Source organism: Stylophora pistillata, chromosome 13, assembly GCF_964205215.1.
Source record: "Stylophora pistillata chromosome 13, jaStyPist1.2, whole genome shotgun sequence".
In the NCBI taxonomy this organism is placed as follows: domain Eukaryota; kingdom Metazoa; phylum Cnidaria; class Anthozoa; order Scleractinia; family Pocilloporidae; genus Stylophora; species Stylophora pistillata.
The window spans coordinates 12,726,123-12,868,059 of NC_142531.1; the positions used below are offsets into that span (position 1 = coordinate 12,726,123).

Genomic DNA, 141,937 nt, shown 5'->3' on the forward strand with positions numbered 1-141,937 from the left:
ATATTAAGGATACAGTCATATTATTTAAGCAGTTAGGGTTTCACTTGCACCCTTCTAAGTCTGTTATCATTCCCACGCAAAAATTGACATTTCTAGGTTTCAACCTAGACTCAGTTAAAATGATTGTCTCACCAACACAACAAAAAGTAGAAAAAACTCTACGAGTATGCAATAAGTTAAAGGTTATGAAACACCCCACAATTTCTGAAGTAGCAGAGGGCATAGGCATAATAGTTTCAAACTTTCCAGGTGTACAATTTGGACCCCTTTATTATCGGTCACTGGAACCGGATAAGACCAATGCCCTTATTGATAATAAGGGTAATTATAATGCTAAAATGCAGCTGTCAGCCTGATCAAAGATAGAACTAGAATGGTGGATTGCAAGCATGCCACTAGCATATAAGAATATCCAGCCCCTCAAAGCAAGTGTTTTTATGCAAACAGATGCCTCAAACAAAGGGTGGGGGGCAGTCTACAGGAACCAGCAAATAGGTGGAGGGTGGAATACAGACAAAGCGGCTCACCACATCAACATCTTAGAGCTTAAAGCAGCATTCTTTGCACTAAAATCATTCTGCAGTCAAACTTGTGACACTTGTGTTCAGATCCAAATAGATAATACAACAGCTGTGTCATACATAAATAACATGGGGGGATCAAAATCTCCCACACTAAACAAACTTGCTAGCAAAGTGTGGGAGTGGTGTACTCAGCAAAACATTTGGGTCTCAGCAGTACACATAGTACACACAGTACACTATTTGCATCTAGGTTAACATCACAGCTTAATACGTACTGTTAATGGCAACCAGACCCTGGCAATACTTATGTAGATGCATTCTCTATTGATTGGAACACTCTTCATTTTTATGCCTTTCCACCTGTCAGTCTGATCCCTCGATGTCTCCAAAAGAATAAACAAGACAAAGCCAAAGGCATTCTACTTGTACCAGTTTGGCCTACACAAACCTGGTTTCCCCTAGCACTCCAACTACTGTTCAAACAACCATGGATTTACAAACCATCAGTCAATCTTCTTCAGCATGCAGCACACAGCCAAAAGCACCCACTTCATCAGAAACTTCACCTAATGGTTTGTCCGCTCTCCGTGGTTCCTTCAGACAATATAACCTTTCTGAAGCAGTTACAGACATCCTCATGTCCTCATGGAGACCTGGTACCCAAAAACAATACAAGACCTATATCAACAAATGGTTGGAGTTTTGTCGTAAGAGGACAATCACTCACAGTTTACCAAAGATAAGTGAGACATAAGAATTTCTGACTCTATTATATAATCAAGGTTTAAGCTACTCAAGTCACAACACAACAAGGTCAGCATTATCATCTATTTTAACAATTGACAACTGCAGTAACTTTAGCAATCATCCTCTTATTACACGGTTCATGAAAGGTATTTTTCAGTGACATAAACTGGAGCCAAAATATAACCAAATTTGGGACGCATCAACAGTATTAGACTACCTTAAAACTTTGCCTTCAGACGAAAATATATCTTTAAAAGAACTATGAAAACAGTAATGCTACTCTTATTAGTAACTGGACAGTGAGGCCAATTTATTTATCTTCTGTCACTAACTGGTATACGCATAACCACTGGCATTGCCTATTCAACACTGGATGAGCACACCAAGACAAGCAGACCAAACAGAACAGAAGCACCGGTAACAATTACCTCATATACCCCAGATGATAGAGTATGCCCACTTAAATCACTTAGACTATATATCAAGAAAACAGAAGAAATACGAAATGGGGAAAATAAACTGTTCATCAGCTTTGTAAAGCCATACAAGGCTGTGTCAAGAGACTCAATATCAAGGTGGACCAAGCAGGTCTTAAAGTGCCACTACAACAAAAATTTTAGCCTCTGGTTTTGACATTTTTAGCGCCAATCAAGTTACTATGGCTAGAATTGTACTATGCGATAGTTTTTAGGTCGATGGAAGCGAAATACGCCTTGATAAACCTGGCTGAAATTCATGAAAAACCCGTCCACCATTACTCAGCTCACAGCCGAGCAGTTTTACGCATGACTTGGCCTGTGACGTCATATACGCACTTTCGCATCGTGCTTCATGTGTTGTGGGAGATTCCACAGTGGAAATTCTAGGCGTTTCATAAGATGTATTCTTCCTCGAATTCTTCTTCCAGTTCATCTGAAAGTGGAGGCGAAGAATATTTTAGTGAAGTATCTTTCCAATGTGGCAGTGTTGTTCCGTATGACGAGGATCTAGAGCCTTCTTAGCTTTCAAACCAAGCTTACACTATATAAGGCTTACATTCTTCCTCACTTTACCTATTGTTCCACAGTGTGGATGCACTGTGGAAAAACAACATTGGCTAAACTTGAAAAACTCAACAAGCGTGTTTTAGGATCAGTCCTTAACAACAGCACTAGTACCTGAAACAGTAAATATGCCCACATTGCACAACAGAAGAGTCCAGGACACGTGCATTCTTATTTATAACGTTATTCACGGGACAACATCAAATCCACTTTGTACTCTGCTGACGCTTAGAAACAACTCACACAACCTACGTCGCGAACTGATTCTTGTACAACCCAGAGTCAACACTACTAAGCATGGGCTAAATACTTTCAGGTACTTTGGTCCAAAAATCTGGAACTCTTTAAATAATGACTTAAGAACTTCACGAACACTAAAAGAGTTTGTAACACGTATCAGGAAAATTACTTTTGACGTATGTAATTGTACCCTTTGTAGCTCTTAGACTTATGTAATTTTTACTCTGGATGTAGTTTTAGTAGCCTATCTTTTCAGTAGCATGTACATAGTTATATTAGTGTATTTAATAATGTTATTGATTGGTTGATTAATTAATTAATTAATTAGTTAACCTTATATTTTACTTATTATCTCTGAACTTTTATTGTAACTTTTTAGTATTATATTTCATTTATTTTCTAATCGATTCATTAGCTATCTAAGCTAGGTGCCTGACAAGCTCCATAAATTTTGAGTATAAATAAATCTACTACTACTACTACATTAGCCACCGAAGAAGAGGCTGCAGAACAAGAAGCAAGAATGGCTAAAGAAGCCGAAGTAGAGCGCGAATACTGAGCGAGATTAACTCGACAAGTGGATGTTTCTGCATGGTGCGATAAGAAATTTTCCTGTGATAACGTTTATTTGTTCATAATCTCATTCATTATCTGTCAGGCAAAAGGGTATGAAGAAATCAACAGATAACCTATTAAATCAACTGAAATACGGGTGGAAATTTTTTTTTTCTTAAGAGAGTTCATGCTCAAGAAGCCTCATCCACATATGTACATTGGAAAAAATTACAATTTCAAATAAAAACATTCTGTGCAGATCAATTAGAAGTTTGAGCGATATACTGAGAGACCATTAGGACCATTAGATTAGAATCTTGAAAAAAATATCACTAGTAGTTACATGGCAATGCTGTGTGAAACATTTTCAAAAGCGAATTATGAATATTATGAATGATACAGAAGTTTACTTGCAAAGCAAATTAGACACAAGCAGTAGTTCTAACAGACAATTACCCCATTCACTCAAAGAATGTCCATTGAAATAGAGAAATTATCGTACGTTCAGCAGTAAACCCGTGAAAAAGTTGTTTGCTAGCTGGTAATTTTTCACAACTGGATCTTAGGTATTTGCTGGTCTTTTGCTTTCCCTCCCAAGACTGAGACTTAATTTTCCGCTTAAAGACTGTAATTCTCAACCTTAAACAACTACATAAAAGAGAAAAAAAAAACAAGCGAAGAAAAACATCAAGACCGCTAAACTTTAGGGTTAACACAACGAAAATGTGAGACCTGTGAAATTTACATTCGCTACCTCAAAAGTGCTGAAAGTTTGTTGTGCATCAATGAAATATCGGTAAATGAAGATCAGCGTCAATGAAATACAATGCACTCAAACTTCTATGGAATTTGTTTCAGTTCTTGCCAAACGAATTAAAGAGAGGGTGTTTGTTATTCAAGAAAAATACCATAAAAGTGACAGTCCTGTACTCGTACTGTGCGCGAACAAGAAATCCACGAATATAACTCACCCGACGACAAGTTCTTTCACTAAGGGAAACAGATCCTTTTTTCCAAATACTTGGGGCGGATCCCAGCTTTAGTCGCCTCTCTGTCCCTTTTATATGTACCGAACGAGTGAAGCAGTCGTCGGTAAAGTGAAGTGAGCAAATGCCAAATGTCCCATCGGGCTTAAAATGCTTTCTGTGCTGGCTGACGAATCTTTTCCACATGGCACACTCGGTTCCTGTACCAGGAGAGGTATGAACAGATATTCCTAACTGTTTGTCGGCCACCCTGTCGCAATCTTGCACGACACAACACCTTGGAGGCATTCTGCTCAGAAATTATGCTTTGCAAATACCTCTCACTTCTCAGAAATGGCATAAAAAATTAGCCATGTTGGTTTGTGGAGCTGCGCATATGACGTCACTTCCCAAAGGCTCCAAATTGTTCCTACTCTTTTGGCCACACTCGAGCTCCACACTCGGCCATTTTAGGATATGGCGGGCGACCAAAACCGAAAAACGAGGTTGAAATAATCATACTTCCCGTGCGAATTTTGCGATTAAACTTGGCATGGTGTTTCTTTACAGAAGTGGAAAGAAAAGGCAATGCAAAATTTTGATCATAGTGGCACTCAGGAGTAGACACAAAGATTTTTAGTTCTCACAGTACCAGGGCTGCCGCAGCATCCAAGGCAAAACTGAAAGATGTGCCCTTAGACACAATATTAAGCACAATTGGTTGGGCATCTGCACAGACATTTAACTAATTTTATGAAAAGCCAGTAATAGAATCAAGGGGACTGTCATTAGCACAAGCAGTGCTTTCTTCGTGTTATCTTTAATGTCGAAGTTATGACATTGTTTTTCACATATTATTGAAAGTTTTGTTCTTAACCATGTAAATGGGACTTATCGATTTGTAGAGATGATTACAATTAAGCATTCATTGTTCAAGAATTAATAAATCATTCCAATTTTAATCAATTGACGAATCAGTATGCCGTTCTTGTGTTAACATATTATGTATATATATGTATGTCCTTATGTCAGAGCCTTGAAGTCTCATGGGATCTCTGTGCCTCCGGTCATGTGATAGAATTGGAAAATTAAACGAGACTTACCTGTAAGGTGAAGTTTGATTGAGATTCTATCACATGACACTGGAAGCAAGAGATCACATGCCCACCCTACACTATTTCAGGAGGTCCCTACCCTATGATTTATTATGTGATCTGAATAAATAACTTGGCATTATCTGACACAACCACTACTTTAAAGAATGACTTAACACATGCACTATGCTATCTCATGTGATCTCTTGCCCCCGGTGTCATGTGATAGAATCTCAATCAAACTTCACCTTACATGTAAGTCTCCTTTAATTTTCCAATTTCATTGGTTCTTTTTGATGATTAACTTAATGCACTATATCAGTTGAGTGGCAAAGGAAACCCAAAACCCTTTGACCAACTCACTGATACGGAAATCGTAGAACTTATTTTAGAAGCAGAAGCTTCACTGATATATAATAGCAAACACAATAATGTCCAGTTCACACAGAAACAGGAAAGATGTGGAAGTTTTAACATGCAGACCTTGTTGTTACATTTTCTTCTTTTCAGCTTCTAACAAAAAAACACTTCTGTGGAATCCAAATGAAACAGAAACAGGAATTATAACAAAGTCATTTTTATCATTCACAAATTGTTGTATTATTTTCTTAATTTTAACTTCTAAAAAGGTATCTTAAAATGTGTCAACATTGTTTACAAATGTCCCTCTTAAAGAAACTATTAACATCACTGTCTACAAAGCATTTAGGGATGATTGTTTTAACACGACCTACAACCTTAACCTTTTAAGGCAAAGCTGACAAAGCTCAAAATTTCAGCATCAAATAAATTATTTCAATTCAGTGGTCAACTTTATGAGCAAGTAGATGGAGTCACGATGGGAACGCCACTTGGTCCCTTAATGGCTAATGCTTTCATGTGTCATGTAGAAGAACAACTTACAACAAACTTAGGTGAAGCTTTTCCATCTCTCTATACGAGATATGTAACTGATACCTTGGTTGCTACGCCTAATGTCATTTCTGCTAAATGTTTTCCTTTGACACTTGTCAACCTCCACACTAACACTGATTTCACTATGGAGCTGTCAAACAAGAAGATCTCCTTTATCGGATTTGAAACAATCAAGAACGGAACTACGCTTGACACACGAGTATATTGTTAACATACCAACACTGGTTTACTTCTCCACTATAATAGCCACATCGATGTTTGCTGCACAAAAGCACTGTCCTCAACAGAAGGTTTCTTTGAACAGGAATGCAACAAATTAAGGTTGATATTTACCTGCCTAGGCTATCCTCTCAACCTCATCGATGGTGTCATCAACAAATTTGTCAATCAGGATTCATCAACATGAGATGAAGATCCCACTGCAGCAGACAAGGTTGTATTACTACCTATACCATTAAGGTATAGTGGTACCTTTATATATCTTGGCGTTACTTTGGACAGTAGCCTTTCAATGAATCAGCATATCGACCATGTAAAGAAGAAAGTTTCTAAGATATTGGGGATTCTCTCAAGAGCATGGCCATCATTAACAATTGAATCTGTGAATAGACTGTTTAAACTGTCAATTTAAACATCAATTATTGATGATTCTCCTAATCCTGGATTACTGCAGTGGTGTCTTCCATAGATGTGGCAAAGGAAATGAAGAAGGTTTAGAATGTCTACAAAGGCGAGCTGGAAGAATAGTATTGAATAATGCCTATTTATCCACCGAACAGATGTTTACAAGCTTTGGTTGGGAAACTCTCGCCAAAAGAAGAGAAATCCACCGTCATTAATCTGGTAGAAAAGTGCCTTAAGGGACTGGCTCCAAGTTATTTTACTAAATATTTTCAATCTAAAGGACACGATATTCATGACTATAATATTAGGAATAAGGACAGATTAGTTATTGACAAGGTTAAATTAGAATCAACCAAAAGAGCATTTTTTTATAAAGGGGCTGATATATTTAATAATTATCTATGAATCTAGTTCTAGTCTTCCTATCTCCTTTTATATAATATGTTCTTAGATTGTGTATGTGGCTTCTGTGACTTTCACACACTGTTTTTTTTTTCCACTGGACCCATGTTGATAGCAGTTTTTATAACTGAATTGGTTATCCTGCATAAATATGTTATTACTATTATTATTATTCTTATTATTATTATTATTATGATTATTATGATCATTGAGCAAAGTGGACACGCTTTGTACACGTCCTCGGTTTAAACGTCATTTTTGTGCTTGGATTGAATTCTTCTTTGAATTAATCAATGGAGAGCTTTTAATTGTTCAAGGCTATATTTTGTTCATGGTTTTTGCTCTTTTTACTCGCTGGTGTGGTCTGTATGTTCTGCCGCAAGGATTTTGTCTCGCTGGGCCACCATGCGTGGCGCTGTAAACATAGAATTACTAGAGCAGAGCATCCTTCTGCTGGAATGGATGAAGATGTGAATGAGTCAGTCACTGCAGATCCTTCCCCTCGTATTTGTCTCATGAAGTGCTGCTGTTGTAGAATTTGGAAGGGTAACAGAGGATTGAAGATGCATCAAAGGAGTTGTGGAGTTGTTTTGGATTTAAATTATCAACTTCGTGCTGACCTTGATGATGCCGCACTCACCTACCAAGAATCTGACGATGTAGGTGTTCCCTCCATGGCCTCTTCCTTCCATGCCTTCCCCTCAACCTCAAGGTCATTGCTTTCCCAGTATTAAAAAGGGAGTAAATCTACCTAAATCTGAAGAACAATGGTTAATGGCCAAAAATATTTTAATCCAAATTGTCTCTGACTCCTCCAATCATTGTTCAGAATCTCAACTCAAGTGTTAAACTTCTGAACGACACTGTTTATGACTACTTCTCTGATAATTTTGGTCAAGTTACCCAAGCTCCTAATGGAAACCTGATAATGAAATACAAAGGAAAATCTAAAAATGATCTTAAGAAATCCCTTAAAGTCTTGAAGCAGACTGCTAATGCCAACATCACAGAAATTAAATATGTATCTCACTTATTGCGTGACAAACTGCGAGACAACACGTCGCATCAACTTAACACTGACCTGATGAATCATGATCATTCCATCTCCAAAAATTTCTGGGGATATGTCAAAAGGATCTTCAACAAAAAAGACGAAATCTTTCCTTCGTTTTCCATGAATGAGTGCTTTAATTACTTTAAAAGAACTCTTTCATCAGTAAATCTGACTAAAGTTTTCAACTGAATAAAGGCTGATAGTTTCGAAAGAAACTGTTTGGGGCTGCGTCGGTGGGAGTAACGAAATAATTTGGATATATCAACTAAGTTGAAATGGTAAATTGGCCACCGTAATGATTACAAAAGCTGACGTTTCGAGCGTTAGCCCTTCGTCGGAGCGAATAGAGGAATTGTGGGTTGTGTGTGCTTTTAAAGGCAGAAAATGGAGCTACGTTATTGGTGGGTGCATGGCAACGAGAAAAACATGAATAAATTAGTGGAATGAAAAGCGTTCATTGATCCCTGTGGGATTGAGACTGCCGGTTTGAAAGATGAGCTTTTGTTCAAGATTTTTACAACTTTCCGTGCTACCTAAGTGCAAGGAAAGACCGCAGATTGCCATATGTTGCTTAGAATGATTAGGTAAACTAAAATGTCTAGCGACTGGTTTAGATGTGTCCTTGTCATTCCTTTCCACGTCTCGAAGGTGTTCGAGACGAGACGTGGAAAGGAATGACAAGGACACATCTAAACCAGTCGCTAGACATTTTAGTTTACCTAATCATTCTAAGCAACATATGGCAATCTGCGGTCTTTCCTTGCACTTAGGTAGCACGGAAAGCCGTAAAAATCTTGAACAAAAGCTCATCTTTCAAACCGGCAGTCTCAATCCCACAGGGATCAATGAACGCTTTTCATTCCACTAATTTATTCATGTTTTTCTCGTTGCCATGCACCCACCAATAACGTAGCTCCATTTTCTGCCCTTAAAAGCACACACAACCCACAATTCCTCTATTCGCTCCGACGAAGGGCTAACGCTCGAAACGTCAGCTTTTGTAATCATTACGGTGGCCAATTTACCATTTCAACTTAGTTGATATATCCAAATTATAAAGTTTTCAACCTTCCAAGCTGGATACCTACTTTATCAGAACCTGTAATTCCGTTTAACCTTGAACCTCCAACATACCAACAGATCTCAAATGTTCTAAGAAAAATGAAGGCGTCTGGTTCGCCTTGTACCCTAGATCAACTGTGAAGAATTTGTTTCAAACGAAGTCCTTTTCTATGCACTTACTTATCTGAATTTATATGCAAAGCTTGGTCTACTGGCTCCGTCCCAAGCAAATGGAAGCAAGCCTGCACAATCCTTATCCATAAAGAGGAAGACACCAATGACCCTGCTAACTTTCGTCCTATTACTTTACAATCTGTGCCTTTAAAGGTTTTTACCTCGTGTCTTCGTAATGCCATTTTCAACTTCCTCACCACTAACAACTACATTGAACAGGAAATTCAAAAAGACTTTACACCAGGTCTTTCTGGAACTTTTGAGCATAATGCCCAAATGGCTGATACCATTAACAAAGCTTGTGCCAAACAGCATTCACTCATCATTACTCTTTTGGATCTTAAAAACGCTTTTGGTGAAGTTAATCACAACTCGATTCAAAGCGCTCTTGAATACCACCACATTCCCAATCATATTTGAAAAGTCTTTATCTGTTGGTTGTGGTGTACTTCAAGGTGATTGCCTTAGCCCACTTCTCTTTAACTTGTGTTTTAACACGTTTCTACAGCATATTAAATCTGAAAAATAGCGCCAGTTTGGCTTTTTCCTCGAGTTCTTAAATCCCATTCAATGGTTTCAGTTTGCCAATGATGCCACTGTCATAAGTGGTCAGGAATCAGAAAATCAACACCTAATTAATCGCTTCATATTATGGTGTAATTGGTCGAACATGACGATCAGAGTTGACAAATGTTATACTTTTGGAATACAAAAACTGTGCACTAAATCTGTCCAATATTTACCCAAGCTGTTGATCAATGGAGCTCTCATTCCGTGTGAAAATGGGTGAATCATTTCGTTACTTAGGTCACTTCTTTGTCTAATAACCAACACAAATCTGAATTGTCTTCTCTTGTACAAGTCTTGATGAATGACATCGATATAAAGCCACACCATCCTAAACACAAACTTCTTCTGTACAGCCGCTATGTCTATCGAAATTGTCATGGCATTTCACCATAGCAAATATATCCAAAACCTGGATAACGCAACAGCTTGACTCTGTAGTGAATGGCTACATCCAAAAATGGCTTGATATTCCGATATCTGGAACACTGAGCAGTGTTTTCCTAGAAAGCAATAAATTTGGGGGTAATATTTGTCCTCCCTCTATCAAATTTACTCAGTGCCAGTCAGTTCTCTGAAATTCATTAAAAGAGTCCCCAAATGATTCCTTGAAAGAGTGTCTGGAAATCTTCAAGCTGTCACACTAATATTCAATATGATGTGTACAAATCCACTAAGTTCTTTAGGATTTCCATTCTAATCAAGAGGATAAACTGCAACACCACCTAACATCTCAACGTTTCTTCTTCTCAAATGTCATCAAGTATTCATTGTCACCTGTAAATTCTATTTGGTGAGTGGCCCAGTCTCATCTACCGAAGAACATTTACAACTTTACCATCCACTACATCAACTCTCTTCCTACACGTAAGCATTTGGTAAGATGGGGATTATCACAAAGTCCTGATTGTTCCTTTTGCCTTAATCCTGAGTCACTCCTTCATGTTGTCACTGGTTGTCAACAATGCCTTGATTGCTTTACCTGGAGACACGACTCAATCCTTAAATTCATTGCCAAGTCCCTTCAACCTGTAATTAATGTTAGCTCCTCAATCTATGCCTCAATCTATGCAGATGTTACTGGTTTTCTAAATCCCTCAATAATAACTGGTGAAAATTATCGTCTAGATCTTCTTTTCCTAATCCAGTCCAAGTGCCTATATGTTCTAGAATTAACAGTTGGTTTCGAATCTAACCTGTACAACAATGCAGTATGTAAAAAAGAAAAATATCAGAACTTGATTAACGAAATGAGTAGAACTTTCCGATGTGTGAAATTTGTAAATCTCTCCATGAGCTCCCTTGGCGTTTTCTCAGATGAATGCTCTACGTTCGTAGACATGATGAATGACACAAGCATTGACAAATAGCAGCAACTTTACATAATCAAGAAAATGATAAATATAGCTATTAGAGCAACATATTACATCTTTTGTTGCAGAAATAGGAATTGGGACAACCCAGATTTGATGCAATTTTGATTTTTGTGTGTGTATTGAATGAGCCAATCTCAAGCAGCATTTGTAAATTGCCTAGACGTAGTGAGATTCACAATTGTACATTTAAAAACACAAATGAAGTTTCCATTATTAAGGATCAGAAACCTGGAAGCACTGTAAGAAAGCGACTTAAAGATCTCAGCAACAACATTAATATTTCTCTTCAACCAATTAATTACCAATCAAAAGCTTGGACAAAATCTTATGCCAAAACAGAAAAAGCATCCTTATATACTGGAAGACTTTACAAAACTGTAATGGTAATAATAATAATAATAACCTTTATTTTTAAGAGGGTGACACCAATTACTTTTTTGAAAGTATTCTCCCTAGTGGCCCTCTAAAACACCCACCATCCCACTCCAGTGGAGGACAACCATCACAAAGTAATCTTGTGTGTGGGAAATTAACGTCTCCTACCCCAACCCTGCAGGAGATGGGACCTCCATTTATTCTTCTCTATCCAAGAAGACAAGAATATCTAACCATTTCTTGATGTTATAGAAAGGTGGCAAATTCTTCTCAATTATTTTAAGACCCTGAGTGTTGGTCCAGCCAGGGCTCGAACCCTCGACTTCCCACACAACAGTCCAGCGCTCTATCCACTGAGCTAACCAGGAGGCAGTAGTTTTCAAGAGCTTATTTGTTTCTATGTATATTGGATATCCAAAAAAACTTTTTGTTCTTCATAATTCCAGTTATTCACTTAGAGAAAAGAATATTCTGACTCTAGCTATACCAAAAACAACAAAATATGGTCTTGAGTGAATCCAATATCAAGCAGCAAAAACTTGGAATTTGCTCCCGGACAGCATGAGAACAATTACATCATTTAAAAATTTTAAGATAGCCCTAAGGAAAATGAACTTTTAGTAGTAATTTTTTTAATTACTGTATTAATTGGTAGTAGTTCTATTGATAATTTGACAGACTTAACGTATTTTTCTTTCTTGAAGATATTAGCTCGACAGAGCTACTCTGAAAATTCGAGTTGAAATTAAGTATATGTAGGTATGTATGTAAAAAACTGGAGCTGGTAAATCAACATTGCATTGTCTACAAATTTAAATATGATCTGTGTGATGCAGATTATGTTAGCATGACAACCTAACACCTTCACCAAACCATTATTGAACATAAATACTCTGCTGTTGGCAATCACTTCAGAGAACTACATGGAAGCCTCCTGGGATTCAAAAGTGACCAATTTCATGTTCTCAAGAAATGTGAAAGTAAATTCAACTGCCTTGTTTATGGAATGCTTTTTAGATGAAAACTAAAACCATCTCTGCAAAGTGACTATTAATCCAAAACTTTTTATTTAAGTGATGCAATTTTAGTCTTTCTTTTTCATTTTTCCAACCATGTATTTGTATCTTTTACATTTATATAACCTACTGTGTAATTAGCTTTCTTTGTTTCACAATTTATATATATAATACATACTCCTTCTATTCATATTTTGACTTGATAATGAAGTTATACTAACATCAAAATGTCATCCTCATTAAAATGTTTTTTAACTAGAGTTTTATACCACTGAATTTCCCAGTTAAGAGATTTAAAATAGTTTCATTGGCCAATTGTAATTGTTTATGTTCTTATTAGATAAATCATATCTAGCTAGCACTCCTTTACACTAGTTTATAGGCTTCTTAAGTACTTTTAGTGAGACCAGATTGAAAACAGGCCTTCAGTCTTTATCTGTTTTACACCCAATAAAGTATCACTATTGCAATTATCATTAAAAAACTATTGCATACCCTCTGACACTTATGTCATCCTTATCCCCAATTTTTGATCTTTCTGTTAAAAAATTCCCCCTTCCCAATCCAAAAACACCATCACACAGGAAGGTCATGGAAAAAATGTCACTTTCTCCAGTATAAATAACCAAAATTTGATTTGTTTGGTATTTCAGCTTTATTTCGCCATTTATGTAACTCTGAATCACCAGCAGCACCAAGCACACTACGCAAGTTGCTTCCAACATTAAGATCACCTCAGTTTAGAATTAATCTTTCACCATCAGATTTAATCAGATCCACAACACCACTAGCCTTCACCAAAACATACACACCACTTATTTATCAAGATTTTGCTACTGAAAAGTTCCAGTTTTTAACCATAAAATTCAAAATGCAACAAAAGCTTAGTTAGCGATGTGGTAAAATACAGAGGGGTTAATGAAAAACCTTTGTCAATGTCAAATGTGTGACAAAAGGAGGACTTGGTTAGAGCAGAATTTGTACACTGGTTAACTAACAGGCCAAGGACTGGCCAGGAAATTAATAAAATAGGTACATAAAGAGGTGAGGCCCAACAAAAAAGAAATTAACTAAACCTTCCCTCAAAAAAATGATTAATCCGCAAAAAACCTGATTAGAGGACATTGTATCACAGACCTATTTTTAAGCTCCTCACCAACATCTAAACTTGTTAATGGGGACTTAACATTTTGCATTTGTGAACCAGGTTTAATATAACTGACACTGTTGATTCTACATGTATCAACTCGTTCATTTGTAAAAACTTAAAAGTGTCTTTTTTGGAACAAGGGCTTTATAGTTTCTACCAGTGGAGAATTTTCAGAGATAGGAAACACTGTAGACACATTTTGAGGAGTGTCAATTGTAACTGCAGTATTCAACAACCGATATTTTCGACATCTCCTGTTAAGTCATTACTGGAGAAAAGCTTAATACTTCAGTGTCGATGTACGGCGAAGTACGTTCTGTGACAACGACCTCTAAATCAATTTATAAGCGGACAAATTACCCTAGCTGAGCAACAACCATAGAATGGTCTGGCAAACACGAACACCGAAGAAAGAAAATCTAAATAATGAGACTGTTTCGGCAAATTCAGTGGGTTTGTTCATGCAACTATCACCAACAAATGTTGGTGAAAATGCGCCGAAATCGGAAAAATCGTCAAAATATCTTAAACGAGAGGAGGCTTGATCTAAATAGAGCACTAGAATAACATCAGACTTTGAAACTTTAATACCACTACCGTAAGGAAAATTGTTCGCAAACCTTTTGGAAGTATTCCTGAAATGCATGTGATGTACTTCTGATGTGTTCTATTTGCGCTCGCAGAGTTCCAACGGCGAGCATTCGTCAAATCTACTCTTTCCAAAACTTGAGGGACTTCAAACCTACAATTACGACACAAGTTATAAATATCGAAATAATCATCATAAAGAGATTTCAAATAGCTACGAAGTAGATTTTGAGAGCTACTTGGGATCATCTCTGAAGTCGGCCAGTCATTATCACACCTACTTGATGCCCCCGCAGGAGCGTTCAAAACGAGCTATGATCTGAGTTGTGAAATTTTCCTGACAAAAGCTAATTTACTTTGACATCTATAGGTTAAAGGCTACTAGCAGATCGTAATTACACAAAGAAAAACCATCCTAACACGAGATCAACATGGGCTCACCTGCGCGTTTCTACGCTCCATTTTGACAGACTGCTCGAACTTTTGGCAGACTGCTCCAACTTTTGGCGACGGCCAGGTTACACAACGGTCCATCGTCAAGGGATAAGTTTTTAGGGGCACTTGCGCCAATATCCCGCGCAAATTTTGAATGGAAAACAGTGCAACAACCGCCTTCGCCCAAAATATGCAAAAAAAAGTTGTTTGGTATTTTTTGAGATACAATGAATATATGAAATTCATATATTTTGTACTTTATGCGCTATTTAAGCAATAGCGAAAATCAGACCTGAAAAAAATCAGGCCTCTACGGGACTCGAACCACTGACCTCCGCGATACTAGAGCAGCGCTCTACCAAGCCAACTGGGAGCAGGCCGTTAAGTTGATTCGTAATAAACCCGTGAAAGTGATAAATGAGATACAATGAATATATGAAATTCATATACTTTATATTCATATATAGCGCTATCTACTGCGAGGATCGTGCATCATACGTTGGTATTTTTTGTGAGACAACTTGCTTCTAGAAATCTGAAAGCACGCCGCCTAGTCATTACGACGTTCGCAAAAGGTAGACTTTTGACGGCTGTGATCGCCTATGTATGCCGCCTGAGTAACGGCATTACAGTATAGTATTATAATTCCCTGTTATCGTAAAACATTGTTATTATTGTTGATATTACAATTATCATTATTATCATTACCATTTTCAATGTTATTATTCTTTTATCAGCATCGTCATAATTTTTCCCTCGAGTCAACATAGTTTTCCCTTCATCATTTTGGGAACGCAGACTTATCTGTGGCTTTCAAAGGAGCGGAGAAAAGCGAAAGCCGGAAATACGTCAGCGTTCGCAAGCTAATCCTTTGTGAATAGACTAAAGAGGGCGTGAGCAACAACAACAACAACAACAGCAACAGAGACAAGTGAGGATGGAGTGATACAATTTCACGAGTCAAGGTCGGGCCCGTGTAAAGCTCGAGTCCCGAGTCAAGTTCGAGTCAACTTAAATTTTTTCCCCTTTGTAAAATAACATCGTAAGGCAATGATATTGTCATTGAAGCCGCTAAAAAATAGAAACGAAGCAAACAAACCCGTTTATGAAACAAGTTGTTTATAATAACTTCAAAGGAAACAGCTTGTTTTGTCTGTTTCGATTTCACGACAGACAACAATTCCTACATTCTAAATTGTTGCTAAGCGCTCCTCAGACCTCTTTTCAAGTTGCAGAATTATCGCAAAGTTACAAAACGTTTCAAAGACTGTTGTTATCGATTAAGACACTGATAACCACAACTGATGCACTGACTACGTAAAAATCGAACTTGTTAACTTTCAAATTCTTGTTCATGATTACGACAGAGCGCGTGTCGCTCTTTATGTATTCCACATTGCTCGCTTGGAAAATTTTGATCAAGTGAAAGCCTTATATCACGAGAAAACAAGAAAGTTGGGCATGATCATTTCGGTGGAACAAGCGTTTTACAGAGGAACAATATGTGCTCTCCACAATTTTAACCGAGGGGAGAATGGGAACCCACATACCGGTCGCCATGTTATATATCCTGAGTCATTTTAGGTTTGTCGTTGGAAGAGGACTTCTGTTTCAGGTGTGTGTGATTGAAGGAGGTCGGAATCTTAGAGGGGACTTGTAGATACCTTGGAAGTTGGAATATTTACTTTTTCGAACGCAATTGTGAATCGAAATGGGCGGCGCCGGGAATTTTTATTTAGTGGGGCATAACTGCAAATATATGTGTAATATTAGCGCGATAGCGCCGATGACGGGTGCCGAAAGCAAGAGGGGCTATAAAAGGAGTAGAGAACTCATACTTTTTATCCTCTGAACTAAATTTAGAATCAGGTAGCTTAGACGAACAGTAAGTAGCTCTTTTAGAAGCGGTAGCTTAGGTACGCCTTTTTTTCTCCAAATTTTCTGTTTAGTCACTTTTTTAGGTAACAGTCTTCAAAGGTTATTTCTCTGAAGATGCCTTTTTACTATAATTCTAACTCTGTCAATCCGTTCGCTATAATTTTTATATCGCTATTTTGTTTTGATTTACCAGAACTAATATGGAAATGTATGAAATTAAAGGTAAAAATCGATAGAAAGTCAATATCTTGAAGGTAAATAATTAGTATTCAGAAACCGGTTAATGTGATTCGCTAGTTAATCAGTAAAATCATGACAATTGTCAGCTCAGTAATTGTCACCTTTTTAAGCCGATGACCAGAGCTAGATCCCCGAGGACTAAGTACAACCAAGATACCGCTCCAAATTCTCAAAGGGAACGGACATTCTAATTTACTGTATAGATAACGAATGATTTACTTTTGAGGCTGGGAACACTTGGCCCGTTTGGAGATTTCTTTTTGGTCGAGAGCAGGGGGGTCATTGGAAGATGATGAGGACTGTTTACCGTGTGACAGTTGACGCTAACCCCTGTTTGTGCGACAGGGTTTCAGGTATCCTTTTTCCCCATGCACGAAGTTTTTTAGCGGGACTGATGACCTATGTTCTTGTAAATATGAGTGAACATCCGAAAAAAAAAACATAAATTTAGAGGCGTATTCATCAATAAATTGACCGGTTTGGCCAGTCGTTTCCGACAAACGGTAAGCATTCTAAGATATATCACGATCTAACCCGCATCAACACTTATAGCTTGTTATTTCGACTAAACTTAAGTCATTTCTATAAACCCATCGACTCTCTCATGGCCGATACTCCTATCTCGGGCTAACAACTTTTCGAATCTACCTCCGGTTGCCTTAGAGCTGACGTTACCAATTCTACTCTCTTCGAATGGCATTCGGGAATTTCAAACAGAAAGTTTAATATGTTGTTCACTCCCTTTTTTCGTAGAGAAAAACGAATCACGTTTCACGTGGCGTCGATCCTTTCTGTTGTCGTATCCAAGAGCTTTAAAAGTGTTTAAAAAAAGTATATGTTTGCGACCTTCTTTCGCTCTACGATGGGCCGAGGAGAACATGCCACAATAAATTAAACTAATATATCCTGTAAGGTACACGAATTGAAGAAAATCTTTTAATTACATTTTGCGTAAGAATGCATTGTTCAGAACATCTTCACATTTCATCACGGTTTGATATACAATCCGGCCTCTCCTTCTCTTCTTTGCTGGATTTCCAAAGGAAATAAATTGATCGTTTTACCCTTATGGTTTTCCCCAGAAAAAAAAATTTCAGATGTCGATATGTAGATTTGTAGGGATTACCAAGCGAGAGAATATAAACTCACACAAATACAAACTGTAAAATATATTCTCTTGACAAGAAGCTATTAATAAAATGCAAGGAAAAATGACCAAGAAATATCTATTTCTTCAAAAAAGTGTTAAGGTAGACCGTTCAAGAGCAAACAATTAACTGATTTCTTACATTTACGAGAATAGCGCGTAGTGTTGTGCTAAAAATTCGGAAGGTTGATGATATTAAGACAAAATCTTCATTTTAACAACACTTTAAGAGCAAAATAAAATTTACTAGTCTAAATAAGCGCCAAAATTTAGAAAAGCCTCACTTGAAGTCGAAATGTCGAATAGGTAGAATCCTAACCAAGTTAAAACGATAGCCTTGTGCTCCTGCTGTTAGTAATTACAGGAAAAGCACAGACACATTTACACTTCTGCCCTGGGATTAGACTCCAAATACAAACTGGGTGGTGGCCCTGTCCTTACAAGAGTTTGATGACATCCACCCCGGCGGAGTTTTTCTTCTTGCCAGCTGGCGGTGCTCTTCTGCTATCGAAAACAGACTGGATTTTTCGTGGTTGTTTTGTTGACCTTAACTGCATAGGAAATATGTACCAGCGTGGAAATTATTACCCATTCTTTGACAGCGTAACATTCCCTATTGACGACTCGCTTTTGATTCAGCCAAGAAATTGTTTGTTGAAATTTAGAATGAGACTCTTATCATGGATGTTTTCATCTGCTTTACAATATTAGATCACTTCATGTGTTGTCACTCTTCAAAAGTCCGGCGAAGGAGATGGAGATGGATTGGGCATGTGCTGCGCATGCCTTCAGCAGCTTTACCACGAGTTGCCCACCCCTGATGGTCGTAGGAAGAGAGGCAGGCCGAAAGAAACATGGAGGAGGACAGTGGAAAAAGAGATGAAGGAAAACAGCGGGACATGAGGTCACCTAGTCTCCCTAGCAGCCGTTTTTTTTTTTTTTTTATGTCACGCAATGTTGCGTGACATCCAAAAAAACCGGCTGCGAGGGAGACTAGGGGTCACCTGGAACGACAAGCACCCGACAGAAGCCAATGGCGCTCTTTGGCCAAGGCCTTGTGTGTTTCACAACACGAAGAGGATTAAGTAAGTAAGTAAGTAAGTCATGTGTTGTCCAGGAATACACCCAGGTGTTCATCTCGCTATTGTTGCTCCACCTAACACTCTCTTTACTTCTTATCTTGATATTTACTGCCAGATCGATTTTCCTATATAGTTTGCTTTTCACGAGTGTCCTCTTTTTAGAAGAGCTATTGAGCCCTTCTTCATTGTTCTATCCGCCCTCTTTTTTTTCAATTCGTACTCTACACATTTACATAGCTTGTAAGACCAACATTGCAAACTTCCTACGGTTCACTGGCAAAACTGACATTGCTAAAATTACTGACATGCAGACAATATATATCATACTTAATGATATGTCGTATGTTTTAAATCGATATTGGATAATTTTTTCTCTCTTGTTTATTAATACTACAATGGGATTCCAAGTACTTTCGATATTATCTATAAAACAAAGTGTACCACTTAACTCTAGCGCCGGACGTTGATAGTTTTAACGGGCTTATTACTAAAAATTTTTATCTCCTATTGTTCATGCGGGTCATTTCTCCGTGTTAAATCCAATATTAACCAAACCAAGAAATTTATTGACTGTAAAATCCTTAAACATCGATTCGAAAACGTTCTTCTTAAAAGACCTCTTTTTCTGCCCGAAAAGCCACACGGGACAATGCCACAACCAGGCAGTTCCCGGATGGTCACAACAATCTTCCCCTCCCGAATAGCAGAGGGATCTGAAATTCGAACAAGTCATAACTAAAACTGTCCCTGTTCTAAAAATGTCCTCAACTCAAATAAACCGAGCCATTAAACTCGGTCATCTTTACTGAATCTCCAGCGGAGAGATTCTAGTGATCTGTCGCTTTAGGACCTAGTCCTTTACTTGCATATCTACGACTCTCACGAGTCCATCTGGTCCAGGATACGTTTGCTCGATTCGTCCTACTTTCCAGTCTCTTCTAATGGCATTAGGGTCAATAACAACAACAACATATCCGACTTGAATGTTTTCCACAGGGAAGAACCATTTTGGTCTCGATCCAATATGTGGCAAATACTCTCGCATCCACCGTTGTCAAACGTGTCTCGTAAGCTCTTGGACTCTTCGCCAACGCTTCCCGCTTAAGTTGAAAGGGGTGCTGTCTACACTCTCGGGTACAAAGTTGTCTCCCATCTGTCCGATCAGGAAGTGGTTTGGAGTCAACACTAAGTTGTCATTAGGGTCATCACTCACAGTTGTGAGAGGTCTCGAGTTGAGTAGGCTTTCTACTCCAGCAAAAATCATCTCCAGCTCCTCGTCACTTACTTCTGCATCACTAAGTACCGCAGCTATCGCACGTTTAGCTGACTTTATCATTGACTTAAAGACTCCGCCAAAATGCGGCCCATCAGGCGGATTCCATTTCCATGTTACTCCTTTGTTGGAAGTCATGCGTTGCACCTTGTCTTGGTCAATTGCAGTGACTAGGTCCTTTAACTCACTTGACGCTCCCACAAAGTTTGTTCCATTATCGCTCAACATCTGCTGAGGCCATCCGTTTCTCCCAGCCATCCGCACTAAAGCGTTAGGAAATGCATCAGTATCTAAGGACGACGCCAACTCTAGATGGCAGCAATGGCTCTGTAGGCAGAGGAATAAGCACTAATATCGCTTTTCTCGTACTCTACCACGTCCTTCCTTGGTGAGGTAGGGTCCACCAAAACCAACTGCACAATTTATAAATGGCCTGGATCTTTGCTGTAGTCTGATTCTTGGTAAAGGTGCCATTTGCTTACAGGCTGGCCTTGATCGAAATCGCTTCGCACGCTCCCGACACCCTTTGACGACCCTTTTAACTTGTTATCTCAAAATTCCATTAAACAATACTGGATTCAGTGGTGCCAGTGTACGTTGTCTTGGGATCTGCTTGTTTTTTTCTCAGCGCCTCCCTTTCTGCTCCAAACGTCTTAGTCTGCACTTCCCTGACAATGGCTTCTTCCGCATGTGAAAGTTCCAATGGCGTAAGCTCGCCCTTCAATCTCTGATCGGCTGGTCTCCAACAGTTTGTATTAAATCGGTGTACCCAGGCTCTCACTCTACTAGAGATAAGCGAGATTCTAATTCTTTTTTCCCTTTTACCCGAAACTATTTTGAATACCTCAAAGGGTTTAACCCCCAAACACCTTCCTCTCTAGCATTTTCACCGTCAACATTCTCTCCACCTTCCTTGATAGTTGCATAGCTACAAGTCTCCTTCGCTGAGACTTCCTTTCCTCTTTTTAACTCAAGACCCTCTTCAGAGGTTGGTTGATCGAGTTTGCACTCTGGCCACTCCTCTTCTGCCCTCTTCAAGAACTCAGGCCCATTCCACCCCTGACCTGTGCTTGCTAAATCTTCAACTGTCAGGCCCCTTGTCTCATAGTCCGCGGGGATTGCGTTGGTTGGTACATAGCGCCACTGACTAGGCGCTGAACACTCGTGGGTCTCCCCCACACGATGAACTATGAATGGCTTGTACTCTCTGCCTTGACCTCGGATCCAATATCCCACATTCATACTGTCCACCCAGTATGTCACCTCGTCTGTGGAGATCTTGAGGGCAGAGCAAATTTGCATTGTTAGTCGTGTACCAATCAACGCACCTAGTAGCTCCAGTCTGGGAAGACTAACAGCTTTCAAAGACGCAAGCCTGGACTTTGATGTAATCAATCGACCAGTAACGTCATCATTTTCATAGACATGACGTGCGTAGACTGCAGCTGCATATGCGCTCTCGGAGGCATCTGTGAATGTGTGGATACTCAACTCCACCACCTTAGCCACGGGGTCTTTCAAACATCTTTGGATTTTCACTAGTTTAAGGTCATTCAACTCTCGAAACCACTTAATCCACTCTTGCTGACGGTGTTTCGGCAACAAATCATCCCATGCCCCTGCTTCTAGCCATGCTTTCTGGTTCAACAACTTCGATCTGATTATATAAGGCGACAAGAGACCTCGTGGGTCGTACAAGGTAGCTGTCTTTTTTAAGACATTTCTTTTGGTGAGTTCAAACTCATCTAATTGCAAAGAGTAATGGAAAAATAACTTGTCCTCTGTTGTGCTCCACAGGACACCAAGAATCTTGGTAGTCGGCAACTCTCTCTTCTCTAAATCGATATCAGAAGCTCTGTCTTCTTCCTTTATGTCAGCACTCACACTAACGTCGTTCGATACCCACATGTGGATGTGGAATCCAGTCAGTTGCTTCCTCGTTTATTTAGCCTCATTTACAGTGGGTGTTGAAAGCATGAGGTCATCCATGTAGCAATGTTCCAAAACTGCTCTACCTCCCAATGGGTACGTCTTCATGTTAAGTTCTGCATGTTTTTGCCAAACGTACTGAACACAAAATGGGCAATGACAACCTCCGAAAATGAACCTCTGAAAATCAAGCACCCTGGGTGAATCATCACGGTCTAGTTTCCTATGGAGAAACCTGTGCAGTGGCCTGTCAACTGGTCTGAGAATTAGTTGAGGGTACATTTGTGTCACGTCACCAACTAAAGCAAATGGCTCTTTCCTGAACTTCACTAAAATGTCTACAATGTCACTCTGCAACTTAGGATCTGGTAACGATTAGGTGTTTAAACTCTTTCCATCTTGCTGAGCCGAGCCATCGAATACAATCCGAAGTTTGGTTGTGGACTTCTCTGGGCGAACCACTGGAAAGTGTGGAAGGAACCATTCTGAGGCTGGTTTTGGCTCCATCTCAGGAACTTCTTGAATGTATCCCATCCTGATGTAGTCATTAATCGTTGATTGATACGCGTGAGCGAGGCTCTTATCCTGCATCAACTTCTTTTGGACTGAGCGAAGGCGTTTTTCAGCCATGTGTCGGTTTGATTGCAATTGTGGTCTGTCCTGTTTCCAAGGCACAGCAACCTCATATCTCTCTCCGATGAATCTCGTGGACTCGTTGACCTTGTTGACCGCTAGCCTCTCATCTGGAGTCAGCTGTCGATCTACTCGAGGGGTAATGCCAATAGCGTCAAGGTTCTAAAATTGTTTCATCAGAACGTTAAGCTCCCCTTCATTACCGTCTGACTTCTGCATCCGATAGGTGTGAAGAAATCCTGTGCTACATGACTCATGTTGCTCACACACATCAATGGTACCAATAGCTGTCCACCCTAGTGGACACAGTCTTGCACTTGGCTCACCATCGCCTCCATGAACTTCCTTCACAGGAAATAGCAAATTGTAATAATCTGAACCAATGAGCATGTCGATTTTGCTTCTCTTCCCTAGTTTAGGGAACGGAATGTTCTTCAAATGTTTCAACTGATCTCTTATCTCTAAACAGTTAGTCGTTTTCATGCCACCACAAATACTGTGCGATGTTTTCGCAACAATCACGGTGTCTACTTGACCATCCAAACTCTCTAATGCAATCTCCATAGTGGCTGACACTAAACCAACGTTGTGATCATTTGCAACCTTAATAGTAACTCTCTCTTTTGGACCTTCCAAACCTAACTCCTCTACCACTTCTTTTTACCCCTAGTAAATGCTGGTATATGAAGGCGAGCTTGATATAAGCCAACAGAGTCAGCACTATCAAAGCCCCTGTCAGCAAGCACTATGTCCCCAGGTAAAAGCTTCCCCAGACTTTTCTGTGAGAAATTTGTCACTCACCCTCCCACCCCATCCCTTTGAAATGAATGAGATAACACCTTGTGGTGTTACACCAATAAGAAACTTTATAGTGTTGTAATGTTTAGAATTAGACCGGGTCATTGCCCTAGCAATTAGGCTAGATGGTCTTTCTATAAAGATCTCAAAGCGGTCAATGATGACTGCAACTTTCTTGCCAAAACTACGTGGGAAAACTGTAGGCATGGTGACTTTCAGTTCCTCACGCTTGGCCACAGGATTAAAAACTTAAGTCTGATCGACATTACATGTATCCACCTGTCGAAAATTCTCGATGTGGTTGATAGAGATATATTGAAACGAAAAGCTAAATCGTAAGACTAAAAGAAACTCTTGAATCTGGCCAAGTGCATTTTGGGTGGCTCTTTTTATGTGAGGAGCAATAATATTAAAAATATGCATTAAAATTCGTTGAAATAGATGGCGTGTCGCATATCCGACATAATTTGAATCGCACAAACCACATTTATAACAATAACCAACGCTGAGTTGATTGACGATAGGTGGCTTGATTTCTTTAAGCTTAAGATCATGCTCAAGTTTCTTGCTGGTGAATACTGGATGTACATCAAGGCCAATTTTAGAACTGAGATCCTGCATCTGCTTTTTAACTGAGTTCGCTGAGGTTTGATCTTTAAACGGGATACTGGCACTTAAAGTGTCATCAGTAACAGGTCTCGTCTTAGCCTCTTGTGTTGGGTGATAATCACATTTATCAATGATGCCATTAACTAACGAACTTGGGTATCCAAGGTGAGTAAACATAAATTGTAGATGTTTACATTCATCGACGAATGCCTGATGCATAGAGGATGCATCCCTTGTACGATGAACCATTGTTTTAACAAGACAATTCTTATAGCGTAAATCGGTGTGGCTTTGAAAATGGAGTAGCAAGCCCGTGTTTGTAGGTTTGCGATAGACCTTCGTCTCCAACTTGTTGCCGTTCTTCGTTATGGTCATACATGTGATCCAATAATTAAACTTAGGATACAATTCTCCCTTAAAAATCGTAGTCCAGATAAGTGTCAGCTTGTGGGACGGTGTTTTAAAAGCAGAGTGACTGGAAGGATTTTAAAGTTTAAATTATTACTATAGGAGGGTCTGAATGGGGGGGTACAAATGTCAGTTGTTAGTTAGAATTTCGGCCATTTATCAGTTCTCAGTTAGATTTTAGGCCATTTGTCAGTTGTCAGTCAAATGACTGTTCATAAATAACTTGGCGAGTTAATTATTTCTTTCCAACCCTATTTTTGGATAAAATGACACATATAGTAAACTAAAAAATTAAGTCGAAAATTGGTACAATAAGAACTACTTTTTCTCAATTCTGGAATGAAATAATTCCATGATCTTCCAAGTGACAATCAGTCTTTGTTTGAAGGGTGTTTAAGTAAGTTAGAATTCTGCTGCACACAAACTTTTGATTGCCCGTGCGAAACATTGACACGTTCCTTTTCAACCCCTTAGCCGGTCAAAATGTTAGAAAGAAGATTGTCAGAAAGAAAATAGACTTGTGAAGAGTCCTCTTGTATACCATACTGGTTCTATGTTTTGTTTTATAATGCGTCGATTGCGATTGGCTCCGATGAAATGGTCGGAAAGGAGTGTTCTTTTGCCTTCTTTTCAATTACTTTACTAGAGGTATCTACCGTTTGCGTAGCTTAGAAATCCAAGCACAAATGGGCGCGAATTGCCGCCCCAGATCTAGAAACCGTAATTGGGGTAATATCTTCACCATCTCGGTCAGAAAAGTCTTTTTCTGAGTCCGTGCCATATTCGTCTGCATGTGTTCGCAGCTCAGCAAATGCCACTTCAACGATACAGTCGTCAAAAAATGTGGCATCTATCACATTCCCACCTTCAGAAGTAGCTCCTTTGTCGCTGCTGAGCCCTACTGGCTGATCTCTAGAGTTAGAATCGTTCCCTAGTCCCGCCAACAAGTCCACTTTAGTGGAATTTTGCTTTGTGAAGATGGCCAGTAGAAATGCCCCTGCCTTGTCCTTGGTAGTTTCCTCCCGAACTGTCCTTTGTCCAACGGACGATACTTCTCCACAAATTTTTCCAAAGCACTTTCAGTCTCGGGGTTGATCTCTTCTGTTGGCATTTGCAAACTCCGTGCTGGTCTGAGGGATATATGATAGTAGGAGTTTTCATGAGTAAAATACTTGGTTGCCCACTTTATTACTCTCTTCAACGACTCCTTAGTAAATATTTCAAGTCTTGGGAGTACTAAAATGCTGTGAAGGTCTCGTGCTTAAATTGGAAACTGCGAACAGATTATCCACAACTGTTGTGAGTAATGTGCACAATCCAATGTCTTCGAGATAATCCGTGATTATTGATTGAAGCTATGCTGTTGTGCAGGCGGCGCATTCCTTCTTCGAGAAGTTTAAGTGAGACTTGAGTTTCTTAGACACAGTTCCTTCAGGGCCGTTGGTTGTCGGCTGTGGTTTTCTTTATACTGTGCTATTGTTTCACCTCAGAAACGGTCTTTTTGATGTTGTCATTCCCATACGATACTTAGAACGACATAGTACCACTGACTCTCGATGCTAGTTGCATGCAGCCTGTAACAACATCTGATACGAATAGAGTCTTCTCCATAGAACAGATGCCATGAACGTGCGTAAAAGAACACGTTTCGTCCGTTACATCACATCCTCCTTTCTGACAATAGCCCATCAAGGCTTTTAACATTTTTCTCAAAAGGACAGAAAAACTTTACCTTTCGATCTCTCAAGTCAGTGAATGCTATCCCGTCTTCAATTTCACGAATTCTTTTGATTTCTTTGCAAGACTCCGAGTTGTTTTTTAGAAGTAGGTCTAAGCTTGATAGGTTGCAGACGTAAAGACCACAGTCTAGACCGTCTGCTGCAAAGTAGGCTTTTTGTGTGAGAACTTTCATAGGTATGACGTTCGAAATCCAAGTAGGCCACGAGTTTGACTCCGGTACAATACAATACAATACAATACAATACAATACAATGTTCTTTATTTCAAGAGGGTAAATACATGATTAACCCAGTAAAGAGTTTTCAAACACATGGCCCTCTGTAATACAGAACAAAAATATATACAATAAAATTCGAAAAATACATGCATACAATAATTAATTGAATTTAACATTTAAAATGAAGTTTAAAAATAATAGAATAAAAAAATGTGTAATTAGCATCGCAACAAACTCGGACGATCAGGAGAAATAGCAATTGCAGTAAAGCAGGAAACGGCATGCAAAGAAGCAAAGTTCTTCGAGATGGGCAACGGAATTGAGTATTTTAATGAAAAGTTCGCGTAGCTTGCGCTTAAAAAAAGCAGAGAAAGACATAGGAGCATTAGGCGAGACAGGAGGAGTTCTTACAAGCTGTTTGATCTCAAGAAGTAGTGCATTAAAAAGAATAACGGCTACAAAGGAGAACATGCACTTGCCGGAGTTTGTTCGGGGCTGGGGGACCACTAAGTTTCCCGATGCGGCACCCCTGGTCATATGGGCACTGTTTGCAGATACAAAGGGGAATTTCTCTTTAAGACATAGAGGGGCTTCAGGATTAACAAGAATAGAAAATAGTAGCTGGAGTACCAGCAACGCCAACTCCATTGTAATGTAATTTCACTTGTATAATTCCTCTCTGGGCATCATCTGCACACAACAGAATGCTTTCACTTGCAGCATAGATTGAAGTTGGCTTTTCTAAACGAGGGGGGAACTCGACAAGCTTCGAGTTTCCGAATTCGCTCTTCCCTCTTTATTTTCGGAGCCATGTGATAAATTATTTGGTATACTAAATATTTAGTTTAGAATTACTCTATTTAATTCAAACTTGACACATGCACCATTGACTTTATGCTCTTTATGATGATTTCTCTTCTCGTCCCAGAATCACCTTTTATTTCCTTATTTCCATCTTTCAATTTCCGCCAGAATTGAGATTTTTCTCTGCTTCAAAGTCGTATAAGAAGGTTTGAAATGATTCCAAATAAAACTTTAGGAGAAAGATGCGCCGATGGATGTAACTGTCGCTTTCTAAAGGTTCCGGAAATGTGACCAGAACTTTCTTAAGACGTCATACTCATTCCGCGCTACATTAACTCCACCCTGCTGAAAATTCTTAGTAAACGCTCTAAAAAGGTAAATTTATTTCTGAAGGGATATAAATTAAAATTTTAGAATCTATGGCATTTGCAAGAATTTGGGTTAAAAAACATTTTGGCCAATCCAAAAGCTTTTAATTTTGTATAAGTCATAGAAGGCGAAACAACCATCTTTCACCTATTTTGATATTTCCTGGTCTAACTATGGTATATACGATTGACGTACTCAGGAGGTAGGGATGTTTTATATTCGAATGAACAGAAACTTCTTAATAACCGAAATTGAGACCGTTACAGGAAAATCTCAAGCGAGGTCAACACGGGTGAGGTTTGAGATTTTCCCGTAACGACCGAACGAGGTTGAATGTATTTTTGTTTATTTACCTTTCCCTTCTAGCACAATCTCATTGGTGATTTAAAACTGTACTTCAGCTGTTCTTTGTAAACTTTAGGTGTTTGTATTAAATTGAGTCTGCTGTCTGGCTGTTAATCAGCCGTCATCGTTTTCGTGCGTTAGGATTTTCAAAAATCGAAAGTACTGGTTCAGTATTTGTCTGACATTTTGGGCTCTTTCTGATTTGCATAATCCATAATCAGCCCGTGGGCATTACCGCTTTTTGTTATATAGCTGGCAGCGCCTGCGGGCTAGATGAAGCGAATCCTGATTGTTCCGATGGGCCCATCTTGCCTGCTTTGAACGCGCGTAAGAAAAAAAAAGTGCTTGGAGCGGACTTACAAAGTTCGTAACTGTTGAACAATGTCAGCGACGATGTCGCAAACAGCGGCAGAGGACAGTTAAAACGAAGAGAAAATTAAACAACTCTCTTGGGTCTATTGTGCTACAAACACAGTTGGCTTTTTTTCCAGTTCACGAAATAAAAAAGCCATTCTGATTCTTGTTAGTGCGTTGTCTTTTTGCTATATGATAAATCTTCATTGATTAAGCTGGCTCGGTCAAGATGGCTGGATTTTAGCCTCGTTCTCTTTTTACGCTTTTATGGACGTTGACTTTGTTTCGGTCCCTAAAAACGCAAAAAAGAATTCGGCCACTAATTCAGCCAACTTGACATCACGCTTGGTCAATAACACATATATAATGCCCTGCTCTGATCTCGCTCGTAGCCAATCAGAGTGCGCGTTATAGCTGCCACAAGCCTAAGCCATATAATAAGGTGCAATTTAACACAGGTGGACTATGTATGTAGATTGATTAAAGTGGATCAGATTATGCGTCGTAGGCTGCTACCTTGGATAGCTATATAAGTAAGTGAGGTTGATTAATGGTGTAAAAACAATATAGGCGTTTGTTAGCTTGGAAGTGGATTAAAGAAAGATGCTTCTCGTTATTCTCTTTGGCTCAGTAGTAGAGCATAATACCGCAGAATCAGAACGTCTGAGGTCATTCAGATTTTCCTTTGTCGTACGCTCATGTGAAGACTTATAGCATCCTTAGTGTTATAACCTACCTCCTCACCTAATGACGTTACTTTTGTAAACTACGTTAGTAATTTGATTCATGGACTATAATAAAATAAGATTCTAAGAATTCTGAAGGAAAATAAGATAATTGGCGGAATAAAGAATGCGAACAAAACTTGTTCATTACATTAGATAATGCTTTCCTTTAAGAATTGGGTCATTTTGACTGGATCTGAGAACAGTTTGGCCATAGACTTGCCGTGCTGCAGTATAAAAAATGCCGCAAAAATGCTTATGTTCTAAATAATTTCCAAACCTGGCTTACTCCTCAAGGGTCCGTCAGTGTCTCTTGGATTACTAAAAATAGATTTTGTTAGGTGATAACCTATGAGACCCCCCGCACAGACTCAGACAAACATTGCGACCACGAGCGAGAGCTGTAAAATTAAAAGAAAACGACGGAAAATTTCGTCAAAAAATGACTTAGCATTCTAAAAGGAAGCGGCATGGTTGGTACCAAACACTGTTGTTGGGGTGAGTGTAAGACAGACTCAAGATATGCAGATAAATGGCCAAAATCACTCAAAGAATGAAGGGAATCGGGGAAGAAAGCATCCACTTCCGAGACATGGCAAAGTGCAAGCGTTGGCTAGTGGCTTGTTCGCGTGAATTTTTACGGAGAAAAACATAACAAGAAACACTTAAGTTATATTTGTGCTCTTCACTCGGCCCGGCGAAAAAGGTCCAACTGCCGAATTTCCCGATCTACTGGAGGAAAATCTAAGACCATCGTAAGTAAGTTGAGCACATGCTCCTATGAGAAAAGCACCGAGAGAAAGAGAAAATCCAGCGTCAAAGAAACAGAAATTATTCAATGATAACTGCATAAAAATTAACTATATAAACTACATAAACTGACATTTAATAGAAACACAACCAGTACTGAGCGAAATATACAAAAATCCGCCGCTCGTATCTTACAAAAGAAGGCGACCGCTCAAAGACATACTCGTGAGGGCCAAACTTTGAATAGGCTATTCTAAACACGCGCTGAGGAGTCGTGTAGGCCTATCAACCCTCTTTTTTCTTTGTTTACATCAGAATTTTCTCGAAGAACTTTGGCAGCACACCATTTTCCATGATCGATTGCCGGATCAAGGGTGTGATAATTCCCGCAGCTAACGGCACAGTTTCTCACTCGCTGTACAAGATCTTCTCGTTTACCGCTGAATTTTAAGCCCCTACATTTTAACCACCGTTTCAGCTGGTCTACTATATTCTTCCGGTTCTCTTTCAAATTTGGAGCCAGGAACGCCGTCCTCTTCGGTCAGAACTGTAAGGAAATGAAGCGAACTACTCGCCATTTCCCTTGTAGTTCTCAAAGAAGTGGAGTTTGTTTGTCTGAGTCACGCGGGGCGTCTAAAATTTCATGACGTCATTAGTGTTAAGCGTTATTTCACATGATAAATTTTCCCTACGTAGTTTTTTTATGGGAAAAAATTCATCCATTTGCAAAACATTGCCAATGTATAAACATTGAGGTGGAATTGCTTGAGGTAGTTAAACCAAATGTATTATCTAAGATCGTTTGTTGCGCACTCTACTGTAAGAACCGTGCCTCAGGTTTACAATTTGTGTTCCTGATAAATAATATCATCGAGGGTACATTACTTGTATACACCTTATTCTCCATACAAAGGCTGTAAACATATTGAATTAAGAAAGCAGGTCCACTCCTTGAATTTACAGTTTTGGCAGGTAATGAAAAATCGTGGCGAGTTTTCTTTTGCTGCAAACTTGCATAAGTAATGATCAGGGAGAATGTAGTAGAAAGTTTTAGTGAGGTAGCGGCTCTTGCGGTCAACAGTTAAAATTTTGGCCCTTTTACCGATAGTGGCTAATTTTTTTCCGTTGCGATTAGATGAGATGTTTTTACGGTTAACTTTATTTAGGACTAATTTTTAAATTTTTACACATAACGGCTAAACTCTGCTGTTTTACAGCTAACGGTTAGACCCCCATAACAGCTTTTGGCGAATTCTTCTGGGAAAACGCGACACTCAGTGTGGTAAACACCAGATGTTTGTTATCAAGATCATTTTTTAAGCTCTCCATTGTTCATTATGCAAACTTAGTAAACGACACCTTTGGTTTTGTCTTTGCTATTTCTAGCACGCTTAATGCGTCGGTAGTGGGAAAGATATACACTAATTACACGAACGGCTGTCAATAACGACTGTAGTCGACAACTTCAATTAGAGAGCACATTACAAGTGTTTCATTGTTATACCGATTTATATCTATTGTATATTTTGTGTTTTTATCAAAATGATTGTAGTCATTTAAAACTGACGAATTGTCGCCAACAAGGGCAACAAAGGGCATAAAAGATATGGCACAGTTTACGATGCCCAGGTTTTACATAAATACGATATTTGAAAGTTCCGGTATTCGGTCGGTAAAATCACCCGCCATTCGTTCTTTTTCAGAAATGTTGTTACTGGTATTTCTAGATATTGTCTTGAAATACAATAAACAAACATTGAGTTTGAGTTCAATTTAGCTTTTCATTTCATAGAAATGTGTGGAAACAATCTCTGACTAGATGTTCGGGGAGTTTCATGTTATTTTATGCTAGAAAATCCATTGCAACTAAGGAAAGAAGTATAATGTAAGAGTTGAGAAAAGTGCTTTTATGAGTTCAGTAAAGATGGATGAATGTACTATTAAAGAAAAAGTTATTTCAGTCCAACTGTAACGGCCGAGCGACGCGTCATCGTTGCCCTGTAGTCAAAACTGTAATTTAATTCGATTTGAAAGCCGACAAAATAACTTCTATTATTGTATTTTTCTGACAGGTGGTTTGAAAATAGAGGAGAAAAAAAAGAAATACCTGTGAATCTACTCTACTAATTACTGATCACAAAGAAAAACCCAACTGATGATTAGCATTTATTTGAGGTTAAAAAACACACCATATTAATATATAATGTAATAATTAAGGTTTCTGCGAGGCATGTTTTGACACGTAACCTTCTTTCTTTTGATATACTTTTGTGGTAGCTTTTGGCCAACAATGGTTGCTTCTAAATATAACAAGATTTTTTGAAAAGCTGCCTCGGTCCAGTGGTGTAACTATGAGATCTCTAGCCCTCTCTCGCAATTCCCATGTTTCTTCACCATTTACACCTATTGATATTTTGGTGAAAGGCATTGCAAGTTCTCATAACCATATCTGGTTAATGCTAGAAAAACAGAGCGAATAAAAAAGAAACAATTACATGAAAGCACAAAGGTTAAGTGTCGGTAGAGCGATTATAAAGAGTGCGAAAAGTGTGATGATAAGATTCGAGAAAGACAGCAATTTCGACGCCTTTGCTTCTTCCATCGTTCAATTACCGCCGCAAATTTCGTAGATAATTCAACGCCAAAATAAAATAGCCCAATTAAAAAAAAGAAAACGCTTAAAGCTGTCGCTGTGGCGTCACTAAGAAGCCAATGGAGTTGCACTTTAGGCTTTCACTCAGCAAAACACCCGCTGAGTATTTAAGAGGCCACAACAACACCGAACATCACAATCTAACAAGCACGTCGAAAGATCATGAAAGTAATGAGGAGTCTGTTTGTAGCTGTGTGTGTTTTTCTGTTTGTTGTAGAATGTCAAGGACAATTGTCCTATTCTTATCATCGTGTGGGACGCGATGAGATATCTGACGACTCGGTAAGGGAGTAACGAACGCGATAAATAGCTAATAACGATAGATGTTTGATGCGTCAGAGCCTAATCGCTATAGATTCGGCAAGACACAAAAGTTACGAAATGTTTTCGCCGTAATTTCTAATTTTTAAAGTTTCCTTTTATCAGTTCATGGCTTTGTTTCAGTATTCGACTCAGAAATTTGTTATGATTTGAACTGGATTTTAAAAGCCAGCGAGTCTCTTTCTTCATAGTAAGCCGGCGTGTGGAGTAAGCATGCCGCCTATTGGACATGTACATATCTAAAAACAAGTACATGGACTATATTGACGATATAACATCAAAAGGGGGAAATGACGTTGAATCAAGTTGGTGATGAATACTTTACTGATTCCTTGTTTGCAAGTGACGATTTACTACAAGCGCGTATACTCAATCTTGCTTTTTCTTCTATTGCCTTTAGATCGTAATAAACGTCACAAAAATGTACTCTTCCTACATCTACTTAATCATAATGTTATAACGCTTATACTCCAGGAGACCCTAGCAGCACCATACAAAGTTATTCTACACAACAGGAGATTTTTGAAAGTACCCAGCAACCGCAACTTTCGACCTGCATACGACAGCATGGTTCGGAAAGACTCATTGGAATCTGACACGATATTCCGTACTTTTTTGAGAGACCAAGAGGCAAAGTGAACATTAAGATTGGCCATCAGACGACAGGAAAATTAACCAATCCCAAAACTGAATCAAATAAAGGAAAGGATAAATCACGGACCTTGGGAATTTTATCAATTTTTTTCGGTTCTAGAGTATCATTATTGTTTGATACAGGGAGAAACACGTTAAGCATACTCTTTGTTTTTTGTGTGTGTGTAGAACTACTCTGGAATAAAGAGTGACTCCGAGAAGTTTTTGAATTCTGAAAAATGCAATCAGTGTTACAAAATGTATTCATACATACGACAGATGGGATCGATTAAAGAGACAATTTTCACCGCCACACATAGGTTGTTCTCAACAGAATGATATAGGAAATGTGTTACATCTATGTCTATACCCACGAGTTTCCCAAACTTCAGTGTCAGAGCATCTACTCGTTGCAGTTTCTCGAGATCACAATGTCCGCGCCACCTTCCTTTGAAGAAACTTTTCTCTAGTCCACACTTGTAAGAAATGATGTGGAACTTTACTTTGCACCTAGACTAGCGAGCGAAATTTTCTTATGGATACGTGTGTTGTTTCCGATTTTTAGTTAATGAAATTGTCCCCTTAACCCTTTTAACCCTAATATTAGCGTGCACATTTTCCATTCCTCTCTCTTGTATACAATTTTTAAGGTGTTGACTAAGAGAAATTGACAAAAAATCAAGAGCTTTTCCTTCTTTGGTAACCATTTTCTTTATAGATCGTTTTCACTCTCACGTAATGAAGAAATAAATCGAAAACTATTCAATGGATAAAGTCAGGAAATTGTAATGTTATAGGAGAAAGGTGAAAAAGACACTCCTTTAAGTCGTAGGCCTTTTCGTTTTTCCAAACTTCAAATATTCGTCGAGATGTTTTGCGCAAATTTGCAGAGCCCAGTATGGAACCGCCATGTCGGTGCACCTCTTTGGTGCACTTATATGGCTGCTGAAAAATAACACAAACATCTGGAACTTACTTTGGCTATCTAGTCGACCGATTATCTGAACTGAGCCAATAAGCATTAATAAACGCACTTTTCCTAACACTTCAACTCCTAAAAAGGGTAAAAATCATTAGATAAGTGTATATTTTTCGACAGACACGATCGGAGCTGTATGTCACCCACCGCCACGACTGTAAACTTGAAACTGCGTTTGTTTCCAAACCAAGCACGCTATTGAGCTGAAAAGTTGAGAGCAGATATGAATTTAAACCCCCTTATGCCTGATGTAGATAAAAAATCTCGCTGCTCTTTAGTTTTAAATTTTGGAATTTGATGGCGTCACGTGAAAACGATCTATTCTTGTGACCATTATCTGTGACTCAGGGATGAGTGATCGAAAGGAGAAACTAGATACTAGTCACTCGTAGAGGTTAGAGGGTTAACCTAATAGGCTTAGTTGACGGCGGTTTGGCGCGAATCTGGGTACCACGACCATATAGTTCTTCCAAGATGGACTTAAATTTTTGAAGTGGATCAACAGCAGGCAAATGATCGTACAACCACACAATCAACCATCTCAAATTTTATCTGCATGGCCAAAGCATTCAGTATTACAAGCAAGTTAAACACTGAGGAATGCGGGAACGTAGGGTATTATTACCCGGTTATGTATTCATTGTTGCACCTTCTCCACTTACTCAAAAGTGCTTCAATGGTGTGCTTTGCCTTTCACCAGTCAGCGAGCCTCGATGCTGCCTTGGGGAAAGGGATGAGGGAGAATGACTGTCTATTAGGTGGCTTGCTGGACAGGTGTCCTTTGTGCCGTTTTCAGACGAGCAGCGGCAAGCACTAAGCGGTAGCATTGATAAGGCGAAAGGCAAGACACGCGGATGGAAGAGCGATTAAAAATGATTATAGTTCCGTAAGCCAAGAAATTCTTGCGCGTTCATGGGTCGTGAACAGACAACGTAACTCCCGTCAACCTGTCACGCAAAGTTTCACGCACTGGAAGAATCGTGTTATTTGACATTGATATTGTGGTAAAAGACAAATCAACAGTGGTTTAGCGTGGTTTATACTCTTATCGACAAGGATATTCGTCATCACACTTGTCAAAATGTTGTGGACTAACCAGGCGAAGCCACAATTTTTCATTGTCTCAATAACCTTAGTGATAATAGAAATTGCTTCAAAAATGTTCAAAACTTTGCAGCAAAACCACTCGGTTGCGCCTCATGAGACCACAACATTTTGACCCCTTTAATGACGAATATCGTTGTCGATAAGAGAACAGACCACGCTAAACCACTTGCGACTTAACCACTGCGTTCTCCGTGGGATTAGGGACCTTAAGCAGCCACGACGGCAACGGCAACGAGGACGTGGAAAAACAAGAGATCTAATTGGAAGAACAATAGCTCAGCACGTGCGTTTTGAAAATTTGTACATTTCTTAGCCGTCCTATGCAAAACAACAACGTGAACTCGCCAAAATTTGCGTCGTCTGCGAACCGAAACCGCGACGGCAAATTAATTTAATTTCCATTTGGAACTCAACGCTACTTTTATACGTCATGCTGAAGTTCAGCTGTGGCACCGTATGAGACAGTAAGCTCATGCAGCCATTTTTGAAATTCTGACTTAAGAGTAGAAATTCCTTTTTTGATCTAAGTCTTCCTTGGCGTTGCCGTCCTGACTGCTTAAGGTCCCTAATATTCTTACAATATAGAGACAAAAAACTGAAACAGAGTTTGTGTTTTTATTCATCAACAGAACAAAGAAACTTTTAGGTATTATTTGTGTACATTTGTAAAGGATGTTGCGATGGTAAGGAGTTCCAAATCTAAGTTTTCGTCTTACATTATTCCTGACAAGTCTTAAGATATCTTCCATGTGGAATTAGTGTCCTCCGTTCAGTTGGATCTCGGCTATTCTTGTCAAGGTGGCTTGAAAGTACATTATTTCTCTGCGGCTTCATCTGTGGATGTGCTTTTAAAAACGTTTTTCTTGCTTTCTCCTTAGATATAAAAATTATTTGCGTTAATACTCGCGAACTACTTCAAACAATCGGTGCCGAGAGCAGTGATATTATCAATCGTAACTTGGTCTATTGTGATTTCTTACCTTGGCGCTTTGGTGCCATTCACACTCAGTTACTTTGAATTCTTATTTTCTCTGGGTGAGTATTCATGTTAAGTGAGCTCAGATAGAAATAACGACAAAACGACCAATTCCAGAGAGGTAATCAACTTTGTATGACAGCAATAGCTTATACACTTTTTATAAAAAAAAATAATAATAATAAAAAATTGGAGGACCCTTCGGTCGAATGCTTTAAGCAGTCTTTTATGAGTGCCAAATTGTTTAAAACCGCCCAAGGAATCAGTTGATTTCCAGCTAATTTGATACATTTAGTTTCGAGTTTAAAAAGTCAAAAATTATTTCATGTATATTATCAAAAACTTTATTCTGTTGTAGGGAAAGGAAACATGTGAAAACGTTCAACGAAACAAAATTGTTAAAATATACGATAGGTCAGTATGAAAAGTACACGCGTGGATCTCATGATGAATTTAGTGATTGGGAAGGACCATCAGAAAAGAGATGGGGGTCAAGATATGACCAAAAATAGTTGCCCGGAAGTATCTAGCAGAATGACACAAATAATCTTCATGTAAACTTTACGTGCTCAGTTAGTTCAGTTCCCACAGAAATCACACCCGGTGCGAACATTATGATATCTTGAAGACATCAAAAGTAACTAATCACAAGAAATAAAAAAACTCACGAAAAAAGAGTGAACTGTGTTGAATTCAGCTATACTAGTTAAGCTTTAGTGCAAAGTATCACGGCATTCATGATCTCCATTGTTTTAACCAACTGCAAATTTTGCGAGAAAGTGCAGCTCTGTGTACTGGGCTCTGCAAGTGTGAAAGTAATTCATTCTATTTCACTGGTATTCATCGCTTAGGTGTTGGTGTCCCCAATCATCAAAAGAAAAGACTGTGCTCATTACCGACACATTGATGTATATGCACAGCATTCGGACGCTTTAAGAAAGGTCGCTGAAAGGGGAGGATTGATTGTGATAAGGTATGCATTTCTCTATTTTTACTCGCGGAGTTGGTAACAACGCGTTAAAGTTACAACTGCATGCTTGATCTGTGATACGGAGGATTAAATGCTGAGTTATACTTACTAAAGAGCGTCCATTTTTGCATCGGCGTCTCTGGTTGTGCGTCAACTGTCCTTGTGTCTCTTGCAAGTTTACCAAGAGGCAGACCAACGTAGAAATAAGAAATAACAATAATAGGCTTTTCATCTCTAGTTCGTGCGTTAATTTACTGTGTTCTCAGGATTATATTACTCTACTTTCTCGTGCTTTTTTGAGAACTAGCAAACCGAGCGGTCAGTCTCATTTAATATCCAGAACATAGTAGTTTCCGAAGAAACACGGAGTATCTTTTTATAACGCCTTCTCGTGTTATTTCGTTTTTAAGTCATGCAAATTTGTAGTATTTTTCGATAAGAGTACCAGACAAACCAAGTACTTAGTCTGCTTTTTCTCTGAACTGCTATTATTTCACCGCTGCCATTTCCAGTACGTGGGAGAAAATGAGCGGAAATCTCTTGATCAGAACGATTTCCTGTTCAAGTTTTATTTTCCTTTACGTCAAAAATTTTCAAGTCCAAACGTAAATTTACGTATTTCGAGTGACTTATCCATAATCTGTTTAACAGGTCAATTATACGAAAATGTTTTCACAAATTGAGTGAAATATATATCTCATCGTGACGGATTTTTCCCTTTCCTGCACTTAACGTCAACGAGCAAGTAATTTGCTGATAACATCATTCACTTAATTCGTAAATTTTGATAAAGTCAAACGCAACCTATCGTCGTTTCGTAATAAAATAAAGTTTGTTTTTCCATCTAACAAAGGAAAGGAGTTTCAAGATAATTTGGAAGACCGCGTTTAGCCTTAGCCTTCACAAGATAATGTGCGCAGAATTCAGAGTTGTCTAGTGCATGTTCCACGCCTCCATCAACATTCATTGACCAGCATATCTTTATCAAAGGCGTATAAACTTTACACTATTAGCAAAAGCCTTAAATTGTCGAGTTGAAGAAATGGACACCATACCCATTCGATTTTGCGTCAAATGGACTCACAAATTGCCCTCAAGGAGGTTTAAAATCTAGAAGACAAAATCACTGTTTTACGATCACGATTTAGCAACTGTGACTTCTTCGCTTAGATAAAGTAGTTTGACCAAGTTGTACTAGGTTATCATTTAATACCAATCTGGCTCAGATTCTAGTTTGGGTGAATGACATGAAGCTGTGTATCACAGTACTTAACCAAGTTTTCAAAACAAAAACAGAAAGCTGACAGATTTCGCGGGGCAATCTCAAAATGTCTTATTTCGTGTAAGCTTTGCGATTTGTATACAGCGGTCACAAACAAACTATCGGGCTTTTGTTTAATATGTTGTGATCATCATCCTTTTTATACTCCGTTTCAAATTCATTCCACTCACAGGACATTCTGACACTGAGGTTGTTAAAGCATGAAATCGGACTTTCCCTCTCCTTTGTGCCTGTCATTGCTCATTTATTCTAGCAAAGGGTTTCTAAGAAAGCTGATGGAAATTTTGTCTTTCAGTTCAACAAAACCCAGAAGCCTTCACTAAAGTTACTGTCTGTAGGATTTATGTACGTTCCGCCTCAATTTAATTTCTTTTAACCATGTTTGGTCTGTATTGACACAAACTGAATCCCCTCGTGGATCCTAAGTCGTAGATAGAGAGCTTTTACTTTACCTCACTTTATCTTAATTTTATTTTGCTGGTTTTAACAGCGGCTAATATGTCGGGCTAAGCGAATTCAAAACGCTTGATATCAGTTGCAATACCTTTATTTTGTTCTTTTTGTTCCTGCTATTCGTGCGTATCAAAAAGGATATGAATGCCTATCAAACGAATACAACACAATGTTTGCATCTCTTTAGCGGCGCGGATGAAACTCACACTTTTGCAGCGTCGTGTACCGAATGAAAGTTTCAAGAAAGGAAGGGCTATTTGCAAATTTTTTCTACCACTTTCAAAAAAGATATGGCTTACATATCAAACGAAGGATTGATAAGAATTTGTCCTTTCGGTTTTCTTTAACTACAGATGTTATTACTTAGCACGGTTTTCTAAACTTGAAGCTGAGTTGAAAGGAAACTGACTTACTCTGAACTGATCCTACTTTCGATGTAAGTCTCCGCTGTAAACTTGAAATACTCGCCCAACTTTACTCTCCTTGTTTATTCAGTCCATTAGTTTTATCGATTGAGAGATACTACCTCGCCAAAATGTCTCCTCTCCGTAAATCGTGGCCCTCCGGTTGATTCAGAAAGTACTCGAAAAAGTGAGTTCATCCGGTCTTTAAAATGTTTTTTTTCCCTGAATTTTTCCAGATTTAACGTTTTCTGTTCCGATACAATGATTAAATGATTTCAAATGTCAGCCCGTACAGGATGAAGACAACGCTCTTGAAATTTTAACACCAAAACACCTACGACTTGTCATTATTACAGCAATAGAGTACTTACTTCAATTTCCCCATACTGAAGGTTTTTGGCTAAGAATGTCTTGAAATAGTTCAGTGCTGTAGTTTTTACGGAATTTAAAAGGTCCAGTTCTCTGGTTCAGGTTCGGTTCTTCCATAATACAAAGTGAACACTCAGTGAACCCGAGCTTCCACCCGTGCTGGAAATGTTATCAGTTCCGCTTAGGAAGGCGATCAAGATCAGGGGGAAGGATTTGGACCAAACAGGTTATCTAACAGATACAAATGAATAAAGGCTGATAGTTTCTAAAGAAACTGTTTGGGGTTGCGTCGGTGGGGGTAACGAAATAATTTGAATATATGAACAAAGTTGAAATGGTAAATTGGCCACCGTTACGATTATAAAAGCTGACGTTTCGAGCTTTAGCCCTTCGTCGGAGCGAAGGGCTAACGCTCGAAACGTCAGCTTTTATAATCGTAACGGTGGCCAATTTACCATTTCAACTTTGTTCATATATTCAAATTATATCTAACAGATACGGTAACTATCGATGCAGAGAATAGCCGTTAATCTTATCTTTAAAAGCTCTGTTTAATTGCAAGCATATATTTTTATCAGGGAAGCTATCAGATAACTCCAAAAAGATGAGGAGTCTGTCTCACGGCTTCAAGTGCGAAATATGATTGGAAAAATCAAAAGGTTGAAACGATAATCCGCTTTTCCTAGTGTTTTTTTCCCGAATCTAATCATATTCTCTTGTTATTCAGTGCCTAGAACAATTAGAGAGGCAAGTGGTTTCTCCACTGTTCGCTAGTGATAAATGTTCTCTTCACCTCTTCGTCCTTTAAATATCTTGTAGTTGCGTTTCGTCTGTCAGGATCCATCTTTTGTTTATAACAGCCCTGGATCGCGATTTAATACATCCACTGAAAAGCCAACAAAATTAAACGGTTGAATGAGGTGATGGTTGGATTATTTTTTAGCTAGATTCAGTATCGAGGTAAGCTTGGTGCAACAGAAAAAAGATTGAGCTAGAGTGACCTCTTGTAAAACGTTTAATCCGTATTTCTACCAGAGGTATGAGGTGGAAATTGTTATGACGTCAGGTTTGGCACCAACATTTGTTGTCTATCTTTGAAAGGCTTTTAAAAGAAAAGTGGAGCAAAGAAATAATCACTCCGCATTTGATATAATACCGAGTGAGCGACTTGTTTTGGAGTTTAGTTCAGTCCACGATCAACGTCTAATATATCTTGGGTGATAAATTTGCTCGCTGAATACGAAAGTGATTTAAGAAAAGTGTTTTGCTCATTTTACGTTGCTGGGCGCAATATCATTATTACAGAAATGATATGCTGGGTTTTACCACATCTCTTTATTGAGAAAAACCCAGACTTAAGGGAATTTTAGATGTTTAAAGCATTTCAAACGTTCATTCCCGCATTATCGCGTTAGGAATGTTAAATACGTGTTGAAATTCAGGTCATAGCCAATCTTTTCATGCCATGCGCTACGCGGCACAAATAGCAAAGCGTGTCGCCAATGTACGTGATGATATTGACGTGAAGATATGCGATATGGTATTTAAAGCAAAGCAGTTGAAAACTAGTCTCTCACCAGATTGGAAGACATTTTTAAGGTTTAAAAGCAGAACTGTCCTTACAATAATCTAACGCAAGGTTCGCCCGAACTAATTGAGCGATGGGAAACTGCCATATGGCAAGCGACAGGGAGGCCGTTGTTGTCTCAGGTAAAATTGTTTATTGATACACTGATCAAATAATATTCTCTGAAACTCATATTTCGAGATTTCATTTTTTTTTTATAGCAAGAATGACGGTGTACCAGGCCTTACTAAAATTGCTACATTAAAGAAACGTAGTAGGTTTATTAAAAGAAGCGAAAAAAAGTAATGTGGTTCTTACGTGACGACAAACATTTTATTTAGATTATTTTTTTAAAATATCCTTATCTCATATTCCTTTCAAACGTTTGTTTGCCTTCAGTGGCAAATGTGTAGATCTAACTTCTCTGTGAGACAAAGGTGGCCAAAGAGTAGGACTTTTAGTAACCGTTCTCAGTCAAGACAGGGACATCGGTCTAATTCATACAAGAGATGTTATATGACTGAAGGCGGCAAGACATTGACCTATGAACGCTCCTCTGTACTTGAATTATTAATAGCTACGATTAAATATAATTTCAATTTGTGTTTTCTCTCTAAGGTGGATGTTGCATTCCTCGAACTCAGCAGTACAAAGCGGTTGCGGGCAAACGGAGTTGTCTGTGGGCCTGGGCTGGACTTACTAAAGTTGATAGGTATTGTAAATTTTTTAGAGCAAGAGTTCCATATAACCCCATACATTAATTATGCATAGACTGTTGCAAAGAAACTTTTATATTTAGTCTTTATATAAAGGAATGCATAATTAATGTATGGGGTTATATGGAACTCTTTCCTTTTTTAGTACTAATAATCCCATTGTAAAGGAATCGGATCAACGAAACCACCCCTATGCTTTTATGCGGTAACGTCACTCCATTCTTTAGATTCTTCTGCGTTTTGATTTTATTCTCGTAAAAATGTCTTGACTTGTTCACTCGGGGTGCCATGAACATCCTCGCGGTGCATCAGGCCTTATATTAGGTCTGTTTTAGAACGAGAGTAAGTGTGAGGCCTCAGATTTAAAAATGATTCATTTTTGTAATTTTTGAAATCGGCTTTGAGCTTGATTTCGTTTGAACGAATGTTTTCCCAAAGAGTCTGTCACTTTTGCCTGCCCGCAAAAAATGATCCACCGGTCGATCATATTTAGAATTTTGTTAGCATTGCCAAAAGGTTTCTTTTGCTTAAAGTGCCAATAGTGTGAATTTCTGTTACGCGTCTTTATTTAGCTTTTCATATGTACAATCTAATTTCGATTGAAGATAAATTTAAAAAAATTAAAAGTCGGTTTTTTCGGCTATATAGTGCTCTTATTTTGTCTTAAAAGTGTCAACTGAGAGTTGACACTTACAAATTTCTCGCTTCTCATGTAAATTTGTGTCAGTCGACGAAGACTGACAAAGACGGTTTCTCGCCTGTGGTAATCAGGTTAAGAGTAGAACGAAATACTCCAGTTACTGAAAGTTTAGTTCGCTGCGTTTGTGTTTTGTTTACTGTGGCGAAATCTATGCTAGGAATGGATAGCTGTGTTCATTTCTGTTGCCATAACAATATAATAATAATAATAATAATAATAATAATATTCAATATTCATATTGCGCTTTTTCTTTAAAAATACTCAAAAGCGCATTACAACATTAATTATTACACCCGATAAAATTACAATATTTACAGTATAAAATTTCCCGAGTAATTAGTAAAACATAGAATTTTTTAAAAATCTCAAAATTAAATTAAATGAATAAATAATCTAACTAAAAGCCTTTTTAAATAAATATGTTTTAACAGAGCGTTTGAAGGAGTTGATATAGTTTGTTACTGTGGAGCTAACCAGACCAAAGGCTAACTATGGTCAACTATGGACGGCAGCCTCGAAAGAATCTCGTGTATCACGAGGCACTATGATTTTTTCACCTAGAAGTCATTGGGCAGTTTTACTTCAAGTAGCTCCTTTAATCCGCGATTGCAAAGACGGAGGCTATCGTCGTCGACTGGCATCAGTGTTGTAAATGAATATTGCCTGTACATCGATTTCAATACCATCTAGTTCACTGATGTTTGTGTTTCACAATAGCCCATTTCCGAATTACCCTTGGCCTCATTTTCAAAATGAGTCCTGGTGCTCATCCTTTCATATGATAATAAGTTTTCATTCACATGCAAATTAAACTCATTTTCACAAGAATGGTTAAGCACCAGTCCTCGTTTTGAAAAAGAGGCCAATGGTAATTCAGAAATGGGCTACTTATCTCTTTACTGTGCTGCTATGACAACAACATTGGTATTGTTGCTACTTTTAGTTTCTTGAGAGCCGGGGGAATTGATGGCTCGTGAGGTGGATTTTAGGAGAATACGCAGCCCCTTCCAGCTTGTGTTTATGCCAATATCCGCCAGAAGTTTCGCACCGTTCAAGAGACAGGATATTGGTCAGCTCAGGAAAGGGCTTGACCTTTATTACAAATGACGTATTCCTGTTATTAAAATACGATGGAAACTTTCCTGTTTTTAAAATACGATGGAAACTACAATTGGCAGGATTTTCATACGATAAGAAAAGTACAAATGTAGTCACGTGGAAAGACAAGGGATATGAGTACATCTCAAGCGCGTGAAATTAACAACAATAAGAAGTACACCTTTGATCGCTTGCAAAATGTCAGGCAAGACAAAGTGGAGCAATTGTTTCCGGGGTGGGAACAGACCCCTAAATCAGCATTCTTTTCTGCTGAATTCATTGGCCATCTTCCCCTGATTTGACTAGTGGTATGTGTTCATAACAGCCGTCTTCGCACTCGGGACGGAGCATAATGTCGACGACTTTGAAGAGTAAAATCTCCCCCATATCGACGATCAAAGCGCTTCCATTTTGGCCATACAACTACACCCTTTGGAAAGCAGTGTTTAGAAATATCCGGTGTAATTGTATTATTCTTGTAGCTAACCTCATTTGCCGCTCCGGCCTCACAATATGCTTGTTTCCTGCTCTTGATTTCTCCTCTCTCCACCGGCCATAGTTGCCGACGTGTCTTCACAGTTTTCTACGTCACAGTTGTGTAATATGGTCGTTTTGACCGCGCGCTAAATGTGGACACTGTATCTGCCAAATTCCATCCATGACATGCGGTATATTTTCTGGAAACATGCTAGATAATGAAGTCGGAGTGATAAGATTCAGATTGGTGTAACGTCAGAAAGCAGTAAAAGTTCAGTATCTGGCTGGTAATGCGATATTTTCGATCGGAGAAACTTAAACAGCAGCGTCGACCAGAAAACATGAAATGAAACGTTATCCAGTGCATCGCAATTGTTTGCAATGTGTTATTGTTCTCGATGCTGCGTTCAACAAAGGAAAACGCAGTTGTTCTTGGAAAACTTGAACAATTACCGTGACAAGCGCATTTATCAAACGAAGTTTGAGACTTCAGATTCTTTTGAGTATGATCGATAGCCTTGAACTGATCCTATTTTTCTACATTTCAAGCTCTCAAAATGACTCGGAAAACAGGCTAGAATAGGCCTCACTTAATCCCCAGTTGCTAGAGGATTGTTCACGGTACCAGGCAAAAAACTCGCTAGGACACATACCAATTTGAAGTGACGTTAAATTTGTCAGGTGTTGTATCGAATTATTTACCAATAGTGAGATTTTGTTTATCCCGTCGAAACGTGAGCATGTTCTCTTAAATGGAGACCTCGTTGACTCGGCCAAAGGCCACACTCGGAAATGTCAATCTATCCAATCCACGATCACCCCGTGCCATATTCGCTGAAACGAGATAAACATTCTCATTGTACCAAACAAGACAATACAGCATTCAAAACATAACTGAAAGTGAGTTGATGACACCTCAGACCTGGTCTTTCCAGAGACCTCCTCTATTGTAATACTCCAATGTATTATTATGCCGATCTATCGCTTTTATATGGTAACCCTAAAAAGGTGTAAGAAATGTGTCACTTGGGGATTATGAGCGCAATTTAAAAAAAACAAAGTTTTTAAGCACAGCATATTTTTTACAGGTTAACCCTGGATGTACTTACGTTTAAAAAGGTTTACAGGAATGTCAAAACGGCGAGGGGTGACCAAGCTTCTGTCTCAATCATTGCCGAGGTACAAATCATGCAGGATCTTCAACATTTCGCAAGAGCAAGTGATTACTTCCTGGGAAAAACCACAGATGAAATATCTGATGTTGTTCTTCATGTTTTCGAGGCACATCTTCGTGATGTCTACGAACAGTTAATTCTGAAATGCATCGAAGAAGGTATGGGTAGCTTTAATCCCCATAGTTTCCAGTATCATCTCCTGAGTGGGAATAATTAAGGTAATAGCATTGGTTGATCTACATCGTGGGATGAAGGGTGTGAGAGGGGAAGCTGCAGCCCGACTCCAGGTCAATTTTGGACATAGTATCGAATTCAGCATTAAGGAAAGGCTTCTATCTATCCATCCTCGGAGACCCAGGGGCATTGAGTCGATTTCAAGTAAAGGGCAGAAGAGCCCCTGGGGACATTGTCTTACAAGACTAGTTCCAAACGGTCGCAGTCGTTCTGGCATCTGATTGGTGCCAGAAAATCTTTGTGTTTTTCTGCCCAATCAGAGTGAAGTGTCGTTTGGAGTCCTTTCGTGTATTTTAACACGCACACATACAACAAGCTCTGTTGCTCGCTCTGTTTGTCTCGGCCGTGCGACGAAGCTTTGCCCAAGGTGAAAAGTTTCAGTCTCAGCACACAATGTAAGAGAAATCGATCAGATTGTCCGCGAAATCTTACCGGAAATTATACTGAATACTTTCGCAGGTATCACAAGAGAACGTGTTCAAAAGTTTGCGAGGTTCGTATAAAACATAATGGTTGCAGGCATTGATATGTCGCTTTAAACGTTAGTTGAGATGCAAGCTTAAAGCTTTCAAGATTTTTTGAACAATTTGTTGTGACTGAAACTTTTCCAATCCCGTGAAGTTGTTTCGTCGCACGGGCCACGCAGGTATGTCAAGCATTTGGCGCTTATGCTTGCGTAGCTTTCTGTGCGCGCCAAATTCTAATCATTGCCTTGTGGTTAAGTCTTAACAATATGGCCAAACTTGGAGATAATGTCAAGTACGTGGAAGACCTCCAGCAAGCGCTTAAAGAAAGCTTAGCTGTGTTTCCGGTTATCTAAAACCTGAACAAAAACTAATCATCGAGAACATCGTGGAAAGGAGATATGTTTTCGGACAGTTACTGAAGGGGTTTGGAGAAAGTTTCATCTTTCAACTGCTGCGTTGAGTGTTCAAATTCTTGAGCTCGAAAGGCCACGGATTCTCTTCTAGTCCCTTGGTCATTGTCATTTCACCTCTTTTGTCGATTGTTGAAGACCAAGTTAATTACCTTTGATCATTTGGAATCGATGCCGCTTTCATCGGGGAAAACAAAACCAAAGACCAAGAAATATTGGATGGAAAGGGCGGGCTTGCTTTATTGTAAATGTCAGCTTAGTACAGGGTTATCTACCCACATCTAATAAACAAAAGTTTCCACGTTTAGCTTTTACTTTTAATTTTTCAAGCGAAGATTAGATTAGTTATTGGCCGGGCGACCACAAAAAAATGCGTAAGCGCCAGTTGCTCGACATACCTGCGTGGCCCGTGCGACGAAATAGCTTCACGGGATTGGAAAAGTTTCAGTGACAGCAAATTATACAAAAAATCTTGAAAGCTTTAAGCTTCCATCTCATCTAACGTTTAAAGCGACATATCAATACCTGCAACCATTATATTTTATACGAACCTCGCAAACTTTTGAACACGTTCTCTTGTGATATTGTGATGAAATTTTGTGGGCCGAGGCCAGGAACGTGTTCGATAATTGAGTCAGTTTGCTAGACATAACGTCTCGTAGTCACGTTCGACGCACTAAAAATTACTATAAAACGAATACAAGAATTGTAAGAACGTGTAAAATGGTATATAAAAAGTCACTTGTAAAAATGTAGCGGAATTCCAAATCGATTTCGATCAATTACGATCCTCATCAGTAGTACTCCGCCATGTTTAAAATACTCATAAATAATTGTTCATATAAGTGACTCTGAAATGTCCACACTTCTTCCAGGCTTCATGTAAGCGGTCATGATGTATCAATCACAGCTCGTGGAATTTGAAAAAAGTTCCATTCGTTCTTGGAGTTCATAAGCGAGTCTTCGTTCACATTATTTATCCTCACTCCTTCAGTTATTTGTCTCAGCATCGCGTCATTGTGATAAACCCCCGTCACATCCATTCGGAACTGCTTTACCTCTCTATTGTGTTTCTCTTTACAGTGTTTCCACAATGCAGATCGTTCTTCCTTATTGTTAAGTGATTTCGTATGCTCTTTCCCTCTGGTATACGCGCTCCTGGCTGTTTCCCCTACGTATACGCTGTTACACTGGATACACTTAATCTCATACGTCACACTTTCTCTATCACACGGTCCTTTTCCACCTGTGCTACACACTGGGCAGTCTTCTCGTCCACACTGTCGCGGTTTAAATGGGTCGGACTTTTGGAGTAGTCGTTTAATGGCGATTCCGGCTTTCTCCACCACTTTAATATTGAAACCTTGTTGCTTTATTTCTGTCTGGTATTCCTTCCGTAACCGTGAGTTGGGCGTAGCTGGTACAAATATTACTGATTCATTCCCGCCGCGTTTGTACCAGTTGGATTTCCTTTCGCTCTTTTCCTTTTCTCGTTCCATCTTTCTCCACTCCTTGGGTCGATGTAACGGTCTTTCTCCTTTTCGCTCAGCTCTTTGTCTCGCTCTAAAAGCTTTGAGGGCCGAATCTACAACCTCATATCTGAATTTCTTGCTGTACCCCGAGTATTGCATTCTCAGGACCATCTCGTTAACATTCTCTACTACTCGTTCCCATGGTAACAATCTGCTACAGTTAAGTAAGACCCGAAGGACTTCTTGGGTCAGGACTGTTCTCTTTGTACTCCAGCTTACGGCAGACCTAGCATGTATGACTGTCTTAGAAGCCATGCTCTTGGAATAAAACTCATACATGATCACTGAGGCTGAGGCTTTCTCGTCCTGCCTGTCTGTCTCTTTTGTTTCCATCCACACCTTCAAGTCAAGGATAGGTAGCTTTCCGTTCTGGTGTTTAGAGGGGTAATCTATTTCGAGTTGTATTGACGGGTGTATGTCGTTTCCTATCTGTTTTATCAATGTCATAGTCCTCTCATCGTCACTGATTCCTTGATCCTCAGCTACGGATCTCTCATCCATGTGAGTTTTTCCATCCTTGTACGTCATCCCAACTGGTGTTGCTTGCACAGCCATGTTGATGTCATCCACGTACCGTTTGTTCATTTTCATAACGATGGCCAATTCATTCAGCCTTGTTGCAAATTTTTCATCCCACCAAATCATGAAAATCTGGGCCAGTACCCCGGTTAATTTAAGGCCAATTGGACCACCTCTTATTTGCTTTCTGATCTCGTTATCAAATGTGAAAACATGATTTTTCATAATCACTGTCAATACGACTCTTAATGCCTCTTTCAACATAATACGTTTCGCACGTTCATCTGGCTGCGTGACTGGTGGGTTCCACGATTTAAATCTTTTCTCTTTCTGCTCCTCACTCCCACTTGCAGTGATCGTGGGTGGTCTCCCTCTATTCGTCTTTCTCGTTGGACATACATTTGTAATCTCCATCCTAGCTAGCACTTCCGGTGATGTCGTTAATGCCAGGTACAGACCCAACTCCTGACTGTTGATACTTCGGATACTGATGTTACTCTCGTAGAAAACCTCACACACCTTATCGATTGTGAACTCAATATCAAGACTAGGATATAAAGCAATCACGTCGGTGGAGCCAATTATTAAGTTGTTGTTATCCTGGTCCTGATCAACTCTGTTCATTTCCGCGATCATGTCTTCCGTGCTCGTGCATATGGCGCTATTCTCTCTCGATTTCCATACCTCTGTAAGTACAACGCTCACCAGGTGAGAGAGCTTGCAGTTGTAACCTACCATTGCCCCGCATACCGGTCTAACGGGGGGGCCCTTGTACTCATCACTGTACTCTTTATGGTCCTTACGTAGGGTATATAGCGGTGCTACTTGGCTATCACTATTTAACATATTGTTCTTTACTCTAGTCTCGTTACTGGTCTCGCTCCCTGCATTTAAAATGCGCACCCAAGACGTCGAATGTGCATTTATGAGCTGTTGTAACCGGTCATGTTCATCTTTGGTAATTAAGACGCTATCGACAACGTGCGGTTGAGAAGCTACTCTGTAGTTCCCCATGCTGTCTACGGAGAGGCGACCTGATTTGTCTGTTTGAAACACCACACTCTCCTGACTCTGAACTTTCTTTTTCATTGAAACCAAGCCTTCCTTTTCGTTCTTCTCTAGGTTGCTCCATTTGCAAACCTTTTCATCTTTCACGTATTTTTCTGTTATTTGATTTAATTTTACTTTCAGGTTTTGCATAGCAATTTCCGACCTTTCGTCAAGAGGTTCAGGTAGATGCACTCTCTTGTTGAAGGGGAGATCTGTTGCCCTCATATTGCTGAAATCAAATGTGTTACTCTTAACATCGTACACACTTCCCTTTGTTTCTCCTTCAGGCTCTTTGTTCTCGTCTTGTTGGTTCTTGTCACCCTCGAATTGCTTCCTCCTTGTCCATCTCAGCTTCGCTAGCCCTTTCTCGATCTCCGCCTCACACTCAACAGTGTTCACCTTGTCGTATACAGCAAATTTTGGTGGCAAACTCAATATTTTCTTTTCCTTCTCATCAGTAGAACACCCTCCATAACACCTAGGTTCAGAGTTAAATGTAACCGGCAGGTCACTATCCGCTATTGTAATCCCTTCAATTTGATCAGGTATTTCTCTACTCTGTCCATATTTTTCCTTTTCACTTTCAAACTCTCCACCACTCTTCTTCGCTCTACGTTCCATATTTCTTCAAATTGCTGCACAACACCGTTGTTAGTTAAAACCGCTTTACACTTCCTCCACTCTTTCGTATTATTGTACTGTTCTCTCTGTAAACATCTCCTGGAATCGCTCAGCTTCCATTTCATCATTTTATGTACCAAGGCATTTTTCCTTCTCGGTGGTAAATCTTTACACAAATCTTTACATCCATTTTCCACGGAGTTTGTTCCAATCTTTCTCCTTGTCAGTTCTTGTAGGAGATCAACAACATATCTTACGTGGACCAGCTTTATAGTTTGCTTCACGGTGCGTTTCATAGCCTCTAAAACCTTTTCAGGTTGTAGATTCGGCCCTCAAAGCTTTTAGAGCGAGACAAAGAGCTGAGCGAAAAGGAGAAAGACCGTTACATCGACCCAAGGAGTGGAGAAAGGTGGAACGAGAAAAGGAAAAGAGCGAAAGGAAATCCAACTGGTACAAACGCGGCGGGAATGAATCAGTAATATTTGTACCAGCTACGCCCAACTCACGGTTACGGAAGGAATACCAGACAGAAATAAAGCAACAAGGTTTCAATATTAAAGTGGTGGAGAAAGCCGGAATCGCCATTAAACGACTACTCCAAAAGTCCGACCCATTTAAACCGCGACAGTGTGGACGAGAAGACTGCCCAGTGTGTAGCACAGGTGGAAAAGGACCGTGTGATAGAGAAAGTGTGACGTATGAGATTAAGTGTATCCAGTGTAACAGCGTATACGTAGGGGAAACAGCCAGGAGCGCGTATACCAGAGGGAAAGAGCATACGAAATCACTTAACAATAAGGAAGAACGATCTGCATTGTGGAAACACTGTAAAGAGAAACACAATAGAGAGGTAAAGCAGTTCCGAATGGATGTGACGGGGGTTTATCACAATGACGCGATGCTGAGACAAATAACTGAAGGAGTGAGGATAAATAATGTGAACGAAGACTCGCTTATGAACTCCAAGAACGAATGGAACTTTTTTCAAATTCCACGAGCTGTGATTGATACATCATGACCGCTTACATGAAGCCTGGAAGAAGTGTGGACATTTCAGAGTCACTTATATGAACAATTATTTATGAGTATTTTAAACATGGCGGAGTACTACTGATGAGGATCGTAATTGATCGAAATCGATTTGGAATTCCGCTACATTTTTACAAGTGACTTTTTATATACCATTTTACACGTTCTTACAATTCTTGTATTCGTTTTATAGTAATTTTTAGTGCGTCGAACGTGACTACGAGACGTTATGTCTAGCAAACTGACTCAATCTCTTGTGATACCTGCGAAAGTATTCAGTATAATTTTCGGTAAGATTTCGCGGGCAATCTGATCGATTTCTCTTACATTGTGTGCTGAGACTGAAACTTTTCACCTTGGGCAAAGCTTCGTCGCACGGCCGAGAAAAACAGCGAGCAACAGAGCTTGTTGTCTATGTGCGTGTTAAAACACACGAAAGGACTCCAAACGACACTTCACTCTGATTGGGCAGAAAAACACAAAGATTTTCTGGCACCAATCAGATGCCAAAACGACTGCGACCGTTTGGAACTAGTCTTGTAAGACAATGTCCCCAGGGGCTCTTCTGCCCTTAACTTGAAATCGACTCACTGCCCCTGGGTCTCCGAGGATGCTATCTATCCGCCGCTAGAACCAAAACTAACAAAAGTTTGCACAATTTGGAAAAAAGCTTTTTCTTCTCAACTAAGCCTTTTCCTGTGTCTTTTACTGCATCCGCCTTTTTTAGTATCGCTTACCTTAATGGTTTCCGTTGGGCCTGTTTTATTGGCCATCAGACTCGTTGTCTACTGGAATATTATGATATGAATACTGTGCCAAGCCTAATATCTAAATGATCAGCCATACAAGGCAAAGTTATAATTTTTTGTTTCAATGAGCTGGTCAAACATTTGTTAGAGTGTTGAGCTGAAAGAGCAAAACAAACTGCATTTAGAAAGCTTACTTTTGAGGACTTCGATCGCAGTTTGCTTCCAGCTCACGGGAGCAAGGACAAGTGCGAATTCTTGAGTCGAAACGTACGTCAGATTAACCAAAACTGATATTGAACTATGCCTTGGACGATCTTTAAACAAATCTGTGACGTGTTAATCAGTTGTTGATTTCTCTTCGTCCTGCACATTCCAGATGCAAACCATTTTTCAGTAAAAGTACAGAAAGCAGCCACTCCGGACCTATGGGATCTGGGGGTGTTGATTCATAACTTTTTCATCACGGACGTCACAAGGGAGGATTTGTAAAAGTCGCAATAGAACTCAAAGAATGATGGACATTGAGATCAATGAAGTACAATGTGTTGAGAACGAGGTTGACCACGGAGAGCTCGGCGAGTTTGCTATTTGCCTCTCAGTTCCTATGAGCTATCTGTAAGGAACCAGCAACTAACACATAAAGTAGATTCTCTGTTTAGTTCCGGGTGTGGGAGGCACTATCACAGAAAAGGACGTATCAAAATAACAGTTCCTTTAGAGAAAGATATATGTAATTTTTCAATATCAAGTTAAGAAAGCCCTTCAATAGAGCCGCCTGTCTCAGGCATGCGTTGTTTCATATATTCCCACCGTCGCAGGATGTGATATAGCGACAGACTATATTGCAGGAAAGGAGGCCAAATATTTGACAGCAAACAGCGGAAGTGTATAAGTTTGGCTGACGTACAAGAATGCCAGTATGCATTGGAACCTCCCAAAGAACCTACCTTAAGTCACTTTTTGCACAATCTAATGGTATCATCAAACACGTTGCATACATCACATTGCCTCACGTCTGATTTGAACCTTGTTCACCAATTTTCGGACGTTCATGATTCTCCTACGTATTTTGATGCACTCCAAGTCTGACCAATTATACATACAGGGCGCAATAGAATCGAACTTGTATTAAACAGTCAGTTCAGTGTCGAGGTTCCGAATTTGTTTCCTCTTAAACACTGTTATTTCCAACTCTATTAAGTGGTCTTGGTCTCCCTTTATTGAATTCTTTTTAATCCAACTTTTTTAAACGTTCAGTTCGGGCGAAGTCACTCAAATAAAACAGCGTAATCTTGCAAGTAAAATTTAATTTATGTTTATCTCCCCAAATTTGCATTTTTAAGCAAGGTTTTGAACATTAAGTGGTTAATTATGGCATAAAATGGCGTTCTTACCGTTTCTTTTCTGTGTAACCTGTATTGAGCAGTCACTCACCTATTTACCGTGGGTGAATCCTTAATACAGGTTCGACTGCATGTTCAAGTAGTTTTGTTATTTCTGTCTAATCCCATTGAGAAAACAAGGGACATTTTTTTACAAAGTTCAAATTAACGGTGTTATACTTTGTTCGTAAGAAACACTTTGCCCAGCTTTTCTTACTCAAGGTTAGCGACTTGTTCGATAAATGTTCGATATGCTACACGAATGTGTAGCATTAACCAGTTGGTTACAAGTGCCTACATGACATACTATTCATGTAAAATTTGAATAAATGGTTTTATCATCAAGACTTACATGGGATTGTCAGAACTACTTATCAAACCAATTCCAAGTGCCTTTTGTGATGTATACTCTTAACATGTTTGTGTACCCAGATCCTCTCAGTACAGTATACTACGCCAGACTACAGGCGTTTATACGGTTGAGCTTCTCAGTTTAATTCCGCATGAAGAACACTGACAGTTGCTTATTTAATTCCACGTGAGGAACACTGACAGTTGCTAAATTTAGCGCCTCCTCGCCTACGCCTACTCGATTTTCCTGTTCTGTTCGACATTATTCTAGCGTTCCTAACTCTAGACCAGCCATCTCAACCGCATATTCGATACCAGCGCAACTCGGAAAGGCCAACCATTTTCCCTTAGCTTTTATTCAAAGTAAACATACCAGGTGCAACATGACACCCATTTATCGCGATTGGATGTGTTGTTCTCTTTTCTCAGCAAAACCTCAAAATATCTAGTCAATAATGTTCTCCCGACAATCGAAGTAATAATCAGCTTTGAGAAGTTAAAATCTTTAGAAAAGAACCTATTAAAATTTCAATCAGTTACCTCGTTTTCCTATTAGGGCTGTACTATGGAAACTGAATAGTTTTAGTCTGCTAGATAAGTTTCACTCGGCCTATCTACGTGGCAATGGATAAAGATCTGATCTTTGTGTCGCTCTGTAGTGTATTGCGTTACATAAGGTCACATAGCGTTACCACTGTAAGGAACTTTTAATCATGCCGTAAGTCTAATATCCTAAGTAAACGTAAAATAACTGATTACGAGTATTGTACGGTAAATATATCATCTTGATTACTGAATAAAGTACAGTTGAATTAGAAGAATGAGAGTGATCAGTTGACCTATGAATACTCTACACCCCGGCACAGACACTAAGCAATAGTAACCAAAGAACAGGAGATACATTCAAGTTTTACTATAAAAGGCCTTACTTCTTGCCTTTTTTTTTTTTGCTAAACGAACCCCATCCTCGGAGCCCCAGGGGCTGTAAGCCGATTTCAAGTTAGGGCGGAAGAGCCGGGGCTCTTCCGCCCTAACTTGAAATCGACTCACAGCCCCTGGGTCTCCGAGGATGAACGAACCCGTGCACCACTCCTACTTCCCTCTACCCTAGAGGAACTGAAGAATGTCAAGTTAACCCCGGTCCTGAAGTTAGGTTGATAGCGGACGAGGAAGCAGTGTTCTGCTACTTTCGTTACCCTTTGAGACGTGATCTCTTAGAATTTGGTACATAGCTGTTTGTTTCTCCTACTGAATACTGTTTTTATTCTTATATATGTTTGAAAACTTGGTCATTTTACGCTTTCAGTTTCAAATATCCTAACCAAGAGAGGACGAGGTACATCCGCTCTTGTTCAACGAAAGTTCTCAAAAGTTCGGTTAAGAAATCATGCCATTTGACCAGTGCGGGCCAACTTTAGCTATCGCCGGTTGACAGTTATTTCTTTCAGGACCAAGCAATCTAATGAGTGTAATAACTGGCTTCAAGTACTATCATTGAGGCTTCCATCAAATCGCCAACTTTCTGTACTTTTACTTGTCGATTGCAAACACGCCACTGAGGTAATTTGAGCTATTTGGCCGGATTGCCGATTCTTTCGTTGCCACACTTTCCGCAGGCGGCCCACTAAACCGTACTGTGTACAATTTTGGGGTCTATAGGTCATTAACGGGAAGATTGAATTTAAGCGTAAGCTTGCACCGTAAAAAAATATGAAATATTCACAAAAAATTGAGAAATATAAAAAGGATAATAAAAGTGAGGAATATAAATTTTCGTCTCCTTATCTTGACTCCCCCCCTCCCCCCTTAGATAGCTTCCCAATAGAATGGAGTTTAGTTCTACTTACATCCTGACATCTCTGCGTTTGTCGCTCGTCTTCTAATACCACCTCCTTATTTATCACCCTTTTCCCACAAAACTCCTTACTGTGACAACCCTTCCATGAAAATTATTATATTGGATGATTTGATAAGAAATAGCACACAAACTCTAGTTACAAACATGACAGTAAGACGCATGTTGGAAAACAAGATTAGTAAACTTTACTTGACGTTTCGTTTGATATTGGATGATTTGTTCAAAATTTAAAAGTGTATGAAGTCTATGAAATTCTTTCACAAATTTCTCAAGATCAATCACACGAAAAAGCACTCATCCGACGAAAATCCAGCCGAGGAAGCCATCTTCGCTTTTAGAGATATGAACCAATAAAAGTTCTCGTAAGAAAAGTACCAATCAGCTGTCGTTTTAGAGCGCTGAGTTGCAGGGGTTACCGAGGATAGCTTACTCCGAAATCCGTCAGAAGGAGGTCATCTCGGGTAGATTTCCGATTACGAAATCCGAGCTCCCCCGATGTTGTGCTTGTGATATGATGGCCCTCTTTAACCTTTTAGACCCGCATAATAGAGTAGAAACGAACACGTACTTCGTTTTTGCTCATGACTTCGTATTAGCGTTAAGATATTTGCATTTTTTTTTCGTCGCTAACCTATATTACAGACTCACGAAATTTTTCCGATGAATCCTTTTCACGGATAGTGACACCTCCACGAAATCTGTCCGAAAGGAGGATATATCGCCGCACGCCGTACGGCGCCATCTTGAAAACTGACCGAGAAACCCCTGGGACGAGGTTTTTGTCTTGTCTCTCCAACCTCCACCTTAAGTGAAGAGTTAACTCGTCAATGGAATATCCGCTGATTTTAGGGCTCTGTACTGTGAAATAGCTTAATTCAAATTGAAAGAAACTTGATCGTGTGAAGACGCGCAGTTTGTCCAACAAAATAAATTGATATGGGAGAACCGAAAAGGTTTGTATAACCTTTCCAATTATTACTTTTCTAATACTCACATTTTGAAAAAGAATGGAAAAATGTTCGCAATCGTAGTCTTCGGTTTTTATAGAAGTTGATTGTTTTTGACAGGCTATAAAATATACATATACTGAAATAGCAATGGTTGATACTCCTTGTAACTACAGGTTGAATGTCCGACTCGTCTTTGTTGAGTGGAGCGGTGTGCAACTTTGAGACTACCTTTAAACAATGAAACTGACTCTTATTTATCAAGGCGAAACCCTTTCTTTAGTTCAAGTTTCTCTCGTTTAATTAAGGCCTTACTAAGGTATTGTAAATCATTATATCTAAGTGTATGGTAATCAGTCAATAGCTTCTGCTTTTCATGCAGAGAAATTGGTCAACTCAGGGTTGGGTTGTTGAAAGATAGGTTAAGGTAACCCAGGGTTATTGTGAAATCTGATTTTAGATCTGAAAGTTTTAAAAGAAAAGTCAGTACAGTTTTTTTTTGTCTACAATTTGATGATTGGATGCTTTTAAATAAAAAAAGAGAACATTGTCTCAATGGGTTTGGTACATACAGAAAAATGGCAGGAAGAAAAACACAGTTATTATAATAATGATAATAGTAATAACAAGTGATACATTTTTTCATTTCACTTCTGAGTTGATGAAATGTGTTAGATACATGTGTATTGACTTCCACATTATAGTATAATTGGTAATGTTTTTTTTGACACAGAAATCACAACTGATATTTCACACAACTTGTTCATGTAGGTATGGGCTTATCATTCCAGCTAAAAAAAACACAAAAAAACCTATGATTAAGAAACCAGCTGTGTTTGGTGATGATTCCAGTGATGATGAGGTAATCTTATCTAAAGAATCTAACAGGTCTTGTTATGATAAACTAGATTTTATGGTCAAATCAGATGTTCCCTTGCTTAGGGCATTGGGTCCAAAACTTAAACTGCTTTTCAGGTTCATGGAAGATGTAAAACTTCCCCTGTGGATAGACTACGGCATAATTTTTTAAAGGCAAAATTGCACAGAGAAAGGTAGCTTCAAACTAGTCCCTGTTCCAATCAGTGAGAAGTCTGGTAGAAATAGAATTCATAACAAGTTCTCCATCTACATGCTAATATACACTTTCAGTCAACAATACTTTACTTAAGGAACACATGTAGGTGATAAGGAATGTTCATCTCCACATTGCTTATTTTATTTTTGTAAACTGATAATATCTGTTTCAGGAAAGAGCTCACAGAGAAGTGAATTTATCACTAATCCAAGAATCACAAAAGAAGAAGCAAATGAAACAGGTGATTGATTGGAGAATAATCAATGTAAAATTATTGTCCTTACTCTGTGGCCAAGATAGCTCAGTGAATGTTTTGCGGATGGGTTCATTGTACTTACAACACCCTCTCTTCAGTAGAGGCCATGCAAAAAGTTTTCAGTTATTTTTATCTTTTGTTTAACAACATCCTCATTGATATTAAGACCTGGTTATTACCACCAATGTTTTTAGCTTTTTTAGTCACTAACTACAAGGAAAACAGTTTTCTGTTTCTCAAGCTAGAGTCAAAGGGTGAATTTTGTTTAACTTAATAGGTGAATGATCCCCAAAAATTTCCTCCTAGTATAAACTTTTCACAGCTCTACATGTATTTTTAAAAATTACAGTGTCATGTTACTTTTTCAGACTCAGATTGAAATACAGAAAGCTCTGAAAGAAGATCCTACTGTGTATGAGTATGATGCTGTCTATGATAAAATGGAAGAGAAAAAGAAAGCAGCAAGTGTTAAAGTTCCCGAGAAAGATAAAAAGGTGCCATATGTATATGTGCAGAAGCTTAAAAGTTCTAGAAACTTAATTCTTTTTAATTTGATCCTCTTAACAGTTTATAACTATTTCAACATACATGATTTTGGGGTACAAATAGTAGAGGTAATAAGTGCTCCTCTGCATTTAACCATCACAGATGTAATAATTATTTGCCAGGTTAAAAAGAGAAAAGACAAGTCACAGAGGTTTATTCCAAAAAGCACACCACTGAGCCTCTTAGTGAACAGGTCCCGTTTTTGTGTGTAAGGCAGAGTGATTTATGTTGATTTTATGCAGTGCATCACCTCTCTTCATCCGAGAGTGTAAAGTTCCAGCAGAACTGGTGCCGAAAATAAATTTTTTTAGGGGGATGGGGTGGTAATAGCTAGGAACATCATCCCATACTGACAGGAGAGTGGAATGGATACTCTTAGTTGCTCCAAACCCAAAATATTCTGCTTAAATACTTAGCCTAAGTACATTGGGAGCTTGTTGAAGGCTGCAGCAGCTCGGAAGAGGGAATTTGAAAGGACAGTTGAGCGACAAGTACAAAAGGAAAGAGAACAAGAAAAAGGAGAGTTTGATGATAAAGAAGCTTTTGTTACCGAGGCGTATCCTTTGATCTTGACAACCTGAGAACTTCTTAGTTGCATTTAATTTATACATTTTTCGTTGGTGCCTGAGTCAAAATTTTTAATTTCTAGCTCTAGTTAGGGTAATATACATGTATCAGTTTAGGTGAGACTTTTAATAGCACTAGGAAAATCAAAATGAAAATTAATGTTGGTTACCTTTAGGCAAGAAACTAATATTAAGGGATGTAGAATGAGCAGATCGGTATTCCATCCAGGAGGAAAAAAACACTTCCAGTATCTACATACTTGTTGCACCACCTTAATGTAAATATTAACAGATTCCGTCAGAAAATGCAAGAACAACTTGAGGAGGAAGAGAGAATCAAATGTCAAGATGCTATTGATGGTGAGTCAGATTCTTTTTTATTTTTATCTTTCTGCAGTGATTGAAGTATTCTCTTCTAAACCCAATGTTTAATCATCATGCAACGGGAAAGTGCTGATTGTGTGATACTGTATGAAGACTGTTATCATACCCTTACAATGGTTTGTTAATGGCTGACTCAGAAACTGACTGACTGATTGACTGAATCACCAATTAGACCACAGACCAAGACTACAAACAGTACCTCCCTAACAATCAGCCTCTAAGTTGACTGAGGGCAGAGAAACGTTTAAATCCTAGAATTTTAGGTAAAAGTGAAGAACAGCTCCCCTAAAAGTCTGTTGGCCGACTGTCGGCTGGCAGTAGACCAACAGTTGACTGACAGTTGACCAATAGCAAATTGACACTTAAAAATTTGACAAGTGTAAGGACATCGCAGTTACTCGACCCTTACCATTCTAGTAGAATCAGCCGCATGATGTACCACACATTGAGCTAAAATTGCATCATCGTGTGACCTGGGTAAGTTTATCTAATAAGTATGAAATTGGCCTATAATGCATCACGGTTTGTTTTAGGGCATCATATATGGACTTTCAATTATCTCTGTCTGTTTGAGTTTACTTTTGGTTAATATTTTCAGTTAGTTTATTATTTTTCTATGTAGTCACTTGTCAGAGACATTTAAAGCTGCTTACATTTAGTAAAGCAAAAAAAAAAGCTGCAAGAAGCCACTGTAAACAAATTTTTTGCTTCTTGACTGTGAGGATGATGCAATGGGATTGTGAGGGGTTTGGTACCTAAAAAACCTAAACATAGGAGATTGTGATGAGATTGGTCCCAAAAAAACCTAAACAAAATGGCAGACTCAAGTGAGAAAGTTTCATTTCGCGTTGATTTGCAATGTTCTTCCACATGTGCGAGCTGAGGCTTTTCTGGTATTCAACAGGGCTTCTCAACCGACACTTGGCCAACAAATCACCAACATGCTGCCAACAGTCGGCCAACTGTCAATCAACAGTTGGCCAACAGTTGGCCAATTGTTGGCTGACTGTTGGTCAACAGTCGGCCGACAGTTTTTGGGGGAGCTGTTCTTCACTTTTTCTGAATTTTAAGTGCTTGTCAAGTTGGTTGAGATAGAATATGGGCACACGAAGGTGACCCTGGCTGACTCAGTCCATCTATGATCTTCTCAGCAAGTCTAAAACCAGAACACAAGCAAACACGCTTATTGGCTAGGTATTTTGCTTATTGGCTGAATGGCTGAGTGAGTCGCCAAGTGAATCATTTGGTGAGTGAGTGAAGGATAGAGTGACTAACTGACTGGCTTGACCTGGTTGGCTTGCTGGCAAACTGACTGACTGATTAACCAAAGACTGAGATTCATTCCTTTTCAAATTTTGTATATATAAATTTGAATAAACTTGTATGTTATGTTAAATAAATAATGAATTTTAATTAACTAACTGATTTACAGTACTTTTACAGACTGGCTACCAATCTCTTTTACAGTAGTTCTTTCCAATAACAAATAAGAAAAGGGCCAGGAAAGAGATTACATATGATGGGCAGAATGATTTATTGGCTACTTAATAGAGTTGTAACTGTTTCGTTTCAGCTGCCAATGATGTCACAAAGCAGAAGGACCTGAGTTTATTTTATCGAAATCTTCTGAATAAAAATGTGTCATTGGGAGGATCATTCACTGCCAATCATACAACAAAGACTGATTTGCCAAACATTGAAAATGACAAAGAATCTCAAGAAAAGGATAAAAGGGTGCCTCCAGTAATGTCAGAAAATAGAAAACCAGAAAAACACAGAGATAGAAAGGAGAGTAAATATTCAAGAGAACAAGGATTAGAAGAAAACCCAACACATTCAAGAGTTCCTTCCCAACATATGAGAAACCATGATCACAATTGCAAACAAAGGGACAGTGAGAGTTACAAGGATCAACGGTCAACTGATTTGTCAAACTGGGAACAAAGAAGAGGCAGTGATAGGGAGCATGAGAAATTTGCAACTCACAGACATTCCAGTGGCTTCAAACCACATCAATCAGGCCGTGATGAGAGGCAGAATAATGATGGTAGCAAGTATTCTTGGGATAACCTAAAGGCACCAGATAAAAACAAAATCAAAAGTAAGGAAATTACCAAAGAAAGCAAAGAAACATTGAAGGAGGAGTCTCTTAACAAATTTGCTAAGCGCAGCACAGGTGAAACTGTTTCATCTGCTAAAGAGCGTTATCTGGCAAGAAAACAAGCACGCAATTCTGCTAAGAGTGCAACTGCCAATGATGACAGTGATTAATAGTTTTTTTATAACTCGGAAGCAAAACTGAACTTTTTAAAGTCTAAATGACTGCAGGGTGTCAAGTTCCTATTTTTTGGCCTGCTTCCTATTTTCTCCTATTTTTTCATGAAATTCCTAGTTTTTCCAATTTTTTAGGGTTTTACTAGATACACAGAAACGTTTTGAAATATTTGAAATAAAATTGCCAATAAAATTGATAAATTCCACCAAAAAATGAAACTTCATGTCAAGAAAGACCAGTTTGAAGCCTTTTTGAGTGATTTTCTTCTGAAACTTGTGCCCAGACTTTTTCAGTGCTTTTGACAGCATGCAAGGGATTCTGGGAAGTTCATTTGCATGCTAAGACCAAGTGAGATGAAGCAATGCAAAGCTTGGAAAAAATAGGACAAAAGAGTAAAGGCCATGTCCTCAACAACAAATGCTGCTAAAAAAAGAGCAAAGCTAAGGTTACCTAATCTGTTAAAAGAGCGAAAACAATGGGTCATCCTCGGTGTAAAAACCTGACGATGTTTTCTTTGTTTCATGAGGTATTGTTTTGCTGTATGCTATTGTTTATAATGTTTTGTTGTCTTTGTTTTACGTCACTCGTGAGCTTCACAGGTTTTTACACCGAGGATGAGCCAAAACAGTATAGTGTTGGACTTTTTGGTTGTTGATGTTCAAAAGTTGTGGTTGGCTTTTATTGTGAAGAAGACATACATTTGGTGACAGTGAACTTTGCAATGTTTTGGTTTGTCAAAACAATTATTGTTGCTTATTATTCTCACAGTTTTAAAGTACTAATGACTTAAATTAAAGGCATCTTGTGATGTATCTAATGAAATTTGGAATCTGGTAATTGTTGTAGGATGAGTTGTGCTTGGTAAGAGAGGTGGTAACACTTGTTTTTGTTTATACGGCAATGCATTGTGGATGTATGCCATGGTGCCTGGTAAATATTAAAGCGTTGGGTTGTGAAACAGAGTTGCTGTTGGGAGTGTTAAGAGGATAGAACTTAAAGAAATCCTCCTATTTTTTTCCTATTTTTTGGCCACTGTCATAATGATTCCTATTTTCTAAGTGTCATTTGTCACTTGACACCCTGTGACTGGTTTAATTTTAATTTATGACCACCACTCTTTTACTACTTTTAGAAGTGAATTATTGTGAAATGGAAAAAACTGTTTAAAATAAGCTATCTTTCCCTTGGGATTAAGTCTTTGTTTATATATTAACATCTGCATGTAATTAAAAGATAGTTAAAAATTTATGGTTCTCAAACTCTTGTTATGCTGGAAAGCAGTAAAAGAGTATTTACATAAATCCAGTCACTCTGTTTTGAGAGCTTGTTAGTCCTCCACCAAAGGATCCCAGTGAAGATTTGAGTTCTCAACAGAAGTATTATTGATTTGTTATCAAAGATTTGCATTGTTTCTCTTTTAGGACCTTTACAGACTGTTCCAGGCATTCAGTTAGTAAAATGGAGTGAAACAGTAAACAGCAGGACAGTAGTGGCAGAGTGAAAAGCAAGAGAGGTTTTGGCCAATCCAACCCAAACCTTGCTTGTTCTTTCGCCACTCTGTTACTATCACGCTGTTTACTATTGCGCTCCATTTTTACTTGAAACAGACTAAGTCCCTCAAGTTTCTGCATAGTAAATATTTGTGATGGAAAATGAAAAATGAAAAACTTTGACCCATCTCATGCTCTATATTTTCAAAATCAACGTAAATCTTGAATATCAAAGCCATCTTCACAGTAATGAACACAACACAAGCAGTGGTGAAAATAAGGCCTGAAAAAAATTCAGGCCTGTATGGGATTTGAACCCAAGACCTCTGTGATACCAGTGCAGTGCTTTACCAACTGGGAGCTGGTCCCATTTTCACTACTGCTTAAGTGGTGTTCATTACTGCAAAGATTGCTTTGATATTCACTTCTTAACTCTCCGTTCACATACATGATTTTCATATATTCACAGTCATTTACAGTAATTCTTATTGCTGTGAAATGTTTGGAAGAAAATCTAAACCAACACAACAAATAAAAATTTTGTAGTAATTTATTTTCCATGTACTTTTGTTATCATACATGACTTACTTTGAAAGATCTGATTGGTTGATAGCATTCAATCAATATACAATGGTGTGTTAAGTTGACATGATTATGCAATAATTACTTGTTGCATGTATTGCATGCCTGCCTAGTTTCCAAGCCTGTTGTCTGTGCAGTGTCCCCTTTGAAAATTGTTTAAAAAAAATATGAAATTAAAGCTATTATTAAGTTTGGTTTCTGCATGATATCATGAATTATCAACCATCATGTCTGTGTTATCTGCTTTAGCCTATCGCTTCAGCAGGTGACTCAGACCTTGGTTTTGTGAATAGTGCATTCCACATGCACTGACTGGCTGGTTTGGAAGTAATATTCACCTCCGAGCAGCTGATGAGTCAACATTGCGCGTCAAGAGTTAAATTTTCTTACAATTTTTCCATAAATTAAAATAAATTATGTTTTGATATCTGTGTGGTATATACTAAAACAATAATTCACCTCCACTTTGGTTAATTATTACATGTTGGCAAGATGTTGCTGTGGAGAAGCCTGTAAATGTCATTCACAAATTTACTAAATTGCTAGTTTACAATGTCACACCATCATCAAAACCATTCAACAAATAAAGTCAAGAATCAAAGAGATAATAGAAGATGAATACTGAAATAGTCTTGTTTCACAAAGGAGTTATAAGAAGAACTGTTTTAATCAAATTTTAAGGCTTAATTGGGGGATGCCATGTTTGTGTTCCTCTGAGGGACTCGAGTATAGCAGCCAGAAGCTAACAAACACGTGTCATGGAGTTTTGCTATAAAGAGCCTGTAGTCATCTTAAACATCTATTCAGTGCCCTTTCCCATTCACAGATTGTTCAGATTGCAAAATCTAAGCCGCTACGTCACTTTTCTTTTACCTTACATGACAGCATTCTTGGCCACCACTTTAAGATCATGTCACACAACAGCTTAGAGATTCAACATTGAAAAACCCTATCAAACTGAAAAATTGTAAAAAGATAAGTATTCAACTGTTCTAATAGCTAAAATAAAATCTTAAAAGGATTAATAGTTCCTTAATTTTTGATTTTGAGGATGCCATGTGAAAACCAAGAATATTTTATCCAATAAATTTTGGGGGGAATGCAATGGTTAGCATGCTAAACTCTTGATGAAAAGATTTGAGTGACACGCTAAGGGCCAGAGTATTCTGGCAAACTTGTGGAAGCCCAATCATATGCAGTAGTTAACTGGTGATGGACTAGCGTGCAATATTTTCTATTCTCTTTGAGGAGGAGTGACATACCTTGAGTTACTTCAATGTACAAAGATTGGGATAACAGCAGCTATGTCAATCTCAATTGCACGCTTTACCCTGTGGGTGGCATATATCACTGCCTAGTATAACATTCCAGCTGAACATAGAAAATGCAATATCTTTTATTACTAGACCAATTTTAACAATCCCATGGGAAATTGAACTTTATAGTTAGTCTGCAGAGCAAGTGTGATTTTGGCTGGCAAGTACCCAGTTAATTATCTTGCCTTTCTTCACACCCTCCACCCACAGTTGACTCAATCATGGCTGGATGAATAAGCAATCGCAAGCCTCTCAACATTAACTCTCCCTAATAAGATGCCAGCAATGCAGGCTAATTCATAGTTAAATTTATTTTGTTTGGATTTCTCCCCTGGAAAAAACTGAATTACACTTGTTACTTCTTCCAAGGGAGATTATCAAGGTCTACATTGCCACCACATAACACAACAGCAACATTGTTCAGATTAGGGAGTGCTTTGAATCTCTCTGACAAAACAGCTGCCACACCCACAGCTGCTGATGGCTCAATTAAAAGCTTCATTCTTTCCCACAGTATCCTCATTGCAGCTATGATTTCTTCTTCTGTGACAGTTATGACATCAGTTACATTGTCTTTTATGATTGGCCATGTTACATGGCCTATACTAGTCCTCAATCCATCAGCTATAGTACAAGGAGGGCCTGTTGAGATACAAAGAGGCTTAAGCTCCATATTTTCACGAGTTCATCTGTACTGTAATTACCCAATATACCAAAAATAAAAGGCAGTCTGACTGCATGTGCTTACTGTTTTATAGTTGTAGAGCATTGCTGTAAAAAGACCAAGATGGTGTGAAATGCAGAGAGTTAATGAACAGCTCTTGTAGATAAATGGGGTAGGTTTCTGAAGAAACTGTGATGCTGCTCAGTGGAGGAGTGTAACAAGGTAATTTTGGTTTTATTAATGGGCTTGATAATGTAAATTGGCTACTGTAAAGAATTTCAAAGCTGACATTTTGAGCCTTAGCCTTTCATCAGAGCCAATAGTGAAATCGTGGGTTTATATGCAGAAAATGGAGTTATGCTATTGGTGGGAACATGGGAACAAGAAAAACAAGACTAAATTAGTTGAATGAAAAGTGTTCATCCATTCGCTCCGACGAAGGGCTAACGCTCAAAACGTCAGCTTTTATAATTGTAACGGTGGCCAATTTACCATTTCAACTTTGTTGATATATTCAAATTACATCTATAATACCATTGGGGATTAAAACCTGAATCAGATCAACGACCAGATTACGAACTGGATCATGAACTGGATCACAGTAGGTTTTACTTAAATTTTCCCTTGTAGTGAAATGGATTTTAGTTTTTGGCATATACGTGTGTTAGTGTTGGTCAGCGGTTTCCCGTATGATTGTGAGAGCACGTTGTTGTAGTCCGCCATGTTGGATGGCGTAACGAATAAAGTATAGTTCTGTTACTAGCACTGGCGTCTAGACTTGGTGTCAGGAGTGAGATTACACAATGGCAAACCTCAAAAGACCGGAGCTCAAACTTGTGGGTAATGTGAGTGAAAATTTCAAGAATTTTGAACTTCGTTTTAATGATTATTGCATTCAAGCCAACTATCGTAACCTCGCCAAAGATCCTATCACCGAACGAGCAGAGCACTACAAAAGCCCGCTACTAGAAATTTCTGCCCTGCGATCTTCACTTCCAGATGAAGCCTTGTCTGTACTTAGGTACACAATAGAACCTCAAATCCTCAACGACGACAAGAACAAACCATGGGTTTGGATGGAAAAACTACGCGCCCACTACACAGGCTCCACAGGGAGTTCACTTCTCACCGACCGTTTCAAGTTCTGGACGTCGTCCCAGACCTCACATGAGTCCATACAAGAGTGGGAAGTCAAAGTAAGACAAGCGAGCAGCCTTTGTGCTTACGGTGAGCTCACCGATGAACTCACTAGAGACAAATTTATTTTTGGCCTCCATGAGGATCACACGAGAACTGAGCTCCTCAAAACACACGTAAAACCTGACAACTCAAAGAAAACCCTGCAAGATGTGGTGGCAGAAGCGAGAGCAATAGAGTCTGCCAAGCAAACAAACAAATTAATCGTGGATTCGTCGAAAGGAACCGATGAAGAAGTCCACTGGACAGGTCTCAGACATAACCAGATGAAACTGCGCAGGGAGCCTGGAACGTGTTTCTGGTGTGGGGACCGCCGGGGTCCCCACCCCTGGAAAGTATGTCCCGCTAAAGGAAAGACCTGTTCGACTTGTGGTGGCAATGACCATTTCGCCCGGGTCTGCCTAGAAGACCGTAAATTTACACTCCCAGATACCAGATCCCCAGCCTCCAACACAAGATCTAGTAGGAAGGAATACACAAGGAACGCGAATGGCCAGCGACGTGACTCACGACTGAGTGGCCAGCGACATGATCCACGTGCAGGCACATCTACCCATTCACGAGATCTTCACTACACCAACACATACGTCACAGAGGAGCAACCATATGACACACCCTTTGATCATGATTGTGGTTTCACTTATTCTTTGGAAGCCCAAGTACACAGCATCGCCGCTTCCAGCCAAGCAAAGCGATACTTCACAACCCTATCACTTTCTGCGACAGGCTCAGCATTCACTCAAGTCAAGTTTCAAATAGACACTGCAGCAACATGCAACACAATGTCCATCAATACTCTCCGCTCCCTTCTGCCAGATGCAGAACTCAAACGATCCCCCTACCGTCTATACCCCTATGGAAACTCCAAACCGTTGGAACCTGAAGGTCAGGTGGATCTAGTATGTGAAAGAAAGCACAAGTATGAAACACTCACGTTTCAAGTCCTACCAGATTCTTCTATCGGATGCAAACCAGCACTTCTGTCAGGGAGCGACAGTGAGAGATTGGGACTTATCAAAGTACTTGCAGATGAAATCCATTCCCTATCCTCAGAGGTAGAAAACAGCATTGCTGAACACGGCAAACCCCCAGGGCTCCAGTCTACCCGTCCCTGGGAATTTGCACCGCAGCCTGTAGAATCAATTCCAGACCCGAAGATGAATATGGCCTGCAACCATCTTCGACAACTCTATGAGGCCACAGCCAACCCATGCAATCCTCCACCTTCGCCATCAAAGCCAATCAAAGTTCTCTCAAACCGACAGCTCCCACCTCCGGGCCAGTTACGTAAGGAGGACATTCTTGACCAGTACGCCAACACCTTCGAAGGCCTTGGTGAGCTTGGTCCACCTGTTCATTTTCAAATAGATGAGAGCATACAACCTGTGCAGATGCCAGTTCACAGAATACCAGTAGCAAAGCGAGAGCGTGAAAAACAAGCCTTGGATCGTTACGTCGAGCAAGGGGTTATCGCCAAGGTAAACGAACCAACCGCCTGGTGCTCCAACGAGCTTATCCGAGAAACACCAAAGAAGTTCAGAGTGTGTATAGATCCAAGTCAAACAGTTAACAGGGCCATCCACCGACCAAAACACCAGATGCCTACCCTAAATGAACAACTTCATAAGCTTAGTGCAGCAAAATGCTTCTCCCTAGTTGACGTCAAAGAAGGCTTTCTCCACATTCCCCTCGATGAGGACTCATCGTGGATGACCACCATGCACACAACATATGGCAGATACAGATGGCTTCGTCTACCCTTTGGTATTACCAGCGCCCCTGAAGAGTTCCAGATGAGGCTGACCACCGCCCTAGAAGGCCTAGAAGGCATCATATGCATTGCAGATGATATCCTAGTATATGGAGAAGGAAACGACTATGAAGAAGCTCTAAAAGACCACGACAGAAGATTCATTGCTCTGATGGAATGCTGTCATCAAAAGAACATCAGACTCAATGCAGCCAAACTTCAGTTCAAGCTTAAGGAACTCAAATTCATGGGCACCATTATTTCAGATAAGGGAATGAAACCTGACCCTGACAAGGTAGCAGCAATAACACAGCTACCGCCTCCAGAGAACAAGGCAGCACTCCTGCGCTTCATTGGCATGGTCAACTATCTTTCACCCTTCTGTGCAAACCTGAGCTCGGTGATACAACCTCTACGAATGCTCACCCAGGAAGCTGTACCTTTCATCTGGTCCAACGCTCATGATAACGCATTCACTAAGGCGAAGCAACTGATCTCCTCAGCCCCAGTCTTAGCCTACTATGATCTCCACAAGCCAGTTGTACTTCAAACAGATGCCAGTGATTATGCCCTGGGCGGTTCACTTTTACAACCCAACGACAATGGTAAGCTGCAACCCGTCGCTTTCACATCCTCCAGCATGAGTACCACGGAACAGCGTTACTCCCAGATCGAAAAGGAGTGCCTGGCAATATGCAACTGCTTTCAGAAGTTTGACCAGTGGTTATATGGCAAGGCTGACATTGTAGTCCACACAGATCATCAGCCTCTCGAAACCATACTAAAGAAACCATTGAACAAAGCCCCAGCCCGTCTGCAAAGGATGCTGATGAAACTGCAACGATATCGGTTTCAACTAACATACAAGAGAGGAGCGACACTCCACCTGGCTGACACTCTATCTCGGGCAGCCCTTCCACAGCCAACATCAGCGAGAGTAACACACTTCGACGTCTTCCGAATGGAGTTGGAGTCCGAGCAGAACCGCCGCAACCCAAGGCTGGAAGAGAGCACCGAGAACCACTTACGTGAACAGACAAGCAAAGACGTCACACTGGCAGCTCTATACAAAGTCATTGTCCATGGATGGCCTGAAGACAAATCAGTCCTCTCTGAATCCCTACGTCCCTATTGGAACTACAGAGACGAACTATCAGTGAAGAATAGCATAATATACAAAGGCACGCAAGTCATGGTACCCCAGTCTATGCACAAAGAAATGCTTAGGAAAATCCACGCCAACCATTTTGGAGCAGAATCGAACATACGCATGGCCCGAGAGGTTCTCTTTTGGCCAGGGATGAGAAAATCAATACAAGACATGTGTGACGCTTGTGGCACCTGTGCCCAATACGGTACGACCGCACCAAAAGAACCGATGAAATCTCTACCGATACCTACAAGGCCCTGGCAGATAGTCAGCCAAGATATCTGTGACCTCCACAACCAAAGTTACCTAGTAACTGTGTGTCACTTCTCGGACTGGATTGAGGTAGACAAGCTGGGAGATACCCTATCCTCCACGGTCATCGAGAAAACAAAAGCCCACTTTGCCCGATATGGCGTCCCAGCAATCTGCCACACCGATAACGGTCCACAGTTTATAAGCGACCAGTACAGGAAGTTCTCTGTGGAATATGGTTTCAAGCACACCACTTCCTCCCCGTACCACCCCAAGGGCAACGGCAGAGCAGAAGCTGCCGTTAAAGTTGCAGAGTCCATGTTAAAGAAAGCAGATGATTTCCACACTGCTCTACTTCTGTACAGAAACACTCCACCTCAAGGACACGCATACTCACCTGCTCAGCGTATGTTTCTACGACGCACTGCCACCACCCTGCCTACCACGGATCATCTGTTGGCACCTGCCATGATCAACTTTAGCATCGTAAAAGAAGACATCCTTAAGAAAAGGCATGACAGCAAAGCATACTATGACAAGTCAGCCGGAGTGGAGCACCAACCAGTCAAAGCTGGCAGCTACGCCTATGCCAAGCCACCTCCCCGCCATCGCGACAAACCATGGATCTATGGGGAAGTCATCAAGGAAGACAACGGACGGTCCTATACTATTCGTACCTCTCATGGTACCACGATCCGCAGGAACAGAGTCCAACTGAAACCCGCCGCACCACCACCACCTATTCTCCAACCTCAGATAGTAGTCAACCGAGCCACAGTAGATGCGACAGCTAACTCCACCCCTGCTCCACATCCTATCAAACACGCCGAAGTCAATCCGCAGGGCGAACAGAAGACCCACGAGCACCCGAACCCAGCAGCAGATGCAGTACCAGAAACCTCCCTGAGAGAAGCAGAACCCATAGCAGGTTCCTCTACGCCGTTGAAGCAGACGAGATCTGGGAGAATAATCAAACCCCCAGAAAGACTGAAAGACTATGTCACAGACTAGGCCTTCTCAAACATTGCCTATGAACACTCTGTAGCGTTTTTTTAAGACATGTTATTTATTTTTTTTTTCTTTTCTTTTTTTTAAACGGGGGGAGATGTTGGTCAGCGGTTTCCCGTATGATTGTGAGAGCACGTTGTTGTAGTCCGCCATGTTGGATGGCGTAACGAATAAAGTATAGTTCTGTTACTAGCACTGGCGTCTAGACTTTAGCTCTCCCTTTATGTATTGTAGATATATTTTGTTTGGACATTGACACTTATTTAGAGTTAAGGAATAGACTGTGTTGTTGAAGCAAATAATTTCTCATCAAGGTCCCTGAAAATGGTTTCCAAATGATGTTTTTGGCTTATTTAATCAGTACTTCAGAGATATGAGAATGTCAAAGACACCCCACCAAAACTATATTTGCACTGTGCTCATGCACTTGAACCCCACACTTCTTTGGAAAGGTTGTTGCTTTTAAGATGAAACACAGGTACATTAATTTTTAAGGAAGTGCCTTTAAATAAGGCTTTTCAGCAACAGTGAAATAAGGGTTAATTTGTGAGTAACATATACTGTAATTCCCCAGTCTACAGGGTCTGCATGGTCTGCATGGTCTGTATGGTCTGCATGGTCTGTATGGTCTGCATGGTCTGTATGGTCTGCACAATCTGCATGGTCTGCAGTCTGTGGTCTGCATTTTGCAGTCTGCACTTTAGCATGACCACTGTGTTGCAAATATAAATAAATAATTCCCCTTGAAATTGACGCTTTAAAACAAATAACCATACCCTCAACTTAATGTCTGATCTCTGTGCTCTGGTTTTTTGCAAACATTGTTTGGTTCTGTCACACTACATGATCTTCTTGTGAGTGTGTTGAACAACAGCTATGAAAGAGATTATTAGGAGACTACCCTCTTGATATTATTTACATCTGCACTTTACACGCAAGTAATTTGGGTGTGAAATTGACAATTGAGATGTGAATGTCAAGAGGTTTCCTATATTTCAAAATGTCATTTTCAGGGTTTTCCTTTTCAAATAAAGTTTAAGTCGATAAAAGTAAAGCAGGCGGAGACAATTTGGGCGCGTAGCGCTCAACATGAGCGCCGAAGGCGCGAACTTCTAGGGGGGTCCGGGGGCATGCCCCCCCCGGAAAATTTTGAAAAATTAAGTGCTCTGAGACGCAATCTGGTGCATTTTGGTTGCCCAAATGAAGCATGGCACGTTGAATATGGCACGTTGATTATGCAATCGAGCACATGGCGACAAACAGCGACAAACAGCAACAAACAAAGTGGTTGTATCTTCGCCCGTTCATCCCTCAGGCAATACCGGGCACGTTACTAATAAATAGTAATGTAAAACAACACTCGAATCGATCTGGAAGAATTTCACATCAAGATATTAACACAAGAATCAAACAGATCAAAGGTGAACAAAAACACGAACATCACAAAAATATTTCGCAATTTTATCCCGCACGATCGGCTTATCACTTTACTTCGGTTTATAGCTTGACCCGAGATAATATTTTTTATGCTTTCGCTTGGTGAGAATAAGTAGTTCCTAGTTAAAGTATATCTGTTTAAACTAAAACAGTGAGAAGCCGAGAAGTCAAGAAGATAATTGACCTTTCAAATAGGGATTAATTATTGTCTGCGTTAAATTTATTTTGCTTCGAATTCACGAAAGCTAAATGAAGCGTATTTGAAATGAAAAGGCGACACACCTAATAAACAAAGGACCATTTTGGTTTAATAAATTGCGATGAAAGCGCTACATTTCATTAAGTGATGAATATTTATGAGAAATGCAGAAATAAAACAATTTACGTACCTTGAAGGGATGCCAGTGATGCGTGACTTGACAACGCAAACTTGCATTAATGAACGTCACGTACCAGTACACGCGTAAAAATTCCTCTTCGTTTTCGCGAGTTTCTTCGGAGGAAATATGTACTCCTCATCGATTTCCGTTTCTTGCACGTCATTGTCAGACAACATACAAAGCGTTTATTCTTTATCTAAAATATTTTAAATTATTTACCAGCAAGGATGCTTTTAGTTGCCGGCGACGGAGCCGTTCGCAGGCGGCGAAAATCGCCGGTCGCCGGCCGAAAAGGAAAACCCTGCATTTTGTGCATACTTAAGACAAGCAGTCATCATCATCATAATCTTTATTTAAACATGGTAAAATACATCAGGCATTAACAATTTAATATTAAAGCTACAACTAATTACAAAAAACTATGTATACTATGTATACAGTATACCTTACATGCCAGAATATTGCAGAATGGGGCAGATGTTTTCATTAGAGGATCTTTTATTCAAAAATCAGAGTGAAAAGTTTTTCATCTGAAAGAATATATTGGGAAGCTGATATCTCTAAATGTCATGAATCCTCAATATTCAGGATGTAGGATTGCCATTTAATCATAGATCCAAATTCCATTGAATCAACAGATCCAAATTATAAATAATTAAGGCATTGATAGAGCCTGTGACCTGCTTTGACTGTAAACCAAAACACCATACCTTGGAGTGGAATCCTTTCATTTGCAGCAAATGATTTAGCACAGTCATCAGCATTTGCAGGTTCAGCAGCATAAATTTTAATGGCAGGCTTCAAAGCTTTGACAGCAATAGCAATCCCACTCAGCATGCCACCGCCACCAACTGGAACAACTATTGCATCCAAGTTTGGTACCTATAGACCACAGAAACAATACTTAATTTAATTTATTTTAGGTTAAAAATCAACATGATAATCAAGAGATCATTCTTAAGTAGACTTACAAGGAAAAGTTGTGTTGTATACTGATTGTCTTGTGTACAGTGGCTCAGAAGAATTGATATTAGAGAGATACAGTTGAAGGTGGTGGTCTAGAAAACACTCAATTTGCAAAACAATCCATGACCCCCTTGTATCCAACACTGGGATGCACATGTTATGTCTACTTGTCCTTACACTGGCTGCTACTAATCTACAAAGTGAACCACTGACCAGGATTGATTGCTAAATTTCTTTAAAAGATAACAAAACAACAGTACTATAATTTTCAAGGGAATAAAGTGAACAGATTGTGAAATTGAGGTCTTCAGTCTCTCAAAGGAGTTCACATGAATATTCTTCAGTGTAGCCCTCTTGACAGACAGCTGCCACAAGAGTTGCAAATTGAGCTCCACTGCTTAGGAAAATTCACTAACCAATGGGTACATGGCAGCAAATTGTGTAAAAGGAAGGGATCAGATTGGAACAATCTTGAACTATTGCATAATGAATATATAAAACAAAACATATAAAGCAAAATAAATCATCACTGACAAAATTAACCTAAAAAGAAAGCTAAAAAATAATTTATGCCTGGTCAATTTGAATTAATTGGCTCCAATCAAGAACACAAACAGTCAAACAGGCAGGTACTGTACATGTTTTGCTGTTTAATCATTAACGGCCATCAAGTAACTAAAAGGTTAATTACTGAAAAGCAAAAATGAAGGGCAATATTTAGAACACAATTGTAACTACCAATTGTCCTTACTTAGAAAAGAACTCTAATTACAATTTTACAGATCTGATCAATAATACATACCTGTTCCAATAATTCCACACCAATAGTACCCTGGCCAGCAATAATATGAGGATGGTCAAATGGAGGTATAAGATAGGAATTACTTGTCTCTTGAAGGATTCTTTGAGAAGTTGCTTCCCTGTCCTGCAATAAGCCATACAAATAACATTGTTGCATGAAGTGGTCTTGAGTCTTAACTCTTCTGACTTTGGCTTACCAGTGAGTAAGAACTTTTATGACATACCACAAATGTGAGCTTATAAGTGGGTTGAGACTTTTGATTCAGAATCAAGACTGCTGGAAAGTGATTAGTATCATCATAAAAGAAATACAACATACTCTAGTCATTCTGAGGACATTTTCTTTAAAATAATTTTTTTAATACATTTTTGACTATTCATTTTGATAATTTCTGAGAAAGACAACCAAATAGCTTGGGATTGCCAAGAATGTTGTGATTCATGTTTGCAAGGCCCAGAGTCCTTGGTATTGCTTCTTTCTTCCTCCTCTAGTGGAGATATGAAGAGAAGAACTGAAATAGCAGGTTGCTCTTCATAATGTTCATGTAATCTTTTTCTGATAGTTACTTGCATTATCATTAACTATGATATACCTCAGCTGATGCACCACAGTCAACAATAGTAGCACCATAATCTCTTACTGCAGCCTTCTTAACTGAGGGTGCATTTATTGGCATAGCAATAACAGCCTGTAGTCCCATGATTTTTGATGACAGAGCAATTGCCTGAGCATGGTTTCCACTACTGTGAGTGACCAACACAGGTTTCTGACCATCAGGCAGAGAATTTAACAGCTGAATAACAGCATTCATTGCCCCTCTGATCTTAAAAAAAAAGTACACTTTGTCAGATAGGTTTTTTTAGGATATTAGCACTATCATTTCCAGGTCCCACAGTCATTTGCAATTTTCTTTTATTCATGTATGTGTATTACATATTAATTATTCATTTGCCATTTTCTCTTATTTGCATATTATTCCAAACTTAAGTTTTCCGTATTTAGTCTTTGTTGCATGACTTTATAGTACTTAGTAGCACTTTCCCAAATGATGGCAAAGAGTTTGCAATTAATTGGATTACAAATGTCCCTTTTGGTCTTTTCATTGATGACGTCTTCTCTGACCGCACCCCAAGCTGTAATTGTTTTGGTTGCGATGGTGAGAAGAAAAAATTTTTGGCAACTAAATCTGCCATGATAGTTACTGTATTTGGCAACTTGTGATCAACAGTCAGCAAGCAAGTTGTACCTGTGACTACAGGTGACTACACCTGTACAGGTAGTGTGGTCAACATATGGTGTGTTGTATAACACTGCACAAAGTGCCATCATCATTTTTTCCCCAAACTACGCTCTTTGATAATGTTTTATGTTTCCAGATGAGTAGCCTTGAGATTAGGGCCCAGTGTAAGCTTTTCTATAGTTATAAGCTGCTAAAGTGTAAGTCTGGACTGACCAGTTGCTAAAAATTCAGTGAACTAACCTCTTCACAAAGGGGAATTATGTAAATCAACAAACTTTCAAACTAAGTGAAAAAGATGTTACTCTTTGGATGAGATTTCAATGTCCTTGCTAAAGAGTTTTAAATAGGAAGACATTAATTTTACCTTGAAAGCACCTATTTTTTGGAAGATTTCACACTTAAAATGAATGGCTCTGCCAGCCATTCTGTCAAGAGTTCCAGATGTCATCACTGGGGTTTTGTGTACAAATGGCTCAATTCTTTTTGCAGCATCTTGAATATGCTGTATGTTCACCTCAAAATTTGACTGCATTCTGTGTAATTAAAAGGTGATTTGATCAGTTTCATCGGCTTCTAATTCAGAAAATAGGCATGCAGTTAAACAAGAACTTCTGTTATAATGACATAAACCTGAAAGTGACTAATCTTTTTTTTTTGAGTTGGAAAGGGTAAGATTTTTCCCAATGATACATCATGCAAATAATTTGCCCAAAGAATTCTGAGGAACTTCTAGTGCTCATTTTTCTTCAAAACTCTACATGGAAAGCATTCACACATGGACTCTTACACCAACTGTCTTGTTACCCTCAATTTATAATTATTTGAAAATGTGTGTTAACAGCAAAGCGTATTTGTCTATGCATAGTAAAATGGTGGGCAGTCATAATCCGACATGAAATAAGGGTTTTTGACCTGAAGTGGTGCTTAATCTCTGTCCAAGGACAGGTACTAAATACAAATTGTCATGGCAGCTCAGAATAAGCCATTGCCACAAAGAGACAGAGTTACTGAAAATGCAGACCAACTGTGGGTGCCTGTTTTACCTCTCCACCTCCTTTACTTTCATGAATTATGAAAACTACATTTATGGTCAGATTAATAAAAATAATGGTAGATTCTAGATAGATATAGAGAGAGGTGGATAGATAGATAGTTAATTAAAATATTCAAATTTGCACCCTCCTAGAGCTGAATTGCAAGAGTTTGTAAGACTGTTCTTTGGAGCTGTCTTTGAGACATCTGATGTTATTCAACTCTGGATTGTCATGATATGAAAGGCTAGGAGAAATTGCAGAAAGTGCCCTTTTCTGAATGTGCTCTACATGAGGTTTCCACCCAGATAAGTGGGCAATACTTAGTGATATAAGGGTGTGCAATACACTAACACTGGCCTTTTGTTATATCAGAGACATGACAATTCCACTGCATTAGGTTCTACCTTCAAACAACATGTTTGTCATAGAAACTTGTGCTGTTTTCTTACCCATCGTCCCCATCGAATATGACAACATTGCGTCACGCGTGACACTATACGATGCATACAAGGGAAATTGAAGGTACTAGATATGGTTACATACATACATACATACATACATACATACATACATACATACATACATACATACATACATACATACATACATACATACATATATACATAGTTTATTTGGTAACGCAGGGTTAGTTACTGGCAGCATTAAGCTGATGTGGACCTGCGATAAATCTCACTTCTATCCCCAATATTTTGGCTTGAGCAACAATAATGAATGTATAAAGGCTGATAGTTTCTAAAGAAACTGTTTGGGGATGCGTCGGTGGGGGTAACGAAATAATTTGGATATATCAACAAAGTTGAAATGGTAAATTGGTCACCGTAACGATTACAAAAGCTGACGTTTCGAGCGCTAGCCCTTCGTCGGAGTGAATGTATGCGCCCTCTAGTGGCTGCATCTCGCAATGGTTCTCCAGTTTTTCGGAATTTTAGGCTCTATGTTGCCAAGCGTCTGTTCAGTAGGACATGTAGATCACAGATCAGAGATGACGTCAAAATGTGGTAAGAGCAAGAAAGAAGCTGACGAGGTATCACTGACGTCTTCTGTGATCTGTTACTGCACAGAAACACCGCAACATGGAATCTACACGTGTTTGTTTAAAATCATAAAAGAGAAAAAAATCAAGGTTGTAAGTGCGTGGGGATGTCGTGTTTTTTTTATATCAATACACATTGCATATTTGAAAACCAAGGTAACACGGACTAAAAAACCAGTACACTGCTAATAAAATTAACTTAGTATTCAAATTTTACCTGCTGAAAACTTGAAATAATCCCTGTCTAAAAGGACGTCTTCCAGCTAGCATTCGGATATTCTGAAGTTTAGCCAGCATTAGTCACGCATACATACTCAGTCTACTCAGCCTATATCGCGAGGTTGATAAGCCGCTGACTCGATGTGTTTGATGCTTAGGTTGTCACGTGTTTAAAACAGCATGGCGACATTGAGGAAGCATTGATGAAGCATTGATGAAGGAGGACTGTCAAACAACCGTCAAAAATTATCGGCGAAAAGCCCTTAGCTTAGATATAAGACTAAAATGAAACGATCACAACCTGAAACGTCAGGGGAGCCCCCAACGAAGAAGCAGGTCCTAACCAAGTTGATTCCTTCGGTAAACATCGGATCTGTTTCCACCGAGGTGGGTTGCTAGCTAGATGTAAGCTTTTTATTTCTCTTTTCCAGAACGTTTGGTACAGTCATGTTGTGTAACTTTAATTAAAAAAATTTAAAAAGATTTTGTTGTTAAATGGCAACTATTTAACAGTTAAGTGTGTTATTTATATGGTCGAAACACTGTAACACTTAAAAGCCAACAGCTGTTGGTCGACAAGAACTTTTTTGTACCCGGATATTGACTAAGCAAGAAAAGATGGTCTCGTCAAGGGTTGGTAAATTGACAGTCCCTTGAAGCGTGATCCTTGACTCTCGATCCCAGATACTCGATAATTTCAGGAATTGAGACTCAAGTTGAGTGTGATAGAGCGATGGACTGATGTGCGGGAGGTCAAGGGTTCGAGCTCCGGCCAGACCAACACTAAAGGTCTTAAAATAATTGAGAAGAATATGCTGCCTTTCTATAACATCACGAAATGGTTTAGATATTCTAGTCTTCTCGGATAGGGACGAATAAATGGAGGTCCCGTCTCCTGCAGGATTAGGGGTAGGAGACGTTAATTTCCCATGCATGAGATTACTGTGTGATGGATGTCCTCCCCTGGGGTGGGATGGGTGGGTTCTTGTCTTGCGTTTATATGAGCCTCTGGCTCGGGCAATATAGGCAACCATGCCCCACGTAAAGACATTAAACTTGATTACAGGAAGTATCAAGACCCTCATAACTCGGCTCAAGACACTCAAAACAAGGAAACAAAGGAGTTTTCGATTAATTGGTATTTCACATGATTTGAAGTTACTTTTCTTCTAATCCATAGAATGAAAAATTGTATAGTGCCCATCGTCTCCGATGGTGCAAAACTTCACTTTAATATAATACATGTGTAATTCCTTGCAGTTCAGTAACCTTGTGAATATTACTATTTAATGTATGTCAGGGCTCAACACTTACAGTAGCCGACTAGCCACAAACTAGTAGAAATTCAGTTTTGGCTAGTGGTTTTCAATTTCCTTTTTGCTAGTTTGGCTGATAAACAAACTGAAATTGTCATAACATCCAAATTGTCACTGTAACGTTATTGTCACGCAATCGCTTGTTGTCATGTGACTCGAGTTAGCCAATCAAGTTAGTCTTACCTTGTGCTAGGATTCGCTTGCAATGTAAGTTCTTCGTTCTATTAAACGTTAAGATTCCAACTACCTTGTGATAGTTTATTTCACTGGAATCCCAACATGGTGTCAGGAGTCTTCTTTTAAATTGTCTTCGAACTCCTAAAGCCCTCACGAGCGACCTGTAATGCAAAGAATTTTTTGGAAATGCCTCCACCGCCTGATGAATCGAATGCCACTGGCTCAACACAGCAGATCACTTCTCTGACTTTTACTACTAACGTACCTCCACCAGGACGGCTGGAATTAAAAGGCAATCTCTCCGAGAACTGGAAGAAATAGAAACAAGTTTGGGACGCCTACGAAACCGTCACAAAGCTAAACGAAAGGGAAAGTAGATTCCGTGTAGGGACTTTCATCACTTGCATCGGTCCCGACGTGCTCGAAGTACACAATGGCCTGCCCTTTTGCTCAGATGAGGACAAACAAGATATAAATGTCGTTCTGAATCTATGGAAGTCCCATTGTATTGGTCAGACAAATGTGATCTACGACCGTTACAAGTTCAACAATCGCAAACAAGAGTCTCACGAATCAATCAATGTTTACGCTGCGGCACTGCGAGCGTTAGCGGCAATGTGCGAATTTGGCGAGTTAAAAGCTGAGATGATTCGCGACCGCCTCTTTTGTGGAATCCCCGACAATAGTATTCGTCGAAAGTTGTTGCAAGAGCCTAAATTATTGCTTGAAAAGTGTTTGGATATCTGTCGTTCAGCCGAAGCCACCAGTGCTCACCTCAAGGTTATCAGCGGGCAGTCAGCGAGCACAGGCACACCAGCTGATAATGTCAATGCAGTAGACAAGCGGAAAAGGTCGAAAGTGCCACCCAAACGACGCAGTGCCGGTGAGAAGCAAAAACAGCCCTTACTCGAACCCAAAGAAGATTGGTTAAAACGTTGTAAACACTGCGGAAGAAGTCACGCCAAGCAACGCACGAAATGTCCTGCATTTGGAAAGCTGTGTAGCGCATGCAATAAACCCAATCATTTTGCTGAAATGTGCAGGAGTTTTTCTAGTAAAAACAGCCAAAAACGGAATGATGTTAACATGGTCACCTCTGAAGATTCCTCCGAAGAAGAATTGCTGTCAGTATCCTTTGATTCACATGAAGGAAATGTACATGCAGTCGATGAAGACAATTTTCCTGAGAAGAAAATATTTGCGACAATGGAAATTGCAGGAGCAAATATTCAAATGCAAATTGTAATGTTTTACCTCGAAAATTTGTGCCCTCAGGAACACTCATTACTGAGACTGACCGTACTTTGAAGATGTATAGTAAGTCTACTTGGCCTGTCGTAGGAACATGTAGAGTGAGCATGCGTAACCCAAAGAACAGCAAGAAGTACAATGTCGAATTTGTTGTTGTGAAAGGCAATTATACACCGTTGATTGGATCTCGTGCTTCTCAGCAAATGAATCTGGTAACAGTTCACCAAGAAAACATTCAGCAAGTTACCACTGACGCTCAAAGTCTTACCCTGAATCAAGTAGCAGAAGAGTTTGGAAATGTGTTAAAAGGACAAGGCTGTATGGAAGGAAAACTGCACCTCGAAATTGAGGCAAAAGTTACACCAGTGATTAATCCACCTCGTCGAGTCCTGTTTGCACTCAAAGATAACTTGAAGTCTGAATTAGACTGTTTAGAAAGACTACAAATGATCCGGAAAGTAAAAGAACCTACTGAATGGGTGTCAAGCCTCGTAGTGGTGGAAAAGCCGAATGGCAAGTTGAGGGTTTGTATCGACCCAGTCCACTTGAATAAGGCGCTGAAACGATCACACTATCCTTTACCCGTAATAGAAGACGTCCTTCCTGAGCTATCCAATGTCAAAGTTTTCAGCAAAGCCGACCTCAAAGATGGTTTCCTACACGTTGAGCTTGATGACTAGTCATCTTTATTGACCACCTTCCAGACACCGTGGGGACGCTACTGTTGGAAGCGTATGCCCTTTGGAATTTCACCTGCTCCCGAGCTGTTTCAGCAAAAGCTTGACCAAAACCTAGAAGGGCTACCCGGTGTACACAGAATCTTCGATGACCTGCTTATAACAGGAAAGGGTCCTACCCTCTCAGCACCAACTCAGGACCATGATAAGAACTTAAGAGGTCTTTTAGAAAGATGCCAAGAAAGGAACATTAAGCTCAACAGGGACAAGTTCATGTTCAAGTGCTCCCAAGTTCCATTTATCGGTCACTTATTGACTAGCAAAGGATTGAAGCCTGACCCACAGAAAGTAGAAGCTATCTGCAACGTGCCCAAACTGGAAGATGATCAAGCGGTACAGCGCTTTGTTAACACAGTGAAGTACCTCTCAAGGTTTTTAGAAGATCTGTCCAGTATGTCTGAGCCCCTCCGCAGACTTACACATAAAGGTGCTCCTTGGAAGTGGTCTCAGGAGCAAGAAGAAGCCTTTACAAAGATCAAGAAAGCTGTGTCCACTGCTCCAGTGTTAAAATTTTTCACTCCAAATGAGCCAGTTGAGGGTGAAGGAGATGCCTCAGAGAAAGGAATTGGCTTCGCCCTTATGCAAGAAGGTCAGCCTGTAACCTATGCAAGCAGATCTCTTACGAAAGCTGCGCAAAACTACTCACAAATCGAGAAGGAACTACTTGCACAAGTCTTTGGCATGGAGCATAATTACCAATATGTATACGGCAGAAAGGTTACCCTGTGGACAGACCACAAGCCTTTAGAGATAATCGCCAAGAAACCTCTGGCTGCAGCTCCAAAACATCTACAGCATCTTATGATGAGATTAACGCAGTATGATGTGGAAATCAAGTACAGACGTGGCCCTGAGATGTATCTTGCCGATACACTTTCCAGAGCATACTTGCCCCAGGAACACCACCCAGGAAAGGCAGATCAAGAGGTGGAGAGGATCCATTCTGTAAATTTCCTATCAATATATGAGCCACAGATCCAAGAAATCCGCGAAGAAACTGCCAAAGATCCTGTCTTGCAGACTCTTAAAGCAACAATTCTAAATGGTTGGCCTAGCCAAAGAAAGGAACTACCTCCTGAACTGCATGAGTACTTCAGAGTCAAGGACGAGTTGGCGACACAAGATGACATTATTTTCAAGGGTCCCAAATGTGTCATCCCGAAAAGTCTGAGACCCAAGATCAAGGAAAAGCTCCACCGATCTCACATCGGTATTCAAGGATGTTTAAGAAGAGCCCGTGAAGTGGTGTATTGGCCCAACATGAACAGAGAAGTGACAGAATTCATCTCAAAATGTGAAACCTGCAACACCTTCCAGTCTGCCCAACTTTGCTATGAAATCCCACAGCATCCTTAGGAAAAGATTGGTTGTGACGTCTTCACATTTAACAATCAAGACTACCTGTGTACCGTCGACTACTTCTCCGATTATTTTGAGATTGATGAGCTGCGCTAGTCAAAGACAGGTGCCACAGTGATGGAAAGCTCAAGAAACGTTTTGCCACCCATGGAATTCCAGATACATTCCACAGTGATAATGGTCCACCCTTTTCTTCAAATGAGTTCTCAGCCTTTGCAGCAATGTACGAGTTTGAACACGTCACCAGTTCGCCGGAGTATCCGCAGAGCAACGGCAAAGTGGAAAATGCAGTTAAAACAGCAAAAAGCCTGATGAAGAAATCTGCTACTACAAACTCGGATTTTCAGCTTGTATTGCTAGATTGGCGAAATACACCAACAGAAGGTATGAAGAGTTCACCAGCACAACGATTGTTCAGCAGGCGCACAAGAACACTGCCGCCGACCTCGAAGAAACTCTTGAAACCCCAGTTAGTCACAGATGTTAGCGAGAGGAAGTTACAGAGGAAAGAAGTTCAGACACGTTATTACAATCAAAATGTCAAAGAACTTTCCAGCCTCATAAAAGGTGATGTTGTACGCATGAAACCACAAGCCTCTGATGGAAAGCAGAGATGGACAAAGGCACAAGTTGAGCAACAAGTAGATGTCAGATTCTATGCCATTAGAACAGAAGATGGCAGGTTGTTCCGAAGAAACCGGAGACATCTTCGACAGTCCAAGGAACCGTTCATGCCTAAGGATGGGGACATTGAAACTCCAACTCCAATTCTGAACAGTCCACCAACCAAAGCCAGCACAGAAACCTTATCAGGGGAAACAGCATAGGATGCCCAACAACACTGTCCAGAAACCAACCAGGGCCAAGATCATCAGCTACCCATCCAGCCCCATTGACTGAGTGCCCAAAGAGCAATGTGGTCACACACAGTGGATGCTCTATTCGTCCCCCTGGCTACTTAAAAGACTTTGTTCAGACTTAGATCTTTACATTTATCCTTTTTTTTGTTTACTATTCGGCCAAGTTTGCGACGAACATTATCGTTATGTTTCTCAGATTATTTCCGTGTACACCTGTGCGAATATTTTATTGGAACCGTTCATTGTTTCATTTTCTCTATAGTTCCAGTTTTTTCTTTAAAAAAAAAAAAAAAAAAAAAAAAAAGAAGGAAAGGTGTAACATTATTGTCATGCAATCGCTTGTTGTCATGTGACTCGAGTTAGCCAATCAAGTTAGTCTTACCTCGTGCTAGGATTCGCTTGCAATGTAAGTTCTTTGTTCTATTAAACGTTAAGATTCCAACTACCTTGTGATAGTTTATTTCACTTGAATCCCAACAGTCATGAGCCACTTGGCTAGTAAGTTGAAAAGTTAGTATCGAGCCCTGTATGTGTGACCCTTTTCATTATCTCATGATTGCATTTTGTTGATTTAATCTGAAAAGGTAAAGAGGGATACTTGATTCTTGATATTCAATACTTGATACTCATTTCTCTATCCTTGATTCTCATTATTTTTGAGTATCAAGGATCCAATTTCAATCTGAGACTGTCAGCTTACTTTTGAATGGTACTGTAGTTTACTTGGCTTGGCAGCTTGTCAGTAAAGTCTACTGCAGAGTTGATGAGTTGCTGAGGTACTAAAATGCAGTGGCTTGACAAATTAGGGTTACTTTGTTTGATGGTCATTTTGCTCCAAGTCAGTTTGTTCCAAGGTTTTGGTCACATTACTCCATGGCAGCTTGCCAGTCAAGTCCACTGCAGAGCTGATAAGTTGCTAGGCCGTAAAAATGTAGTGGCTTAATGAGTTACAGGTATATGTAGGGTTACTTCATTCCATGTTCACTTAATTCCAAGTCAGTTTGTTCTATATCTGATCAGATGTTTTGAATCCTCTTTGGAGCTTGCTAGTCAAGTCCTCTGCTCAGCTGTTGAGTCGCTAAGGCTGAGACTTGTCTCATTCTTGAAGGAATAATGTTCTAGTGCCAAGTTGACCTGCACAATCATAAAAATGCAGGCTTGTAATTTTTTCAATAAGTAAGTCCTGGTCCTGTCCTGTCCTGGTCCACCAGTTATTTAATATTCTTCCTTAAATTTTTTATTAGGATGAAATGAACTTGAAAGTTTTACAATTTCAAAACAAGAAACTATGTGAAAGACTTGAAGAACTGAAGACTAGTGAAGAGAAGTTAACAGAGCAAATACACAATATGAAGGAAAAGAGAGATTCTGACTTTGCCATCATTTCTGTCATCAACAGGCACTGGATGCAGGTAATGATTATGAATTTTGTAAAGGAAAAAACCCACAATCACTACAGAATGTAAAAGCGTGGCCAAAATGTTTTTTAAACAGCCTCAGTATCATTATGTTACAGTAGGTTCATGAATGTTCACTGATAGATAGAATTACGGTCAAGTCACTGACGGTTCAACTCGCCAACTTGCCGACATATAAAATCAAGTAGACACATCGGTGAGTTGGTCCTCAATCCAGTACAACTTATTAGAAGTTATACATGTAGAAATGTAAACAATCTTTGATAAAAAAAAAACATTCTTTTTCTTCCAACAAAGTTTATAAGGATCTCAGCGCTAATAAAGCATGATAAACATTGCCAATTATGTAGCAGCTTCAGACGTGAACGAGTTATTTATTGTGTGACAACAACACTATAAAGACTCATCATGTCAATTGGTCAGATTTTTTTCAGAAAACTTGGCTTTCTAGACAGCATCTTTAGTAAAAAGCAATTTTTATTTCCAAAAAAATTTAGAAGGATCTCAAGGTGAATAAAGCAAGAGAAACATCGCCAATTGCTAGAACAGCTTCAAACGAGAACAAGTTGTTGTGGACAACGACACTCTAAAGACTCATCTCAATTGGTCAGACTTTTTAACAAAACTTAGCTTTCTAGACAAGATCTTTAGTAGAATGCAATTCTTCTTATGTCCAACAAAGTTTTTAAGGATCTTATGGCAAACAAAGAAAGATAAACATCACCAATGACTTGACAGCTTCAGATGTGAATGAGTTATTATTGCGTGACAACAACACCGCAAAGACTCATCATGTCAATCGGTCAGACTTTTTAAAGAAAACTTAGCTTTCTAGTTAAGATCTTTACTAGAAAACAACTATTTTTATTTCCAACGACGTTTATAAGCAACTCAAGGTGAATAAAACAAGATAAACATCGGTAACGACTATAAAAGCTTCAGACATGAACTAGTAAGTGTGACAACAACACCGTAAATACTAATCCTGTTAGTTGGTCAGATTTTTAAAGAAAAATTGGCTTGCTAGACAAGATCTCTTGTGAAAACCAATTGTTTTTATTAGCTACAGAGTTTAAAACAATCTCAAGGTGAGTAAAGCAAAGTGAACATCGCCAATGACCAAAAAAAGCTGTAGATGTGAATGAGCTATTGTGTGACAACCACAGCAACCACACAGAACCACATGTCTTTTTAACTTTAAAGAATGACTTATTCATGATCAAGAACGTTTGATTTACAATAAAATTTCATATAATTATTATAAAGATCAAGTGAACATGTGAAAGTAATGTATATCATGCAATTTTTCTGCTTTTGTATTGGCCGCTGTTCTTTTACCATTCTCTTATTTCTCCCAAAGTCCAAACACCTTACTCTGTAATTGCCTATAACCCCTTCTTTGGATTCTTGTCGACAGCTTCTGGTTGGATACTAATCGTATTTGTATGGCCACCAATTTTGCTTCCCTGTGTAGCAACTCTATTCAAACAATAGAGTGTTTCTGTCAAGGAACTATCGGCTGATAGTTGCCCCGTGGAAATTTGATGTTCTTAAAACAAATATGCTAGTTTTAAGAACATCAAATTTCCAAGGGGCAACTATCAGAACGATAGTTCCGAGACATAAACACTCTATTGTTTTTATTGTTCACCACTAAATTTTCTTCCACGCCTACAGCTTGTCACAGATGTCAATAATTCGCAACCATACATTGGCTAAATAATACATTATACCTGTCAGAATTGAAATGTTACTGTTTTTCCGATCTGCCTAACTTCGCAGCTGTCAAACTATTCAAAACTCTTCACAGATGAGTACTATCAATCCAGGTATTTTCTGCAGACGAGCACTATCCATCCGGGTATTTTCCAAGGGTGGGCACTATGGGCTGATAGTTTCTCTCCATGGATGAACACTATTACGTCACGTGATCGATTTAAACCAATAAGAACCAGAAAAAATGTAGTGGTGAACTATAATAGTTCATAGAACGGAAGATGCCTTCTGTTTAGTACATGATGCCAACCTGGAAATATAAGAATTAACACAAAACAGACGAAAACATTTTACAAGTCGGAATGAGGTGGCTGTTATTAATTTACTCTCTTTATCTATGGTGAACTGGATCAAAATTTACATTCAACCGGCTGAGGAAACAAGGAACAACTGGACAAGTCGCAATAATTTATTCTGCGTCTGATACTAAGGGCAATGATGCTAACATGCTTTGTCCGCGTGGTTAACAATAAATAACAAAAAGCGCTGTAAAAGTTTCAGGTTGTTTTTTGTACGATAAATCAAGCTAAGAGAACTTGATGTATTTTTTTGATATGTGTGAAAAATTCTGATAATTGAAAGTGTTCTGCTTATAATTACAAGAATCTGTGCTGTAGAATGATCAGTTTAGGTCAGAGCAATGAACAACATTGAAATGAACAGCGATATTCGAGTCTTTCTTTAACTTCTTATTTGCATAGGTTAGCGGACGAAAATGGTTTGCGAGTCAACATTCCTTGCAATTTACTTAAGATACCGGTATTACTTTTCTTTAATGAAAAGTTTATCGACAGTGTTCCGCTTATAATTACTACAATCTGTACTGTAGAATGAGCAGTTTAGTTCATAGCAATGAACAACGCTGAAATGAACAGTGGCATTTGAGTCTTTTGTAGGTTGGCAGACCAAAACAGTTTACGAGTCAACATTTTATGTGTTTATTCCTTATGATTTACTTAAGATGTTACTTTCAAGTTGAAATACTCGATAAAAGTTCAGGTGATGTGACTCAAAATATTGGGCAACATGACTATGAGTTTCGGGCAACATGACTTCGAATGAGATCACTTGGGTGACTCGATGGGTTACTACTTGTTCGCATCTGAAGCTTTTATAGTCATTGTCGATGTTTATCTTGTTTTATTCATATTGAAATCCTGAAAAACTTTGTTAGAAATAAAAAGAATTGTTTTTTTGATAAAGATCTTGACTAGAAAGCTAAGTTTTCTTGAAAAAGTCTGACTGCTCGACATGATGAGTCTTTATGGTGTTGTTTGTATTTGAAGCTGTTATAGTCATTGGTGATGTTTATCTTAATTTCTTTGTTGGCCATGAAATCCTTAAAAACTTTATTGGACATAAAAAGAATTGCATTTAGACTAAAGATCTTGTCTAGAAAGCCAAGTTTCCTTAAAAACATCTAACCAATCGTCATGATGAAGCTTTGCGGCACTGTTGTCCACAACTCATTTGTGTCTGAAGCTGTTATGGTAATTGGCGATGTTTATCTTGCTTTGTTAGCCTTGAGATCCTTATAAACTTTTTCGGAAATAAAAAGAATTGCTTTTTACTAAAACTCTTGTCTTGAAAGCCAAGTTTTCTGAAAAAAATCTGACTGATTGACATGATGTCTTTATGGTGTTGTTGTCCCACAATAAATAACTCGTTCGCATCTGAAGCAGCTATAATAGTAATTGGTGATGTTTATCATGCTTTATTCGCATTGAGATCCTTATAAACTTTGTTGAAGAAAAATAATGCTTTTTTACTGAAGATTGTTTACTTTTCTACATGTTTAACTTCTAATAAGTTGTACTGGATTGAGGACCAACTCACGGACGTCTCTACTTGATTTTATACGTTGGCGAGTTGGAATTGGCGAGTTGAACCATTGGCGAGTTGACTGGATACTGATAGATATAGTGCATGTAATCAGAGAACCATTCTTTCTGTCCAGTAATGAATGAGTGAGGATTTACCTTGTATTGTTATAGAGTGGTACATGAGAGGAGCATTTTTTAGAAAATTGAAAAATTTAGTCTGTAAGAGTTTGGAAAAAAAATATTGAAGATAATTGTTAACAAATGTAGATAATGAAACAGTTTGTTTGTTTGTTAATTTGCATGAGTTTTTGAAATGAAAATCACTTGATCCACAATTTTTATGTAGATATATGTAAGTTGACAATCCCTTCAAAAAGATCTTTGTAAAGGTATAGACTGAATCAAAACTTGAGGTGAATCCTGAATTTACATGATTTTGGGGTTGAAAAAACACCTGATAAGGAATTTTTGAAATTTCCTTGTTATCGTTAGAATTATACATATACATGTAGGTACTGGCATTAAAAACGCATTGCATTTCAGAAGTTGATTTGACATTTGTTTACTTTTCTTAAAACAGCTTGATGAAGACATTAAAACAATACTACAAAGATTTGAAGGTGTTGTGGAGGAAGACTCGGAACAGACATCCAATGAGGCCACTCTCTCCTACTTGGACTACCTTGCCAACATAGATTCTGAACAAGTTGCAGAAGAATTGGTAAAGAGATCTAATGCCACCAAAGAACACACAAGGAAGCTGTTACATTATGTGGAGATGTCTGGGCCATTTACATCAAGGACTGTGGAAGAGAAACTGGAGAAAGAATCTCAGATTGCAGCTGAAAAAGAGGGAAGTAAAGGTAAAGTTACTAATTGAAATAAATCTCCTGTGAGGATCAGTGATTGAATAATTATTTGTGACATTTAAATTTGAATGAAGTATCAGGTAACACATAATTTATTAATGGGTCAAAGTCATTCTGATCAGTATTTTAATGTTAGCATGGCTCTAATTTAATATAATTATTCGTATTTCATTTTTAAGATGAGAATCAACAAGAACAACAGGAAACCACAGTTTCAGATTCACATTCTGCTGAATCAACAAAATCTGATTTAGGGTCAGACAATAAGCAGTTAAGGGAATTGGTCACCTCCCTTCATCAAAAGCAGCAGACTACATCATTGGAGGTGAACACAGTTACATGTCAGATGCAATGAATATATGAAGTTCATATATTTTGAACTGCGGTATTAGATACGTATGATGCACGATCCTCGCAGTAGATAGTGCTATTTATGCAATAGTGAAAATCAGACCTGAAAAAAATCAGGCCTGTACGGGATTCAAACCACTGACCTCTGCGATACTAGTGCAGCGCTCTACCAATTGAGCTAACAAGCCAACTGGGAGCAGGCCGTTAAGTTGATTCGTAATAAACCCGTGAAAGTGATAAATCAGATGCAATGAATATATGAAGTTCATATATTTTGAACTGCGGTATTAGATACGTATGATGCACGATCCTCGCAGTAGATAGCGCTATTTATGCAATAGCGAAAATCAGACCTGAAAAAAATCAGGCCTGTACGGGATTCGAACCACTGACCTCTGCGATACTAGTGCAGCACTCTACCAATTGAGCTAACAAGCCAACTGGGAGCAGGCCGTTAAGTTGATTCCTAATAAACCTGTGAAAGTGATAACTCAGATGCAATGAATATATGAAGTTCATATATTTTGAACTGCGGTATTAGATACGTATGATGCACGATCCTCGCAGTAGATAGCGCTATTTATGCAATAGGTCAGTGGTTCGAATCCCGTACAGGCCTGATTTTTTTGAGGTCTGATTTTCGCTATTGCATAAATAGCGCTATCTACTGCGAGGATCGTGCATCATATGTATCTAATACCACAGTTCAAAATATATGAACTTCATATATTCATTGCATCTGATTTATCATTTTCATGGGTTTATTACGAATCAACTTAACGGCCTGCTCCCAGTTGGCTTGTTAGCTCAATTGGTAGAGCGCTGCACTAGTATCGCAGAGGTCAGTGGTTCAAATCCCGTACAGGCCTGATTTTTTTCAGGTCTGATTTTCGCTATTGCATAAATAGCGTTATCTACTGCGAGGATCGTGCATCATACGTACAGTTACATGTGATGATATAGTAATGATCTTAAACATTAGTTTGGCAATTAAACATTAGTTTGGTGTGGTGATATAGTAATGGTCTTAAACATTAGTTTGGCAATTACCTTGATTGATAATCAAAACAAATACTCTTTGCTTGTGAAATATTGTAGCAAGTTATTTTTCAAGTGCAAAGGAAGATTTTGTGACTGCCAATTAAATTGTCCTGAGTATTGTCATGTGTTCTGATGAAATCATCAATGAGTTTCCTCTCTCAGTCTAAAAGAAGTATCCAAATGTTGTCAATACATGTACTTATTATCTAACTACACTCCATACAGTACAAATAATGCCCAAGATGAGTACAAAATTAATATCACAGTATTTGTACTCCAGAGAACCGGTTTCACAGGTTTTCTTGCATCGTGCAAGTGGCAAATTGGATTGAAGTTACAAAAAAAAGGGTCAGACAATTTAAATCATTTTTCTGACGATGAAGGGTTGGAATGGCTGGTGAATATTGATCCTAGGTTATTAGATAAATCAAACAAAGAAAAGCAGTATGTTAGACAATAATGAAATTTCATCATTTTATTGAAGAAAATAAAAACAGCTACACAACAACGCCCCAAATCTGTTCTGTTTCACATACTTCTGTGACTAAATATCTACTAAATTCACCCACACTGACATAACTATTTGGCATGTTGGATAATAAATAACTTATCAGATATTTTGGTGTGTAGTATGGCTGAGTATTTTTACTTGTTATTTGTATTTTGACTTGCCCCTTCAGGCTCATCTAACTATGGTACAACCTGTAAAAGTACTCAGCAATACTACACAAGAAAACATTTAATATATGTGTAACAGTAACGCAAGGTTGAGTTAAACCAAAAACACTTTTTCTTTGCAATAACTTAGAAAGGTATTAATGCCAAGGGCTCTTTAGGAAAATCATGACACAGTTGTCAAAGTTGTCAGTTGGAAAGTTCTTTTAGAAATCTGCTAAATCTACATGTATTTTAGTTTTCAGAAATTCGAGATAAATATGCTTTGGCTCAAAAAGAGATCGCACAACTGAATACTCAAGTGCAAGATGCTTCATATGATCTGCAAAAAGCTAATCACCGTGTTGCTAACTTAGTGAAGAGATTGAATGAATTGGAAGATATCAATAAGAGACTGCGTGAAGGAACAACAACACCGGGTGAACCAGGAGAGGGTGGTGCAGCTCAGGTAATTAAGGAAAGTGTTTCTGTCATTGAAAGGAAGAAAAATCTACAAAAAAAAAATTAACTGTGGACATAAAAAAGAGTCTTTGGACGGAATTTGTGTTGAGTCTTATCTAAATCAATTAAGAATTTAAAAGTCTTGATTTTAAAACTTCTCAGCATATCAGTGGTGCAAAGTTCTTTGGGAGGTTCATTCCATTCCTATCCAGTAGGGCATTGCAATGTAGATTAGCCCACAGCAGTTTTGTTTCTAGGGAGCTGAAGTTCTCTATTGTCTCTTGGGGTCCTACCACCACAGAGTGAAGATTTTGATACAAACTTTCCTTGCAGTTGCCTCAGTTATGGTTGTAAACAATTCTATAAACTATCTGTGGAGGCAGCTTCTTCATTGTAGTGTCCGTGAAAAGCCCAGAGTCAGAATTGAATTTTGTTACTTTTCCATCCATTTGATTTCAGAGTGACGAGGTGTCCTTGGAGTTGGAAGACTTGAGAGATTTGGCAAAAACAAGACTAGAAGAGTTAGAGAAAGTGAATGAAAATTTCATCACAAGTCAACAAGAGTTAGAAAAACTTAAGTTAGAGGTACAAAGTGACCAGCTCCTTCTGTGGCTTCAAATGAATTTTAAGGTTGACCATTCTTCCTGTAGCTGTATCAAAATAAGTGATAGTCATAACTAATTATTATGAGCTTACTCTTCTTAACTTGATTTTGCAGATGAACAATATGTCTGAAAGTTCTGTTCTTCAATCAGCACCTTATAAGTGTTTACAATCACAATTTTCAGTTCTCTATGGAGAGGTTACACAGGTAAATATTGGAAGGGTTTATCATGTTTCAGAACTTTACAACCATCTACAATGATAAAAAAGTATTGGTGGATGAAGAAGTCAGTGTGTACCAACATAACATCGGGATTTGGTGAAAGACTTGGGGGAGATGTGATGTACAACCGTAGGATTTCTCCCTATGACATTTGCAACTCTAGAATTAAGGACGCAGCATACAGTGTATAGGTCATAGTTGAGATGTCTTTAGTGTCACCTGTTGTAAAAGCGCTTGTGTGGTACATATCAGATTGTACATAACAGTGCGAGTGGGTCTCTCAGAGAAATTGCTGGAATATGCAACTGCAGCTTGGATGAAGTTTCATTTTTATGTAGTACTAAACCCATAGCAATAGTTATTTCTTCCAAGCCTACATTCTGTTAAGCCTAACTGTTATAACAAAAGGAAGTCAAGACCGATCTATTTTTCAAAAATTTGATTAAACTCAAACAATTTCGAGCAGTTTACAAACAGCACCACTTCACTTCCATTATAAAACCGCCGCTTTTAGATCAAAGACACAGGACTAAAGTCTTGAGAGTTAGAGAAGGACTTGTGACTTAAATTTGGAAGAATTGAGAAGAATTGGAGCATTATACTCTGTAGATCTTATTTCTTGAGACACCTACCTAGTCGTAGCAGAAATAAAGCTCAAAATCTTCATTTATGCTTGCTTAAATGGTACTGAACGTTTGTGCTGCGTGGTGGCAACTTTCTTGAATTGGAAATAATTGTCTAAGGATTGTTCTCCGTTCAAACATTTGGAAGACTTTTGAATGATAAATGATATTTATCGCTTTGAAAGCTTCTCATATTTCATATATATCAGATATCTTAAACAATTCTAAAGGTCAATTTTGGCTCTTCAAAGATCCTTTGTCAACTGTTATCACCGGACGTCTCGCACAAAATTATTACATTTTTTTATTATTTTCTGCAGAAGCCAAATGTTCATAAACATTCATGTTAGTTTGGAAACCAAATTAATGCTAACAGCTGTGTTTGGAAATGGTTCTAACATGTTTTTTTTATTTTTTTTGTCTTTTTGTATTATTTCCTTAGCTTCGTCAACAACTTGATGACACGCGACGCGTTCTCAGCACAACTAAAACTCAGCACGTACTTCAACTAGAGCAAGTTGAGGTATGATATGAAGATCTGATCACAACAGAATGTTTTCAACGTAAGTTGATATAAGACTGCCAGGACTGCTTGATCACAGGCCTAACAAAATGCTGCGATGCTTTGTTTTCTTTTTAGTCAAACAATGTCACAATACAAAAGAAATACAAGGCTGAAGTTAGCGAGCTTCATGATGCTCTTCTGCAAGTGAAGAGAGATTATGACCTGCTTAGAATGGAGTTCGAACAGAACCTGAAAGCAAATGAACAGACAGGTACGTAATGATGGAATTAGTTGATAATAAGAGAAATCAGGTAAAATTATCATCTGTTACTCCTGTCATGGATGCAGAAATGCGCACCACGTCGTGGAAATTGCTATTATACACTTTAAATGGCGACCTGAAGCATACAATTTTTTTTCAGCCGCAAACCTCTGGTGTTCGATGAGCAAGTAACGCTTACAGGAACATAATTCTATACATGTATGTTAAAAAAAAAAAGTTAGAGAACATAAAATAGTGAAAAAAAATTCAATGGTGCAAGTCTACATTCCATTGCTGTACATGTTATTCATTCCACCCTCTCTTTCCTATGGAAGAAACGTCTTTTAAAGGTCACTGATTGAAGGAATAGCAGGTAGATTTCCTGCTGTGTATCACGGTTTGTTTAAAATTTGCCTTTCATGGCAACCCCCCCCCCCCCTGGTCCTGCCATTTTCTTCTCAAAACGAACTTATTTCTCTACAAACAAACAGTGTACAAACAAACAGTGCACAAACAAACAGTGCACAAACAAACAGTGCACAAACAAACAGTGCACAAACAAACAGTGCACAAACAAACAGTGCACAAACAAACAGTGCACAAACAAACAGTGCACAAACAAACAGTGCACAAACAAACAGTGCACAAACAAACAGTGCACAAACAAACAGTGCACAAACAAACAGTGCACAAACAAACAGTGCACAAACAAACAGTGCACAAACAAACAGTGCACAAACAAACAGTGCACAAACAAACAGTGCACAATCAAACAGTGCACAAACAAACAGTGTACAAACTAGTCCCCTCACTATTCTAAGTTGCCCACGCTGAAGTTTTAATCAAAGACGGTAGCCACATCAGAAGCGGAGCTTGTGGTCTTCTCTTTTGAAAGCATGTCAGAAGGGATGTTTAAGCAGACTTGATAATCCTCAAACTTTCTTTACAGGACCTATGACAAAAGAGATGAGTCACATGATAAATAGTCTACAGGTAATAGTTCAATGATGTTATACTTGATTTCATAAGTAAGGCTGAAAGAATGTCTGTTTCTATTTCAAAAAAAATTCTGAGCTTGACCACGTTTTTTTTCCAGAGTCATAATCAGCAACTTAAGGTTGAAGTTTCGAGATACAAACGGAAATTCAGTGAAGCCCAAGTTCAAGTTGTCAAGGTAAATAGGTTGATCAGAACTCCTTAAAGCATGTTAAAACGGTCTTAGTTACCACGAGCACAAATGTACTTTGATATTTGACTATTTGTTATGATGACTTATTATTATTATGATGATTATTATTGTTGTTAGTGATATTATCATTTTATGAACGTATTTGCTTTAGTTGTCTGAAGAGTTGAAAAAGGTCAGAGAGTCAGACAATAAGGCAGAACCAACTGAAGAATTAAGCCAACAAGAAAGTCAGACAAACAAAGACGAACCAGAGCCAAAGATGTCAAAGCCAGAGGAAGAAGGGGAGATAGAAGACGGCGAGGAGACTGCAGCGACCAGTAAATCCAATGACTTGGAGCTAAAAGAATTACGGGAGACCTTAAAGTGAGTAGTTTCCGTTTGAGTTGAATGTGGAGAATTGCTAATCAACGCTTCTATCTACGAAAGATGAGCTGAAGTCATCGGCCCGAGTCTTATTTATAAAATTAGCGGGAAATGAATTAAAAGAAAGGTTCTGCCAGTTTTTTATCGTATCTCAAATCGTCTTGTCTCCTTTTTGTTTTCTTTGTACAATTTTTTTAGCAGAGATGTTTTTAAGCTTTAATTAAGGATCAAAGACTTTTTTCATTCTCGTTGTGCGATGAGACGTTTTCCCGGACGATTTCCTGGAAGTCTACCAGCAAACCTCGACTCTATGTTCTAGACCTAGTTCTACTGGATCACTTTTAGACGGTCCAAAACGTATCAACGTGGCCTAGTCTAATAGTGGTAGAAGTTCTCTTTTTTAGACCAATATTATTCAGTTATGCCCAATCATAAATCTCAAGGCTCAGAAACCAATTATTTCAAATAGGATCAACATTCGATTTATTTTCTTCGTTTTTAGTGGCCGACGGCTTTCCATGTGATCTACAAATAACTGTTTGCAGATGAAGGTCTGCATATGCGGCGCGATACCGTCCAATCGTGCGCTGCGAACAAAACTCTAGTCCTGCGCAATTGTGTGCATGCTCGTCCGTGGAAATAGTAAATCGTTTCCATAAGCTTTCAAAGAGAGACTCGCGAAAATAATAATGGAGAAAAACTAAGTAGTCGTTGATATCATAAAACAAGTAGTGGACTTTGACATCGCAAAATATTACGATTAGTCAGCTACCGGTTTGGCAAATAATTAATCTACTCGCCATTTGCGCGGTGACTTGCTCAACGAGGTAATGTGTATTTTGATTTAAGTTTTGGTGGTTTTTTGATTTAAGGAAATCCCAAGAAACTCAGAAAGAAATGAAACTTGTGTTGGACGTTTACAAAGGAGCTGCTAAGGATCTGAGGGATAAAGTGGAGGTACACTTTTAACATTTAAAGATTTGTTTCTTTGGATAAAGATGTTCGAGTACAAGCGTGGACCAGGTGCATCATTAAGAGATCCTGGACAAGACACGCAGGGACTTAGCGAATGGCCTTGTGAATGGCTTGGCTCACCATGTAGTTCTCTTCAGCTTGGTGCTAGAGCATCAAAGCGCTAAATCCCTGGGCCGTGGGTTGCTCTTGGTGTAAGACTCGTAGTTTCTCTGGTTTCACGGGTTGACCGACGACTAGCATTTTTAACAATTAGGGCACTCCGCTCCGGCAGAATCTATACCCACCTTCGGCTGGATTATTTGAAACTTGTCGACTGCATGCAAACAAAGTCTCGCTGTGAGCACCAGGGAAATTATCTTTGGATTAGGAAAAAAGTTCTTGTGAAGTTGTAGTCTCACATCAATTCACCTTGACCTGTTCCCTCCTGCATACCGACAACAAGTGAGTAGGCTGGCTGAGGCCTTTTCCACGTTCACCGAGTTAACGAAATTACATATTTATGGTCAGCGCAAGATGCTTTTAAACACGATTTGTTTGTTTTATTGTTCAGCTGTTAACCGAGGAAAAGCGCCTAAAAGAGCAAATAGAGGAGCAGAAAAACCGCATCGAAAACCTTGAGAAAGAATTAGAGAAGCACAAAGGCGCTTTAGCTGACGAAGAGGCTATACATAGGCTAAAGATGGCTGAAGAAACCATTGAACAATTACAGAAGAACTTAGCAGCAACAAAACAGGTGAAGATCGCATTTCAACTTCGCAACCGTCTCCATTGTCCACTACCGCAGGTTTGATACTTCTTTCGGGAAGTAAATTTGATTCTCTAAAGCGAAAGTCTCACGTGCCTAAGTATTCGGGGAAACTTTAAGGTCATTTATTGATTAAAAGTGTTAGACTGTCATCGATTTCTTTAGCTAGAAGTAAAGTGATCTTCGTAGGGTTACATTGGATCCCAATTTTGTAGACTTTTGAAAACTTTGGGAAGTGAAAGAGGAAGGTCTTTTAGGAATCGCAATCATTTTTTCCAGAGTAGCGAAAGGCTTTGGAAAGAAGTGTCTTTGTGGGGTTAATGACTGTTGTTTTAGGAGGAAGATGCTGTGTTGGCAGAAATGGAGTTTACTGGCCAAGCTTTTGAGGAAATGCAGGAACAGAACGTTCGTCTTCTGCAGCAGTTGAGAGAAAAGGATGACGCTAACCTGAAACTGATGTCCGAGGTGAGAAAACTTCACTTCCAGCTCTACGAAATCAGTGATAATTTAAGTGGAAACTGTACCCCCTCCCCCTTTCGTTTCAACACTGCTTCGCGTGATCATTGGTCATCTCGATGGAAGCTGTTCTCGCGTTTCCTATCTCCAAAATGTGTTGTGTGATTAGTATACATTTCACGCCTCCTCATTGTCTGTTTCTATGGAAGGTTAATTCGCCCCGAAAGTTTCTGAATTGCAGGACAAGTTAAGTGGACTCGCTTCATGCACTGTAGTCATGCGCAGTTTGACTGAAACTGCTCACCTTATGTTAGACATTGCTCAATGCGTTATGGGAAGTGACCACTTTGGCAGGAACTACAAGAACGCAATCGATTCGTGTAGAGACTCACCCAACCTTCAATATCTTGACCAGAGTAATTCCACACCAAACCCCCTCCCCCCCAAAAAAAAAAACAACAACAACAACAACAACCAAAATAGCTTTGATAATTGCATTTTTGCTCAGCGAATCAAAGGTAACCAGATTCAGAAACAGATCCGTGAGGAGATGGACGTGCTGTCAGATCACGTGACCTCACTCAATACGCATCGCGAGACGCAGACTCAGTTGGTGAAGAAACTAGAGGAGAGAGAAAAAGCTTTACAGAACGCTGTGGTATGATACTTATTATGTGAATTCCAAAGCCTGTCATACCGGTTGTCAACAGATAGCAAACGGCTTTAATTTGTTATTTGAATTATTTTGTTCTCCTGTGTTTTTTTTCGTCTTCAGACCTCACTGGAGAAGGAACTTAATCTTAGGCAACAAGCAATGGAGTTACATAAACGAAAGGTGAGTTGGCTGTCACTGAATAAGAAACAAAGGCTGTTGAAATTTGGCAGCTTTATTTTTCGCTTTCTTTGGACTCTATCTTGGTGCACACTCTGGTTTATTTGACTGTCTCGCAATCAGAGTGGCTTTAGCCAGTCAAGTGTACACGTGAAACTAAACGTAACCGTTAGTGGGCTTATGCACTTCTCCTTGTTTTGTGGTTCTTAAGAACATATTGTTCCTTTTTCCGACACCTTGGACCGCACTTGTTGTCTCGTTCATTACATCAGTACTTCATCCATTTCTACCTCTTGGTACCCTCCACGCGTCTTACATTTCTTGTACTTGACTCCTTGCGTCGAGGAGAACAGAGTGCGTCTCATCTCTTTTTTACAAGCCGCTCCAGAAATTTCTCATTCTAGCGATATTGCAAAGTATTTTAACGCGAATTAAGGTTACTTACTATATAGCTGTGTTCTCCGTTATGAAGCAACCATTCACATTATTAACCACGGTGATTTCGTTGCAGGCAATAGAAAGTGCACAAGCAGCCCAGGATATGAAAATTCGGTTTGATTTGTTTCAGCAACAATTTCAAGAGGTATGCTTTCTTTCACACTATCCATGGTAATCTCTCCAGGAGAAGCTAAGGTTCCTTAATCCCGCAAGGTCTTTCTGAAACTTCGTAATACCCATTTTGTTTGTTTTATTACAGTGTTATGGCCCACAAATAAAATGAATATGGATTTAAGGAGTAGTAGATGCCAGAGGGATAATCTGAAAGTGACTAAATAATACTTTAGATACAATGATCGTGCATCATATGTAAATAATACTTTATTCCAAGACTGATCACCAATAGGCTTCTCTTTAGATGAAATGAATACTAACATTTATAAGATATACTTTGATGAAATTAAATTAACATTAAGATTTACATTAATATGATGTACAACAAAAATTAACACAAGCTTATCTTAATTTTGTTGTCTCCGAACATGACTTGGTTGAGTCGGAAAATGGCTGAAAGTCATTTCCAAGTTGTTACTCTGACCCAAAATTTACTCCCCTCATCCATCGCTCCTTCCATTCCTTTTGATTATTTTGTAAGTCCGCTGACTAGTACTTAAGGCTGGCATTAACATGTTTAGTTCCTGCGTGAGGCTCAGCTGATAGCCGAGAATTAGCCAAAATTTTTAACAGCTTTCAGAGAAATAACGCGTTTTTAACTGAATGATGAGCTCTAAGATCAGCAGAGTTCGTGGATGGATGAAAAATGGGCTGACATTTAGAATGCGTGCATAAGGTTTTCAAACGTTTCGCACATAAAGCGCTCGAAGTAATAAACCGTTCGATTACGATCATAGGCGTTTTGTTGAAGCTCTGTTGAATCCGAACTTGAATTTTCGATCGCCAAGAAACACAGGATCATTGAAATATACCTCGAGTGAATGAAAGATCCAGTTTTTCATAAGCAGGAAAAGGAAAGACAAACTCGACGCTTCGAGAATCGGCCTCTCTGATGCTGATTACAGCGCAGTAAAAGGTGTAATTCCGGGCGAAACGAGAAAATAAATTCTTTTGAAGAAGAAGGTTAATATAATAAATAAGAAAAAAGGAAAGAAAATGAAAGGCATAAAATGAAACAACTTGCGGCCTCTTGATATCGCGCATGAAAGGAGAACCACTATCCATTGCGCCAAGTATTTGTGGCGTATATGACGTACTCTCCTGGAGTAGTAGACTAGACAGATAACAGCCTGCAAAAATGTAAAATACGAAATTAGTTCAGTGGCCTCGACATCTCACCTCTTCTTCATAATACATCTTCCGATTTCAGTGGCTCAGCCACTTTGACTACACAGTAGTACATCCTTGAAAGGTCGCCGCTTTAAAAAGGCCACCTCCCCACAAGGTCCACTGTTTTTCCTCTGGTTGAGGTCGATTCATTCACTGCTATTTCAATCTCTCTACAACGGTCTCCTTTGAACGAATTAACCAGTCGGCAATAGCCAGTAAATCGTTGTCCAACAGTGCGTAACAACTCGCTCGAGCACGAATTCCTCGTCAGCTTCATGTCACAGTAGAGAGGAAACCAATTGTTTACAATAATGAAAGCAATCGTCCTAAAAATGATTGTCTAGCTGTATCTGACCCTTTTTTATTTGTTCACTTTTTAATTCTGAAAATCAAATGCTGTTTCTTTTCAAGTTATATTAGTATTTATTGGGTACTTAAAGTTTGATTTAGGAAGAAGACTACACTCCCCTTCGAAAAAGAAAGGTGTCAGTGCTTTCTATCTACTCTATACGGCTACTTTCCCTATCCCCGAGATGACTGTTACAGACAGATTCCTTTGTACATAATTGGTATTTTCCATATTTTTCTGTACCCTCAGGCTCAAGATTGCTTGTCAGAGCAGACTCGAGCATCTGAAGAAGAGGCATTCAAGTCACGTAGAATTCAGGTAGTAAATTGGTCTTCAATTTTTTTGCGGTTTGCATCTTACTACCTATCAGATGGACTGTGTTTTAGCTCAATCTATATTTTTTGTAACAGGAGGAATGCGCAAATCTCAAACGTAGGCTTGAGAAGGAGAAGAAGAATGTTTTATATGGCGCAGCAGACGAAATTCTCTTAGAGGAAATCAAACAGTACAAGGTATAGGGTACTTTTTCCTTTCTGGGTTACTAAGTAAGTTCTTACCAAATTTTTACGTCTACGTCTTTTGTGATCTAGTACTAAACAGACGCACGGAAACACGACATCCATGGGTTTTTTAAACCCGGCAAAATGCTAAAAGCCATTTCAGAGTTGTTGTTATAATACACCTCTTTCATCCACTATTCCTTCCTTCCATTCTTGCCGTTAGCTAGTGTGTAAGGGTTCCACATGTTCAGCTCTTACGTGTCTCTCGACTGATAGATTATTTGAATGACAGCTGAGATTTGAGATCAGCATATTTTACTGATGGACCAAAAGAGGGCTGAAATTAAGACTGAGCATACAGCTGTGCGAGACACTCGCATAAACATACTGGTCGAAGGCGAAAAACCGTCGTACTTATAGGCCTTGTATGTAAACCTTGTTGACTTCGGATTGGAATGTTCGATTTCTGAGAAGATCTTTACCAACAATCTGTACTGGGGTCATATTCGTAATGCGTTTCGGAGTCGAAGTACCATTAACTCTTAAGTTAACATCGTCGATATTAGGCGTTAAATGTACATCGCTTTCCGAATCTAGGAATTTTTTAGTTTATTTGGTATAATGTTTTAAACTCGAAAAGGTCTATCGGAAAACAAAAACCATCTTAAAAGTTTTGAAACTCGCAGCAAAACTGGACTGGTAGTTTGCAGCAAAATGCAACTGCACACGTCCTATTCTGGACGCACTAGTGTCCGTAGATAAATATTTTAATTATGATGACTCAATGGGGATTCGATAGGACAAGCCTGCGCGCCATCTTTATGGAAGGTTTTTCAGGCCTCGCTTGTTTGAGAGGTAGAAATTGCTATACGGTGGATAAGAGGTTTTCAAACCATACCATGCTTTCCGCTGTTATGCGATTCCTTTGCCTTAGGCCAGCTGTGCGAATTTGTCCAGTACATTTATAATTTGTCCAGTAGTACATTACTTGTACTACTGTTTTATCATTCGATTACGAAGTGTTTTCATCCTAATTACGGTTTGGAATTACGAGAGGAAGCGACCTGGAATTTGCAACGGACAAGCATGGGCACAACCAAGCATGAGGCAGATATATAAGCAGTGATTCGCAGTTTACGTGTTGACCCTTTTGCCAATGGCAAGGAGAGAAAATGCATGAAATAATTGTTATTTTAATTTTTGTCCATCTGCCTTTCTGTTTATTTCCTTGCCTTTTTTTCTGCAGGCGAAGCTGACGTGTCCTTGTTGTAATACACGTAAGAAGGACGCCATCTTGACCAAATGCTTTCACGTGTTCTGTTTCGAATGTTTGAAGACAAGATATGACACGAGGCAGAGGAAATGCCCAAAGTGTAACGCTACGTTCGGAAATAATGATTTTCATAGGATTTATCTTTAATAAAACACAACAAAAAGGGTTGCAGATGTTGTCCGCCGATTCGTAGCCCATGGGCAAAAAATATGCTCAAACGGAAACAATAGAAGTAGCTTGTCTCTGTCTGGTGGTATCTGTGAACCTAGGAGTGCTTTACAATTGACTTTTGTTAGCCCAAGAAACCGAAGGTAACATAACGGTCAGTAGTTTTGGATTGCTGCCAGATTGTCAGAAAGGTGCTGTAAGGCCCATCCCAGAAATGAGTGACGCCAAACCAATCTATTAAAGACTGTTATGTCCCCACGATATATTCACATGTTGCCATCGTGCTACGAGGCATAGCGTGTCCATTGATCCCGAATGGTAACCTGTGTGCTCACCCTGTAGCTGAGAGCTGCTGCTGTTTAAATCGGTCTGATTTAAAACCAAGGCCCTTTGAAACAAGCACATGACGCAAATTTGTTCCTTTGCAGAATGTACTGACCAAGTTGTACTGTGTAGAACGTAAGAATACTTCTATTTGATTTAAATCTTAGATGCAAGTTTTCCGGACGTGGAATGGGTGTGAAGGCAGAACTGTGAGGAAAATGTCAACGAGCAAATAAATCTAAAAGTATTAAATAATGTAGGGATGGTGTTTTTTTTTTTTTGTTATCTTTTATTTCCGCGTGTGCTGGTTCGGGTGTGATGATTGGGAGTAGGAACCGACTGCATGCATCTTATTTTGTTCTTGTTCCTTTTTTTTCTGGACTAAAGATTCCTGGTCGAAAGCTTCCTCTAGAGGAAGTAGGCCAACAATAAGTAAGTCGAATACTACAGAGCGATACGAGTCGTCTAAGGTATTCACGAGTCTTATGACTCGTGCGGATCGATTAATGTATTCACGAGTCGTGCGACCCTTGCTTCTCTCATTAGGGAGGCTAACAGCTTTTCACCTCACACCACTGACCCTTTCATTGGAGAGATTAAGAGATTTTTTTTTCAGCAACAAAGTACCGCGCGAAGTGCACAAACAACAAGGGTATTCCTTGTTCTAAAAGCACCGCATAAAGTGCCCAAATAACAAGAGTAATTTTTGTTGTACCGAAAAGCAACGCGTGAAGTGTACATTAATATTCCGGAAGAGTTCCTTCCTCTCCTGAGCTACGTCACTTCATAAAAAACGAATACGTGTGCGGTACCAGTGTATAGTGGCCATGTCTAAATACTGCTTGATGCAAATTATGATGTTACATGTGTGATTCTCTGTATCATCCTCTTCTATTCACAAACAGTACCGCCTCGCAACTCTAAAAAAAAAAACAAAAACAGGAGCCTCGATAATACAACGTCTGTGAAGACGCTCGCGATTGCTAACACATCGAACAAGTTTGCATGTTTGCCACAGAAACTAATGATGCATTTATTTTCCATGGTTTTCTGTGATGAGTATTCAAGAATCGACGACTCGTATGACTCGTACGAATGGACACCACCACCAGGCGTCAGTTCTCTCAAAGTGGTGAAGACTCCCTAATGACATTCATGGATAGCACAGTCTAACGATTCGTTTCGTTTCCATAGTTTCGACAGGTCGTACAACAAGTGAAGACATCAGACGACTCGTACGGATCGTAAAACTTGTGAATACATTACGCGACTCTTAGGGATTTTTCAACTCGTGATCGGATACATTAGACGACTCATACTATCTTACATCTCGACTCATACTATCTTACATCTCGTGAATATATCAGACGACTTGTAAGGATCGTACAACTGGTGAATACATTAGACAATTCGTATAGTTTCGTATGATGTACGATCCTCGCAGCAGAGAGCGCTATTTATGCAATAGCGAAAATCAGGCCTGAAAAAAGTCAGGCCTGTACGGGATTCGAACCACTGACCTCTGCGATACTAGTGTAGCGCTCTACCAATTGAGCTAACAAGCCAACTGGGAGCAGGCCGTTAAGTTGATTCGTAATAAACCCGTGATGATAAATCAGATACAATGAATATATGAACTTCATATATTTTGAACTGCAGTTATAGTTACGTATGATGCATTATTACGAATCAACTGCATTATTACGAGGTCAGTGGTTCGAATCCCGTACAGGCCTGATTTTTTTTTCAGGTCTGAATTTCGCTATTGCATAAATAGCGCTCTCTACTGCGAGGATCGTGCATCATACGTATCTATAACCGCAGTTCAAAATATATGAACTTCATATATTCATTGTATCGTATAGTTTCGTGGTATTGGACAACCCTCGCCACCGAGTATGGGCTGTTCGCGTGCTTTACGCGATTGATAAATATTTAGCTGACCTGAATGGAGTTAAATTGTTCTGAAATCATAATCAAAGGATCGCGCAGCGCTGGATTGATTTGAAAGCACAAGTTTGATTTCAGACCAAAATTGCAGGACCCAAAGTTCAATTACCACGTTATTACATCAAATTTGAATTTGTGAAGTTGTCATTATTTAAAGACTAAAAGAAATTGCAATAATTAAAAGAAGTTGCAAAACTAGCCACACAATGGCTTCTTTGTCTTTCGTTTTGCTGCGGTGGACTCGCAGATCATCCATTTACTTTGGCTAAGTGCCCACAACGACAAAATTCAATAGTTCGAGATTTCACGAAATTATCCTCGTTTTGGAGAATCAACCTGATGAACTTCACTATGGATGGCTACGTCCCTTTGGTTAACTGCACTGCCAAAGTTATCTTCTCCGTGGGAAGTCTAACCGCACATCCAAACGCCATAGTGTTTTCTAGAGATTTCTTCCTGATTAATTGATCTTGTATTTTAATGGTCGCCAAATTTACAATGTTCTGTGAGTAAAGGCGATGCTACAACATAACTCCTCTCCCGATTTTGCGATTTCGGCTCCACTATTTCACTGAGCTTTAATGAAAAGGGCTTCTGAAAGGTATCCACTATCCTATTTAAAGCTGTTTCCACAGACTCCACTGGTTGAAACAAATCTTTGTCGAGGGCTTACGTTTTACTCCCATTAGCACTCAGGTATTTACCTGTACGTTGTTTTTTGTACGTTGTTTGCCTGCATCTTCGACATTGTTCGCAAATATTGGTTCAAAGCACTCCACGTGTTAAGTCTAAGATTCTTCCAATTCTAAGAGCCCTCTGTTATTCCCCCGGATCGCGTTTTTGAGGGCACAGTTAACATCCTCGTCGCCAAAATCTATGAACCAGTTATGAGTAAGATCGCATCATACAATACTGATATACGTACTGGAAAGACCTGTATATAAATCACGTGAGATCTGGAGGAATTCGATATTACTGAAACAGTTGAGCCAGAAAAGATATTCCGATTACCACATCAACTTTAATGGCAATATCCAAATGTTCAAAAGATAATCTTATTTACAGCGTAAATTAACTTTCTCCGAGACTAAACGATATTGAAATGTAACGATAGAACGCGTAGTTTCTGTTTACCTTGCCATGTTTTCAACTGCGATTGTTCTTTCCAACTATTCATCCAAAAAATTAACGCATTTCTTGCACCGTCAGTCTACATATATATTTCTGATACAAACCAAGACAATATTTCACTGGCGGGAACACAGGGGTTTTCGTGGTTTTGTCACAAGTATCCTCTCAAAGCTCATTGGGTTACGCGAACAAACACACCAGGCTAGTCAGTAGATAAATCGCCGGCGCGAATATGCCCCTGACTCTCCTCTCACATGAGGCATTTGAAACAGGACATTGTTTACCATCATCCAATCAGTGTGGAGCAAACAGCGTGACGGTTGCTCCCTGGCACACGAAATCTGTGCCGCGGATGCCGATCGCTAAGAAAGCTGCATTTCTCGAAAATTTTTTGGCGGTTAGCGCTTGGATTTTGCATGGATCTTCGATTGAATGACACGAGAAGAAGCGTCAACCTTTTAGTTTATCTGGTGTTCGATTTGGAAGCCGGGCGATTCTAATTTCTGGGTGAAAATCGGCCTCGCGCTGGAGCGGTCGAAAATGAGCTTTCCTCCCTTGTCCCCTTCTTATAACGTAAAGTAACAGTCAACGCAAAACCCACCAAATCGCTCAAATTCGCCATTTAGAGCCACAGAAACGACAATACACAGCAAGTGAGGTAGGTTTACATTTATTTTAAGCCTTAACATAGACATTCCTTGATATAAGTTTACGCGACTCTTCGATAGTCTCTCATTATATTTCGAACAAACGACCAGACACGTCGCTTGTGTGGGCCCCCTGTGGTACGAGGCAAACCGGCTCATCCTGAATGCAAACGGTGGAAGGACGAATCACAAATGCACCTGCCAGGCCTAAGATTTGAACCGAATAAGCCATAGTCTTCGGACTTTTACTTTTTATTCCTTGCACCTCCTACAGAATCTCGCTCCACGTGATACATGTAACGTGTACCTACAGTCTGACAAATACTCAGGAAACGGCTCTGTCAACATGCTTTCGCTTTTCTTTGGAAGTTTCTCAAAAGCCGTGGGCGAGATCGAGTGAAGGTAAATGATGATTCAATAACAAATGAACGCTGAAAAAATTTACCTGTAGTGCCTGATATGTTTTCGGCAAGCCAACCCTTGCCATGATATTAACCAATGTTGGCATTGCTGACAAGTGTACAAAAGAACAAATTTCAACGAAGAGAAGCCTTCCGCCGGGTGAAGGAATACTGTTTGAAGAAGTAAATTGAGAGTTAGGTCAGCGCTACTTTGTTGGCGCTACTGCAGTTATGAAAATAACTTCTAAGCGCTAACCCTTCTTCATCGCGATTTTCACCACAAGGTGGTATTTATGCTGTTGGCACGAAGCAATCGGTAAACATTCCACTTTTAGCCACTTAATTGAGTAATTTACGAGTTACTTTACTCATCAATCCATCTAAAATGATTTATGCTCATTGAAGCTCGGCGTGAGTCGTTTTCGTTGTACGACAGAGCATGGTCTAACGTCACTAAACCTTGTCTCTAATTAAAGTAGTCTGCCTAGGAGGACTTAACCCAAGTTACAAGAAATCTTCCATTAAAGACAATAAATAAAATCGATGCTGAATTTTAATACCCGACAACAAAGCTATTTGACTCCCTTTCGACAGTAATCACAATAAAAAAGAGTGGACTAAATCCTAGTGAAGGGTGCAAAAACACCTTCGACCCATGAAACGCTTTGAAGTTTGTAATGATTTAAATCCATTGACATATGGATTTTTAAATACCCCAGAACAGGCAACGAAAGATCAATTTTCCTTCCTTTATCTAATAACAGACTGAAAAACATTCTGTTCTAGATTTGTTAGTCGGAAATAAGTTATGACGTATTCCGATGACTGCCTATTCTTATACGACGGTTTGTCGAAACAGGAATTAAAACTGAAAAGAATAATAATTAACTTCCAAGAACAAGTCATTCAGCCTTTGATAAATAAAGAAGAGTTCCATTTTGTATGGGACAACGTCCCAGATTATCCCCTTTCGTTTTTAAAATAGCCGCCCAGTAATCCTGGTACCAAAACATCTTATCTACACTTTCGATAACAAAGTTACCGAAAACTCTTGAAAACTGAGTTTTTCACGAGTCCTAGAATGTTCCACCAAAGTTGTCTCGTCGTTGTTAAATACATCACCAGCAGGTTGTGAAGCGTCTTTTCTTGTGTGCTGATATGTTTCAGAAAAGGGAAATTTAAAGGCAGAATCAATACACTACTTATTTTAATTGTTATAGAACGCCAACTTGTCATGGCGAATCCCAATGCCTTGTCAGTTTACGATTAAATCAGGCAGACGTTAATCCTTCTTCCGAAACAAAAGTCATGGTTAGAAAAGAAAGTGATGGGGGCTGCTTAACTACAACACTGGGAAAAATATGTCATGAAATGGATTATTCGTTCTGATATAGTTCAATTTGATGCCTGCGACTGATGCCACAATAGATTCTAATGTGTAGATATTCATCTTTGGACGATATGCCACTGAGCATTTCTTCCTTATTCAAGTTACTATAATTAGCTCAGTTTCTTAGAGTTCACCTTTGTGTTGGTCAAGGCTGTGGTTTTGGTTTATTAGCGAGATTCATCAACTCTTTCCTTTTATAGTTGAATCCAGCCAGTGGAAGAACAACGCTTACTACTGAAAGCATTTTAATGAGTTAGAATATTGAGGCTCTTGGTTAGGAGTCTAGCTGTGGTTGAACTACATACCCTTATTCCCTTTCTTCTATCACTCTTTGAGGAGGCGGCGTGGCCGAGTGGACTTGGACTTGTAATCCGGAGTGTGCTGGACTTGTAATCCGGTGTCCCGGGTTCAAATACTCCACCCTATGAGCTCTCGTAACCGACCACCTGAAAGCGGCTAAGGGCTGATAGTTTCGAAAGAAACTGTTTGGGGCTGCGTCGGTGGGAGTAACGAAATAATTTGGATATATCAACAAAGTTGAAATGGTAAATTGGCCACCGTAATGATTACAAAAGCTGACGTTTCGAGCGTTAGCCCTTCGTCGGAGCGAATCAATTAGCCCGGAGCTCCTTTCGTCGGAGCGAATCAATTAGCCCTTCGCTCCGACGAAGGGCTAACGCTCGAAACGTCAGCTTTTGTAATCATTACGGTGGCCAATTTACCATTTCAACTTTGTTGGTACACCTGAAAGCGACCACCTAATCTCAAGTTGACATTTTGGGTGGTCGCTTACGGGAGATTTGACTGTATCAACAAGGTAGTTCTGAGTGCAAATGATGATAAGAGAATAGTAAGAAAAGAAAATATAAAAAATTTTTGCTCATGGTCACTTTAAAATATGAATCCGGATAATATTTCATTTAATACGTTAATAGTCGGGCCGACAAATTCAGGACAGACGAGAAACTTTGTAATCAACTTTCCGAGGACTTTTCGAGACATCTGCCTGTTTTGTCCAACATCCATTCACAACATTATGTATGATGGTTTCGGAGAAAATAATAAGGACTTACTTATCATCGCTCCCCTCCAAGACCGGAACGATGATTGCCTTGAGATCATTAGTTACTTCTGTGTATCATTCTCGATGACCGCGCTGCCTCTAGAGATACGAAGCAGAAGACGAATGAACTCATGAGTTAAGCATTCAGTGCTAGAAATAATGGAATCAGGGTTTGGTTCATCATCAGATGATAAGCATCGCAAGACCATTCAGAGATAACATCGCTACGTAAGTTATCTTCTACACACCATCAGCCAAAGACATAAAGACCATATTCGAAAGTTACGCAAGTGAGTTGACGAGAAATGAGCAGAAGGAATCAAGAGGGACCTTTAGCACTGACGACGAGAACGTGGACGACGACGTATATGACCGATTTAGGCCTGGGATGCGACCGTCGTCCACGACGGGAAACATAAACACTTTAACACATCGGTTACGTGGCGAGTCCTTTACTGCTAATTTGAAAATGCAAAAATTATCCACTAAAACAATTTAACTTTTTTTCAGTGTTGTAATCAACGTCAAGTGATTCAGAGCTAAGCTAAGTTTACATACACAGTCGATCCGAGCGGTTCGGATATTTTTCAAAGCCCAGAAATCTTCTTAAAAATGTCAGCTGGTATAAATTACAAAACTATAACGAAATACCCGCGATTTGTATTTATAAAAGCATTTATAAGGCTACGTACATACCCTGCAGCACTTTTATCATCATCCGCCATTGCTTTCTCCGCTGTAAACTGTAAAGCTCAATCTGCGACTCGAAAGAAATAAAGTTTTTTCCATCACGGTTCGATCAAATTACTTTCGGCACTGCTTTTATTCCCTAACCGACCCTTTAGATTGAAGAAATCCCTTAGATAGATAAGTAGAAATAAGAAAACAAATAAAACATACTCGCGTTCTCGTCAAGACGGCAAATGGCGGCAAATGGCGTCCTGGCCCCAGTTGTTCGAAGGATGGATAACACTATACACTGGATAAATCTCTATCCGGTGGATAGCGCTGTACGTTCTGGTAACACTTATCCGCTGGATAGCGATTTATCCGTTGGATAGCATTATCCGCCCTTTGAACAACCGGAGCCTGAACGAGATGTGGACGACGACTCGTGCTCGATTGGGCATGCGTGGAAATGGATACGACTGAACAGGAAGTTATTCGCATTCTTGGGGCCGCAAGTGATTCAGATCATCAAGAGCAGTTTGAAATTCTCGTTGCGAGTGGTAGAGCGAAGGAAATGATTGGTGTATGTCTAACACCCGACCAAGTCAAGGGACTTTCCGAAAAAGATGTCGAGAAGTACTTCAAAAGGTTTGAGACCTCCCACTCAAGAAAGACTTGTATATATAAAAAAGCTTTATTGTAATCGTAATCGTAATTCACATTATATTACATTACATTACAATTGGGTTATAGAGGGAGGAACTTAATCCCCATATTAACTATACCCCATATTATAATTATAATAAATTACATATATCTATACAAATACTTTAACAATACATACATGCGTAAGAATTTTAAAAATATGCTATAAATATATAAATCATTTGAAATAGACTTTTTTCAAAGCTTTTTTAAAGCTATTTACAGATTCAGGATCTACGACAGATGATGGTAGCTTATTCTAACAATCAATATATCTGTTCCAGAAAGAATATTTAAATACATCCGTGCGAAAAAAAGGCTTGTAAAGTTTATAAGAGTGGGAGTTTCTAGATTTTCTATGATTGAAAGACATAGTATCATTAATGTTTCCAGCAGAATATCTCTTTATGAACTTGAAAAGCTGGACTAAGCCCAGCTCTACGATGAGCAAGTGTTGAAAGATTGAGGGATTTTAGACGATCTTCGTAGGAAGTGTCTTTGCCAGTGATCCATCTTGTAATATTTCTTTGAACCCGTTCAAGTTTATCGATCAAGTATATTTGGTGGGGGTTCCACACTTGACAAGCATACTCAAGTATTGGTCCAATCGTAACTTTGTAGCCCTTGAGTAAAGCCTCATAGTGTGACCCAAGGGTTCGTAATCTGTTTGATCAGCAATCTGTTTGATCGTGCCCCAATAGAGAGAATGTGAGGTTTCCATGATAAATCGTCAGAGAGAACTACTCCAAGATGCTTATGAGTAGATACTTGATCAATAGATTTATTGTCAATGGAGTAGAGTTGCATTGTGCACGATTTCTAGCTCTGGTGAACTTCATAGCCTCACCTTTATCAGCACTATTCCTCAAAAGCCATGAGCCACACCAAATACTGACTTGGTCAAGACTCTCCTGCGCAGTTTCTGACGTCGAAGAGGAAAACTTGTGAAAAGAAAAGAAAACCAAAAGACCCAGGGGGGGTTACAACTGGCAAAAAAACTTGCTGAACACAACCAATGAGTAAATAAATAAATTAATAAATTTCTATAAACAAAAGGGGGAACTGAACATGAAGGATTGGATTGGATTGTTGGCTTTAAATTGGATTGGATTGGATTGTTGGCTTGGATTGTTGGCTTTAAATTTCACAGCCGTTCGATTGTTGGCTTTAAATTTCACAGCCGTTTTGTATTACTGGTGATTGACGTGTTAACAAGCGTAAAAAATACTCGACCTAGACGTCAGAAGAGACCATACTTTTTGTATTGATTGGTGTTCAAGTGAATAGTCTGGAGAGACCGTGTGTGTCCCTTTGGTTGTATAGTTTTACACACTGTACGATGAACAAGGAACATCTTCTAAAGCTAGGGCATTGTCTTGAGCTGTTTATAATGATTGTTGTATTTACACGTGTGCAGGTGTTATAACCACTAAACCCTGTGCGACAGCTCAACACACTTGACTTTCCTAGAGGCCGCGCGTGTCACTTACGTTGTGTTTTTCGATTGTCACTTATGTTGCGTATTTTTCACATAAACAAGAACAATGTGCCTCACAAATGAGCAAGTAATGTAAACAAAACTGAAACTGTTTTCAAACTGAAACGGAAGCAAAATAACTGCAGTAAAATAAAAACAATCCTTTATGGCAAGAGTAAGTTAAGTTCCATGAAGCGCAAGGTCCGTATCTGGCAACTTATACTACAGTAGATAAAAAATAAATGTTCCTAATTTTTATGGCTACTACCTCCTATGGAGGTGAAGCCATAATGTTGTTCTGTTGAGTGAGTGTAACAATAGATTACGAACGACCTTTTCGCTCACAACGAAGTCTGCCGAGTCTTACCCGATATTCCTCGCTTTCGGGTCTTGTCTGTTTTGGAACATCTTCGGACGTTCAACGCTTGCTGACAATTTCTTCAAATCACTTCGAATGTTACTCGGAATGAGTATTTGATCAAACGGTTTCGGACTACTTAAGAAAATGGTAAGCGTCTCACAATTATTTCAGGATGGCGTTTGAAAAAACAAAGCTTAACCTTGCAGAAATGTCTTAAAAGGTGTGATTGGGCGCATGGCGGGAACTGAAGGAAAAATTTCTTCTTAGAAGAGAGAGTATTTTACCGTTCGAATCAGCAAATTATGCCCAGTAGATATGAAGATATAATTTTTCAGTTATTGCCGTGACACCACAAAAGATGATAAACATCTCAAAATAGTTTCACAGTGGCGTCTCTGGCACGAAATTGAAAAAAGACTTTTCCTCTCAGAAATATCTAAATATCTGCACATCGTAGAAACTTTATAAGAAAAATTTTATTTATTCGAAAAGAGAACACTGAAATTTCAATTGGTGACAAATGCTCAATAGAGCCGCTAAATTGGCGAAGAGAGCAAGGTCCGAAATACGACACAGTGACGTTAAGATCGGTGAAACGGTGGAATGGCAGAATGGCAGAATGGCAGAATGGCAGAATGGCAGAATGGCGGAATAACCCACATCGCGGAATGCCTCGTTGTATGAAACAAAAGCCTCACAAAAATGAAATTGCAATGAAATAAGAACATAATTTATAATTTATTGGCAAAATCAAAGTTAAAATTCAAAGAAGCCTAGTTGAATCATCATTAGAGGTTTGAGAATAGACCGTTAGAGGAACAGTGAGGTTCTTGAGCTAGCCCCTATAAGTTATCATCATTATTATTATTGGAATCATCATTATTATTATTATCATCAATATTATTATTATTATTATTATTATTATTATTGTTAATATGATTATTTGTCACCTTTGAATTATTGGTGGTTCAGTGTCAATTAGTCACTATATTCTCCAATCATTTTTTTGTTGAACAAGCCTGACTCCTTAATATGTGGGATGCGGCAGCAGTAGCCTATCCAGTCTTAACCGCCTACTTTTTGGTAAAGAAAGAGTCAAGAGATAATTGCTTGAGTGACTTTAACTAAGAATCACACAGCAGGTGGTGAACACTGCCTGCCGCCAAGGATAAGTTATGGACAGATATCAGGGGCAGTGATGATGACCTACGAATCACAAAACCTCTCCATGCACTGGCTGTTTGACTAACTCTGAAGTGAACGATTTTATTATTGAACTCTTTGATTTTTTTGAGTTTTCTTCCTCACTCGTCCTATCAAATACTTTGATTTTTTTTTTAATCCAAACATCTCTTCAATTTCTCTGAGTTCCATTATTCTTTGTTCATTTACTTTAACTTGCAAATTTGACATATTTTGTTGGTTTGAGGATTGGCGCTAATCAAGAATTTAGATGTTGACCTCCCGAACCAACTCGATCAAATCCTTCTGAAAGCTGTGCATAATCGATGCCCTAATATGGTAAAATGGCCTCTCATGAAGACAGCATGTTCAATTTTATTTTCTGCTATTAGTTCGTAATGTGTTTCGGAATCGAAGTGCCATTAACTCCAAAGCTAATTTCGTCGACACTAAGCATTAAGTGCACACTGTTTTCCGAATACAAACTTCCCTAGCATAATTATCATTTGAACTCGTAACTAAACTGGACTAGCATTTTTCAGACTTACATTATGATAGCTCAATGGGGATAAGATAGGACAAGCCCACGCATCATCGTTATGGAAGGTGATCCCAGGCCTCGCTTGTTTGAGGAGTAGAAATTGCTATGCGGTGGATAAGTGGTTTTCAAAACATACCACGCTTCCCGCTGTTACGCAATTGATTTGCCTCAGGGCAGGTGTGCGAATTTGCTCAGCACATTCATGCAGCCCGAGAAATACTGAAAAGTACTACAGCAATCTGCTATTACCACTGTAAATTCTGAAGAATTAAATTTTACAAAATGGCATTGTCAGTCAGATGCAACCAATTTTTTGTTCGTTAATTGATCGATCTGCAATGAGTTAGTTCCATGAATATTTTGTCATTCGATTAAGAAGTGTTTCTCCCAGAATTATGGTGGGGAATCACTTGAGAAACCTGGAATTTATGGACGAGCGTCGGCACAACTACGCGGGAGGCGCAATTATAGGCGGTCATTTGCAGTTTACGTGGTGAGCTGTTTGCCAGTGAAAAGGGGGGAAAATACATCGAATTATAATTATTGCAATTTTTGTCCATCCATCTTTCTGTTTTTTTTCCCTTCTTTTTTTTCATCGGGCAAAGCAGACGTGTCCTTATTGTAGTTCACTTAAGAAGAATGCCATCTTGATGAAATGCTTTCACGTGTTCTGTTTTGAATGGTTAAAGAATAAGATTAAGATTTAGTAAAGCACAACAAAAAGGGTTGCAGATTTCGTCCGCCGATTCGTAGCACTATGGACAAAAAAATATGCTGATAAAAGCGACTGCAGGTATCACAGAAAGAGATTAAGTCAAATGGAAACAATAAAAGTAGCTTATCTCTTTGTCTGGTGGTATCTGTTAACCTAAGAGTGCTTAACAATTGACTTTTTGTTAGCCCAAAAAGCAAAGGTAATGTTGGGGGATGTACAACTCGCTTAGCCAAATTAACCAGAGGTACTAGGATTCTGTACTTTTTAAATTCTCTCTCACGGGAGTTGACTTCTACTACGGCGATGCTTCTTTTCTGTGCTCTAGCGAGAAGTACCAACGTATTAAGTAGGAAAACAGTAGACATGTTTGGGTTAGATGACTGTGAAAGTTTCTACACTGTATCCGTTCATTTTGCAAAAGGGGGCAAACTGGGTGGCCCTCACCGAAGTACTCGGCGAGCGCCGGGGAACCAATTAAACGCTAACAGTCGAGCTGCGCACAAGAATCGCGCACGCAAACAGGGACTTCAGTGTGGGTAAAACTCAAGGTCAGCTTTAGTAAACAGGACCACCTATGAAACTAATTATTCCCAACCATAACAAGCGATTACAATGTCTAACACAGTAATACGGAAATCCGGGAACTTTCCTTGTTCTTTTTTTTTCTGGACTAAAAATTCCTGATCGAAAGCTTCCTCTTAAAGGAAGCACGCTACCAAGTATCAGCCTCTCGCGTGAGATTGATAATGATTGATAATGATTGATAATGATTGATAATGATTGATAATGATTGATAATGATTGATAATTGAAATGAGTGAAGTGCAAGTTGGTTTGAAATCATAATCAAAGAAGCCGCGTGTAGCGCTGGATTGATTTGAAATCACAAGTTTGATTTCAGTCCAAAATTGCGCGACCCGTAGTTCAACTACCATTATTACATCCATTTTGACTTTTATATAATTTACACTTTTTAAGAAAAAGAAAAGAAAAGGTTTCGGGACAGAAGTTGCAAAATTAGCTACACAATGGATGCTTTCTCTGACTTATAACGGCGGTGGACTCACAGACCATCCAACTCCTTCAGCTACGTGCCCTTTTTTTACATTTAATACACTGGTCATCTTTAAACACGAAGCTCATGCTTCGTGTTTAAAGATGTGGTAATTGTGTGGTAATCAGAGCCTCTGATTACCACACAATGTTTAATGATACTTTTTTAAGTGAGAAAATTATCGGAGTTTGGGCCAATAATTAACCCATCGAGAACTGAATAAAATTGAGTAAAACCGTGGTTATGTTTTAACAGGGTAAATTGGTTATATCAACTAAGTTGAAATTGTAAATTGGCCACCGTAAAGAGTTAAAAAACTAACGTTTCGAGCGTTAGCCCTTCGTCAAAGCGAATGGAGGAATTATGGGTTGTGCGTGGGTTTATATGCAGGAAGTGGAGCTACGCTATTGGTTGGAACTTGGTGACGAGAAAAACAGGAATAAATTAGTAGAATGAAAAGCGTTCGTTGATACCTATGGGATTGGGAGTGTCGATTTGAAAGATAAACTTTTGTTAAAGAGTTTTGCGGCTTTCCAAGCTACCTAAATGTAAGGAAAGGCCACAGATTGCTATATGCTGCCTGGAATGATTAGGTAGATTTAATTGTCTAGCGACTGGTTTTGATGCGTCCTTGTCATTCGTTTCTACGTCGCGAAGGTGTTCTCGGAATCGGTCTTCTAGTCGTCTTCCTGTTTCGCCAACGTGTATCTTTTTTTAAATAAGTGCAAGTTATGCAATAGATGACGTTGGCGTAGGTGCACGTGAAGTGATCAGTGATTTTAAAGGATCGTTTGGGCCCCGATATTTTCTCAACGTTGTGAATGAAAGGACAAGTTTTGCATCGTACGCGAGTGCATTTCAAAGTGCCGGGTTGGTAATTAGTTTGGAATGAACTTCTGACCAAAACTTGTCTATGTTTTTGTCGCGTTTGAAATGAGTGGCGGTTGCGAAAAGATAGTACCAGTCTCTGGATCGTTTTGAAGTAATTTAAAGTTTTTAAGAATAACGGATTTAACTAAGGGGTTGTGAGGATAAAAATTTAATGTGAAAGTGAATGGAATGCGGTCGGAATTTTCGTTCTGTTGCGTTTGTAATGCTGACTGTCGATCAATAAGTTGGGCGCGGTGGTGACCCGCTTGAATGACAGAAACAGGGTAACCACGTTTTTCGAAAAACTGGCACATTGACTCTGAATTGTGGAAGTTTCATTAGAAACTTTCACCTCTTATGTTTTATCAGGTTCTTTTTTCTAAGAATCCAAATATTGACTCCTTAAATCCAGAGTTTCCTTGAAAAATTTTGTTTTTAAAAAGAAAAATGTATCTTATCGTGACGAGTAAGTTTCTCTATGCAAAAGATATCTTCAAGGTATAAAGTTAAAATTTGAATGTTCGTTATCTATCTTCCATGCCATTACCTGTCTTTGCTGCTGACGTCCAACAACTGACTCGCATCAATTTCCTGCACTTGAAATTAAAACCCGTTGATGAGATTCCTAATTTGGTGCTTTAAGTCACGGAATACTTTTCGTCAAAGGCAAGATTAAACTTCCTCAATCAAAGAAAGACTAGAAATAGCATTTACAAGCGCTAAATGAGGGCTAGATCTTTCTACCACCGGCCTCCACTTAAAGTTAGGTGCGACATAGGAAAAATAAAAATAATCATGTGGATTATTTGCTATGGAATAGTCTAATTTAGGGTCTGAGATACCACAGTAGATTCAAAACGCGCGCGTTTGTAGATTTTCATCTTCTGACGACATACCGCCAAGCATTTCATCCTTATTCAAGTTACTGTAATTGGCTCAGTTTCTTAGAATTTACCTGCAGATTAAATGGTAGACATATCTCGAGTGGAAGCCCACCAACCGTGATTTCCTTGATGCTTAATGGAATACGAAAACCTTTTTTAAATTTTTTATAATTTGTATCCGGGATCAAGTGTGTTACGGGATCTATCTATTAATTTCAAGTGACATAATGGAATTTGAACATAATAAATTTTGGCGGTGAGTGGAATAAGGGAGATAATGGCCTCAGCTTTTCAAAAAAGTCGAATGAAAATGTAAATGTTTCTCCTTATCAGCATAGTGAACTGTGATCTGTTTCTGAAGGAGAAGCTGATAGTCTTTACAAATTTTTTTAATATTTTCCATTACTACCACACACAACTTCTGTCGATAAATAGATCCTAGTTTGTTAGATAACTAATTTTTCGACGAATTGATCATAAAATATTTTGTCGAGAAGGATTCAATAATACGTGCCTGGGTAAAAACAAAATTCAAGACATTTAATTCACAATTTCCTTCCTTTTGAGGCACCTGCTCATTTCCAAGCACGATGTTGCCTAAAGTATGATATTAGTGAGGTTAATGTTGCAAATTATACAAAAATTAGACAAGCAACTTACAAAAACTCACGACTTTTCAATTTTTAAGGGTTAGAACAACAATCAAAACCATAATGACAGCTTGGGCATAAAGATTACCGAAAAACACCGCAAATCGAAAATACAAATAATGCCGAAATAGCATAAGTGGTTTTAATTGATATTTTTTCTTTGCATCTCGTGAGCAGGTACCATTGTTGTTGGAATAACTTGGCCTACAATCGTGGTGTGTTTGATAAAATCAATTATAGAAGGCAATCTTAGACCTCAACGAGTCCTCTTGAATGTATAGAAGGGCGGAACTTCATTTAGCTCGCAATTAATAATTCCTTATGTTAATTATAAACGAACCTTTCGACTTTGATAGGGTTACGTCTTTAAATAATAAATGGATTGTCAGAGCCGATGTCAGTCACCTCTGACCAGAAGCTTTGAAAGTTGTTGGCCCTTTAATCAGATTTAATACAATCCAATTCTTTCTGCTAAATTTTTATTAGTATTGTATTTGCCTGCCCTGTGTGCCGCGTTCATTCTCAAAAGAGACTTCAAGCGGAACAAAACGCTTTGTTGATTGATGTAATTCTATGGGTCATTAGTTTATTTTAAGATGTGGTGAGGAAAATTATTATGAAAGCTGATACAGATAAGAAAAAAACAGAGAGCGGAGAAATATTTCGAAACCGTAAGACGCCATCGGCAAACATGAATGACGTTTTCTCTTCTTTGCAGTGTTCAAAAATGGATCATTAATAAATTGAAGGGTGTAAAATGAAAATTATTAATTCATTGTTAAAGTGAATAGGAATATCTCGAACCTTCGAAAATTTTCCAAATTGGCCAGTTGACACAAATGAGCAGAGCTGGTTGATGACCAATCAAACGCCGCCATAACGGCGATGAGGAAATCGAGCAAGCAAGGTTTACATCCAAACCCACAATATTGATTCGATTTGTTAATATTTGTCATTTTTCAAACCACTACACCCAGTAATTAACTCTAAACTGAAGCCACTGATTCAAATAGGCAGAAATAGATTTTAACTCAGGTGTAATTAATAATTTTTAGCATTTCTCAGTTATTTGATAGATCTTTCGTTTGATTAGTTTTTTTTATGGCAAATTCTCATGACATGTTTATTTTTGTCAGTTTAGCAGATGCGAAGTTTCCAGTTTGTCACTCTCCTCTGCAGTGAAGTCATTTCGCTGCTCCATTCTAGAACCTATATTTGACTTTCTTATCCTTGAGAGACCCTAAAAAGAACGAAATCGTCATTTAGTATTTACGAAATTGCACCTTGTTTGGACTACAACCATTCCCAAATTGCCGAATAAAATTTCCTTCGGATTTTTCAAGATCAAACAGCATAACCAGCGTAGGTGTAAGGGACCACAAAAGAATGCAGTGGTACTTGTATTTGTCAATGACTCAGTGTGAATATATGAAAATCATATAGGTGCACTGCGGTTTTAAGAAACTTATATGAAAGCGATCTTCGCAGCAATGAACTCTCCTAAGCAATAGTGAAAATAAGGCTTGAACAAATTTTAAAAAATCAGGCCTGTACGGGATCAGGCCTGATTTTCACAACTGCTTAAGAAGTGTTGATTACTACGAGGATCGTTTCATATACTATGTTTGTATTTGATTGTTCTATTGAGGGTTAAGTCTTCCTGCCCCGTATATTTACCCAGATTTGCGTTGAGAAACTGGTAACTCTGTAAAACCTCAAAAATTTGGTACAAAATTTCAGCACTTACATAAATTAAATTGCGACCTCTGCGAATATGAGGAAATCTAAATCCCAGTTGTCCTTCTGTTTTTCGTATGGAAACCAAGACCATCAGAAGTGTCATTAGAAAGATGAGCGAGGCAAACCGGCTCATCCTGAATGCAAACGGTGAAAGGAAGAATCGCAAATGCACTTGCCAGGCCTAAGAGTTGAATGGAATGAGCCGTAGTAATTCGGACTGTTATTTTTTATTCCTTGCAACTCCTACAGAATCTCGCTCCACGTGATACATGTGACGTAGTACCCACAGTCTGACAAATACTCAGGAAGCGGATCAGTCAACATGCTTCCGTTTTTCTTTGGAAGTTTCTCAAAGCCGTGGGCGAGATCGAGTGAAGGTAAATATTGTTTCAATAACGATTGAACCGTGAAAATATCAACGTGAAGTGTCTGATGTCTTATCGCTACGCCAACCCTTGCCACGACATTTGCGAATGATGGCATTGCTTAATAGTGTGCACGAGAACAAATTCCGATGAAGAGAAGCCTTCTGCCGCGTAAAGGAATGTTGTTTAAAGAACTCCATTGAGATTTAGGTCAGTGTGGTTATGAAAATAACTACTTATCATAAACACTTCGCGATTTTCACCGCAAAGAAGTATTCAAGCCGTAGGCACGAAGCAATCGATAAACATGCCACTTTTAGCCACTTAATCGAGTATTTTACGACTTACTTTGCTCATCAATCCATCTAAAATGATTTATACTCATTGAAGCTCAGCGTGAGTCGTTTTCGTTGTATGACAGAACATGGTCTAACGTCACTAAACTTTGGTGTAATTTGTCTTTATTTAAAGTGGCCTGCGATAGAGGTACTGGGAATTTTCTATTCAAGACAATAAATACAATTGATACAGAATTTTAATATCAGATGACAAAGCTATTTCATTCTCTTTCGACCGAAAAAGGAGAATTGGCTAAATCCTAGTTAAGGATGCAAGATGAATCGCGAAATATCCACTTCCCTACCTTATTGATTGATGCTGCACCTTGTTATTACAACAATCAAAATCGGCCTAAATTGGCAGGAACTAAGTTCTATTCTTACAACTCAATATTTAAAATCAAGTGAACTTGAAATTATATTTCGCTTCAATCTGCGGTTCAGAGATGACACTATAAATATAGGCAACAATTTCAATAAATCAATGACAAAGGCTTTGTGCATTTACTGGAAAAAACTAATGAAGTCGCCAAAAAAAAGAATAAATAAGCACGAATTCGAACGCACTGACAACCTGACTTATTTTTTTTGTGGCTGAAAAATTATGTGATCACATTGTTAAAGGTAATGTCAAACTCCAAGATAAGAACCTACGACCTATGAAAAGGATTTACTTCAGTTACAGACGGATTTCTGGAAGTTTGTAATGTTTTAAATTAATTGACATATAGAGTCTGAATTCCTCAGAATTGGCGAAGAAAAGTTGATTTCCCTTCCCTTATCAAATAACATACTGAAAAACATTTTGTCCTATTTTTGTAAGTCGGAAATAAGTTATGACGTATGTCCGATGGCCGCCTTTTCCTATAAGACAGTATGTCGCAACAGAAATTAAAGCTGAAAAGAATAATAATTTACTAGACACTTGATTGAAATCTCCAAGAACGAATCACTCAGTCTTGGCTAGATAAAGAAGAGTTCCATTTTGTATGGGACAACGTTCAAAATCATCTCCTTTCGTTTTCAAAATAGCCGCCCACTAGCCCTTGTAACAAAACATCCTATTTACACTTTCGATATAAAAAACACCTAGCTAAGATTCTTGGAAACCGAATTTTTAACGATTCCCAGAATGGTACGCTAAAGTTGTATCAGTGGTTGTAAATATATCACGTGTAGATTGTTAAGTGTCTTTTCTTACATACTGATATTTTTCAGAAAAGGAAAAGTTAAAGGAAAAATCAACTTAGTGTTTATTGTAATTGTTATAGAGCGCCATTGTCATAGCAAATCCTAATTCCTTTTCGGTTTACGTTGAAATCACGAAAATGCTAATACTTCTTCCAGAAACAGAAGTCACAGTTTGAAAAGAACGTGATTGGTTGAGATATTTTCCTTAAAATCACCGTGAAAGGAGGCTCAAGTTTCCAGTGTTAGCCCTCACGCGTCATAATCAGTAGTACAGCAAAAAAGTGACAAAAAATGTATATTTGTGACGTCATGAACGAGTGACAAAGAAAACATTCTCTTAGTCCGCATGAGGAATCGAACCGCAGACCTTCGGATGCACGTTTCGGGGCTTATTTCCGTATTTTCTTAAGTGTCTGGGGTTAACAATTAAAAATCTTTTTGTTGTTTCTTAGACAGCTAAGTTTTACATTCCACTCGGTTGTCGGTTTTTGAGTTTTTGAGTTACCTTCAGTAACCCTGTGTAATCTCCTTAAAAAAAAAAAAAAAACCTTTGCCTGTTTTTCAGTCCACACTGTAGAATAAAGCTGTTTCCGCTCTTCACTTTTCCAATTCAGATTTAAATGTTGTTGACGATCATGGAATTTTTTTCTCGCCCCTTACCGTAATTCAACACACTAGTTAATTAAGTCTTCCCCAAGCCTAAGCCTCACTTGCACACCTGTTACTATTTAACCCCCTGCTATTATATTCCCTCGTATCTTACACTCAGCTCCAGAATGTCAAAACTTCTTTTTTTTTTTTTTTTTTTTTTTTTTTTTTTAATACAGCATTGTTTATTACACTTACACATGTACTTACACTATAATTACTTTTTACACCATGTTTAAACTACATTAACTTACACTACTTACAATACATATATAACAATACAGTTACACTAGTCAAATTTAATTACAGTTGATCTATTTACCACATTATTGTTTGCATGTTAATTGTCGAGTAACTACAGAAAAAATTTCCATTTGTTCCTGAACTCCTTCTCGTTATTACAAGTGACAGCAATATATTTTTCTAGATAAATTTTGTCGCGCACAAGTGAGACGAAATCATCGAAACGGCAATTTATGGTATTTAAAGCGTTAACATATAAAAAATATTTGCCTAGAATAATGAGATGGTTGAGGGCTAAACAGTAGGTGTGACAGCGAATAATTCCGAACATAATCTCCAGTTCTGACAGTGACAGTTTCATATTACTAGAGGTTGAGTACCACTCCTGGAATCTATTCCAAAAAGAACTTGCTTGCTTACAGTTTATAAACAAATGCCAGACGGTCTGGTGCTCAGATGGACAAAAGGGACAGGAGGGCGATGCAACTTTTTTCATTTTATGTAACAAGCTATTCGTTGGTAAAATTCGATGATTAATTTTGTATTGAAACATTGTCAATTTAATTTCTCTCGTGGCTTTAAATGGTAGGAGGTAGATTTTGTTCAAGTCACTTTTCTCGATGCCAGACATTAAAAGTTTTTTCTCAGAAGTTGGTGGCGGTAGATCTTCGAGGTTAAGCAGGATACTGTATATTGCTTTACATGAGAGTGAACAGGTTGAGGTAGGAGGCGTAACTGGGTCTTGGGAATTTTTTTGCAATAGTTTTTTGTGGAATAGAAGAAAGAATGCTGTAATATTGCAAAAAGTTACATTTTACATTGAATTTATTGCGAAAAGAATTAAATGAAAGGAATTGACCCTCACAGGAGTCAAAAAGGTCCGAGATTTGTTTTATTCCAGCTTGATGCCAATGAGGAAAGAATACCGTTTTCTTATTCGCAGTTAAAAATCGATTATTCCAGATTGGCTGTGAGAGAACCTCAGTTTTATTTTTAGGTGTGGTCATTGCAATGTCCTGCCAGTAAAAAATGATTTCTCTGTAGAAAGGAGGAAGATGGTTGTCTAGGTCAAGGAGATTATAATCATAGTTACATTTAAACAGTTCTGTACCGCCAACATCGGCTAGGAGGGATTTTGGTATGTGCTGCCATGGAGCATCCGAGTTAGAGCATAACCGTTTTACCCAGTTTAACTTTAGTGCTTTATCAAAGAGAGAAAAATCCCTCATGTCCAAGCCACCAGCTGTTTTTTGCTTGAAAAGGGTAGTCTTTTTTATTTTGGCGGGTTTGTGATTCCAAATAGAGTCGAACACGATCCTGTTTACTTCTTTACTGAAGTCTTTAGGGGTACACATGACGCTGCAGATAAAGACAAGTTTTGAAAGTGCCAATGTTTTAATTATATTTATCCTACCAACGATGGAGAGGTCTCTTTGGGACCACATGTTCAATGTTTTCTTTAAAGAATCTAATTTGTCCAAAAAATTTTTCTTTTCAGACATTTCTAGGTCATATGTAAAATGCACTCCAAGCGCGTAAACTGGCTCACCGCTCATTTGAAGATCAAGTATAGAATCTTTTCTGTGGCTTACAGAGCCAAGCCATAGCATTTCAGATTTTGTTTGATTTAGTTTTAGACCAGAGCACCTTTCGAAAAGTGATAATAAATCAAATAACTTTGACACTGATTGAACATCAGACAGAAGTACAGTTGTGTCGTCTGCATATTGCGAAAGTTTGACCTCTTTATGTTCATCTATTGTGATACCTTTTATTTCTTTTGAGCATCTAATACTTTGCGCGAGTAGCTCAATAGCAATAATGAATAATGTGCCGGAAAGTGGGCAACCTTGACGCACTCCGCGTTCTAGATGAAAATGTTTTGAGGCGTACCCGTTATTCAAAACACAACTAGAGATATCTGTATAGAACACTTTTATCCACTGTCGGAGATCAAGACCGAAATTAAACGTTTCGAGGCATTTATGAATAAAATTCCACTCAATCGAATCAAACGCTTTCTCGAAATCTAAAAATACGGCTACCCCTGGAATATTCTTCTCTTTTGTGAAATGCATTGTATCTGCTATTAACCTGATACTTTCCCCAATGAACCTTCCTTTAACGTACCCAGATTGGCAAGGATGAATTAGAATCGGCAAGATCTTCTCCAAACGCAGAGCGATGGTCTTCGTTGCGATTTTATAGTCTACATTCAATAAAGATACAGGTCGCCAATTTTTTAAATATTCGGTATTCTTTTTCTTCTTCGGAATTAAGGAAATAATTCCTTGGCGCTGAGAGATGGAGAGAGTACCGTTTCGAAAAGCGTAATTAAAGCTATTTACCATAAATGAACCGAGCAAGTTCCAAAAGTAGCGGTAGAATTCAGGCGTTAGCCCATCCGTGCCGGGAGTTTTGTTGTTTTCCATAGTTTTTAACGCAATTTCACACTCATTGATAGACATGACACCTTCGCACGTTTTCGCGATTTCTTCTGATAATGCATTTTCTGTTTCAAAGAACTCATTAAAAGTTGGACAGTTGGGGTCCATATTTCTTGAACTTCTTTGGTGTGAGAACCATCCATATACGTCTTGTTCTATCGCCTCTTCCAAAACATTTTACATCGTTTTACATTATGAAAAAGGTGGGAAAGATTCCCCTTCTTTTCACTAAAACATTGTCAAAAATACGATTAACGATCTTAGATCAAAAAAAAAAAAAAATTGCCGGCCACAGCGAAAAAACTCACCTTCAAAACAGTGAAAAACATGAATAGCCCCAAACCTGAACTCTACGGTCACCACAATGACGACTGTCAACTCAATTTATAATCGCCATCAATTCCTTTCACCCCGATCCAAAGCATACCTGGAGCATTTTCGACATCCCTTTGGCTTTTTTAATTATCAAAGTTTCAATTGAAGGAAACAGTCTCGGCACCAGTGTGTACTACAAACCTACAGACTCACATTGGTACTTGGTGTATTCATCTTCGCATCTAAAACGTGTTTATGTAGTGACGACTCTGATTTTTCCCACAAATCAGAAGCAACGCGCCAGTTTTTCGAAAAACGTGACTCTCTTGTTTCTGTCATTCAAGCGGGCCACCACCGCTCTCAACGAATTGATTGACAGTCAGCACTGCAGCCTTTCCCTACATCTTGGCAGTTCGGAAAGCCGCAAACTTTTTCTCGTCACCATGTTCTCACCAATAGCGTTGCTCCATCTTCTTTATAGAAACAAATTCCTCCATTTGCTCTGATGAAGGGCTAACGCTCGTCGACTTGGAAAGTCTTTACGGTCGCCAATCTACATTACCAACTCAGTTGACGAAACCAAATTATCTTGAATTTTAAACGAAACAGATACTTGAGGTTCTATATCAAATATTTTCTTGTTCCTTGGGAAATGTGACGTCACATCCTTTTGCAGGCAGGCAATGTCCCCTTGCAAAAGGCAGAAAATTTCTTCACTCGAGAATCACCAACAGAATAGTGAAAATATTAAATCAAGTGCATAAATTAACCATGACTCGACGCAGTTGTTCCAATTAACGATCTACAGATCTTTGGAAAATTTAGGTGAAATATTTATAGTTTACCGACTCGTATGATGCACGATCCTTGCAGTAGAGAGCGCTTATTTATGCAATAGCGAAAATCAGACCTGAAAAAATTCAGGCCTGCACGGGATTCGAACCACTGACCTCTGCGATACTAGTGCAGCGCTCTACCAATTGAGCTAACAAAGCCAACTGGGAGTGGGCCGTTAAGTTGATTCGTAATAAACCTGTGATGATAAATCGGATATAATGTATATATGAAGTTCATATATTTTGAACTGCGGTATTAAATACGTATGATGCACGATCCTCGCAGTAGAGAGCGCTATTTATGCAATAGCGAAAATCAGTTTACCGATTGTTAGAAACAGGGTAATTGTGCAAAGAATCGGCTGTCATGAGCAAAAAAAGGGTCAACACAGGCATCATAGAAATTATTATACAGCTACACACACTGAACAATACAAGATCACCCAGTAAGCAGGAAGTCCTAGTTTCGATTCTTATCGTAATCGACTTCGGCAGTAGCCGCCGACAATAAAAACCTTTTCCTATAAGCTATCTGATATACTGGTTTTAGTGTTTAACAGGACTTAATTTGATACCCACTTATTTGAAAGAAAGGTAAAGTTTAGTATCGTCCACGTGGGTTTTAGTTCGCAATTTGAGAAAATCTTTGTTAGACCATTGATGTAAAGCACGAACAATAGGGATCCTAATACGGATCCTTTAGGAACTCCGTTCAGCTGAACAGGTAAGGGTGAAAGCCCTGATATCTTTCAGAACGATAACTGTCGAACCGGAGTGACCCTGGTCTTGTAGCTTGCGTAGCAATAAGTTATTGTGATAGGCTGTCAAAAGCATGCCGCTTGTCCTTTTCTTATCAACTGCCTGATCGTTAAAATGGAGACAACATTTCTCTCTAATTTGTCTGTTGCCACTCTGATGTAGAGCGAGTTTGATCTTGAATGGGTTAAGCAATGCGCTGGCGCAGAGGAATACGTTCAGCAATTTTACAGGAGGCGATAAAATTGGACGGTTTTTGTTCGATACCTCATGATCTCCACCTTGTTAGAACGGGATGACGTGTGGTCTTTTCCATACGCGAGGAAAAGTAATGCTTTCGAAAGACGACTTTACTAGTCCAGCACTGTTACTAGGCATATATGGGAAACAGTATGATAACTCTAATGGGAACTTTTCAAAACCAGGGCCCAGTTGTTCGAAGGCCGATTAGCGCTAACCCAGGGTTAAATTTTAATCCAGGTTTCTATATTTCTCTGTTCAAAAGCCGTTTTGGGATAATTTTCCCAATTCTTTTAATAGAATTCAATCATCAAATTGTAGACAAATGGAATTAAACTGATTTTTCTTCTAAAGCTTTCAGATCTGAAATCAAATTTCACACTGACCCTAGGTTATCTTAACCCACCTTTGAACAACTCGGCCCTGGAGTATTAATTTGAGGAATCAACATAACAACTTTCGATACACAGTACAAATAGAGCAGATTCTCATCGGTTGAGTTCAAAGGAACTGGAGGGCTCAAACTATTCAGACCACGATCTTGAATTCCTTGCCAAGAAGAAATGTATCTATCCAGGCTTCTTTGATAAAACTTTGCGAATAACTTTGCAACTACAGCCTGAATTTTTAGATTTATTTCATCGTTCAAGCAATGTACTTCAGCCATCTGGACGAGGTACTTTTATCTCAAGTCTCAGGGCTTTAAATGTCTCACAACCGTAAAGAGAATCACATTTGCGAGACTTCCTACTAACTTATTCCTGTCGATGGTACGTTTTTAGATATTTCCATAAGGACAAGAGCTGGATTTATATTTAAGTGTGACGGTTTTTATGGGTGATCTACTGATCTAGTTAAAGTTTATCATCAGTTGATCTGATCACTACAGCTGTCTACCTTTTCGTCGACTCGATATCGATATCCCAGGATCTTGGGAATCTCCCCACTAAAAGCTTTAGTGTCATACTTCTTGAAGCTATGAGTAATACACATAACAAGGAACTGGTTGCTGATCGTTTTTTAGGAACCCCAACCGAATGCACTAACGCAAGATTTGAAAACACGAGAATGTCAATTAGCTTTGATGAAGAGTCTAAAAACCATCCTTCCCTGTAACAAATATATATGAAATACATATATATGAACTGCGGTTATGAAACGTATATGTGCACGATCCTTCGCAGTAAAGCACTATTTAAGCAACAGTGAAAATCAGACCTGAAAAAAACTCAGGCCTGTACGGGATTCGAACCACTGACCTCTGCGATACTAGTGCAGCGCTCTACCAATTGAGCTAACAAGCCAACTGGGAGCAGGCCATCAGATTAATTCGACATAAACCCGGAGATGATAAATCAAACAACAAATATATATGAAATACATATATATGAACTGCGGTTATGAAACGTATATGTGCACGATCCTTCGCAGTAAAGCACTATTTAAGCAATAGTGAAAATCAGACCTGAAAAAAATTCAGGCCTGTAGTTGCAAAGTTATTCGCAAAGTTTTATCAAAGAAGCCTGGATAGATACATTTCTTCTTGGCAAGGAATTCAAGATCGTGGTCTGAATAGTTTGAGCCCTCCAGTTCCTTTGAACTCAACCGATGAGAATCTGCTCTATTTAATTTGATGGCCTGCTCCCAGTTGCTTGTTATTTAATTTGATGGCCTGCTCCCAGTTGGCTTGTTAGCTCAATTGGTAGAGCGCTGCACTAGTATCGCAGAGGTCAGTGGTTCGAATCCCGTACAGGCCTGAATTTTTTTCAGGTCTGATTTTCACTATTGCTTAAATAGTGCTTTACTGCGAAGGATCGTGCAAATATACCATCCTTCCCTGTGTTCAACAGGATCGATCCTGAATTATTCCTACACTTGGAAGGTATTCTGAGCATTTTTGGAACCTCAGATAAGAAGAGACTTAAAATTTTGGTCATTTTATTCCTATGGGGGAAGGGATGTGGGGTGAGGGTTTTGCTCGATACGGGGTTGGAAATATTTGAGTGTCAATTACAAAGTGGTGGGTGTGTAATAACTCCACTTTTTAAGCTAAGTAAAAGTAAGTAAGAGAAATAACAAAGCATAAAACCTACCTCTTCTAAAGATGAAGCTGGCTCCTTCCCTTGCGCTCACGAAGTTAGCTCGCGTAGACTTTGATCGCAAATCAGGGTGAAGAAAAAAAAAAAAAACTGCGAAGAATTTTTGACGCAAATATTCAGAACTTCATGTTCTAGCTTGTATTTAATTTACAATGTGGTCCTCCCCTATCTCACAAGTATTTTACAACGCACCATACAATGGCAAATTGGGACCCTTAAAAATACCTCTAAGAACTAATAATCGTTTTTAAACTCAAATCTACCCAAGTTGTATGTTACCAAATAATGTTTTGATGCTCGATGCTTTAGCGCAAACTTTTTCATAACATATTGGCCCACGAATTGATCATTGCAAAATACAACTCACTCTACTAGCTCATATGATATCTATACACCAAACTTATATGCTGTAAAATCTTTAATAAGCTATAGCAAGAGCGCTGGCTCTCTGTTACAACCTACATTGTTTATGCCTACCATGGTCTCATTTATGTGAACAAAACAGACTTGTGGGAATCCTAAGCTGAGGTTGGATTTGAACTCATGTTTCCTAAGTGATCTGATGTTCCTTCCACGTCCCTTAATAACTAGGTAACGAGTTTCCATGTTCTCTAATACTATATTTTTTTTATCAAGTTCCCTTGAGCCTAAACTATTTGACAATCTTCTCCACGTGTAAGGCATCCCTTGTTGTCTAATTGAATGATTGCGTTCCTCTGACGCCATGCAAACCTTCTTTCTTTCTTTGTTTTGGCGCAAATGAACCGCTGAAAAGAACGTCTGCGATTAACGTTAGCTACATTCCATAGCGTAATTCTATTTGGTTGGAATGATAAAGTTAAAACCTAAGATCGTGTTCAACTGGGATCAATCGTTCCAACCGCAACCCCTTGATGCTGAAGTAGTTGAAGTTTCCCAATGGATCACTTCACCATGCAGTATCGGTTAAAAGGTGCTACCCATGGGAATACCTATTACCAGGAAGTTAACAAGGAAGTCGGATTTTGGCGTGCTTTGTGCACTCCCATAAGTAATGGTAAAATATAAGCATTTATATCCTTCGTATCCAGTGTATGAAGAGAGCACGAGTAACTCGCCATGTTGTTTTTGTTAACAGTTAGCGTCACAACCGGCTTCTGAAGCCCACGGTCAACTTCTGTCAGCCCGCGAAAACGGCACTGCTGGCTACTTGTGCCTTTTCAACCGCTCAAATTTAGTTTGATGACGGTTGAAAAACAAGATCAACCAAATAATATAAACCCAAAACGGTTTTTTCCATAAAACAGACAAATCGAACCAACCAAAAACAGTCGACAGGACAAACAAAAATTGATGTGCAAAGGCGCTACAAAAAGTGGAAGGTTCTACTTGTTACCAAATCGACAAAATACTAATTTCGTGTAATCACGTCGGCCATTTCAGTGTCAGACACCCGTCAGACAACAGTGATCGAGGATATCTGTTTACACCATTGAGCCTCAACTCTTCTATTTACTTTGTCGTGAAAAAAGTGTGAAGGTTTTAAAGTTAAAATCTAAGAGTTCATTAAGAAAATGTCTGACCGTGACTGTATTGGTCGGATTTAATCAGATGTAGTATCAAAATTACTTTACATATCTCGATGTCGTAGCGAGTTTGTTTGTATTTCCATTACCCCTGTTGTGTTGTCATCAGCATTGGAGTCCTCAGAAATGGCATTACCGACCCGGCTCCAACTAAACAGCTGCATCAGAGTGACTCGGAACTTTGCGTTAAGCAACACGTACAGGATTGGGTTGTAGACCACAGAGGCCTTTGCCATTATCTCAGGAACAAGAGACACGGAAGGGGAGACACTTTCGTGGCCGATTGCGGTACCGATCACGCTGACAATGCAGTACGGCGACCAGCTTACAAAATATGCCAGAGTCATGGAAATCACTAGGCGAACGGTTTTATTTCTGGACCGTATTTGCCGCACCCGAGCTTCCTCACTTGCCCCGGGCACTGAGCTGTTTCGAATGCACCTGCCAATTATGGAAACTCAGTTAGTCGACATTAGATGTCTAATGACAACATATTGAGATGTCCTCATTGAAAACAAACAGGGACGAAATTGATTAGTCCAATGGCTATTTTTCAGTATCAGAGTAGAATAGGTGCTTTTACATTAAAAATTTTCATTCCTGAGTTTCTCGCATTTTGTTATTGACATAATTCTTGTGATATCCTGACGCTTATATGCGTTTGGGTACCGGGTGAAAAGATGAAATTTTTTAAAAGAAATTCTTTAAATGCTCGATTGATAATGACTGCAACAGTTTTATCATACCATTAATAAATTAAACAAAGAACCATGTTACTTGGAAATTATTCAATTAGTCCACGCCTTTTTGAAATTTCTTCCTCAAAACTCAGACTGATAGGGCTGCAACACAAAGCGAGTACATATACGAATAGAGTATATCATATATATAGTATATCATATTGTATCATATTTCTGGCCCATTGAGAAGCTAACAAGTGACGAATTGCTCTCTCTAAGTAAAATGTAATAAAAGTGGGTCTGAAAAAAAAATCAGGCTGTGAAGTGATTTTTAAATGCATGTAATGGAAATAAATCTTTCATGTGGGCTCGTGGCTTAATAAGTAGTAGTGTGGAGGGACGGGGTCAATTCCCGTCTCAGCTCTCTACAGTGACTAAAATTGCAGATCAAAAATCAATTGGCCACTTGTTGGAAAGCTTCTCTTGGGAGGTGTATGTGTATTAATTTTTCCTCACTGACACTAGTATACCTGCTCTTCTAAATTTTTCATATCATCTCAGAAGGAGCAGAGGTTTTGACGTTGATGTGTTTTCCAGTTAAATAGACAGCGCAATTGCAGCGCGACTCGGTTTTAGAGACTGACCGCTGATACATGGGATCGCGTTACACATCTCTTGGAATCTTATCCGCGAGACAGATAACGGAAATTAAGAAAGAGAAAGAAATAAAACTCGTTTTCGTTTAGATTTGAACTCACCCATCAATTGTTACAATTGAATTAAAAAGGCCTCATTTCAGATGCCTCATTGAAAACAATATTGTCTTCCTCCTCCCTTGAAAGAAATTGTCTATAAAGTTTACTGGATTCAAAATTCGAGATCAATGTATTTAGGCGTGTTACGTTCGCTTTTGTATAACGTAGACGGACGGATATCCATGACGGGGAGGAGATGAATCATGCGCAGAATCGGAAGTAATCTGCCAAGTGGTTCTTTACAGATTTAGGGCGAACAACAATTTGGCGATGTAGATATATGGCATTTAACTATATTTCTATTTCAATTCTGCAAGCGATTGTCTCAAGCCATGTTGATCCACCGTAAATACATTCAGATGAGACACTAATTTATTTTTGTTGGACGATCAGCTGTCACCAAAATGAAAAACTTCCTTGGACATAAAATTTACAATCATGCTTAAAATCACTTCAAAATTAATTTAAAAGGATGAAATTGATTTTTCTCAGAATAGAAATTACAATTTTTTAATGAATGTTGTTTGGCTAACCACTTTCACAATATTCCCAGGTAAACTGTTCTGTGCACTCAAAAGGTCACATCGAACCAGCCACCTGGAAAGATTCGTCTGTTGACCATCGTTGCAGGTAGGATTTCAAGAGATGCGCATTTGCATGTATCAATGATCAATCATTAAGATCAAGTTAAGTTTGAATTGTATTACTATTTGTATAATTATTTCCTCTGTATTCTGTGATCATTCCGTACTGATACCTGTATATTCCTCCGTAGCTCCCAAGTATGATCACCAAAGGGATAAAGAAGCCAAACGTTACCAGATATATGATGTAAGACCTGGAGCTGAGGTCGTGGGAATACCAGTCAGGATGGCAGCTTACTCGTGAAGGAATGGGAATAAATTTGTTCCAACCCAAAGCCGGAGGAATCGTCAACACAATTGCGTACAGCCAGATTCCTGGTGGTAGATAAGGAAAATCTAGAATTATGACTATTCCGTTTGTTTCGAACAGAACAGAGGAAACACCGATATTTTGACTATGAGAACATGGATTTTTCTTATCGACGATAAATGTCAAGAAGACACTTTGCAACCTGCACGAGTTATGCACCCTGAGACGCGGAGGCCGTTTTAATTTGATCGTGATGATACATTTTTACAAGAGAGATGAATCTTGATTTTAATAAGTTCTAAGTGCGCTTTACAACCAAGTTAATTAAGCCTTCCAACCAATTTCTTTTCCTTAAGCCCTTCCTTTGTTATTGAAAACGAGTATTTCTGCTTAGTGTATGCATGCTGAGTGTCATAATATAGTGATTGTTTATAATACCTAAAACATTCAATAACATCTTTTTTTCTGTACCAAAAAGAAAAACTATTTTTCTTTCCTTAAAAATGGCCAAAAAAATACTGTACATTTTTTCCTTGAATCTCACAGACTCTCATTTCGCTAATTTAATTCTACGTTTAGATTATTGAAGATAGTCATGGGGAGAGTTGGAATAATAAAAAGTTGACGTAATTATAAAATAAAAGTTTATAATTCTAAACACGTCATAAATAATCATATGGATGAAGTAAAATAAAGCACGTGATTACACACAGAGGTTGAAAAACCAAGCACTGAAATTCACTTTCGGGTAGCAAAGTAATCGTTCGGTGAGAAAATAATTATGGCGGTTAAATTAAGAAGAGCGCTTTGTTTAGCGGTCGAATGTCTCTGTAATGTTGGAAATGTAACTTTCTTTGGGCGTTTTTCTTAATCTTAGTACAACCAGAGATTTTTACCTGTAAGCAGCATCGTCTCTACCTTGCCTGTCATCCTGTTCTGCTGTGCGATCTCATTTCTAGAGATACCCAAATATGTCATGATGGCCATGACAGCCAAAGTACCGATGGAGGCGAGGCCTGTGGCTGCGTTGATAAAGGCAAGCCAGTAGCAAAGAGCAGGGGCACTGCCAGTGTTTGCAAAATCTGCCGTGTTGTAGTTCACTGCCACAGTGTATCCAAACAAACACACCAGAAGGTCTGCAATACACAGGTTTACCATAAGAGGAGTCATACTCTTGGTTCGATGTTGCGGGTGGAACAGAACAATAATGGTGAGGAAATTCCCAATGAGGCCAAGGGTTAAAATGATGAACATAGTGGCGCCATAAAGTAAGTAAGATCTGTGTCCATGAGGACCAAGTTCTTCCATTTCCTTGTCTTTTGTGTGCGTGCGTTCCCAGAAACTGTTCAACTTCTCCTGTGGAGCCAAAATCTTTGCTTAAAAAGAGCAGTTGTAGATTTAGGCAATGTTTCGGGAAACAAGCTACGAATGAATTTGTAATATTCCCGCAGAAAACGCTGAATTAAAGGTCCTTGGGGCACATCCCCAGTTACTAAAATTGAGATGAAGAGAACTATTCACTTTCTTGTGCATTCTTTCTTGTACATTCTTTCTTGTACATTCCACCCGCTATGATACACAAATGGAAAGAGAGAGATTCCTAAACAATTATTCTATATATAGTAATGGGACAGTGAAAGTTATGAAATAAGGTCAGTTATCAAGGCGTCAGGCCTTTTTGACGTAAATAGTTTTTCTATTGACTTTGCGTTGAAGTGGGTCACGTTTGACCTCTTTGTAGGTTTCTCAGTCTCCTATATTGAATGTTTTAGCTGGAAACACGTGAATCATTTTCACGTGTAAACACATCCCAAACATAACATTTATTTTCAGGAAAATATCAATGGTATAATAACAAGTATCATAAACAAATCATTTCGTATAATGGCTTCCGAAGTAGTTTTTCAAACTGATATGGAGTTTTTAAAGTGTCACGTTATGGAAAGTTTTCAATTTTTTTTCCTATCTCGTCGAAATGGTCAGTTTTGTCCATAACAATAGTCGTCTGGTAATATAACAATATCCTTGCCGTTTTTCAGTCGTCTCTGTCCTTCCTAATCCTCTTAAGTAAAGTTGCTGTCATGTATCATGGTAGTGAGGCTGATTGTTCAGTGGAAACAATTCTGCTTCTTATTTTATTCTTGATCGGCCTGGAAAAGTCTCGTTACCGAGACAGAACCTCCTCAACGCTAGAATCCTGTCATTAGACGAAGACCTTGACTTCGTCCTGTGACAGGAATAACAGTGCTAACAGAAGAGATCACCAAAAACCACAACAGACACGCAAAGAGTTTACGTTTACTGATCTTAGGTGAAAATTGTTCATTTTTAGGAATAATTAGTGCTGCAAATAGCGTACTATTCCTTACAACGCGTTCAAATTCGTAACGGATCTTCGTGTTCCTTTCCCGTGTCACATAACGCGCGACGCTTTCATGAATTAATCTTTTGCTTTTTCTCGAGACGTGAGCTCGGGACGCCTGTGATGTGTTAAAAGATTTCTTATTTCAGTGCCCACGTTTTAGCTGAAAACTAACACGCTTCATAGCACTGCTGAGACAGGAGACAGAGTTTTGTGAAGTCCACGTTAACAAACACAGTTTTGATAGCCTTCTATAACCTTCTAAGTTGAATGTTTCTGATACTGGCACCCAGTAAGATGATATGAATGCAGGGTATGTGAATGGCGTTTGCCGCTATTCTCCATAATTTGTGTGATTTCAAATTATAAAAATGCTTTAGCTTAAGATCATCTTTACTTTTCCACTCAAATCTAGAAAGGAAATTTTTAGGTATTTTATTGAAATGTGAGATCTGCCCAACGCAAATTTATTGATTGAATAAATGAGTTGCATGATATACGCTATATCAGGGAACCAGAACGCGCGAAATATGCGACGGTGTAACCTGAAGTACAAGAAAAAATATGAACGGAAAGCAGAGCGAAAAAAAGGTGACCGCAACTGAAACGGTTCAAATTTCGATTTTTTTTCTTCCTTCATGCTTGAACTTTATCGTAAAGGACACTTTCTTATGGTTTGGTTTGCGTTGTTTTCGTCTTTTCCCCAGGCACCCCTAGTGCGATCTAAACTATTCTCCCTTTTACCCCTATCGTTCGTTTTTAAACTTCAATTTGAAATCGTGTTTTTTTTTGGTTATATGCGATTTTCATTCTGCCTCTGAAACATGATTATGTGTTTGTAATTCCATATATAAATAGGAATATAAAAATGAAAAAATTGTATTTAAGGATTCAACACAAGTTTTGGTCAGTTTAGGCAAGTGCTACATTATCAAACACATTGCTTTGTTATCTTGGGCAAAAGTAATTATCTTTATAAATCATACGTCAAATTATCAAACAAGAACAGAGGTAAACACATAACACACCTTTGTTTTTTCGGTATGGAGCAGAATTTTTCCCCCGAGATTTCGCGGAGAATTTGTCTCAATATGCGTTACAGGAGGACACCTTATTGGAAAGCCCACGTTGCAACACACTCCATTGCATGCTGTGAAATCGTTTTAGGAGACGGAGGCTTTTAAAGTCCGCGAAAGAAAGTAAAAGCATTATATACAGCTTATGCTGTTTTCTGAATCTGATTTGCTGGCACTGGCGCTTCCTATTAGATGATAATTTGTATTCGTGCAGGGAATTAAATCGGATTTATGGCAGGATGTTAAAATGGCGTTTCCGTAATTTTCCGTTATATGTGCGAATTTTTTAGATGATTAAAAGGCAGTAAAACTCTCGTGCTTTAGGCCATGGTCAATTAAAACAAATCTGTCACTGAAGATCACCCTTACGGTTCCAGTCCAATTTAGAAAGGAGTTTTTCAGGTATTTTATCGAAAGGGAGATCTGCTTGACATAAATCTATCAGTTGACAGGATAAAGTGCACCACGTTTGCCCCTTGTTCGATGGTGTAACATATTATGCTTGTGCTGCTATTTTGCAACTTGCGTAACACTTTTCTAGAGTGCCATAGGAAAGAGAAAAAATATTGAGAATTAGCAAAAACAATCGCTCGTATTTTATCTTAGACCACCGCGTGAGGCATTGTTCGATCAGTTACTTTTTCATTTTGTAGTATCTTGGCCGCCAGTCTTCGAAATACATCAAACGCCATCATTCGAGAAACGTATTGATTACACGGCGCGCGCGAAAGACGAACAAAACACAAACCAAGTCAGTCAAGTGTCCTTGACGATGAATATCCACACGTAGCACTATCAAAGAGACCGCAGAGAATCAGTAAGAGGATGGAAAATGCAGCCAATCAGAATGCAGGAAAGCCGTGCAGCCGTATATTGGTAAGTAATAGACCTAACCTCTTCATCGTGCGCAGAGATCTCATTCCTTCCGAGGTTTACTAAGCAATTCCTTTCTCAGTTTCCTTCAAGGAACCGTATTTCATACGTGCTCTTTAAATTTAGTGCCATAGATGTTAAGAACATGCATTGCATTGTCAAGGTCGTAGAGAATAGGGAACCAATTCAAAGCCATTCAAACGGAAGGCTACTTGCATGTGGCTTCAATTTTTGTTAGTTTTAGATAACAATCAATGTATGTTATACTTACTTGTATATTACAGTTACTGTTAAATACTCTATACGTACATTTCTGACGAAGTTCAGGATCCAGTAATGTTTCTCGAGGCCCAGTGGTTTCTACGTCTGGTTGGAAGTTTTTCTATTTATGTTCTATTAATACTGTTCCACGTACCTGCTGCCGGAACACCGGAACAGAAGAAACGCTGTGCACAAAAAGCCATTTTCCATTGTTTAGACTAACTGAGGTCCGGCTGCGCACGTGCATCTTAGTATGCGGAAATAGTAATTTTGTAAGTTTTTCTCATTTGAATTTCAGCCGGAAAAAAACACAGTAAAATTTAGGATTACTTGGTGTTTATCAATTTGCTAAAGTTTGCTTCTTTTAAAGCAGTTTCTATTTTTTCCGGACCCAAAACTTTTGGTCCAATTTATTCTACGCATGCCCTTGGTTTAATCGCCGGGGAAAAGGCGAGTTTCACAATTTACTACTTAACTAAACTTAGCTAGATTTTTGTAGTTCAGTGAATCTGGTAAGTTTTATTTGAAAGAGTAACCATACTTTCGAAAAGCAATCTCGAACTTCAAGTCTTTTTATCTACAAGAAATTGTGTAGCTTTCCATCCCAGCGAAATCAACGAATAACTCTGAACCAAGGTAGGAACATGTTTGCAGGTCTTAAAACAGTAAAAATCATTGTGCTGCTAAAGATATCAGTTCAAATATCGAGTGTCGTAATTATGTTCAAACTGGAAGCCGAAACCTTCTCTCCAGGGGTAAATTGAGTCATAACAAAACCGTTTAACATTTTAAGTGCTTGACTCAAATAATTAGAGAAACATTTGCAAAACCAGTCAAGGTATTTGGAGATTTCAAATCTGTCAAGTCTCGATGGGTACATCCGAATATAAGCAAATTTCTTTGAATTTTCCTTTCCTTTTTTGATCATTTCACGACTACAGAAAAACAGCAGACCAGGTGGGATAAACTTTCCGAAACTCAAATTTAACTAAGTTCTGTTGCTAATTTTTGCTTAGTAACTAAGATAAATTTAAAACATTAATCTTACTAAGGAAAAATTGGAAAATTTACATAACGTGACACTTTAAAAGCTCCATATCATTTAAAAAAAACTGCTTCGGAAGCCATTATACGAAATGATTTGTTTACGATATCTGTTATCATACCACCGATATTTTCATGAAAATTAATGTTATGTTTTGGGATGTGTTTACACGTGAAAATCATTCACGTGTTTCTAGCTAAAGCGTGCAGCTATTCAGGAAACTGGGAGTTCTGGCTTTGCACGAGAAGCGATAATTAAAGGAATTACGCTTACACAACTAAATTAATCCATTTCTCAGCCTCTAATTTTTAGTTGGAGTAACAACACAGGATACAGCGAATAGTATCAAAATGCTTAAACTCTACAGCTTTGTGCTGTCCAAAAGAGTACGGTCTTATCGCCCTTTAGGTATGAAAACGGGTATAGATTTTTGCATCATTACTATTTCTAATGAGTATGATTTCCAAGCAAACCGATGTGAGCGAATAAATGCAGTTGTCTTTCAACTCCAAATGAATAGTAGGGAAAGGGGAGTTACCAAATATTTTTTCGAGCTGAAGTTGCCAACTAATCAATTTGTGTTTTGCTATTCGTCTTGGAATTACCCTGCATCAGCGGACGGAAAACTGTCTGCTCTGGGCTCATAACGCCACATTCAGGTGCAGTTTCCTAAGGGTAAAATTTCTGAGACAAAATGTCAAATACTTATACCACAAAATTTATACAATGCTTAGATAATGTATCGACCTCACAAAGCACGAGATCATTCAGACCATTCGCAAACCACGAGGTCAGGTCAGATTTCGGAAAGTTGGATGAGGATTTTAGAGGTCGGGTCTGAAAACAGTTTCTCTTGGTCTAAGATGGGGCCAGGACTGGAAATATTGGATGGTGCATCAATACCAAGAATTGCAAGTTAAACTTACTCCGGGCTTTGACCCCACACACATAACAAGTGTTGTTTGAGTGAAAAGAGCAAGATGAACAACTTTTTTGTCTTTGAATTTAACAAAAGGAAAAAAATTGTTCCTTTCAGTGTCATGGTTACTCAGGTCAATCACATGAGAGACGGTTTAAAAAACAAAAGGCAGAGAAACAAGAAAGGTCAAAATATTTTGCGAGATTTCTGAACACATGCCACAGATATTAGGCTTTACGTTTAGTCACGTGTCATTTTGAAAACATGTGTTTCTTCATGCGCTCGGACTGTGCAAACCTTGAAATTAAGACCGGTCTCTAATTTTGTCACTCGCTGTGCGTTATTTCAGTTCTTATACGGTCCATTACATTTCACACGGGCTTTCTTTTTTCGGGGAGGGGGGTTAATGATTATATGGCGGGTGATGGTTTCCACTATTTCCCTCGGCAATTGTT

The 141,937-nt window shown here is 38.9% G+C and overlaps 9 protein-coding genes, 3 long non-coding RNA genes and 1 pseudogene across 19 annotated transcripts; 6 read left to right on the top strand and 7 right to left on the bottom strand.

Annotated features, from left to right (window-relative positions):
* LOC148717711 (uncharacterized) overlaps positions 1-1,904 on the top strand; it is a 2,598-nt pseudogene extending 694 nt beyond the window's left edge.
* On the bottom strand, positions 1,276-4,505 carry LOC148717712 (uncharacterized). Its single transcript, XM_088742706.1, has 2 exons — positions 4,081-4,505; positions 1,276-2,183 (listed from the first exon to the last, which is right to left on the bottom strand). Exons 1-2 carry the CDS (start codon positions 4,381-4,383, stop codon positions 1,959-1,961), a joined length of 528 nt encoding a protein of 175 aa, XP_088598832.1. The 5' UTR covers positions 4,384-4,505; the 3' UTR covers positions 1,276-1,958.
* A 508-nt stretch (positions 4,506-5,013) lies between these two features.
* Positions 5,014-15,790, bottom strand: LOC148717713 (uncharacterized). Of its 4 annotated transcripts, XR_015994504.1 has the most exons (6): positions 15,615-15,712; positions 14,913-15,083; positions 14,504-14,625; positions 10,143-10,469; positions 8,191-8,246; positions 5,744-7,866 (listed from the first exon to the last, which is right to left on the bottom strand). It is a non-coding gene; the product is annotated as an uncharacterized LOC148717713 (long non-coding RNA). The 4 variants fall into 4 exon arrangements; XR_015994507.1 differs by lacking the exon at positions 10,143-10,469 and having other exon boundaries at positions 5,014-7,866; positions 15,615-15,790; XR_015994506.1 differs by lacking the exon at positions 10,143-10,469 and having other exon boundaries at positions 5,014-8,246; positions 15,615-15,790.
* A 4,517-nt stretch (positions 15,791-20,307) lies between these two features.
* On the bottom strand, positions 20,308-20,784 carry LOC148717714 (uncharacterized). Its single transcript, XM_088742400.1, has one exon. It carries the CDS (start codon positions 20,782-20,784, stop codon positions 20,308-20,310), a length of 477 nt encoding a protein of 158 aa, XP_088598526.1.
* Positions 20,785-21,357: 573 nt separating this feature from the next.
* Positions 21,358-22,434, bottom strand: LOC111339031 (uncharacterized). The gene has a single exon (XM_088742401.1). The coding sequence runs from the start codon at positions 22,432-22,434 to the stop codon at positions 21,358-21,360; it is 1,077 nt and encodes a 358-aa protein (XP_088598527.1).
* Positions 22,435-32,972: 10,538 nt separating this feature from the next.
* LOC148717715 (uncharacterized) lies at positions 32,973-34,035 on the top strand. The gene is made up of 2 exons (XR_015994780.1): positions 32,973-33,142; positions 33,656-34,035. It is a non-coding gene; the product is annotated as an uncharacterized LOC148717715 (long non-coding RNA).
* A 2,461-nt stretch (positions 34,036-36,496) lies between these two features.
* Positions 36,497-40,326, bottom strand: LOC148717716 (uncharacterized). Its single transcript, XR_015994991.1, has 2 exons — positions 37,956-40,326; positions 36,497-36,773 (listed from the first exon to the last, which is right to left on the bottom strand). It is a non-coding gene; the product is annotated as an uncharacterized LOC148717716 (long non-coding RNA).
* Positions 40,327-41,828: 1,502 nt separating this feature from the next.
* On the top strand, positions 41,829-54,425 carry LOC111336245 (flotillin-2a). Its single transcript, XM_022942301.2, has 4 exons — positions 41,829-42,064; positions 42,540-42,633; positions 46,001-46,245; positions 53,075-54,425. The coding sequence occupies exons 1-4, from the start codon at positions 42,016-42,018 to the stop codon at positions 53,185-53,187; spliced, it is 501 nt and encodes a 166-aa protein (XP_022798036.1). The 5' UTR covers positions 41,829-42,015; the 3' UTR covers positions 53,188-54,425.
* A 2,662-nt stretch (positions 54,426-57,087) lies between these two features.
* Positions 57,088-63,584, top strand: LOC111336224 (uncharacterized). Its single transcript, XM_022942279.2, has 7 exons — positions 57,088-57,242; positions 58,008-58,098; positions 58,484-58,552; positions 58,936-59,061; positions 59,530-59,669; positions 59,972-60,039; positions 61,637-63,584. The coding sequence occupies exons 1-7, from the start codon at positions 57,226-57,228 to the stop codon at positions 62,332-62,334; spliced, it is 1,209 nt and encodes a 402-aa protein (XP_022798014.1). The 5' UTR covers positions 57,088-57,225; the 3' UTR covers positions 62,335-63,584.
* A 776-nt stretch (positions 63,585-64,360) lies between these two features.
* On the bottom strand, positions 64,361-79,032 carry LOC111336225 (serine racemase). Of its 2 annotated transcripts, none has more exons than XM_022942280.2 (6): positions 78,878-79,032; positions 76,937-77,105; positions 75,925-76,155; positions 75,333-75,455; positions 74,275-74,446; positions 64,361-66,368 (listed from the first exon to the last, which is right to left on the bottom strand). In XM_022942280.2, the coding sequence occupies exons 1-6, from the start codon at positions 78,955-78,957 to the stop codon at positions 66,082-66,084; spliced, it is 1,062 nt and encodes a 353-aa protein (XP_022798015.1). In that variant the 5' UTR covers positions 78,958-79,032; the 3' UTR covers positions 64,361-66,081. The 2 variants fall into 2 exon arrangements, with proteins under 2 accessions (XP_022798015.1, XP_088600190.1); XM_088744064.1 differs by lacking the exon at positions 64,361-66,368 and adding an exon at positions 71,293-72,459.
* Positions 67,007-71,750, top strand: LOC148717717 (uncharacterized). Its single transcript, XM_088743624.1, has one exon. It carries the CDS (start codon positions 67,194-67,196, stop codon positions 71,748-71,750), a length of 4,557 nt encoding a protein of 1,518 aa, XP_088599750.1. The 5' UTR covers positions 67,007-67,193.
* Positions 79,033-79,041: 9 nt separating the features above from the next.
* Positions 79,042-104,400, top strand: LOC111336242 (E3 ubiquitin-protein ligase BRE1B). The gene is made up of 21 exons (XM_022942296.2): positions 79,042-79,266; positions 85,824-85,991; positions 90,177-90,459; positions 90,645-90,790; positions 92,771-92,980; positions 93,433-93,558; positions 93,692-93,784; positions 94,865-94,945; positions 95,063-95,198; positions 96,139-96,182; positions 96,286-96,363; positions 96,530-96,741; positions 97,614-97,698; positions 98,267-98,449; positions 98,798-98,926; positions 99,426-99,575; positions 99,693-99,752; positions 100,261-100,332; positions 102,130-102,198; positions 102,291-102,392; positions 103,627-104,400. Exons 1-21 carry the CDS (start codon positions 79,165-79,167, stop codon positions 103,798-103,800), a joined length of 2,703 nt encoding a protein of 900 aa, XP_022798031.1. The 5' UTR covers positions 79,042-79,164; the 3' UTR covers positions 103,801-104,400.
* A 25,677-nt stretch (positions 104,401-130,077) lies between these two features.
* Positions 130,078-139,714, bottom strand: LOC111336243 (blue-sensitive opsin). 4 transcript variants are annotated; one of them, XM_022942297.2, is made up of 4 exons: positions 139,567-139,714; positions 135,843-136,302; positions 134,810-135,011; positions 130,078-133,058 (listed from the first exon to the last, which is right to left on the bottom strand). In XM_022942297.2, the coding sequence occupies exons 2-4, from the start codon at positions 136,252-136,254 to the stop codon at positions 132,662-132,664; spliced, it is 1,011 nt and encodes a 336-aa protein (XP_022798032.1). In that variant the 5' UTR covers positions 136,255-136,302; positions 139,567-139,714; the 3' UTR covers positions 130,078-132,661. The 4 variants fall into 4 exon arrangements, with proteins under 4 accessions (XP_022798032.1, XP_022798034.1, XP_022798035.1 ...); XM_022942299.2 differs by having other exon boundaries at positions 135,843-136,322; positions 139,567-139,674; XM_022942300.2 differs by having other exon boundaries at positions 139,529-139,631.
* Between the last annotated feature and the right edge of the window lie 2,223 nt (positions 139,715-141,937).

What these genes read in the sequence shown, in the direction of transcription:
- LOC111336242 (XM_022942296.2), top strand. Translation starts at nt 79,165, where the DNA reads ATGAAACGATCACAACCTGAAACGTCAGGGGAGCCCCCAACGAAGAAG. An exon ending in TCAACAGGCACTGGATGCAG is followed by an intron (nt 85,992 to 90,176) that starts GTAATGATTATG and finishes TTCTTAAAACAG; the next exon opens with CTTGATGAAGACATTAAAAC. An exon ending in TGAAAAAGAGGGAAGTAAAG is followed by an intron (nt 90,460 to 90,644) that starts GTAAAGTTACTA and finishes TTCATTTTTAAG; the next exon opens with ATGAGAATCAACAAGAACAA.
- LOC148717714 (XM_088742400.1), bottom strand. Translation starts at nt 20,784, where the DNA reads ATGGCTGGGAGAAACGGATGGCCTCAGCAGATGTTGAGCGATAATGGA.
- LOC111336225 (XM_022942280.2), bottom strand. Translation starts at nt 78,957, where the DNA reads ATGCTGGCTAAACTTCAGAATATCCGAATGCTAGCTGGAAGACGTCCT. An exon ending in AAAAAATAGGTGCTTTCAAG is followed by an intron (nt 76,156 to 76,936) that starts GTAAAATTAATG and finishes TTTTTTTTTAAG; the next exon opens with ATCAGAGGGGCAATGAATGC. An exon ending in ACTGTGGTGCATCAGCTGAG is followed by an intron (nt 75,456 to 75,924) that starts GTATATCATAGT and finishes GGCTTATTGCAG; the next exon opens with GACAGGGAAGCAACTTCTCA.
- LOC111339031 (XM_088742401.1), bottom strand. Translation starts at nt 22,434, where the DNA reads ATGTGGGTATCGAACGACGTTAGTGTGAGTGCTGACATAAAGGAAGAA.
- LOC148717712 (XM_088742706.1), bottom strand. Translation starts at nt 4,383, where the DNA reads ATGCCTCCAAGGTGTTGTGTCGTGCAAGATTGCGACAGGGTGGCCGAC. An exon ending in GTGAAAGAACTTGTCGTCGG is followed by an intron (nt 2,184 to 4,080) that starts GTGAGTTATATT and finishes CTCCACTTTCAG; the next exon opens with ATGAACTGGAAGAAGAATTC.
- LOC148717717 (XM_088743624.1), top strand. Translation starts at nt 67,194, where the DNA reads ATGGCAAACCTCAAAAGACCGGAGCTCAAACTTGTGGGTAATGTGAGT.
- LOC111336224 (XM_022942279.2), top strand. An exon ending in TTCCCGAGAAAGATAAAAAG is followed by an intron (nt 59,062 to 59,529) that starts GTGCCATATGTA and finishes TTAAATACTTAG; the next exon opens with CCTAAGTACATTGGGAGCTT. An exon ending in ATGTCAAGATGCTATTGATG is followed by an intron (nt 60,040 to 61,636) that starts GTGAGTCAGATT and finishes GTTTCGTTTCAG; the next exon opens with CTGCCAATGATGTCACAAAG.
- LOC111336245 (XM_022942301.2), top strand. Translation starts at nt 42,016, where the DNA reads ATGGGAAACTGCCATATGGCAAGCGACAGGGAGGCCGTTGTTGTCTCA. An exon ending in GGAGGCCGTTGTTGTCTCAG is followed by an intron (nt 42,065 to 42,539) that starts GTAAAATTGTTT and finishes TTTCTCTCTAAG; the next exon opens with GTGGATGTTGCATTCCTCGA. An exon ending in TCTGAAATGCATCGAAGAAG is followed by an intron (nt 46,246 to 53,074) that starts GTATGGGTAGCT and finishes TGCACATTCCAG; the next exon opens with ATGCAAACCATTTTTCAGTA.
- LOC111336243 (XM_022942297.2), bottom strand. Translation starts at nt 136,254, where the DNA reads ATGGAAGAACTTGGTCCTCATGGACACAGATCTTACTTACTTTATGGC. An exon ending in AGAGACGATGCTGCTTACAG is followed by an intron (nt 135,012 to 135,842) that starts GTAAAAATCTCT and finishes ATCTACCACCAG; the next exon opens with GAATCTGGCTGTACGCAATT. An exon ending in AGCTACGGAGGAATATACAG is followed by an intron (nt 133,059 to 134,809) that starts GTATCAGTACGG and finishes CATAATTGGCAG; the next exon opens with GTGCATTCGAAACAGCTCAG.